The 144,179-nt window shown below is 38.4% G+C and overlaps 3 protein-coding genes across 5 annotated transcripts in view; 1 reads left to right on the top strand and 2 right to left on the bottom strand.

The window, feature by feature from the left end:
- The first annotated feature begins 28,263 nt into the window (after positions 1 to 28,263).
- Positions 28,264 to 70,631, top strand: GALNT5 (polypeptide N-acetylgalactosaminyltransferase 5). The gene is made up of 10 exons (XM_006091257.3): positions 28,264 to 30,199; positions 46,636 to 46,802; positions 48,955 to 49,074; positions 55,357 to 55,492; positions 56,099 to 56,218; positions 57,998 to 58,115; positions 59,078 to 59,401; positions 63,506 to 63,586; positions 66,990 to 67,151; positions 70,433 to 70,631. The coding sequence occupies exons 1-10, from the start codon at positions 28,746 to 28,748 to the stop codon at positions 70,571 to 70,573; spliced, it is 2,823 nt and encodes a 940-aa protein (XP_006091319.1). The 5' UTR covers positions 28,264 to 28,745; the 3' UTR covers positions 70,574 to 70,631.
- Positions 70,632 to 80,525: 9,894 nt separating this feature from the next.
- ERMN (ermin) lies at positions 80,526 to 84,826 on the bottom strand. 2 transcript variants are annotated; one of them, XM_006091256.3, is made up of 3 exons: positions 84,586 to 84,826; positions 83,873 to 83,965; positions 80,526 to 81,022 (listed from the first exon to the last, which is right to left on the bottom strand). In XM_006091256.3, the coding sequence occupies exons 1-3, from the start codon at positions 84,824 to 84,826 to the stop codon at positions 80,526 to 80,528; spliced, it is 831 nt and encodes a 276-aa protein (XP_006091318.1). The 2 variants fall into 2 exon arrangements, with proteins under 2 accessions (XP_006091318.1, XP_023611892.1); XM_023756124.1 differs by having other exon boundaries at positions 83,873 to 83,905.
- Positions 84,827 to 130,237: 45,411 nt separating this feature from the next.
- Positions 130,238 to 144,179, bottom strand: part of CYTIP (cytohesin 1 interacting protein) — a 69,020-nt gene continuing 55,078 nt past the window's right edge. For both annotated transcript variants that reach the window (XM_023756107.1, XM_006091249.3), the window contains exons 6-8: positions 141,703 to 141,772; positions 134,731 to 134,797; positions 130,238 to 131,851 (exon numbers count right to left, since the gene is read on the bottom strand). In XM_023756107.1, the coding sequence (XP_023611875.1) occupies positions 131,388 to 131,851; positions 134,731 to 134,797; positions 141,703 to 141,772 (601 nt within the window). In that variant the 3' untranslated portion in view covers positions 130,238 to 131,387. The remainder of the gene's footprint in view (positions 131,852 to 134,730; positions 134,798 to 141,702; positions 141,773 to 144,179) is intronic.

The following is a 144,179-nucleotide window of genomic DNA, read 5'->3' as shown; positions in this document are numbered from 1 at the left end:
GAAGGCCTTTGTCTATTGTCCCCTCTTGTATCAAGAATGACAAGCTTGGTGTGAATAAAAACTTGTTTTGATTAAACTTTCATCAAGCTGTTCACCATAATTTCTAAAAAATAAGCCCTTCTGTTCACTTGCTAGAGTCATAATCAATAAAGAGCTAAAATAAAAATGCTGTTAGTCCACAGCATTGGGTCTTTAAGTGAAGAAAAGGAAGGTTGGGTCACTGATTTGGCATAGTAGTCACCAATGTCTTAACATAGGGCATATTTCAAAAAAAAAAAATTCATCTCTAAAAGTCAATTTCTAACATTGGGCTATGTGGTTTTTAATTTCCTGTCAATAATGTTCACATATATACTGCTGCTTATAACATCTAGAACAGGGGTGGGCAAACTTTTTGACTCGAGGGCCACAATGGGTTCTTAAACTGGACCGGAGGGCTGGAACAAAAGCATAGATGGAGTGTTTGTGTGAACTAATATAAATTCAAAGTAAACATCATTACATAAAAGGGTACAGTCTTTTTTTTTATTTTAGTTTTATTCATTTCAAATGGGCCGTAGTTTGCCCACGGCTGATCTAGAAGGAAAATATATATGTTTAAATTAATATTGTTCAGAATTCTGTTTGTGATACTTATTAACTATTAGTATTTACTTAATATGAATCAGTCCTCATTGACCAATTACAGTAGGTATTAAAGAAATCTAAATCCATTATTTAAAAAAAAAAAAGCCAAAACCGGTTTGGCTCAGTGGATAGAGCGTCGGCCTGCGGACTGAAAGGTCCCAGGTTCGATTCCGGTCAAGGGCATGTACCTGGGTTGCGGGCACATCCCCAGTGGGAGATGTGCAGGAGGCAACTGATCGATGTTTCTCTCTCATCGATGTTTCTAACTCTCTATCTCTCTCCCTTCCTCTCTGTAAAAAATCAATAAAATATATTTTTAAAAAAAAAGAAATCTAAATCCATAAATTAGATTGGAGAAAGCCATGAAGAGTGAAGAAAAGAGATGGGAAGAAGTGGATTGAAAATTCACTTTGACACATTTTCTAGTGGCCATGCTCCATCCCCACCCCACTAATGACTATAAGTAAAAAAGAACAAGTTTAATAATATTCCAGTATAAATTTTTTTCTGATCTTCGTAGGAACTGTTTAAATACTTCTAAGTATTTCCTATGGAAAGATAAGACTTTATAAGCAAGAAAATTCTTGAAGAGAAACATTTTGCTTCAGATATCACTGGTCATATTACTACTAATCTATAATAATAAAAGCATAATATGCTAATTAGACTGGACAGCCGAATGACCTTCTAGATGTCCTTCCAGACGAAGCCTGGGCTTTGAGGGCTGAGCCACTTGCATGAATTTCATGCATCAGGCCTCTAGTATCTATATATATAAAAGGCTGGTACCTATGATGCCCACTGACCATCAGGGGGCAGACGCTCAACGCAGGAGCTGCTGAGCGACAGCAACTTTGCAGAGTGCCCTCTTGCACGCTGGGGCCCTCGCGGGATGTCGGACTGCTGGTTTCAGCCCTATCCCTGCAGGCTAGGCTGAGGGACCCCACCAGTGCATGAATCTGTGCACAGGGCCTCTAGTAAATAATAATTACAAATAGGTACTACTAATTTGAGCAGCTACTATACTTTACACATATACTCTTCACTACCAATGTATTATGGTCGAATTATTATCTCAGTTTACAGATAAAAGAAATGAGGGTCATAATAACCAAGTAACTTCTTAAAAGTTACATAGGCAGTATTATCAATTTGTTTTCCTTTCATAATTCATGTTTTGTGTGTGTCCTAAGTTATCTCTGCCAAACTTGAGGTAGAATATATTTTCTCTTATGTTTTAATATGGAAATTATTCTAGGTTTAGTTATTACATTTAGGTCTGTAATCCATTCTGAGCCCCCCCCCCTTTTTTTTGCTATCATCTCAAATAGGTGTTGAATTTCATTATTTTGCATATAGATCCCAATTTTTTCAATCTCATATGTTAAAAAAGTATTCATTCTCCAGTAACTTACCTTGATATCTTTATCGAAAGCAAATTGACCATATATGTTTCTAGTCTCAACTCTGTTCCATTGTTCAATGTGTCTATCCTTAAATCAATACTACACTATTTTTTGTTTATTTGTTTTTTTTAACCCTCACCAGAGGGTATTTTTTCCATTGAGTGGGAGGGAGGGAGGATAGGGAAAGACAGAAAGAGAAAAACATCGATTTGAGAGGGATTCATTGATTGGTTGCCTTTTATGGGGCTAGGGAATCTGCAACGAGGTATGAGATATGTGCCCTGGACCAGGAATGAAACCCTCAACCCTTAGGTCTGAGGGCCAATGCTGTAACCTCTGAGAAAACTGGCCAGAGTAGTGCTACGTTGTTTGTTTAGGGTAACTTCAAAGTAAGTTTTCAAATCAGGTCATGTGAGTCCTCCAAATTTTTGTGGCCCCAAAATGTTTAATCTTCTTTAGTGTCCTATGTGCATTTAAAAGGATGTGCATTTTGCTATTATTTGTTGGAATATTCTATAAAAATCAGTGTGGTAAAGATGATTAATACTATTGCCCAAATCTTTGTCCTGATTTTTTTTGTCTACATGCATCATTTATAAAGAAAAATTTTTTCAACTTTCCAACTATAATTGTGGATTTGTTTCTGTCATGTTTACTTCTATCATGTTTTTTCTTCATATATTTTGACCATCTATCATTTGAAGAATACATATTTAGGATTATTATAGTTTATGGATTAAATGATTTATTAATCATTATGCAATATCTCTTTATGTCTCTTATAATATTTCTTGCTCTGAAGTCTATTTTGTCTAATGTTAATATACCAGCTTCAGCTTCATTTGATTAGTTTTTACATGGTATATCTTTTTCCATCATTTTGCTTTAAATATACTTATATATTTAAAGTGAGTTTATGTGAACAAAATATAGTTGTATCTTGCTCCAATTTGACAATTCCTAGCTTTTAACTGAAATGTTCACATCATTTACATTTAGTAAAATTACCAATATGGTTAGGTTTCAATTTACCTTTTTACTATTTGTTCTCTAGATGTGTCAGAGATTCTGTATTTTCTCTTTTCTGCCCTGCTTCTGGGTTAAATTACTATTTTCTGATTCAATGTTATCTCCACTATTGGCCTACTAGTTATATAGTTTCTGGTTTACTTTTTAATATTTTCTATAGGGTTTACAATATACCTCTTCTCACAACCTACCTTCTAAAAATATGTCATTTCCATATGTTGTAATAACTATACATTATTTCCTTTCACTACTTCTTTGTGTTACTGTTATGTTTTACTACTAATTATGTTATATAGCTATGCTGACTCATATTTTGCTGAGAGAGCCAATTCTATGTTAAAAATAATAGTACCATTGGCCTAATTACTTAGTATACTTTTATCTCTAGATTCTTCACATGCAGAGTATTTGTAATAGCATTCTTTGTCTTATAGCCATTATCATTTGGAAGAATAATATTAAGCTTATTTATGTTTTGAATGATCATCCTAGGATCCCTAAATTTTGTTCCTAAATTGTAACAAGTTAGCATCATACTTAGTATCTTCTCATCTTTTAAAAAGAGTATTAAAATTGAGGGCTTAATATGATGGCCTTAAACAAGTGGTAAAAATGCATCTAATTTCATTTTGCTGAGTATAAACACGGAAATAGAAACATAGTTTGATAGGGACTGACTGTATTTTAAATTAATTTTTTCTCAGAGAAAATACATAAAAAATAAACCCACTTTCCACAATAATAATTATTACTTATATATTACTATCTAAGAGTTCAGTAAACAGCAATTGATTACTTTTTAAATTACAGGTTTTAGATATATAAAAATTTAATAATTTCAATTTTTTTCATTATTTGGTTTCATAATATAAAAATAAATTTTAAAGTTCAGGATGCAAACAGTCTCTGGGACCTTGGAAAGTTCAAAGGTTCTTGGCTCAGCAGCAGTAAATGTACAATGAAAAAAAAGATCTCACTCCTATCTTTTTTTCCAAGTCCAAGGTTGATGAAAAAGGCAGGGAAGATGACAAAGGCCAAACCATTGGTAGCAGCAGCTCTGTAGTTTATAAATCAAACAATTTATAAACTAATATTAGCAGAAAAAATACCACAGTATATCCTAGTAGGGGAAAGAGTAGCTATGTAATTAATGGGTCATACTTGTTTATAGTTGTCATTTAGGTTCATATCAGTAAACACATGATCACCCAAAGCTCACTTTTAATGTGTTTGAAAAATAAAGACTGTATAATTGGAAACTTTACTATACTAATAGCCTAGCTATCCACTTCTGCTACAAAGTTTAAAAATATGTATGTCTTAAAAAACACCGAAAAAGCATTACAGAAGGCATAATAAATTGTTCCCAAAACTATATAAACCTCATTGGGTATAGTGGTTCTCAACCTTCCTAATGCCGCGACCCTTTAATACAGTTCCTCATGTTGTGGTGACCCCCAACCATAAAATTATTTTCATTGCTACTTCATAACTGTAATTTTGCTACTGTTATGAATCGTAATGTAAATATCTGATATGCAGGATGTATTTTCTTTGTTCGCGACCCACAGGTTGAGAACCGCTGGTCACCCAAAATTTGGAGACTTACATTAAACAATTCAAAATACCATCATATATTTTTCCAATATATGTACCATATTCCCATCATGATCTCTACCATCTTTGACTACTTAATTGTATTAGTGCCAAACTCAAATCTATAAGAATTAGCCAAAGGTAAGTACCTTTGATTCCCTCTCACCGCTTCCTGGCAATATAGCCAGGAATGGCCTAAGCATAAAACGGATTACAACTTTGATGCCTTAGAACTTTCTGGCCTCTCACTGAAGATGAAACTGTTTTATGAAATTATTATTTAAAAATCTATTTCAGCTGCTCTGAGAATCATTCACAAAAAGTTAAAGCACCAAGAAAATTTTGTGGTCAGTAGCCAACTTCCACTTGTTCTTTTCTCTCTGTTGTCTCTGTTACGAGTAGTGAAAAGGTGTCAGTTCAGTTGGTATTCCCTAATGGGGAAATTTCCACTCATTCTAAGCAGATTCAATACAGAACCAACTAATGGTCATGGGTCAGCGCCCACAGTTCTTTGATTCTTAAAAATATGATTGTTTCCTGAATTTTAATTTTCAGAAGACAATACAGTTCATATAAACTATTCTGATGTAGAAAGCTAATTAAGTAAACTAGTTCAGCAACTGCTCACATTTCACTAACTTCAACCATCTGCCTCTACATTTGTTCCTACATGTACTAGCTTTCATAACTTTTCCTCTAATAGCAATTAATGAAACTGTTAATAAGCTACATATATCATACAATGTTGTAACAATTTGCCAAAAGATAATATTGAGACAAATTATATTTAACAATGGTAGAAAAATGACTGCCATTATCAAATGTTGTATAACATCAACTGGTTTTCTTCATAACTTCTGTTCTCAATTAATTCTTTAATTTAGCACATATTTTATGTGTTATTCATTATTTTAAACTCTTGGTCAGATTTACCATCTATTTTTACATGCTGACTGCTTATATAAGACACATAATAATGAAACACAACCTTTGTGCAAATTACTGAGCCTTAATTTCATTTTCATTTACATTCTGAAGTTCACTGGGCTTTTTCCTACCATGGGGTGCATAGAGACAAACTGTGTTATAACCCAGTTTTTGTGCTATATTCAGAGAATGATACATGTACAAACACACACACACAATTATTTTAATTTTTAAAGAATGATATTAATTTTTAAACACCTTGAATAAAACAGTGTTCAAAAAAACAGAAGTTTAATGGCTTTGGAGAGTGGGGGTGGCAGGGGAGGGGTTAGGCATATTGAACAAATTTAATCTTCTACAATAGCTTCATGGAACTGGTAACAGCTGTTATCATTTGACTTTGCCAAAGATTTGGGGTTTACTTTCATGGCAATTCAAATAAAAACAATAAAGAAAAATACATTAACACTACTTTAATATGTTTTCGTAAAATACACACTAAATGTTAAAAGTTTGCCTTAGCAATATTAAGTATCCCACTATTTAGCCACTACTCTCATTCAAATTCACACCTGCACACATGCACTTATCCATATGCAAAATTGCACTCTTCTCTATGGTGACCACTGCCTTCTGCTTCTATATCTGCAATTAAAATACAGTTTTAGAGGTGGAGGGAGGACCTGGCATCATGACATATCTAGGACACCTTTAGAAAAGTGTAAAATATAGATGCTCCTACACATTGCTTCTCCAATAACTCATTTGGATAACATAGATCTAAGCCAGGAATTTCAAAATGTTTTTCCTGGTTTATAGTGAATTATGTAAATAAGAAAACATACCTGAAATGGTGATAGTAAACATATATACCAAGTTTCCAAATGAACTGAGTAAAAAGTCAATGGGGAATTTAAATGAATCATAAAATGGATACATTTAGAGTATTATTCCCATCCTACACTAAGCTATGCTCATTCTCTGACTCAGATACATCAAGACTGGACATGATTAAAGGACTGGTTAAGTAACTTGCCAAAGGTCTGTTTATGAAACAGGAATTTTAGGGGAATATAGGCAGGCTTAGGGAATTTTTAAAATTGGAGTCCATGGAAAAACACAGGGCTACAGATTGCGAGAAGGTACACAAGGAAGCCAGATGCAGTTCCATTTCCATTAGACAATGAAGCAGCAACAGGTACATCTCCATAACACAAGGAAGCCAGATGCAGGGAGCAGCAACAGTTGCATTTACATAAGACAAGGGAGCTGGAAGTAGCCAAAAAGGTCTATAGTTACAAAATACAGAAGGAAGAAGAAAGCCAGAAAGAAAAGAACAATGAAGGAGGAGGGCATCACATGTTCCATGTGGTGTTTGACCTTTGAGTTCAGGAGTTACTATAGTAACCAGTCTAAGGGAATAGTGACCAATCAGAGGGGATATCAAGGAACCAGGATCTGCAGCCTTTATAAGCCATAGGGAAAAAGAATTCAGTGGGACCCTTTTCCCTCTCTCCACGTGGGAGTCTGTACTTGTTCTTCAATAAATCTCCACCTTTGATATACTACTCTCTGTCCATGGATTCATTCTTCAACTCTGGCGGACAAAGAACCTGGGTTCCAGTCCAAAAATTCCATTTCATTTATAAGAAGGGTATGAGAGAAATTTCAGAAACAATGCATTTTAAAGGAAGAGAAAGAAAGAGCACCAATTTGGTTCAAGTATAGAAGCTCAGCATTAGTGAGACCAATTAATGGGGAACCTTCCATTTATCTCTAGTTCAGTTCCATGAATGTGTGTTTTAACTCATTTAACCCATGAGAAGTTTAAAGTTTAAAGATTTTGAGTTAGCATCATAAAAATCAAAGTATAATCATCATTAAGTTATATAGCAATTTGACTAGAGACATAGCTAGTATTGTATGTACCCAGCTCACCAATTGTTCATCAACATTGCCCTGCTCCTTACCAAACTTACAGATTATTTTTATCCTTTCCTGTCTAAAAAATTTAAAACCAAACTATTGAGAACACCTACACATACATCTGATGAAAGAATTACTTCTTTTGGTTGATATTACCAATACAATAATTAACAAATAATAATATGAGAATAAACTCTGTGTTTCATGTACTCACAACTGTAAACCTACTTTTGCTCCACTCTGTATACAAGAATAATGATGAAAAGGAATTGGAAGCCATACTAGAAAGGTTAAACTCAAAATGATGCTATTGAGTAGTCTGGCTTCCTTTAAACACTCCCATTTTTGTTGTGAAAATATCTTCCTTTCTAAATATATATTTTATTGATTTTTTACAGAGAGAAAGAGAGAGGGATAGAGAGTTAGAAACATCAATGAGAGAGATGCATCGATCAGCTGCTTCTTGCACACCTCCTACTGGGGATGTGCCCACAACCAAGGTATACGCACTTGACCAGAATCGAACCTGGGACCTTTCAGTCTGCAGGCCGACGCTCTATCCATTGAGCCAAACCGGTTAGGGCTATCTTCCTTTTTATAATAGGAACTCCATGACAATGAAAGTAATCAGATTGAAAATCCCCTAAACCGAAAAGGAGATAGAACTGAGAAATACTGCCTTCTTCAAGTCAAAGTAGAATAACTCCACCTAGCCTAGGAGTCACAGAAATTACTTCATCAGTGAATTACTTCATCATTGTGTTTATATTAATTTCACTTCTTAAAGTAAAAAACAAAGCTATCATCTTTATCTTTATTTCATCCTAAGCAACATTCACTGTTAAATCGAGTGCCTACATACCAAAACAAAGACACAATCCTTTGTTTTATTAACCACAATCCTGCAATTTCTCAATAACTCAATGACAGAACTAAAATTAATTGGATACCATCCTCAAATAAAAGTGTCTCATGGAGACCAGGAACATAGATGAACAAAATGATGGACATCTGCTTCCTGCTCTGTAGCTTTTGAAAGCAAAGACCTGGGTGAGTCGTCAGAGAAGACAGTTCAGCTGTGAGATCAACCTGTCCTCTCAGCAGCTGGTGGCTTAGGCAAGTAGTCATCGCTTGCAGTAGCTGGGCTCAATGCAAGTCAATGGGGTTATGACCTGGAAGGCTGCCCTCTAGGGTGAGGAGCGCCAATAGAAGTAGCTAAGTGAGGTGTTGGCCTGGGGTCAGGAAGTAAAGAAGGTTAGAGCTCATTGCTGTGTCAGGGAGTGGGGGCAAGCTCTGAACAAATGAGAGTTTGCCACACTGTGATCTTCATCACCTGGCAAAATCATCACGTGTTCTGGACAAGGAGCAGATGATCATTTGCTAAAGGAGTTTAAATATCCCAAATATTTAGTATGAATATCAGATGATGAATCATGACCAATTCGAAAATATAAATCTTGAAAAAAAATCCATGATGGACTCTGCTGTAAAAACAGGCTTATGCCTAAAATAGCACCCAAAATCATGTGTTGGAGAATTCTGGCATAGTTAGTATTATCAATATTCTATCTCTGATAGGGCGTAGAAGGCAGTGCAGTGAAAAGAAAGAGGGAAGCCTGAATATGAAAGCCTAAGTAATTTTTAACTTCATAAAATGGGACCTTGAAATAATGTTTAACAAGTGGAGATATTTTAATTTGGCCACTTTAAAACATATTGAGGAGGACTCCTAGAAAATAGTATGATATTCTTGGTATCAATCCCGAATTGGTAGACTATTACAATTAAAGGGTAAAGACCTAGCGGAAGTTTGAGACTTATGCCAGGGTCAATCAAAATACTTTATGTGGCCCTAACTGGTTTGGCTCAGTGGATAGAGCATCAGCCTGCGGACTGAAGGGTCCCAGGTTCGATTCTGGTCAAGGGCATGTACCTTGGTTGCGGGCACATCCCCAGTAGGGAGTGTGCAGGAGGCAGCTGATGGATGTTTCTCCCTTATCGATGTTTCTAACTCTCTATTCCTCTCCCTTCCTCTCTAAAAAATCAGTAAAATATATGTTTCTTTATTAAAAAAGAAAGAAAACACCTTCAAAAAAATACTTTATGTGAATCTTTTTCTACTTTCTAGAAATAGCCCTTCTGATTTAATACAGTAAACCTGTTTATTGTTGTAATTAGCTGTTAATTAACATTACTAATAGGAAGAAAGCAAATAGGGAGGCCAGACATTATAAGCATGGTCATCTGGGCAGCTTCACCAGGAAACTACAGCTTCACACCCCCCACACGGAACCACGGGTCCATTCCTTGCAGATCACTGGGGGAAGGGTTCGAACAAAGGGGGAGATGGGTGTATGTGCAGTGAACTTGGGATGATGTAGAGAAGATGCTTGCCTGTCAGTCTAACCTGGAAAAAAGATAATTGGTTAAGGGGTTGAAGCCACTGAAAATGCAGGAAATCTTGAAGGGTTAATTGGTTAAGCTCCTGGTTATAATCCCCAGATAGAGTCCTCTTTCTCTTATTTCACTCTTGCCCACTTGCTCCTCCCTTGTTCTGTGACCCACACTTGACAGTCCTCTCATCGTAGCCATGTGGCCTTAAGCAGCTGCATGGCTCAAGGCCATGTGAACTCCTCATGCAGGATGCTGGACTGGTCTGTGCTTTAACATGGAGGGGAGTCTCTGGGAAGTGGCATTCATTCTAGCTCCGCTGAAGACAAGATTGGACTTTTTCCATGGTGGGACGGAGAGAAATGGGACATTGGAAGCCCAGGGCCTTAATTCCACAGAAATAAAGATCGCTCATCCTCTCTTGTAAGTCTCAGGAAATTCCTTTCCTTGAGACATCCCAAGAACCCCACTTCCACCGGTAACAGGTGGGGACACAGATGGCACCCCGCCGATAACAAACCCGCTGAATAATTGAAAAGACAATCCAAATCTGATATTTTTTAACAAAAATTAAAAGCAGGACTTCTAACGCTAAATTGGTATTCTGTTCCAGATCTGAAAACAGGAAGAGATCAGAATAAACATTGTTTAGAAGAGAGGAAAGATTTTTAATTTAAACAAGTGATTTGATCATGTGGTGAAATCTCCCATTATGAACCACATGCCTTCAATACTCTCAAAATCTACTGTTCCTTTTCTAGATGCAGTGCTGCCAAGTTTAAATTCTCCTCAGATGTCACAATTTGATTTCTAAAATGCTCTTGTTTAGATGTAACAAGGCATATCTCCCTGTTTTCAAAGTGTTTTAAGTTTATTTAAACTAGTAGGAATGACCTTTTGAAAACAAAACCTGAAATATCCTCCTGAAAATTGTCTCCAAATAATCTTGAAATTCACCTTAGATTAAACAGTTTGGAAAAGTTAAGAGGAAATAACATAGGTCACATACTTATGTGGTGGTCTGTTTGTGTGTGTGTGTGTGTGTGTGTGTGTGTGTGTGTGTGTGTTTAACTTAGGGTTTAACTAAACCTAGGATCTTTCCAAAACCCAAGTGTAGGAGTTTCCTGCTTTGTTTCTGGGTAAAAGAGGATTTTTTAAAAAAAGAATTTTTTTATTAATATATATAGAAAGATTGAATAGGGGAAATTTAAATGCTTCACATCATGTGGTTTTTCAAGAGCTATTTGTTTTTTAATAGAGACTAAATATGGTACTGAATTCAAAACATACAGAAAGGGATGCAGTAAAAATATATCTTCTGATCCTCTACTTTATGTCACCCAGTTTTTCAGTTTTCCACTATTACCAGTTTCTTATTATATTTCCAAAGATATTACATACTCATGAATATTGATAGGTGCTTTTAAAATTCTTTTTAAATTACAAAATGAGTACATAGAAAAGAAATTCTTTACCATAAAATTCTCATTTTCTTTTCTCATAGTTTTATATATCTACTAAACCTATAAAGGGTTGTTAAGTAATTAAAACATGTTTATATTTTCTGAGCCCTAGGAGTCAGTTTTAATATATTTTATGGATTTTTTACAGAGAGGAAGGGAGAGGGATAGAGAGTTAGAAACATCAATAAGAGAGAAACATTGATCAGCTGCCTCCTGCACACTCCCTACTGGGGATGTGGCTGCAACCAAGGTACATGCCCTTGACCGGAATCGAACCTGGGACCCTTGAGTCCACAGGCTGACGCTCTATCCACTGAGCCAAACCGGTTAGGGCCTAAAGTAAGTTTTAAAATGTTTCAGTGTTAGAGGCAAATAAATACATTTTAATTAATATAAAAGTGAAAGTAAATAATGTATTTGTAGGTCCAGATTTTGTTCAGGCATCTCTTGCCTTCCTGCTCTTATCAAGTTAGGTACACATGGTCCAGGTGTAGAAACACAACAAGGAATGAGTGGACTAAAATAAGCTGCAGAATGTAAGACTTACAGAGTTTATTTTCCCTTCCAAGGTCTGACAAAGTACATGGGCAGGACAGGGTCAGGATAGCCCCAATAGCCGACTGTCTAAATCCTTTGTAACTAGGGAATGATTGTTTTACTACCATCATGTCCAAATGACAAAGGGAAAACTCAAAAGAATAAAAAGCTTGCATCTGTTTGGTACCACCTACATCTGCCTACAGATCTTCGTGATGCAGATTTTGAGAACAACATGAGTATGCCACTAGGTAGAGGGGGCTGGAGTTCATAGCATGAATCCCATTGGCAAGGATGTATTTTAGTGAGTTGAATCACTCCCATCTGATAAACAACATTTGGGTTCACCACAGGAAGGGCTTGGAAAGAGAGAGGCTGATCATGAGGAAATGCTGACACTTGGGAAGAAAGCAGCATGGAAATGTAGCAGAACAAAATCCCATTTAACTATTGACGATGGCTTCTCCAGCATGAGACTTTGCTGGTCATTGCTATCTTGGAAGAAGTTAACAGATATCGAATTTATATACCAAGATTAAAAAAACATTGGCTTTCTTCAAATAACTTCTTTTATATGAAGTCATTCTTTAATCTATCACTATTTCCATAGGATTCTGCTTCAAAAAGACTATGAAGGAAAACTTTTAGAGAATTTTAGAGACATCTATATAATAAAAGCCTAATATGCTAAGTGTCCGACCGTTCGTATGACCAGTCGCTATGATGCACACTGACCACCAGGGGGCAAGCGATCCGACCAGTAGGTTAGCTTGCTGCTGGGGTCCAGATGATCGGGACTGGGCGAGACAGGCCAAACACACCGTGGAGCCCTCCCATGGTTCCTCCCTGGCCCCAATCGTGCACCACTGGGGTCCCTCGGCCTGGCCTGTGCCTTCTTGCAATCTGGGACCCCTTGGGGGATGTCGGAGAGCCAGTTTTGGCCAGATCCCCACAGGCCAGGCCAAGGGACCCCACAGGTGCACGAATCCATGCACTGGGCCTCTAGTTTGATATAAAATCCTTCCACAGATTCAGATGGATTCAAACTAATTACACTTCTGAGTCTGTCTAAAATTTTGCATTTGACTAGGTGGGCTAGCTAATGCTTATCTTTTTTTAAACCTACAGGGTGTAGTATATAAGAATACAATTGAAACTTTTTCAGTTGATTTCTTACACAGCAATCTTGCTAAACTAACTTACAAATTCTAATAATTTGCCTATCAATGCCTCAGACTTTTTTATGTATGTAATGATATCATCTGAAATGTAATCTCTATTGTGTTTCTTCCTTCCCAATTCTAATAGCTCCTTTTTCTTCACCCATAGCATCATTTAGGTTCGTAAAGACAATTTGGAAATAAGTGAATATTCCGACACTTTTTTCCATTCTTCAAATCAAACGGAAAACTCTCAGCATTCCCCATTAAGAATTGTATTTCTGGATTTCTTTACAGATATCCTTTATAAAATTAAGAGTTCCCTTATATTCATAGTTTGCTGAGACATTTGATCATGGAAAAGAATTGAATTCTATCATAAGCTTTTTCTTTATCTATTGAGATGGTTACATGATTGTTCTCATTTATTGGTGAAGTTCACTGATTATTTTTTAATGATAAACCAATTATACATTCATAGAATAAACCAAATATAATCATAATATATCTTTTTGTGGATATTGCTGTATTGGGTTTGCTAATATTTTTTAAGGTTTTTACATCTATGTTCATGAGTAAGTTTGGCTTATAAATTTTCTTACTCATAATATCCTTATGAGGTTTTAGTATCAAGGTTATAGTTGCCACATAAAACAAGTTACAGAGTGTTCCTTCTTTGTTTTCGGATAGAATTGATCTAAATGGTTGTATTTCTTTTTAAACTGTTTGATAGAATTCATTAAAGATGACAAGTGAGTTGGGAGTGTCCTTTGTGACAGACTGGATTTTGTTTGTTGGTTTGAGTTTATTTATCTATTAAATTTAGAATTCGATATCTTAAAAAGTCAAAAGACCATGCATATTTTTCCTGCATCAGTTTTGGTAAGTTTTGTATGTTTAGAAATTTATCAAAATTCAAATTTATTACTAAATAATTTGTTCATAATATACTCTCTTGATATTTTTAATTTCTGAAGGATATATTATGTCATTTTTTCCATTGGTTATCTGTGCCTTCATATCTCTTTTTGTGCTATTTTTACCAAACATTTAACTATTTATTAGAGTTTTCAAAAAATTGACTTTTGGCTTTGTCGATCTCTATTTTATGATTGTTTTTATTACATTATTTCCTGCTTTTGTTTTATTATTTAGTGCCTTTTGTTTTCATTGGGTTTAACTTGCTGTCACTAACTTTTTGATATTGATACTTGCCTTACTGATTTTCAGCCATTCTTCATTTCTGATATATGTATATGTATCATGAGTTTTGATGTGTAGCATTTTTACCATTACTTATTTATACATTTTCTATTGTTCATTGTGGTTTTTTTCTTTGACCCTGAAGTTACTTGGAAGTATGCTTCTTAATTTCCAAATATAGGAGGATTTCCTGGTTATCATTATGACTGATTTCTAGCTCAACTACATTATAGTTTGATAACATAGTATGTTTTGATTCTTTTGAAATATTTGCTAATTCCCTGAAATTAACAAATCTCCCCCCCCAAAATCATCTCAAAACCCCACCCCACTGTCCTCCTCACTCCAAGCCCCAGCCCACTGTCATTGTTTATTCATCCTGCCTAGATTTCTTTCTATCTTGTTAGTTCTAAAGAATTCAAGTGAATGTTTTGATTTTACATTTTGTCCAAATTTTCTAGTTTTTCTCAACAGGAGGATCGGTTCGATATATCTCATTCACTGTCATACAGTGCCTATAGTTTGTAAAAGACTAATTGATGCATTCTTAGGCATTACATTCACACAGGATAATTCGTTCTCCTCAGAATTTGAGATGTACATATTAGGTAACTGAAAAGCCATCTAAATAGTATTTCTTGGTTTATACCCTTGTTTGTTTGTTTTTTTGGATTCGATCTAATATCTACAATGTGAAGAAGCAGAGGTAAACAAAAATTCTATATTTCCATAAAATTAAATAGGTGACATTTGTCTTTAGTGCCTTTTTGGATTATCTTCCTCAAGGCTCCAGTGGTCTTTGTCAATTACAATGTGTCAATGTAGGTTATGGATTATAACTAATGTATTACTCTGGTGGGGGATGTTGATAATGGGGGAGGCTAGGCTTCTGGGGGATGCAAGGGATATATAGGAAGTAATTAAAATAAGTTTTATAAAAAATACCTGATTTTCAAATTACATGAAATATTGCCAAAGAGGGTAATTGGGTGTAAGCAAGAAAGGTGAGGCAATGGGAATATCATGTTGAAGACATTAAGCATACTCTTCTTGGGGAAGGTGAAGCTATTGAACCATGATAAGCCGTTAGATCTAACTAGTCACTAGGTATACAGGAGAATTTTGGTTGGAAGATGTCTTCAAAGGTTGAGAGAGATGGAGGAAATCCAGCATGTGAGATCCAATCCCACAAGAAGAGTCTCAAATGAGAAATCATAGGCAGAGAGTCTTACAACAGCAGTCAGTCTCTTAATTCCTACGTGAATGTAACAATTAGAAGAATCAAGCTAGCTAACAATATGGTTTGGTGGGTGATAATGCACCAGGATTCTTTTATAGAACAGGCTCTGGTTCTTGTAAGCTCACCAACAGACTTTTTACCATATTACCATGGACTTTGTTCTTCTACCAAAAAGTTCACTTCTAAGTACTCTTATGTCCTCCACAGAGGGCACGAAAATGCTCTGTAGTATTGGCCATCAGCGTGACCAGGATGTATGTAATTCCCTGGGGGAGCAGAGTCAAGACAGGGAAAAAGACACTGCAAAAAAACAACAACCCTGTAATAAAAACCCAAGTGGCCTGGCTGGCATGGCTCAGTGGTTGAGAGTCGTTCAATTCCCAGTCAAGGCACATGCCCGGATTGTGGGCTCAATCCCCAGTGGAGGGGAGCGCAGGAGGCAGCTGATCCATGATTCTCTCTCATCATGGATGTTTCTAACACTCTCTCTCCCTCTCTCTTCCTCTCTGGAATCAATAAAAATGTATTTTTTTTTAAAAAAACGTCTTTAACTCGGTTCATATAGATTTGCGGTGGAGTGCGGGAAACGTGTAAACTCGGGCCGATTGTAACTGCGTATTACTAAATATTTGTTTGTAATCCACCCTTTTGGTGGATGGAACAAAACCAAAAGACAGAGCCATCTTATATTTTGGCGGGAAATTCACCCGCACTCCAAGTGCTAACACTCTCTCTCCCTCTCTCTTCCTTTCTGGAATCAATAAAAATGTATTTTTTAAAAAAAAAAACAAGTGATGTAGGACCCAGAAGAGTGTTAGCTCACTGACAACAGGGACAACTGAGAAACTCCTTCCTGCTACAGTTGATTTCAGGATCTCTTCTTTTGCATCATGGTAAGTATACCACATAAACAATGTCGTGATCTGGTCCCTGCATCCCCCTCCAAGCTATTTCCTGCATTTTCCCTGATCTACCACATGTCCCACATGCTCCTTAAGTCGCTGTGCCTTCGCACACACTGTTCTTTCTGACTGGAATTACCCAATCCCTTTGTCTTTCCTGTAGCTGTCATTCAATCTTTATTATTCATCCCTACAGCTATTTTCCCTGACCTTTCCAAGCTAACCAGATGTCTTTCTGTGTAGTCTACTAAATGTGGCACAAACTTCTTCATAACATTTTCATTTATCTTTGTTATAAATGCTAGTTTATTAGCCTAAGAAACTTGACTTTAAGGAATATGTCTTATAAATTCCCAGCACATAACACAGAACCTATCACATAATATTGTGAAATAAGTAGCTGATAAATAAATTCATAATTTCCTGGTTAATCATGTATTCTTATTACACTTTAGTCTGGCTTCTATTATTATAAATTAGCTCTTTGGTTACCTACATCCAAATCATAATCTAATATGGGTTGCTTCTTGGAAACTTTCAAGCACATGCTAATCTCATGCATGCTAAGGCGATGTGTGTACATTTCAGTCACATGGAGTAGTATTGTTGTATCTTGTCCCTAAAGTCTGTGGCTAATATTGTCTAGGGAATGTAGGCTTCTGCCTGCTTATGTAACAAATTGTTGAGCTTAGTCTCCAGTCTTTGTTGTTGTTGTTGTTGTTGTTGTTTGTTGTTGTTGCAGGCACGGCTTTATGGTGTCATAATTAAAAACAATTACAATTCTTTAACAAAACATATTCATCAAAAATTCCACTATAAAGATAACAATAGCAACCACCATTAACTGCTACCTTAGCATCTAATAAGCATCTACTATGTGCCAGACACAGCTAGGTGTTTTTACCCTCTTCTTAATTCTGTTTACCTTTTACCTTCCTCCTCCAATTCTCACAACTCCAACAAATAAGCATCAAAATGCACAGCTTTCACATGAGGAAACTGAAGCTCAATGAGAATACTGGGGTGCCTAAGTCCCCCCAAAATGGCAGAGCTGAGATATGAGTTTGAGATTTGGTGATCTCAAACTCTGTCTGCTCTTTACTATGCCAACTGGTCTCCCCATAGATAACTTTTTTTTGTGCATGGAGTGTTCTATTCAAAGTTTCTGCTTCCTTGCTAAAAAAAATAAATAATAGAGGCGTAATCACATTTTGAATGTAATTAAACCTTTAATGCACAAAAACACAAACAACGGAATCGTAAAGATAAAAGAAAACAATGCAAATGACACCCAGATCATGGTTCTGTAAAGCAGTGAACCACGAGCACTTCAGACAAACCAGCTGTGCCCTGACCAGGCCAATCAGAGAGTCGTGAAGGTGACTGCTTGTTGGAATTCTTTTCTAGGCTGGACTTCCTCAGGGGCAGACAAGCACAAATCAGTAAATGAAATTCCTCATAAAGTTGAATTTTGGTAAAACCCAATGGAGTTGGGGGTGAGAATATACATGAGAGGAAAGAAGTAATCTAAAGTTTTGGTCTTAAAAATGCCTAACTACTCAAACATTATTCTTGTTGTTATTTTACAACCCAAACCATAATCCCAATAGTATTTTGAGTGCTTAATAGACTTCATTTTTAGGAAAGTTTTATTTTCACAGCAAAATTGAGCAGAAAGTACAGAGAGTTCCCACATATTGTACTCTTTGCCCCCACATATCCACAGCCTCCCCAGCTATCAAGATCTTGCACCAGAGTGGTACGTACAGTCCTCTTATTTAAATGAATTATAAAATACCCTCATCCTCCCCATATAATTTTTAGTACTGGTTCACTATGTTCCAATTAATTAAAAACTGGGTAAGGAATACAGAAATTTTCATATATACTCCACAGGTAAGATGATTCAAAATAGCCCATGCCCAGCCACTTCAGAAATATCAAAATTGTAGCTGACACTTACTGAATATGTTTTATTTGTCTGTGTTTTTCTAATCACTTGACCTGTAAGAAGTCACTTCATCCTTATAATAAATATGGTAGTAAAAAATGGGAGAATGTGCATACTTTAATAAATTATAAAATGCCTCCATTCTCTGCATGGAATTTGGGGCATCCAGTACATGCTGGTTGCCTGTGCCAGAAGGACATCAACAAGTGCATTCAGAAAGGCAGAAAAAGGTTCCTTACCTCTCCTTGTATACTCATAGAAAAATACAATGGTCATATCATGGAGGAATCATGTGGCTCAACCCACATATTGTCATACTTACTTGTGTTTTCCTCCAAATGAGTCTGACAAAATAGGAAAGGGAAATTCTTTAAACAGATAGGACAAAATCAATTGCAAATATTGTTCACCATACCAAAGTACACACCATTATGAAGAATCTTGACTCTGTTTTCATAAAATTTATTTTAAAAGGAAAGGTAAGCAAGCTAATATCAGGGATTTCTTATCTAAGCAATTTCTATGTCATAACAATGTTTTAACAGGTTCCACTTATTCAAACATGCCTTCTAGAACTACCTATGACAGAATTATTGTTAGAGTCTAGGAACTGACCTTGGAATGTGACAAATCTTGAAATACCTTCTGAGTCTTTCTTTAAAACGATAAAATAATCTTCATTATTAGTGTAGGATTAGGGATGTCTGTTGTATGAATTACCTTTTCAAGCATAATGAATTACAGAAAAAACTCTTTCAAAATTCCATAGTCCCCACATATTGTAAATGTATTTTTATATCCCCTTATTGAGCAAATACATACTGGCAAAACTCCTAAGGCTTTAAATGAATATATTTTATTAATTACAACTGTGTGTATGTGTGTGTGTGTGTGTGTGTGTGTTAGGGAAATAGTTGGGTACATGTATGTGAGGGGAGAAGAAGAAAAGGCAGACTAATTTTATCTTTTGTCAATGATTACTATACATGTATGTCCATGGTAATATCCCAGCAACTTCACAACTCCATAGATCACACTTTTTTACATATTGGTTCATTGGGTTCTGGTCCCCTGAAACTGGTTAAAGCATATAGAAGCTCTCATGTAGTCAATGTGTAAAATGAATCCAAATACCCACTTTAGAAAAATAAAAATTGTTGCTGAAACTTGTTGAGTGTGTTTTATTGTCTGTGTTCCTCTAAGTACTTACCTTGTTAATCTTCCCAACAATACTGTGAGGTAGATGTTCTTATTACACAACATGTTACAGATGAGAAAACTAAAGCTCAGAGTGATTAAAGTACTTGTCCAAGATCACAGAGCAGAATCAGATTCAAACCCAGATAGTCTATCTCCAAAGCCTTTATCTAGTATTCCTCGATGGGGCTCTATTGTCTTTTGGAGTTGCATAATACTTGGTTGGATGGGACTGTCCCAAACACTGCAAGGCACTGAACATTCCTTCCTTTCTCCACTTAAACACCAGCAGTAGCCCCAGGCATTGTGAAAATCAAAAGTGGTTCCCAACCCCTAACTCTTGCATATGTCCACTTGGGAAATGAACTGTTTTGGTGAAAAATACTATGAGCTTTATTCTCCAGGCAACACCACAACTCACTGAGGGTCTACACACACACACACACACACACACACACACACTCACTCACTCACTCACTCAAGTATACATGTACATACTTATACACAGCCAGGATTTGAAGTGAAAATAAAAGTTAACTGATTTTTCTTCCTCATTTTACTTTTTCAACAAACATTGTTTTCACTTCATCCCTTATGTCTACTGGACACAGGCAGAATGAAGAAAAGACGAGGGGGAAAAAAACAGAAAACACAAAAATTAAAGGTGAGGGAAAGAAGTGAGAACAGAAATCAAATAGAAGACAGAAAAAAATGCTATTTCTAAAACCTATTAAGATGTGAGTTAGCTGCTCATAAGTCACTGAATAAAATAAAAACAGTCAGAAAGCCAACACTGTTATCTGACTTGACTTCCCTTAAAATGTGTTTCTGTGTGTCAGAGAACCCTTGAATTTCAGAATGGAGATGGTGCAACAAACGCCTGTAGTGTAAACCCCCACCAAATGGAAAGATGCCCCCTGCAATTTTCATGACAGATGGCGCTGCAGCCTCTGCCACATGTCATTTCCAAGAGCAGGCAGATCATTATCTACTTTTAGAAGGAATACATGTCTCTTTCGTATAATACTAATTGTTAGAAAGTTGTTCTCATTTAGAGCAGAAATCTGCTATGCCTCAGCCTCATTTCTACCCTCTGGAACAATATGGAATGAGTTAAATCCTTTTTTCACATGATATCCAAAAATTTGAAACAGTTATTATGTTCCCCTGAGTCTCCTCTTACCTAAAATAAACATGCACAAAACATATGATATGCCCTCCAAAACGCAATTTACCTGGTAATATGGCCAATGTCCTCAAAAGCCGTTTCATTCCTCTCACTTTTTCTTACTGAGCTAAAAATCAGCACATCTGGTGTGTATTTGTTTGTGTGTGCTCTGTGAACTCTATACATACATATGAGGATACATATCAAAGTGTACACACAAACATAAACCACACATGGAGCTTGCGTGTCCACATATAAATATATAGACACATATGTGTGCACATGCGAAATATATATATTGTTCATCTTTTCTTCTCTCTCAAGTGCTCCTTCTTTGCATGTGTGGCTAAAACCCAGCCCCAATTCATGGAGTAGCACTATTCCCAGGATTATTTCATTCCTCTGGAAGGAAGTTGGGGGATTGGAAAGCTATATTTACATTTCTTAGCTCATCCAAGAGTGGACACTTGCATACTCCTGTCTGCTGTGTGCCCAGCCTTGTAAAGTTACCTAATCCTTGGCTCCCGAGGGTAAGGGAAACACTTAGACACTTCACATCTTTCAGTAACTCGAAAATATGTGATAATGTAAACAAATTCAGATCCTATGGTAACTGCAAGGCTGACATTAATCCGGACCCATTTTCATTTCCCTCTTTTAGTCTCATTTCCAATTAGGTATTGCTTCCACCATTTCTCAGTTAGCTTAGCATTTGTCTGTTTCCTTATTTTCAGAGATCAGAAATAAAAAAATCATTCTTTGATATTGAGGAAAATGTCCAAAGGGCCCTGAGTTCAAATCTCTTTCATTTCTCACATTGTAATTTGAGTTTCACAGTTCAGTACGTTAGCAAGCCTCAAATGGAAGGGTTATTTCCAGGTTACGATAACATAATTGGATCCAAAGTCATTGTCATCGTTTCATCCCACAGAAAGTTATTTTGATCTTTCTCCTGGGGGCAGAAATGGAGTTGGAGGTGGTGGGAGAGATTTGAAGCAGCATGGAGCTCTTTTTGAAAGGCTTTCATTTCATCCCACTTCTTCGCAGCTCATGAAAGTGCCCTCAAATGCCCCCCAGAGCTCCTGCTGGCTGCCCCTCCCACAACACTTCTTTTCCTACTCCTCTCCTCTTCCTTCTGTTCTCTTTGCTGAAACGGAGATCAGAACGAGAACAGGCAGGTTTCAGGGTAGGACAGATAAGAAGAGAAAGGAATCAAGGCATGTTCTGAGGGCATGATTGCTGCAGCACTTGGAGTAGCACAGAGGTGGCTCAAGTTAGGCAGGTGGAGCTCCTTGGGGAGGGGGGCAGGGGGAGGCCCAGGGTTGGGCACCAAGCACTCATTTCAGTTCACCTGATCATTTTGTTCTGGCCAAGCCCTAAATATACTCAATCAGGCCTTTGTTTTTTCAAACCCAGGCCTTGCAAATGAATCATTGAAACTTTTAAGTGGGTGATGTCAGGGAACAGCTGAAGATTAATCCAGTTTCTGCCAAAAGAAACAGATGAAGGATGTTTATATGATTAGTAATAGATTTTCAAAGGATAAAGCCCCCGACATGCCTGTGGTCATTTTAGAATATTCCTTTACACACACACACACACACACACACACACACACACACCAAAAAAACCCTACTATCTACTTCCTACTCTAATCTGTAGAAGTTCTTTTAATGTTTCAAGATTCAACCATTTCACTTGCTTTGAGAAGTTTTTCATGCCATCCTACTTCCCGCCAAGCTGATCAGAAATCATCACTCCATATCTGCTTCCCCATCACCCTTTGACATTCTGCCTCATGAATGCTGGGGGGCTGTCCAGATCCCCACTCTGTTCTGTTGTGACTCAGCGTGCTTTCCCCAAGATTGGAAGCACTGGTTTAAAGGTCCGCAGGACTCTCAAAGCTCTCTGACAATCTTACCCTTCTTCAGAGTTAGAGCATTTCTTTCTCTTCATAACAACTGATTCCAACTTTTACCAAGTACATTGTGTGAATCTATATTTTAATAATCCCTCCCCATGAGATTGCTGATGCACAAAACAAAAGGAAACCAATTAAACTAAACTATGAGCTTTAGCTTCTTTGTTCTCCCAGAACCTAGTACATGATTGGTACTCAATACATATTTGTTCACTAGATAGGGTGTCCCAAAAAATGGATACACACACTTTGAATAATTGTAAAGGTAGTGTTCATTAAGATGCATTTCATTTTTTTAGCATTCACCAATAAACACTTATTTCTCGTATATCTGGGGGTTGGTTGGGTATGGCTGGCAGCTTTTGTTCAAACCGCAGGACTGGCTGGGTTTGCTTGTTATGGGCAAGGCTCTGATCTGCTCCATGTGTATTCATTCTGAAGTCCTAGATGAAGGGCCAGCAGTCACCTGCGGGGAGCTTTTCTTACGGTACTGACAGAGATGCAGAAGAATGAGCACAAGCTTGCAAGAACGTGGCTAAACCCAAAGTCAAAGGTCAAGGAAACACATGGCCTACCATGAGTCTAAAGGAAGTCTTAAGGCTCAGCCTAACAACATTGGAACAGAGAAATAGACTCCCATGGAAGTGAGGAGTGAGAGAGTGAGCCTTTTTGAATAATCTAACCCACCACAATAAGCTGTTTTTGTTTTGGGATATAGCCATACAGACCTTTTTTGATGGTGGTGGGTGGATTCATTGAGGTATAATTTACATTTAATAATAATCGACTTTTTAACAGCATAGAGCTGTATACCTCACCCAAATCAGGACACGGAATACTTCCATCACCCCAAATGGGTTTCTTCATGCCGCTTTGCACTGAATTCTATCCCCCACCCTCCGCCCCTGGAAATCATTGATCCAGTGATGAAACCATTTTTCTGATCATATATACTCACATTTTATAAAATAAAATTGGATCAACTACTATTTTATTAAATGTTGTTGTTTTTTTTCATTTACCAATATGTCATGAGCTCTTGCCATGTCAGTATGTTGAACTCAAACCTGATCTCTTTTTTAAAAGTATATATATTGGTGGGGGTGCAATTTGTATATAATTTTTCTTACTTTTCTAAATAGCCGATACATGTAAATAGGAAAAGGCACAAAGGGGATTCAGAAAAAGTCTCTTCAGTGTCCACTAGCCACTTTGTGTCTCCAGTGTGAGACTTACCAGTTTCTTTATACTGTAGTTTAAATGTGTATAAATCATAAAAAGACATAAAAAGCTTTACACAATACTGTATTGGTAGACATTATAGAATTGCAAAACACAGTTAAACAAAATTAAAAATAATTTAAAAATCACTAGAAACTCAGTGATCCAGAGTAGGCACTTTTAACATTTGGGTGTATGTTTGTCTATTCTTGAAAATTATTTTTGCAAATAATAAATGTATATATGCTTATTTGACATTCAATAGGATGGATATGAAGATGAGCTTTCAAATTTTACTCCAAATTTTGCTGTGTAGCTTGAATTTAAATAAGCATATATGCCTTTATTATTTGCAAAGATACATTTCATTTTCAAAATTGAGGTATCAGCTGTTAAAGTGTGTCTACATTTTGGGGGGATACACTGTATATATGACTATATAATCCACATATATTTCAAATCCAACACATTTAAACCTAAACTTCTCTTTTCTCTCAAACTATTTTTCTATCTCAGTTAGTGATACCCATATCAGAGTTTCCATGAGCTATTTTCTCTTCTTTAGCCCCAAATTTATAATTAATCAAACCTATGTTAACTTAGTATTTGAGTTACAAGTTTTGGGCTCACTGACAACTTGTCCTTCAGGGACCTTCTCATTTTCTTCTCTGAAACCTAGCACAGTTCTTTATCCAAAGAAGATACTCAATTAATTTTTTATTCTTAACTTTATTAAATTTCTTCCTAATCAAAATAAAATATTAAAAAATGAATACTGGCCAGGGACCTATAAAGCACAAATGTTGGATTACTCCCCGCTTATCAAGAATCAAATGAAAACTGAAGTCTAAGCACAGTATATTATCTTTCTTTTAAGTCAGGCTTAACTGATTATGATTTACCACCACTAATATAAGGAACCGTTTTCAAGAACAAATGTCTAATGGAAGATCATAGCCGCCTCATTCTCTGGGCCTTAGGGACTGAGGCTCTTTCTTAAGCAGCTTCCAAAACTTATAAAAAAGGAGACATACATCAATCCTTAAATGGCTGTCACCATTATATTCATGCCTCTTCATGGGAAGAACTGGTTAAAAATGGAATAAGAGTCTCACTTGTTATGTGTATGCTACCCATGGATTTTGCAATAACTCCAGCTTTTAAATTATGATTTTAACATTCTCTTTGTGTGTGGGTGGGTTTTGCTCACAGGATAGTGTTATTCTGTTGGATACAATGTGTCTTTTTCTCAAAAAAATTTTTGAAGGAAAAAATGACTATATTAAAATAAGAAAGGAAAATGATATGTAATATTTACTAAGTTTTCTCATTCAAATTTCCTCATCCCATATTGTCTTCAAACTGGAATCCCAAAATTTAAATCTAAATTCATTGATGTATGTATAGATTGTCATTATTCTCTTTAATGCAAACCACTTATCCCTGATATTGACAAACAAAAACATTTCTCATTTTATTTTTGAACATAGATCCTTAATAGTTGTGCCATGTTTGGGTTGAGGGTGTTCTAGTCAGTGGAGTTTTAAGGTCATTAGGGGCAGAAACAATGTCACCTATTTCATTAGGGGGCATGTAATTATCTCTCAGTAAATAATTATTCATTAATTCAATCCATAATAAAAGGAAATAAGAGCAGCAAAAAAAATTACACAGATATACTTGGTGCCCCATTGCCTAAATCATGTTAGTTATTGGTCTTCTATTTGATTTTTGAAACAAGCTGGTATATTGTATCCCACTTGTACCCCATGCTCCTATCAGCAATAGTATTAATGGCAGTGACTATCATTAGTGGAGTACATTCTACGTAACAAGATTTTTAAATTATATTCTGAAATTTTCACATTAACCTGAAAAGCAGAAATTCTTTTCTTTTTCATTGCTGAGTAAACACATAAAATTAACTAACTTGCAAAGTCATACAGCTAGAGAAGCAGTACTGTGTGGTATTTAAGCACATGGACTGTAGCATCATGCAGTCATTTATTTGAAATCCAGCTCCTCCACTCTCTACTACAAATTGTGTCACCTCTCTAAGCTTTTTTTCCTTGATTACAAAGTATAGTTATAATTGTATCTTCCTCATTGTGTGTGTGTGTGTGTGTGTGCCCAAGATCTCCCAAACCCTTTGTTCAGTTTTCAATAAAAAGAGCTGGACAAAGTGTTTGGGACATCTTGGGCACACACACACACATACACACACATACACACACATACACACACACATTCATGCACACATGCACAGAAGCTAACACCAAAGCCTGTATTTCCAATCATGCTAGTTCTCAGAAACGTGTGCTTCCCCTAAGGGACAGTACCCTCTCTTCACTTCTATGCTTTGGCTAATGTATATACCTTTCACCACCCAACTAATATTAATTTTCTTAGACCACAGTCTGAGCAGAGATCATTATGTTCTTACTCATCCCTAAGGCCTATCGATAGTTTCTTCAAAAGTCATCAGTGCGTTTTAAAACTAAACTGCATCCCCATAGAATCTGGGATATTATTCTCTCACTAGAGGCCTGGTGCACAAAATTCATGCAAGGGGGGGGGGTCCCCTCAGCCCAGCCTGCACCCTCTCCAATCCAGGACCCTTCGGGGGATATCCGACTGCCGGTTTAGGGCCGATCCCAGGCATCAGGCCTAAACCGGCAGTCGGACATCCCTCTCACAATCCTGGACTGGTGGTTCCTAATTGCTCACCTGCCTGCCTGCCTGGTTGCCCCTAACTGCTCCCCCTGCCAGCCAGGTTGCCCCCAACTGCCTCCTCCCTGCCAGCCTGGTTGCTCCTAACTGCCCCCCCTGCCGGCCTGGTCACCCCCAACTGCCCCCCCCTGCCAGCCTGGTCGCCCTTCACTGCCCCCTGCCAGCCTAATCTCCCCCAACTGCCCCCCTGCCAGCCTGGTCACCCCACACAGCCTGTTGTTCAGTCGCTTGGTTGTTCCTCACTAACCCCCCTGATGGCTTGGTCATAGGCAGCAATCTTGTGAGGGCGAGATGGTCAATTTGCATATTACCTCTTTATTATATAGGATTATTGCTTGTTGAGGATTATATATGTGCCTACCTGCTTGTGTTCACCTACCTGATTGTGAGATCTCAAAGGCATGAACTATGTCCTTTTATTCAATATCCTTGACAGCAAACACAGCACCTGAGCCATGGAAAACACTCAACAGACATTGGAAGAATGGACAAGGCGAGGCAAGGCGCATGGAGGAAATGGTGGAGCTACCAATGTTGCAGTCCATGTGGATATTCCAATTCAGTGAGCAGTCACCAAATAAAAAAAGACAGTTAGGGATTCAAGAAGCCTACCATAGCTGCGTTTATTGGGGATCCCTCCCTTGAGCCAAAGTATAAACTTAAAGGCCAAGTGCTGCAAAGGCAATGTGTAAGTATAAAGAATTCAGAATCTTTCCTTCTTCTTTTCCCACGTTTTTGGGAGCCTGAGATGATCTCAAAGCAGGGAGGCTATACTCCTCCGACACGGGAGTGATAAGTGGCATGGCCATCTGCAGATCACGCTGATGTCCTCAGAGAGCAGTGCTCCTGGGCAGTGCTTCTCAAATTGTATGGACAATGTTGATCACAGGCCATGTTAAAATGCAGGTTATGATTCAGTTGTTAAGTTTTACTCTGTATGAGAAAGAATTTCACAAAAATTATGTGTTCAACCCTCCCCCCCCCCAAGAAAAATAAAACAACACACACAAAACAAACAAAAAAAAAACAGAAAACAGTGAGGCATTTTATTGTAAACCAATGATTCTCATCTTTGGCTTTACATTAGAAAGACTTGCAAAGCTTCTTGGCTGTCATCTCCCCCTTTCCCCCCATCAATTAATCAGAAATTATAGAGGGGCTTCCTCAGAGTGATTTTAAGGCAAAGCCTGTGTGGGAACCACTCAGCTACCAGCGCCACTCAAAGTCTGGTCCAAGTTCAGTGCAATCAGCACACTGATGGTCTGTGATAAGATAAGCATCAAAACTGAGAGTACGATTTTAGAAACTTTTATAGCAATATGACGTTATTAAATAAAATAACAAAATAGATGGACTCATTTAAAATAAACAGTTCACTTACAAACATTTTGATAACCCCCCAAGGAAGGCTTAATTACACATCCACCTCTGGAAGTGAGATTATGCTAGGCCCCTCTTTAAGCTGCTACCTCTTAAAGCTGAAACATTAAGGTCAGTGATTAATCGCTCAGGCAGCTCATTGGGAGACCTGGGTACAACAGGGTTAACGAGCAGGCATGGGGGAGGTGGGGTTGCAAACCAGGAACACATGCCCTCCAAGTGAGATAGCTTTCTTTCCCTTTATTGCCCCGAAAACATACACACTCTCACATAACACGGAAGGTGAGAGCTGAATGAAGTTCTCTGGGTAATGGCTTGAAATGTTTTCCTTATGAGAAGTGGTGTTGAGTTACAGCGTGCAGGCTGAAAACTGGGAGGAGAGAAGCAGCAGCCCCAGCCCGGCCCCCACCTTTCCTTGGGCTTGTAGGAAGGTGGACATGGGCTCCCGGAGACGAGACGAGTGATATGTTGAACTGTCTGGCAGCTGGCATCCACTGCTCCCAGAGTGACCCGGGGACAGTGTTCCGCAGGGTTTAGCCAGGGGCCAGCCCAGCAGGCACAGATGCGCTGCTGTGAAATGCCACGCAGGCAGAGACTGACAAGCGGTAGGAGCTGAGCTTTCCCCTTGGACTGCTGTTTCCTGCTGTGTTCAGGGGAGGGGGGCGCCTTCTGGCAGTTCTGCTGCTGCTGCTGCTGCTGCTTCATCTCCCTCTGCACTCAAGGTAAGCAGGCTCAAAGGGAGGGCAGGCTGCAAGGGAAGCCTTTGTACCATGAACAAGATCCGAAAGTTTTTCCGCGGAAGTGGGCGAGTCCTGGCATTTATATTTGTAGCTTCTATCATCTGGCTGCTCTTTGACATGGCAGCTCTCCGCCTCTCATTCAGTGAGATCAACACTAGGGTTCTGAAGGAAGACATAGTCAGAAGGGAGAGGATAGGGTTCAGAGTCCAGCCAGACCAAATGAAGATTCTTTACAGCAGCATGAAAGAGATAAAGCCCCCACTCAGGGGCCACGGGAAGGGAATATGGGGCAAAGAGAACTTTAGAAAGACGGAGGAGGGTGTGCTCAAGGTTGAAGATAATTTGGATCAAATCCAGAAGGAAAGACACATACAGAAAGCTCCAGGAAGTGTCAAGATTGCACCTTTGTGGCAGCCTGTACATCTGCAGACCTTTCCTGTGACTTTTATGAAGCCGATGACAGAGGAACATGCCATCAAACCTGAAGCCTATTCTCGCCCTGTGACCCCAAAGCAAACGACAGCTCAAGGGGCTCAGAAAACCACATTCATAGCAGCCAGAGGAACTCCATTGCCCCAACTATCTCTACACACAAGACCTTTTGGTATAAACCAGGAGGCCCAGAAGAGACATAGTCACAGCAGTGACACATCAAAACAAGCCGCTGAAAGGAACCTGGATGTGACCATCAGGTTTCATAGCGACAGATCAAAGCAGAAATCACAGGCCGTAGCAAATGAGAGGACACTCCCTGCCAGTCCACCAGTGCCAAAATCTAGGGAAGCCTTAACTTTAAATAAAACTGAGGCTCAGAGCAAATATCTAACGGCATATAAACACAAAGCCAATAAGAACCTTCCCTTTCCCAAGTTCTCTGCCAATTTAAATCACTTAAAGAAGCAATCTATTAATGAGACACAGTTGGGAGACTTGCCAAAGGATGATGGAGCCAAAGTGGCTGGTGGGAAGAAATTCAATTTTTCTGAAAGCCATGTTGTGATTATAACCAAGGAAGAGGAGCTAAAGACAGACACCAAACGGGTCCCTAATCCTAAAATCAAAACTGTATTTCCTTTCGTGTTGGGTGAAAGACAAAGAAAACACATCTCCAAGAACAGAAGTGACGCATCTTCCTCTTCACTTGCTCTACAGAGAGCAACAGTGTCTCCAACTAATCACATCTTAGCTGGGGGACTAAAGCCAGCAAGAATCAGCTTAAATGCCAAGGTCCAGCATGAAGAACTCAACCAAAGGCATACAAAAGCCCTTTCACCTAAAGACAGCGAAATGCACCAAGTATTAAGCATCGATATGACACTTTCTCCAAGGGACCCCAAAGCCCCAGGGCAGTTTGGACGTCCCGTGGTTGTGCCCCAGGGAAAGGAGAAGGAGGCAGAAAGAAGATGGAAGGAAGGAAACTTCAACGTCTACCTCAGCGATTTGATCCCAGTGGACAGAGCCATCGAAGACACAAGACCTGTTGGGTAAGATCCATTTCTCTTCTCTTTCCTCCACACCAAGTATGTTGGCTCTGATGTAGAAAAGAGTTATTTCTAGATAATTTTGTATGATTCTTGGTCACCTAGAAAACTAAAGAAATATAAATCATTAGACATAGTCCAAATAGTCTACCACCCACAAAAGGAAAAGTTCCAATATTAGTACTAGTATACCCACTGTGTTCTCTTCTTACTCTTATTTCTCTGAGACTTTGGCCCTCACCCCTATTAGCTTATGTTTCATTTCCTTTCCTCTATTGAAAACATAGAAATGATTAGATGAACTCAATTCTTAATAAGATATGTATGAATGATAGAGCTTAAAATGTCATTCCATTAGAAGAGTGACAATGAAGTGAATTCCCAATTTCAAAACTTTACATTGTTAGCAGGTTTGGCGAGAACATATTTGGGAATGGAGCACAGATAAGGCCTCCCTAAAATCATATCTTAACCAGCAAAATTCTGCCTAATCATGACAAATGATTACAAAAATAGCCAGTGAAAAGTGACTTTTCTCCCTAAAGTGTAATATCTGTTGTAGGTAGGGATTGTAGACAGCTCAGGAGTTCAGTTATACCGGAACAAGATTGTTGAAAAAAGTCAATCAGGCAATAACTAACAAAAACCTGTACAAGAGTATAATAATAACTGCTTGTATTTCTAGAGTTGCACCATTTACAAAGAGCCTGCCTACACATCACATGAACTTCATAAGAGCCCTAGAAAAGAAACTGCAGATTTTATGGGTTCAAATGAACAGATGAGGTGCTCAGAAGTTCTATCACTTTCCCAAAGTAGCATAGCTCTAAAGCTGCCCAAAGAGCCTTCGTGAACCCGCGTTTCAAGGAATTAAACTCCATCACCAGAAGGCAGATCGAGTCACAACCATATGCTCTGATTCAAATACAGTTGGGTCCCCACCTCTTTTTAACTCTCTCATAAGTTAGGGTTCTTTGTACCCATTAACATCAAAGCTCCACGTATGCCTTGATATGCAGGTCCCTGAGCCAAAGAATCTTTGCCTGGAATTTGGAGTGAGGGAATGTCAGGATTCCAGTGTAGCACACTTGGTATGTAAACAAGGGCTTTGTGTGGCCTCAGTAGAAAACGCTCTTTTTGTGACCTAGGTAGTCAGTGCTACCAGGAGGAAGGCAGAGATCACTGGGCCTGTGTTCAGAATGGCAAGTGGGGCCTCAGTACTGTGATGCCAGCCACACGGAGGCCGTTTCCACGCTCTTAGCCTTTGGCAGATGACTATCAGACATGCACTAGTTGCCTGCATAGGCCAACTACTGTGCCATTCATGTTCGTCACTCTAGTGAGACTCACAGACCCTAAGGAGAACACAAATGAGCCCAAAATAAAGACAAAGAAACTGAGGACCCAGGAAGCTCAATTGTCAGTGGTGACAGAGCCAGTAATTATAGAGAAATGATTAAAATCCACGTTCAAAATTATGCTGTATGTTATCTGCCATCTCTTGCTGATTACACCTCCCCCCGCACCCATAAAGGATCTTAAAAATTATGGTTGCGCAGCTCTGATCTGAAGTTTTGTAAATTACACATCACATGTATTTTATATGATTTATATACACATATGCCAGCTTCGAACAGAAGTGCGAGGGAGTGAAGGAATAGTGAAAGTAGCTCCATTTCAGCATCCCTTCAATAGCCGGCAGAGTGCTACGGATCCTGGGGAAGAATCAGACATGCACAGAAGCAGAGGCTGCAGTTCCAAAGGGCAATTGTACAGGGGCCAAAAGCAAGTAATAATGATGCTATTATGCATGTGATTTATGGAAGGCTTGCTGACTCCAGCACTTATTAGTTTCTGAAATTTGGTCCATGGAGGTGAAAACCCAGGAAAGTTACTTTTACAGTCGTGTTCTGTCTTTGGAAGGAGGCTGTCCAGATTGTAGGAGAAACTGACACGTGTGCTTGAGAGGATGAGTCAGACAGCATGTGGCCAGGCCCTTCCCTCTTATCACACAACCCACCTTGGCTAAACACAGCTGCTCTCTGCAAGTTGCCTACCTGATGCCACTCCACCAACAGGATGGAGGTGACAGTTTAGTCACCAGGGATCCTATGCCTGGGACCCCCTAAGTATTTGCAGCCCTTTCGTGTCATGCTCCCTTGAAAGGGAACAAATCTTCTTTTTTTCTTTTACTCAAACACGCCAACTACAAATATGTGCAAAAATATGTATTCATATGGATAAAGGTTGGAAGAAAACACAAATGAAAAATATTGGCAGGCATTGGAGTGACTTTTTCTTACTTTGATTTTATTTATTTTCAGCCTTGTTCATAAAGTATATGAGATGGCTTTAAAAATATACATTAAGATCTTTTTAAGATAAAATGTTAAAGTAAGCATAAGAGAAAAATTGTTACAGAATATAAGATAAAGTGTGTGTGTGTGTGTGTGTGTGTGTGTGTGTGTGTGACGAGAGAGAGAGAGAGAGACAGAGAGAGAGAGAGAGAGAGAGAGAGAGAGAGAGAGAGAGAGAAGCTAGCCTTATAATTCTTTACATCTTAAGAATTCTGTGGAATCTCTCCCTTGCTGCCTTTTACATTTCCCCCAAATCTACCATTACAGATTGATTAATGTTACTGGCACATCATAACTACCAATTGAATATAGATTGAATAAAAAAGGGGGGGGATAAAAACCATAGATTTGCTAGTAGGTTTATTTAAATTATATTCCCTTCAATAAAGATAATAATAACCAGTTACTAGTTAATATCTCCTTAAGAATGATTTAGTGGATAAACTAGGAGGAGGTAGCATTGAGGAGATGAGACAAGCAGGACAAGCTCATCTGCTCTAGTTCTAAAATCAGACTCCCGTTTCCAAATCTGATCTTCCCTCCTTTTTTCCTGAGTCCCCAGAAACCATCTTTCTAAGATGTTAAGATGCGATCATGGCCTTTTCCCAAAGCACAGGAACTCCTTGCTGTTTTCAGCATTTTCCTCACTGTCCTTCTCAGTGACACCCGTTTCTGCCCCTTGCAGTGTAGCTACAGCTTTCTGGATGTGGCATTCTCTCCAGTATAGGGCCTCAGCATGAGAAAAGTTAGTCTCATTACCCTTGTCTCATTACCCTTTCCTACATATTATTATACTCATCACCATCCACTAATGTTTTTATCAGCTAGTCCCTTCCCACAGCCTTCCACCAGCCTCCCCTTTCATGGTCCTCACCATTTCCTCCCACACATTTTGATTGGACACGGCTCAAAATCTGACTGCAGCTTACCTCACCTGGACCACGGAGTGGTTGTAACCTCTGCATTCCAAGGTCCCTTCCTTAATGCTCTTGTGGTCACTGAAACACTCCTTGTTGCATGCTCTGCACTAACTAGAGCCTTGAGAATCTAGTTTGCCTTCTCTGTGAAATTATAAACGTCTGAGAAAAACTCTATCTTGTACTTTATTTTGCACTCCTTAGCAGTGAGCACAGTGTTGTGCACTCAAAAGATACAAGTTTACACAATATGGCTTTAAAAGATGTGTTGCTCTAAAATGGTTTTTTAAGATATGTTTTTATTGATTTTAGAGATAGAGGAATGGAGAGGAAGAGAGAAATAGAAACAACAATGAGAGAGAAATATCAACATTGAGTGGCTGCCTCCTGCACGCCCCTTACTGGCAATTGGTCCTGCAACCTGAGCATGTGCCCTAATGGGGACTGGAAGCCAGTGACCTCTTGGTGCATGGGTCGACTTTCAACCACTGAGCCACACTGACCAGGCTAAAATGATTTTTTAAAGTAAATATTTTTTTAAAAAGTAATGAGAGGTAACTATTCCAATAAAGCTCACAATGAGTCTATCTATAATAATAAAAGCATAATATGCTAATTAGACTAGATGCCCTTCTGGACGACCTTCCGGATGATGTTCGGGGCTGTGAGAGAAGCCTGGGTCCCAGGTGCCAGAGGGAAGCCAGTACCAGCATCCGAGGGAAGGAAGGCCTACTCTTTCATGAATTTTGTGCATCAGGCCTCTAGTAAATTAATAATTACTTTATAATTTTTCATTTTGAATATTGGGAATATGTTAGTATCAGGTTTAAGGTAAATACATCCTGTTCTAACATTACAATATATTCATTAGTTCATGTTTATTCTTTAGTACATATTTTTGTTACTAGGGGCCCAGTGCACAAATTTGTGCACCTTGAAAGAAACTGTGGGCTTCGAGACTGCAGTGGGCACAGGGGAGGGTCTGGGCCCATCCTCCGTGCCCCCGCCCAGCCCCTCCTGCCACGGCCCCCAGTCCCCTGTCTGCCAGCAGCCCCACTCCTGCTGCTACTGCTCCCACGCACTGACGGTGCTGACCCTGCTTGCACCCGCTGATGCTGATGGAGCAGAGCTATTGGGACCAGCGTCAGCAGCGGTGTGAGCGGAGTCGTCGCCAACAGTGGGTGTGAGCGGGGACTGCTGGTCCTGAACGCCCCTCAGGAGCAGGGGGAGGGGGAGAAGTCCTGAGAGGTGATCTGGGCCAGCAGCTGTCGTCAGCACCCACTGATGGTGCAGAGCGATCGGGACTAGTGCAGGGCGCTGGCAGTGGGTGCGAGCGCCGGGCAGGATCGCAGCGTGCGAGAGCAAAGAATTTTCAGTAACTACCAGAGGCTCGCCCTGATGACAGCGACAGGTGTCCCGCCTTGGTCTGGTGTACCCACTCACCTGCTCCACCATCCCAACCCAGCCAATGCCTGCCATGTTCTGCACGCTCCCCCACCCCAGTGGTCAACAAACGTCGTAGCAAACAATTGTTTGGTTGTTCTGCCATTTGGTCTATTTGCATATATAGGGTTTTATATATATAGATTGTTTTTTTTTATTTTAATGTTTTGACTGTCGTGGGAGGAAAATCTCCTTATCTTACAGGAATGTTTTATGTCAGTAAGTAAAATGCAATTTCACTTTTGCCTATAAAGTATGTTTAAAATAAAATGCTTGGTTGACAGTCATTTTGAAGTTTCAGAATGAATCATTTTTTTAAACAAAGTTAATCCTTATAGTTTTTGCTGTTAATTATTAGAGTTTGTTTCAATCCCTTGTAACCCATACGCCATACAAGTGTTGTTACACATGGTCCTGTCCACTGAAAAAGCAGGGCACTTCTCAAAGAAGTCTGTCTTCGGGCCTGCAGCTAGAGTCAAGGTGGCACTCCAAAAATGAACTCTTTTAAAAAGTGCACTTCCTGAGTCTGTATTTAGAGAAAAATGACTCCACAAGGTTCTTGCTGCCAGCGTTTCGTTTTTAAAGTACACTCAGAATGACAGCACGCTCCCCCACGCCTGCTGTCGTCATGCCCGGACTCGGTGCAGCTTTTCCTGCAGAGCTCTGGCAAGCCCCTCCACAACATGATGCAGAGCGGTCTTCATGCTCTTAGCCCACAGCTGAGGCTGTCAACCAACAATTTGATTCCTTCCTACACAGCTAAAGGGAGTTTTCTTTTGGCACATATGAAAAGCAAAAGATAGCACCATGCATTTGCCACAAACCAGTCTAAATTACTGGGGGGAAGGAAAAACCTTTCTGGAACCTTACTTTCCATCCCCTCCCCTCCCTTTCCAACCCTTGTAGGGTCAAAAACCATAACTAATGAATTACTGAAGGTGGAGGAGGAGGAGAAGGAGGAGCTAGGAGAGAGAAAATAAACTGACCACATATCCTTCCAAACTTCAGGCTCCTAAATTTATGAGGCTTGAGAAAAAGAAACTTTAAAGTTAAATGAAGTTCAAATTCTCTTATTTTTATATGGGATGAATATTTTAATCGATCAGCCTGAGACTGCTTTTGTGACTAGTAGTGATTGGAGAATATTATCTGAAAGTGACTGGAAAAGCTGTGAGAGACTCCCTGAAAAACCAAACGGGGGGTGGGCAGGGGGAGGACTCTTGCAAGATGGATGTGAAGGGCTTTTCTGGCTTTCACCCTTATAGGTCAACACTATGCAATGGTGTGTGTGTGTGTGTGTGTGTGTGGCACATACCTGTACACATTTGTGTGCTTGTGTGTGATACAGCAGCATGCACTATTTCACTGAAAAGTCGTGTAGGAAAATTGGAAATAAAAAGCAAATTAGTTTAAAATCTGCAGGCTAGACCATATAACCAAGGTTAAATGTGGCTAAAAGATAATTACAGAGTATTTTGATACTTTTATCTACCACACTTTCCCCGTAACTAGGGGAATGTAAAATATGTTTCAACTGCTAATTCAAAGAGAAGAAAACAGTTAAACCGTGTCTAATATATGTAAAACTGAGCAATGTTAAATCAAATCAGTGACTTTTTCTCCTAAACCTAGACCTAGAAGTATTTCTGGGAATGAGGAATCAGTAAACGTAGGAATTCAAACCTATTTGTACTTCGCTTTTACACATCCAATTAAGGGCCCAGTTTAATCCCAATTTAACCATTGGCCTCATTTTATCAACTTCTTGCCATAATATTGCCGTGGCTACTCCGGTGCCAGAAAATAACTTCCCATCGGCTGTTCTGGCTGAGCCATTCAGAGCAAGAGCCTCTTGAAAAGGAAACATTGTTTGCTCAAGGGCCAGAAACTTCAGGACATAGCAATGTTTACAAGTTCTGTTTTGTTGTTTGCTTTCAAAATGAAAGGATCTTTGTAGAGTCCCCTCTATAAAAACAACACAAAACAAAAAGGCATAGACACAGACAACAGTATGGTGATTGCCAGAGGGAAAGGGGAGGGGAGGTAGAAGAGGATAAAGGGGGGACTAATGGTGACGAAAGAGACTTGACTTTGGGTGGTGGACACACGATACAATATACAGATGATGTATTAGAGAATTGTACACCTGAAACCTATATAATTTTATTAACCAATTCACTTTAATAAATTCAGTGAAAAAATAAATAAATAAATAAATGTCTATATTATTCCAAACTACATCATCTTCTAAACTGGTCCAGCTTCTAAAATGTTGGTTTACGGACATGTGTGAGAAGGGGCAATATGGAGAAACTTAGTATTTATAAGGGCCTTTACGACTTGCCTCTCATTTGCTCCTTAAAACCACTCCTCAAGGCAGGTGGTATCATTCATTATCCCAGCTTTACCGATAGAGAAACTGAGACATCAAGAGGAGACTGAGGGGTCAGGGTGCAGCTGATAACTCAGATGGTGGCGGTTCATTTCATTCCATGTGCTATTTGCTCACTGACTCTCATGAGCTGACACACCATGCTAGGCAGCTGGCACCTTTCACCCTTCCCATCATCTCCTTTGATCCTGACAATGGTCTGCAAGATGGATAAAGTGCTGCCTCTCCTCATTGACAGATGAGGGAAAACACCCAGGAAAGGTAACTTGCCCACCGGCCCACAGCTCACAAATGGCAGGGCTGGGACACAACTGCTGGTCTTCTGATGCTTCCTCACTCAGTAATAATTCTCCTACACCAGCTGGCTCTCTCCCAGACCCCAGCCACTGCTCCCTCATGGTGACCAGCATCACCTCCACCCTGCCTGGTTTGCCAAGACTCTCTGAATAAGGGGAATCTCTCCCTTGCTGAGCCTCACCAAAAAAAGAGCTTATTTATGTTCCAGGCAGCAGTGTGTATGAGTGTGTGTGTGTGTGTGTGTGTGTGTGTGTGTGTGTGTGATTCTAGTCAATCCTCCCCGCAGACATACTACCTCTCATATGACTTGCAGAGGAGAAAAGTGAGGCTCTAAACACCAACCAATATACCTGCAAGCCAATGGCAGATTTGGGATTCAAAAGAACATTTTGTGACTTCTAATCTAGTGATTTCCCCCCATTGCGTACAGATCCCTTTTCTTTATAGTCATACTAGAGGCCCGATGCACGAAATTCGTGCCAGAGTAGGCCTTCCTTCCCCCGCTGCTGGCACTGGCTTCCCTCTGGCACCCGGGACCCAGGCTTTCCTCGCAGCCCCAGCTTCATCTGGAAGGTCATCTGGAAGGATGTCCAGTCTAATTAGCATATTACGCTTTTAGTATAGATGACTTTGGCAGAAATGAACATTTCTGTTTTCCTTATACACAAGTCAGAGGTGTGTGAGAGAAAATATTTTTTTGCCTGTTAGGTACCTCATCAGAGAGAAATTTAATAGGAAGCTGTTTTCTATACAGCACTAAGCAAAGGTGATTCTTGAAAACTGCCCGACATCCACAGCTCAGTAGTGAACAAATATTCTGGGCTCCTGCTGTGCACTCTAACCTCGTGGTCCTGCTTCAAAGGCCTGGAGCACAGTGTTAGGCAGAAGCAGAGGGTACATACTAAAGGAGTAAGCAAAGGAACAGCCAAATGTGGCCTGAGAGAGGGCAGAAGTATTTGAGCTCTGACCTGAGGGTAGGGAGTTAGAGAAGAGGGGAAAGAGGTAAAAAGAGGGGTCTATTGAGAAAGTGAGGGAAATCTGACATAGGGCAAAACTATACAAGTAAGTAACGTTCACATACTCAGAGCCATGTTAAGGTTCTTCTAAGAGCCAGCAGGAAACATTGAAAAATTTAAAGCCATAGAAAGAACAATTTACCTTTCTCAGAAATCTCATGACCCAGAGGGAAGCAACACCCTTATGGGTGAATGAGGCTAATGATGAATATAGAATCACCAAATATTAATACTAGATGATGTTTCAAAAGCAGTCTAATCCCTTCTGTGCCAAAGAAGTCTGAGGAAGGAAGAGACTCATCCAAGATCCTACACTGTGGGAGAGAGAACGGCCCCTAAAATGCCCTCACCTCCACCCAGAACTATTTCCACCACATCACACCACCTCCTGCTCTCCTCCCTCCCTCCCAGCTTCACTCGGACAGCTGCCTGCTCAAAATAGCCTATTGTTAAAGTGATTAATGTGGATGCTGGTGGTTTATGTGTCTAAGCCCCAGTCCAGTAGCTTTGATATTCAGTTACCCCAGGAACCACGGCTTCAGCAGCCAAGGCCTTTGGAGCGAATGTGACTGAAATCTTCTAAATTAGTAGTCAGGCAATTCTGACTAAATGTCAGGAGTAGTCTACCCTAGATATAACAAACCGTAAAAGTAAAATTGTTATATAATAATACTCTCTTATCAGCGAGTGCAAAAGAAGTCCCAATAATCCTAAGGTCTTGGAGAAAATAATAAAATTCGAGGCAGAGCTCCTCAGCCAGAGGCTCCATTCTCCTTCTGATCATCCTGAAGATACCAGAGCTTGGGCAGCGAGCCCCCAAGGCTCACAGCGAGGCCGTGGTTGAATTGCAAATGGAAGCTGAGAAAATATTCTCCTCGACCTTCTGTTCAAACCTGAGAGGACTGAGATTTGACCTACACTTTGACTGTCTTGGAATAAAATGAAAAATTCATAGACGAGAGAGAATGTTATCATTCCCTCGATCTTCTCATCTGAAACCTTCTTTATTTGATGGGCTACATTCAAATCAAGCGAGTGGCTGAGGATCAGCACACACAAGCCAAGAAAGTGAAACATATCACTCTCTGAGTCTCTTGATAAATGATGAGCCCTTGATAGACTTGGATTAAAGAACTGCCTGGGCAAAGGGCAGTGCCCCCAGTCAAAATGGGTGTATTTACATTGTTCGTAATCATAGGTCCTCACATGGATTTTTTTTTACCATGGAGCTTGCAAAGTATTCATATCCATTATCTCATCAGATCTTCACAGACATTCTGTGATGAAGGCATTGGAATCTTCCTCCTAACAATGAGGAAACGAAGGTTCTGGAAAGTCATAGGGTATGCCCATGGTCATGCAGACAGTGAATGTCTGGGAGGACTCAAAACTCCTTCCTTCATCATCTTTCTCAAGTCCAGAGTCTTTTTGTCCCACCACGGGAGCGTATCAACTTCGTGCAGGACACGAATCCCCCACATTAGAGGCCCCATTTATTTTTAGTTGTTGGATTGGCTACAGTAATCAGTCTAGACTTCCCCCAAACAAAATAGGTTGGACTAATTTTTAAGGATAACAAGGGAACTGCAGACTCCAAATACCTAATTTTTGTAATGAATGCACATATAGAATAAAAATATGATTTCTTACTCTCCAAAAAATGATTACCAACCCAGAAACGGCTTGCATATAAATTAGACTTGACTTTAGCTGTGATTCCTCACCCAGGATAGCAGAGCACAAGGTTTCCAACAGGCAAATTGGAAGAAAGAAAATTTACTTCAGTTGGGTCAGTGTAAGATAACTTGAAATAGATTTTACCACCTGTGAAAACTAGGCGGCTGATGGCATGTAAAAATGGTGTGAGAGCTAATAACTCTGAAAATGTTCTGGTCTGACCCACAGTGCCTTTGAACAAAACAGCATGCCTCTTTTCCTAGACACCTGAAAACATGTTTAAGCTGTTTAGTAATGCAGGAAACCAGGTACCTATCAATATTAGAGTGGCCTGACATCGTAGCCGCCTGAACCAAGGCACACTCTGAAACTCTGTGTTTGAAGCCTCTCCCTCTCCTTCTGGGCCCACTTCCCCACTCTTTAATGCTTCCCCTTTTCCAGACACCAGTATGATCTGTACAATACAGTCCTCCACAGGGTTTTCTTCAGTGTGGTCCCTTAAATACATCTAAAATGTGCTTGTCAGTAATTAGCAGAGGCACTCCTTATCTCCTGGGATATTAGCATCTAGTGCAGTGGTTCTCAACCTTCTGGCCCTTTAAATACAGCTCCTCATGTTGTGACCCAACCATAAAATTATTTTTGTTGTTTCTCATAACTGTAATGTTGCTACTGTTATGAATCGTAATGTAAATATCTGATACGCAGGATGGTCTTAGGCGACCCCTGTGAAAGGGTCGTTTGACTACCAAAGGGGTCTTGACCCACAGGTTGAGAACCACTGATAGTGGAATTTTTCCTAATCTATCCACCTGGTTCCCCTGGTGAAATCAAGGCCCCATGACAGGCTGTGTTCAGTGGAGGATCAGATGGGTGGTGAGTGGAGGTGCCATACCCAAATCTCTGAGAGCGTTTTCTGCCTCCAATTTCAGACTGGCTAGCATTATAATACTTCTTAGAACTTCCTTCTAAAAGAGACCAAAAATCTACTGATTTCTAATATAAGAAGTTTCATTTGCATTAGCGTCCTTGGTTAACTCTTCCCAATGTAACCAGATGTTTCTACAGTTAACCAAATTTCAACCACAGAGCAACTCTCCAGACTTCACAGCCAGCCTGGCTTGTTCAGATGGCACATGCAGATTTTGTGCAGCTGACCCTTCCTTTTTAGAACTGATTTATCTTTTCAGCACCAAATGTCGTAAAGAATATTTAAGTGTGAAATATGTAATTCCCATTGATTTACATTATAATGTTAAAAAGTCATAGGAAGTCACTGTCTTTTCTACCCTCCCTTTCAATTTTCTATTCCTCTTAGCTTTACTTCCTCTTTCCCAAACTAAAGCCCGAGATGAAGCATTTTACCATCCACATCAGCACCCTCAAACTATTCTGTCACTTTTCTTTCCACCTCATTTGCTCTGGTGACCCCCAAACTTGGATTAATCTAACAGTCTGCTTTATCTCCTCCTACAGCTAGGCTGCCAGACACTGGTAAAGCAATCCACACTTGTATTTTAACTAAAATTTTGGGATATCCAAATTCAGGAAAGAGCTCAAGGCCCCTCAGATTGCGTGTGTGTGTGTGTTGTGTGTGTAGGTGTAGTTGGCCAGTACTGTCTCCTATTGTTCGTTGTCTTTCCCAAATATTCTCTATTTTCCTCAAGTTTCTACCCTATTACATGAGCAACTAACCTTTCCTCCTGTATGAACTCCAAACTCTTTTAACTTCTTATCCCAGATACATAAAATTATTATTATGCATTATCATCATTTTTCTTATCTCAAAGGAAATATCTTTTCCATCATTTAAACTTGTGATTTAAGCTCCATTTCAACTCCATTCCTTCAACCATCCATTCAATCCATAATTATTAAATAATTATATGTAACAATGCTAGAAGCTTGTGGCACTGTATAAGCAAGGGATATTTGCCCTGCCCTCAGGAAATTCTAGATGCAGAAGATAAGGGAGTAAAGTAAGTAAATTAATGCTCCTTCAGGAATACTGATGACTGTAAGAGAGAATAAGAGGAGGGTAGCTAGTTTTGATTGAGTAGTTAGAGAAGGCTTCTCTGTGGAGGTAGTACTTCAGCTAAGACCTAAATGAACAGAAGCCAGCCATGAAAGCATAGGGAGGGTCAACTTGAATTTTCACATCATTTAAGGAACTAAAAGGTCAATGTGGCCATGGGAAGTGTGTGATGTGCTAGTGGAATAATTCCAAGCAGTTGGAGAGATGCCAGAGGTCATACTATATTGGGTCCTGTAGGCTACGGTAAAAATTTTGGATTTTTTCTACTTTATCTCACAGAAATCATTGAAGGATTTTAAACAGGAGAGTAGTGTGGATGTGGTGAAGAGTGGAATTAGAGAGTCCAGTTAGGAGACTTCAGCAATGATGCTGAAGAAAAATGATGGAAACTCATGAAGAAAGGGTAACAGAGGAGGTTAAAGGTGGAGCTGAGATATATTTTGGCAATACAACAGGCAGAAGTTAATGAGAGATTGGTTTTACTGACAGAAAGAGAGTGAATCTAGAATTAACATCCATATTTGTAGATAAAGGTGGGTGATGATGTCATTAATTAAGAGGGAAAATGCAGAGGAACTGGTGGGTGAGGTAGAGTGAAATGAAGATTTCTATTTAAAAAAACTTCTGTGTAGGATGCCTGTGAGACATTCAGAGGTGAAGTGAAGTAGTTGTTTGGATAAATGAGTCTGGAATTCAGAGACCAATCTGGCCAGAATATAAACTTGGAAGATAATATTTAAAGCTGTGGAAATGGATGAGATCATACAGTAGCATTGTACACAGAAGACACAAAAACCTCTGAGAATCTTCTGTTTAGGGAGTAAAAAGAGGGAAAAACTTAGAAGGAAATTGAAGGGAGAAAGCCAGTGAGTGATGGGTGAAAACCAGGAGAGTATAGTGTTTCATGAGAAAGAAAAGGAGAGTGACTCAAGGAGGCAAGACTTGTCATTGAGTCAACTGCCACTGTAAGTGATTAATACAACGAGAGAGACCTCGCTCCACCAATAATCACAAAATCACTGATTCTTTCAACTATCAACTCAATGTATACCTTCCCTGAAGCCCATAAATATGATCTGTTTCTTCCTACTCAGGAAAGGGAAGGGAACAGGGATGACAAATTTGCCCTACACCCACCTAGTTACCCTATCTCTTTTCTTTCTAGGTTTCCTCCCAAAATAGTCTACAAAGTAATCTCAACCCCTTCATCAACCTTTTACTCTAAATTCATTGTACTCTAGCCCCACCCATTTCCTCCTTGGGGAACTTTAGTCCTATTATCTCTCATCTTTGATGGTCTCCACCAGAGATTCTGATCATTGGACTGTCACATTGCTTTGTGAAAAAAATTTCAAAGTTTAAAGTTTGTCTAGTATCAAAGTTATACTTCAATTGCTGGAATTATTAGTAATTATGCAATCAAATGCTATAATCTTTTACTTAATGCTTAGAAATCCATCATATTTTTTCTCCCTTTTTCTAATATTTTTCTTTTCTATAATTGAATTATAAATAATACTAGAGGCCCATTGCATGAAGAGATTTGTGAAATAGGCCTTCCTTCCCCTGGCTGCTGGCACCGGTTTTCCTCCAGCACCCAGGACCCAGGCCTTCACTCCTGCCGCAGTGAAGAAGCCAAGCCTCTTCAATCTTCAGTTGTCTTCAGTCTTCAGTCATCTTCAGTCTTCAGTCTTCACTCCGCGCCTGCATATGTAAATTAACCGCCATCTTTGTTGGGTTAATTTGCATACTCATCCTGATTGGCTGGTGGGCATAGTGGAGTGACACCAATTTGCATGTTTCTCTTTTATTAGTGTAGATTAGTGTTCTAACTTTTTTAAAATATATATTTATTGATTACAGAGAGGAAGGGAGAGGAAGGAAGAGAGAGAAACATCAATGATGAAAGAGAATCATTGATGGGCTGCCTCCTACATGCCCCACACTGGGCATCGAGCCTGCAACCCCAGCATATGCTCTGACTGGGAATTGAATGTGACCTCCTGATTCAAAGGTCGACTCTCAACCACTGAGCCATGCCAGCTGGGCTAGAACTCTAAATTTTAATAGTAGGATTTATAATTTGATGTCACCAATTTAACACTTTCATGATCTTCAATGTGCAACTTCAAAGATTCAAATGTAGTTTATTATTTTTTTGTAGTTTAAAAAATAATGAAGATATTCCCTTACTTTAATGGTTCTATTAATTCAAAGTAAACCAGCCTTTTGTTGACAGGTAAAGAGGGCACTCACCCATCTAAGGAAATAACAGATGTGTCATCTCTCTCTTCAAAAAAAGTATACAGTTGACCCTTGAACAAGATAGGTTTGAATTGTATGGGCCCACTTACACATTAGTTTTTGTTTGTTTCCTTGTTTTTCTTTTTTGGTAAATACAATCAGCCCTTATATCCTTGGGTTTCACATCTTCAGATTCAGCCAACCCAGGATGGAAAACAGTACTTTTGCATTCCCAACTGCCAATTCCCCTCCACAGATTCCTCACCACAGAGAGAAATACTGTTTTTGGACCATGGTTGGTTGAATCCATGGATGTGAAGGGAAGATTATAGAGTCAAAGTTATATGTGGATTTTCCACTGCACTGGGACTGGTGCCCCCAAACCCTGTGTTGTTCAAGGGTCAACTGTACATGTTTTCTAGGTGAATAATGTTGGGTAAATTATTTCTCTTCTTGAGCTTCAGTTTGCTCTATTTGAAGAAGAGTATAATAATATGTACCTCAAGTAGTTGTTATAAAAATTGAATTTAACTATGGACAGACTGTACAGTGCTGTGCAAATGTGAGGTGTACCTATTTCTTATTTATGACCTAAACAAAGTGTAACTACCCCACAAAATGCCCATCTACTGCCAGCTACTTTTGTTCTAGTATTGTTAAGACTTCCTGAATGTTTATTTCTGGAGCCATACCTGGACCAAAACTTGAGTCCCAACTCTGCCCTTTACTAACAGTATATTCATGGACTAGTCTCCCCATGATTTTAATTATTCACCTATAAAAAGAGAAAGATATGCTGTTGGTTTAAAGTTTAAATTGAAATAATATAGACTGCCTATAGTACTTAGTTATGATCATCATAATTTAAATATTGCATTGCTAACGGTTGTTGTGTTAAAGGATAGCAAATACTCTTTGTGAGGTTCCACTGGGCACAATCCCAGAATAGTAACCCAGGCAGGAGAGGGAAAATGCCAGCAGTGAGGCGGTGTGCAGTGCAAGGCATGGAAGAAAACCAAAACCAATTACGACCCACCTGAATACCAACTCCCACTGTAGCCTTCCTCTCATTTTTATGCCAGCAAAATGATTTCAACTGTGGCTAATCTTTAGTAGAGAGAGTCTCAGCAAGAAACCCCCAAATGGATAGAGAAGCTGAAGAGTTTAATGATTATATATAAGATATATATATATATATATATATATATATATATATATATATATATGGTGTCCCAAAAAATGTATATATATACATATATATATACACTTTGAATAATTATAAAGCAGTGTTTATTAAAATACATTTCATTTTCAAAATTGAGTTATCAGCTGTTAAAGTGTGTATATACTTTTGGGGACACTATATATATATATATATATATATATATATATATATATAAATTTGGTATTAATTCAATTACTCATAGAGTGGAAAACATATAATTTATTTGGCACTTGAAACCCAGTTGGAAGGACAATCATAAACTGAATGTTCTCTCATGGTAAATAATCTAATTAGGATAACAAACTACTCCCATTTGGTGAATTTCTTTGCCAAGAACTGTGCTAGGCATTTTATGAACATTGTCACTAGGCTGTAAAACTCAGTTCAATAAGAACCATTACTTCATCTCACAGATGAGGAAACTGAGGCACAGAGAGATTAAGTAAGGTATTAATGAATAAAGATCTTAGAAATATTGGTGGTTGGATTCAAAATAGTGTCTAACCATCTGCAGAGCCCACGTCCTTTCCACTACAGCCTGATGCCTCCACAGGAAGTTCTCATGTCTCACATTGTTAGTCCTTTTACACCAACTCCTATTAGTGGCTATTCTTCCTTTGCTCTTTTATTTTGTTTATACCCCTCCCCAAGAAAAAGCACACAACAGAATCCTCTTTGATATATATAGATAGATGAATAGATAGATAGATAGATAGATAGATAGATAGATAAGATAGATAACAAATATACACACACAATCGTACTTTATAACTCTTAAATCCATCCTGTGGATCCTGTTAGCACATCGCTTATGCTCAGCTTGTATTCTGGCGCAGGTGTGCAAAGCAGCTCGTTCACAACAACCTCCCAACCACCAGTGTCATCATGTGCTTTGTGGATGAGGTATGGTCCACTCTCCTGAGGTCTGTTCATAGTGTCCTCAATCGCTCTCCTCCGCATCTCATCAAGGAGATTCTGCTGGTGGATGACTTTAGCACCAAAGGTAAGAAAACCAATCCTGAAAAATCAAAGTTTGATATAAAACAAATGCAGTTTGGATGAATGGCAAAATTACAGGGTAATCTGATAAAGCATATACATTTTACAAATGCCAAATCATTGTTCCTAACAACCATCCGGGGCCCTGTCCAGTTAGCCTTCCCAAACTTCCTTTCAGCTGTGACTTCTCTGCCATGCAGGAGTGATTTTCTAACTCTAGCCCTTTGGAGATGGGCACTATGAAATCTAGAAACTAGAAAATGTTCTCTCAACTGCACAAACATATTTTTATGGGATCTAATACGCAAATACCCCACAATTAATGGGGTGCCTTTCCTATAAATAGAGTTTGAGTTAGACTGTATGGAAAACAAGGAAATGGAATGCCTATGGCTTCTTCCTCAAGAGCAAAACATATTATATTTTCAGCTAAGTGTTAAGAAGATGAATTGCCAATGGGACCAGAGAGATGAGGTTCTAACAGAGTTCAGAGACAGAATCCTCCATTGTAGGGCTTTACATTTGTTTTGTTAATTACAGAGAAGACTCTCTCTCTCTCTTTGGATTGTCAAGTGATTTGTGTGTGTAAGTGGTCCCAAGACTACCAGAGGTCCCATGACTGCCACGTTATAAATTCCCCAAATGCAGCCAACTTCCAAAAAGTTTAGAAAATAGCAAAAAGATGACAAACCTTAATAGAGCAGGTTAGCCTTGTTCATGACCACAATGACAGCCAATGATCTCAGCCTCAGAGTTTCCCACCGGAATCACAGGGAGCTCCTGAAGCAATGAGATGCCTAAGGAAAACTAGTTGAAAACTTTAAGAAAGCAGACACAGAAACAGTATGTAGTTACTAAACAGGTAACAGTCTCTTTAGGAATGGCATATCCAAGTTTTGTGGGATCTGAAGCTTCTATGGAGTCTTTTTAAGAAAAACAACACAAAGTGAGTAGGAAAGAGCAGCAGAAGTATTCCTAAAGCCAGTCCTCCCTGGGAATGTTAATTGCACATAGAAGTGACCACAAGGCACATCAAAATACCTCATAACACCCCCCCACCACCACCCACACACACACACACACACACACACACACACACACACACCTTCCTTTAGCTGGACATCGAACAAGACCGGGTAGGTGTGGTGGAGGGGGATGTCACAGCAGGAAGTGACAGTGTTCTCAAGCAATTACAGTCGCAATATCTTTCTTTTGCAAATTTTTCAGTTTGCATACAATACTTAGCCTCTTCCCTGGGCCTTAGAAGGGGATTTTGTTAAGGGGGGTGGGGGGTGGTGGTGGTGGTACAGCTTTAATTTATGTCTAGGTAAATTTGCCCCTGGACTCAGAAAAGGTGATCCCTCCTGTGTGTAATTTGGCAACACAGAGAAGAAGGATTTGAGATTTAAAAAAACAGTTGGAAAAAGAAAAGAAACGAAACAAAAAGAAAAGAAAAGAAAAGAAAAGAAAAGAAGAAAAGAAAAGAAAAGAAAAGAAAAGAAAAGAAAAGAAAAGAAAAGAAAAGAAAAGAGTATTGAACCCAGATAAAAATTCATCCAAAAAAAATGACATCAGAAAATAAAATAATACCCAAAGGAATAAAATTTCATTTGCAACAGCATGGATGGACCTACAGGGTATTATGCTAAGTGGAATAAGTCAGACAGAGAAAGATAAACACCATATGATTTCACTTATATGTGAAATCTAAAAAATAAACATAAAATAAATGAGTAAACAATATAGAAATAAACTCATAGATACAGCGAGCAAATTGATGATTACCAGGTGGGAGGGGGATTGTGGGGATTGGTGAAAAATATGAAGGGATTAAGAAGTACAAATTACCACTTATAAAATTAATCATAGGGATGTAAAGTACAATACAGGGAATATAGTCAATAATATTATAATAACTATGTATGGTGTCAGGTGGGTACTAGACTTATTGGGGTGATCATTTCAAAGCTATATAAATGTCTAATCATTATGTTTCACACCTGAAACTAATATAATATTGTATGTCCACTGTAATTGAAAAAAAATTAATTTATAAGTATCATAGTTTTTGGAGTTTAACATTGAGGAGGCACTACTTCTGCTATTATCCAGATCTAGTTAAGTGATGTCTTTTCTATTCTCACACTCTGATATAGATTACCTAAAAGATAATTTGGATAAATACATGTCTCAGTTTCCAAAAGTTCGGATTCTTCACCTCAAAGAGAGACACGGCTTAATAAGAGCCAGACTGGCAGGGGCACAGATTGCAACAGGTAAGAAGCTACGGATTTTCTGTTTTGTTCACATTTTTGCTTAATTTTAATTTTTTTAATATACATCAAATGTGAAATAATAGTACAGTGCATCCATATATCTGCCATTTTTGAAATATGTGCTTCATCACACATATACACAGATACATCTATACATACACATCTTTTTTTAAGAACTTTTGAAAAGAAATTTACAGACATCATGACACCCTATCTAATACCTCAGCAAGCATCTCTGAAGAACAGAGACGTTCCCATACATAGGCACAACTTTTAGACCTAAGTATCACCTAATATATCACCTTTTCAAATTTTCTCATTGCTCCCAAAATATTTTATATGGCTGCTTTTTTCTTTTCAAATTTGAGAACTAATTAAGTTTCATGTACTGCATTTGGTTGCTTGCTCTCCTTTGTCCCTTAGTGTAGAATAGACAACGTCACAACCATTGACTTGTGGTGTGTGTTCTTTTGGAGAGTATAGGCCATTTGTATTGCATAATTGACCACAGTCTGAAATTTTCTCTTTCTTCCTGTTACCTACAGGATAAATGTTTTTGGCATGAATACTATAGAGAACTCAACTGCATAAGTGAAGGAATTGTGTACTTATTGCTTCAAATCAAGAGGTACATGGTGTCAGGTTGCCCCGCTGTTGGTGATACTCATTTTTGAGCCCTTGGTTAAGATATTAGCAGCTAGTTGTTAATGAAAAGTTAGTTGTGGGGTGATTCTTTGATCCAATCAGATATCCTGTTTTCCTCACAGACTTTATCTAATGGTTTAGCATTCAATGATGATCATTGCTTGATTCAGTTATTACACTGAGGGCTGCAAATTTATTTTTCTAATTCTATCATTTCTTCTTTTATTAGCTGATATTGACTTGTAAAATAGTAATGTCTCCCTCATCCCCTCTCTCCTTTTTTCCTCCCCTCTCATGCCCCTATCACTATGGATTTATAGTTTTAAAAAATTAAATGTGTATGTTATCAGTATTATTTGGGGAGGGGGGATGTGCTCAGTTGTCCCAAATTTGAACACCAGGAGCCCCTTCAAGCCTGACCCCATCAATATTTCAGATCTTCAGAATTTTAAAATTGTCTCTCCTCTGACATATGTTTTCTCTTTTGATAGCCCTTTCTGTCTTCCTAAAGAGAAATATGACTTCTTTCATCACCCTTTTTTAGTGTGTGGGTGTTGGTGATAAATAGGAGAAGTGAACCTTTTCTGTCCATGGGTATTCTAAAATGAACATTAAGCATTTTGGTTCATTTTCACATCTTCTATGGAAGGACCTCATAAAAATATCTGACATTTTGTACCAGGTATCATTCTAAAAACTTTCTATAGTAACTAAATTAATCCGAGGTAGGTACAATCATTTTCATTTTACACATTAGGATACATAGACACAGTGGCATTATGATATGTCCATGTTCACCTAGCTAATAAGTGGTAGAGTCAGGATTGGAACACAGAAACCTTCGCTCCAGAATCGTCACTCTTATCTACTCCACTTTGCTGTCTGTAAATAGGTGGCCACCATTCTGCCCCTGTAAATCATGGCATTGCAAATCTCCACCTGATTGCATTCAAGTCTATCCGGATGGTGAATTATGTGCTCACCTGAGTTTCAATTCCTGTAACTATAGCTCAAATTTGGAACTCTTCTTATCCCACTGGTTTGCTAAAAAAATGTCTTCTCTCTTGGTAATATGAATTTTCAATTGACAACAAAAACATCACACCAAAATTGGCATTGCAGTGACAACTAAGATTCTCAATAATGAAGTGCATTTGGAAAAATTAAATGAACTTCCATGTTTGATTTTCTATGGAAAATAATTGTCCACAAATGATATCAGAATAAACTGGTCAAGAAATAGTCCAAGTAGGTAACCTTTGAGCTGAGATCTAGTTGAAGAACATTTCCAGGAAAATGGAACAAAAAGTATAAATATACTGATGCAGAAACAAACTCTGTATATTCAGGTTAAGGAAAGAAGTTTATTATGACTGATGAATGCTAACGATGGAAAGAGAGGTAGGAGATTCATTTAGGAAGAAAGGCAACGGTAGGCATTTAAAAGTTTATGCATCATTTAAGGAGTGTAGGTAATATTCTTGGCATAATGTAATGCCAATAAAGACATTAATGAGGAGAGTAAAACTGTCTGATTTATATTTTAAAAGCTTAGTGTGGTCACTTTGTAGAGAATTAATATTAGGGAGTTAAGAGGAAAAAGTAGGGAGACCAATTAGGTGGCTATTGTAGTTGTCTAGGCACCAGGAAGGTACCAAGACAGATGGAGGAAGTGGTCAGACTTAGAATATATTGTGGACATGGAGCTTATAAGACTTGACATCAGATAAGACGTGAAGAAAGTATTAATGAGAGGAGTCAAAAAAGAAACCTAGGATTGGAAAGAATTTGAACAACTCAATGGGCAGTAGGATCATAGCCAGAGGAATAGATCTGCGATTGCAAATGAGTTCTGATTTTGTTCATGCAATTTCGAGATGAAAATTAGACATCCATGTAGATGCCTAAGAAAGCTGATGAATACAGAACCACAAATGTTCTGCTTGTAAAAAAAAAATTTCCTCCACTTCAAAGGAAAGAGTACAAAGCATGCTGGTAAGGATCTTCAGAACAGTCTAAATTGTTAGACAACATGGGAAGCTGTCTTCAAATGGAGTGTTATGAACTTGATCAAAGCAGTTGCCTAATTGGCCCATTCAGGCACTTGTAATTACAACTGTAAACTAATTTCTTTGAATTTAGTAAATCCAAATATAAAAATATAAATCTCTCAATCATTCATTAGCACCCTTGAGTACATTAGCTCAGTTTTATTTTAATAACCTTTAAGCTATTATATTATAAGATAAATTTTTACATCACAACTCAGTATCGTCTCTGAAATTCTGAGTCTTCTACAAAAGAATAAGGGCAAAGCAGTGACTCTGATCTCTAGCCATGTCCACTACACATTCAGACTCCAGGGCTCGATCAGTTCTTCATCTAAATCTGATTCAGGCAAAAAGATAATCTCCAATCAGTTGTTCACTAGGAATGAGGAGTTAGAGAGGCCAGTAGGATTTCAAAATGTGAAGGGAAGGCCATGGCCAATGAATCTCTAGGGAAAGGCTCCCATATGAAAGCAACAGAAGTAAGAAGAGATGTGGTAGTTGAGGTACAAGGGCATAAACCAACCAGCTGGCCTAGTGACATCTTGCCCTGCCAAGAGGAGCCTATAATCAGGCAGATTCAGTAGAGAGTCGGAGTAGAGATCAGACTTTCATTTCCTTCATGGCCTTTAACAAAATACTTGACATTGCTCTTTGCATTCCAAAGAATGAGTTGGCTAACTTTAAGAAGTGGCATCTAACTCCTGGCCAACTCTGAGGTCTCCTAAAGAGCAACAGTCCTGTAAATTTCTACAACTAGTTTCTGCTGAAGTTAAAACAGGTGGTTTTCTTAGCATCACTTATAAATCATTATGCAAAATTAAGTGGTGAGCCAGGTCCACATTCCTCAAGGAACCCTAAACACAACACTCCAGCACTACTGTGTGCTGGCAGCCATCTCCCAAGCTGGTTGGCTAAATATAAGTGGGAGTCGTGCTCCAAAAGGAGCCAAAAATGTTTGGCACATTGAGTGGCTCTGGGGTGGCCAAAAAAAGAAATAATAAGTTGCAATGAAACCCATATACAAACACTCCAGCATTACTGGAACTTACTCTTAGAAAACAAACAAATAAACAAAAAACCTTGCCAGGTGGCTATCCAGATTGAGTTAATTATTCTGAGCTGTAACTTAAACACTCGTTGTTTATGGGAAAAAATATAAACAATACTCACCACTTATTAAGCATTTAGGTATTAAGTAGATATTAGAAATAGCCTCATAAGGGAAAGCTCAAAGAGCTTAAAGTTAACTCTCCAATGTGGCGAAGAGCAGCCGTCCTGGAATGAAGACAGTTCTGTGTAACTTCAATCCTATGTCCGTTTCACCATGCCTCTCAAGAACAGTGTGTAAAATGTCCGTAAACAATATCCAGAACAATTAGAAATCCCACCCAAAGTTAGAGACACAGCTCCCTGTTCTGATTCCCGTGATCCTGTTTAAAAATAAAATGTCTGAGTGTGGAGCAATGACATTCTTGCATGGGAGGTCTCGTCCCTCCCAAAATACAGTATAGAATGTCATCCAATGTTTTACCAGTGGTTCTCAACCTTCTGGCCCTTTAAATACAGTTCCTCATGTTGTGACCCAACCATAAAATTATTTTCGTTGCTACTTCATAACTGTAATGTTGCTACTGTTATGAATCATCATGTAAATATCTGATATGCAGGATGGTCATCGCTTATCGGCCTTTTAGCTAAGATCAAGTGATGTGCAGGATGGTCTTAGGCGACTCCTGTGAAAGGGTCGTTCGACCGCCAAAGGAGTCGGGACCCACAGGTTGAGAACCACTGTATTTAGACAGATGCGATTTCCCTCCGGTCCTGGCAACAAGTGAATGAGAAACTTTGTGGGGATCTGGGACAGGCGGGAATTGAAGGCAAGTGTGGGGACCCATTCTGCTGCCACTGGGGCCTGAGGAAGATGATCCAACCCCTTTGACCCTTTAAGCCTGTTGTGGGGATAGGGCTAGGGTCTAGCAGAAACTGCTATTTGAACTCTGGGTCTGAATGGACAGAAGTGGAGTGGGAGCAGCTAGGGTTCTTTGTTCCTCAGTTTTCTTATCTCTTAAATGGGAATAAATTTAGACCTATACTTCAGGTTTATTGTAAGGATTAAATACAACCATGTATAATGCTTACGACAGTGTCTGGCATAGAGCAAGCACTTAATAGATGATAAATGATGTTATTAAAGGTTTGTCAAGAGCAGGGGAGAGCAGCCAGGTGTCAGAGTGATCAATTAACGCAATGAGCCCAAATGAAAGTACAGTCACGGCTTTCATCACTTGCTGCCATAGTGTAAGTAAAGAAGCTAAAGAAGAAGAAAGTCCTGGTCAAGGCACATGCCCAGTAGGGGGCATGCAGGAGGCAGCCTATCAATGATTCTCTCTCATCATTGATGTTTCTATCTCTCCCTCTTCCGTCCTCTCTGAAATCACTAAAAATATATTTTTTATAAAAGAAAAGTACTGAGTCAGAGTGTACAAAAACGTTTTCAAGATCCACCCACCTCCCATAGATGAGGCAGAGATATCAGCCTGAGAAAGAGGCCTCCAAATGGAAAAACCTGGGCTAGGAACACAGATATCCATAAAAGCGTGTCCAGCTGAGAGGGAGGGAAGGCCTGAGTCCTCAACTGCACCTCCCTCCAGTGCACCAGCTGTGCACCAAATTTTCCAGGGGAGGGTGGCTTCCTTCATGAAGCCTTCGGGGTAAAGCCTTTGTAATTGCCTATGGTAGAGCCTAAAAGATTCCACGTAGGATTTTGGCCAAGCCAGATTCCTCTGAGTATTATTAATATCACACACACACACACACACACACACACACTGTTTGGAACAATGTAGATACTGCTGAGATTTCATTGAGAAGAGAAAGACTGTTACTTCACACAACTAATTTTTTAAAAAGAATTCTTAATAAATAATTCTGGTCTCCAAGTTTTTTTTCCCCCTCTTATTTTTTATCACAATTTTAAAATTGTGATAAAATATGAATAACATAAAATTTTAGCATCTTAACTATTTTAAGTATATAGCTCTGTATTGTGAAGTATATTTACATTGTTTGCAACCAATCTCAGAACTCTTTTCATCTTGCAAAACTCAAACTCTAGACCCATTAAACAACCATTTTAACATTGCCTCCTACTCTTCCTGCTTCCTCTACCTTAACTGCTTTTCACCCCTATTATGCAGAGCAGTTTTTCCTCTTCATCATTCCTAAGGCCAAATGTGGAATCTCAAACTTCTCCTGCTCTTCTGCAGAACAAAATCCCAATTCTCCACCCCCAGAGTTATTGGGACACATCTCTTTAGAAGGACATAAGCAACTACTTCTAATGCTAAATATTCCCTTCAGAGTCTTGGCTACCCATTCTATGTGGAGTATCAATTTTTTTTCGCAAACATAAATGGTACTTGCCCCATGCAACTACTACAAACAAAATTTCTTTTATTTTCATTGTAAAACAAAATTACAGGGACAAGGAATTCAGTGAGGAAAAAAAAAGACTTCTGCCTTTACAACCACACTTCTAGAACAATATCTAAGATCTTATATCACATTTTTTTTTCTGGCTCTTTAGGTGATGTGTTGACATTCTTAGATTCTCACGTGGAATGTAACATTGGTTGGTTGGAACCTCTTCTGGAAAGAGTTTATTTAAGTAGAAAAAAAGTAGCCTGTCCAGTAATTGAAGTCATCAATGATAAGGATATGAGGTAATATTGTCATCTTCCACAAGATGCTTCTAAGTGAGTCTTTAACCAGCAGCAACAGAAAGTACTGATTACACTCGTCATGGGTGCATTTTTGCAAATCTAAGAAATACAGTTTATCCATTTAAATAAATGGAAATACTAGTACATAATACCTATCTTGGGATCAGAGCAGGCGAATCTGTTTATTTGATCATCACAAATTCTTAACCCTTGATACCATTGTCCAGTTCTTTCTTCTTTGTATTCAACTGAACCAAAAATACCTATTTTCCTTAAAATTAGTTCTTATTTTTGTGGTAAATATATATATATATATATATATATATATATATATATATATATATAATTTCTCCACCCCCCTCAAAAATGGCCAGAATATTATTTTTTATTAAATATAAGTTAAAAATAAAAATAAACAATTCAGCCAACTGGTCACTAATGCAAATTGTACTTATAAATTTTCTAGAAATGTTATTTCAAAGTTTATAATAATCTAAAGTCATCTGCATAAGCACTTGTTTTATTCATTAAACAAGACATGGCATTGGGTCAGTTAAGTATACATGTATGATCTCAGGTAGCACTTTTGGTTTTTCCCTGAACTAGTTACATGACAGTGGACAACTTTCAAAGAGGAATCTTTGTGTGGCCCATGAACTTTGGTTGGAGAACAATTCCTCCAGACGTCATTGCAAAAAACAGAATTAAAGAAACTGATATAATAAGGTAAGTGTGTGAAATTTAACTTTATAAAGTAGTCATGTGTCTTTTTAAAAATATGGTTTTTTATTTTCAGTTTGTTTTTAGAGAGAGGGAGGAGTGGAGAGGGAGAGAGAGACACACACATTGATGAGAAAGAACCATTGTCAGCTGCCTCCTGCACATCCCCTACTGGGGATCAAGTCCACAATCAGGGCATGTGCCCTGACTGGGAATTGAACCATGACCTCCTAGTTCATGGGATGATGCTCAACCAACTGAGACACACCAGCCAGGGCTCATGTGTCTTTTTATAAGGCAATAGGAAGCAATTTCACAAAACAAGTATATCCCGTCATTCAATAGGACATCAAGAATTACAATTATAACCAATAGTCTAAGAGTAAACAAAATTTTCCTGAGAAAATAGTTTCCCACTACCAAAGCTCATTTTTCAAATGGTCCACTGAACCCTTAGTCAGCCCTGAATGCAGAGGAATTCACTCATAGGATTTCTGTTCTCTGGGATTTACAACTCGAGAATCATCAAGCTATTTGAATATATTGCATATATGCTATATAAACACACATAATATTGAAATCAAGATGAGTGAAAATTAAGAGAGTAAATAATAGTAGTAGAAGTATCATTATAATAATAATAGCTACTGTTAGGATTTTCTTTTTTGAATCTAGTCTTACCCTTCATGGGAAAGCTGCCAATTTCTGTGAATGAATTAATAAATAGATGCAGAAGATGGATATGAATTAAAATTGGAGCTTTATTGCTGGAGAAGCTGGATTGAAGAACACAACTTATACCGGGAGCCAAAGTGGAGGCTTCCTAACACTTGCCCCAGAGTCCAGCCCTGCAGGACAAGTAGGCAGCCAGCCCCAGGCTGTGGAGTGGGAGCCCCGAGCTTTCCCTGTCGGAGAGAGTTCTTATGTAGACTCAAGCCAGCAAGTTCCAAGAGTAAGCCCAAGCCCAGACTATGCACTCAGCCCTTGCCTGGTTTGCTGCTTCAGGATTGATGCCCCTAGCCAGTGAAGTAGGAGTACTGTTATTTATCAAGCGCTCTGCTTTTAACCCACTCTATAACCCTAGGAGAGAGAGGGCAGCATTCCCACTATAGAGATGAGAAAATTGAGACTTAAAAGAGTGAAGTAGCCCTAGCTGGTTTGGCTCAGTGGACAGAGCATTGGCCTGCAGTCTGAAGGGTCCTGGGTTCAATTCTGGTCAAGGGCACATGCCCAGGTTACCAGCTCAATCCCCAGTAGGGACCATGCAGGAGGCAGCTGATTAGTGATTTCCTCTTCCTTTCTCTCTGAAATCAATAAAAATAGATTTTAAAAAATAGTGAAGTAATTTTCCCAGGGATACATAGATAGTAAAAGCAGAAATTGGGGTTGAAACCCAGATCTGCCTGAACTTAACACTCTTGCTCTGATCCTGCACCTGAAAAACCTTTTTGCCTTTATTAGACTCTCATGTTGAAGATCAATGGAGTAGTAGAGTTCAGCTTAAACTCAGCATAATATTAGGAAGAGGATGTATCTGAATAGTCTGGAAAGAACATTTGGGATACAGTTCATCCTAGTTCCAGGCCCCACCTCCACCAACTCTAATTAAGCTCTGTCACCAGGAACCAGGGAAGTTGCCACTTAAGTGCTGTTTGTGACTCTATTCCAAGACCTCCCTACACTTGGCAGCTATTCTGAAAAGCCTCCTAAGTCCATCACAACCTATGCTAACAACTGAGCTCCCATGAAATGCAAGTGTAAAAAAACAAACTTTTCTCGTTGTAGGTGCCCTGTCATGGCAGGTGGATTGTTCTCTATTGATAAAAACTACTTTTATGAACTTGGAACATATGACCCTGGGCTTGATGTTTGGGGTGGAGAAAATATGGAGCTGTCATTCAAGGTATTACTAGTGTTTCTCAAATTCTATTTACAATTACGAGTTTTAAATGGTCTCATTGTACTAATACAATCAGATATGTGACTGCCTCAGGGTGGATGGGTGGGGGGGAGGATTTCACAGAAATTTTAGGGCCTCTGGATTAATGTTTTCATATCCAAGATTGAATTTGGAAGAATCAATAGCACTCATAAAATTTATTAGAGTTCCCTAATATTTCACAGCACTGCTTCTGCATCAGAATATGGGGAAAATAATTGTCTGTCATCCCGTGTAAACACTGTAGGATTCATACTTAATATAAAATAACTCTCTTGGAACATTTTTCTAATATATTGGAAGTAATGAAATAATTTAGCTATGGGTTATCTTGGAGAACACACATGACAGGAAGTGACCATAGGGCTGGCTGGGGACAGGCCATAGTGCAGCAACTGGGGACATATCAGAGGACTCTGGGTATTTATAAAGTCATTGATTAATATCTGAAGCTGTGGCAGCAGCCATAGAGGACAGCATCCAAAAAGCAATGGCTCTCCTATGCAGTGGGGTGACATGTAGTAAAAGTGGTATTATTTGAGCTCCTGATCAAGGAGAATGGTTTTCATGTTGTGTTTTTTTTAAAAAAAGAAAATACATACTCCTTTCCCTGATTCAACTAAAGCAGGAACTAATTTTACATACTGAGATTCTGCGAGGATTTCTTAGGGAAATAGGAATTTACATTGCAAGGGAAGGAAGGGGAAATATATATTTTACTAATTCTAACATGGTTCACAGCAATATACAAAACTAAATAAACCTCTTGAGTTTAATTTTCTATTGAAGAAGATATTAGAAGTTGAGAGTACTACTTCAAACAGGGCGGGGGAGGGGAATAGTCAGGTGGTTTCTTGTCATCATTAATTGCTCATAATTTGTGGACAAGGATTTGATAATTGATGCTTATCATTAAACTGTTCCAGGTGTGGATGTGTGGTGGCGAAATTGAGATCATTCCCTGTTCCAGAGTGGGCCACATATTCAGAAATGACAACCCATACTCCTTCCCCAAAGACCGGATGAAGACAGTAGAGCGGAACTTGGTGCGGGTGGCGGAGGTCTGGCTTGATGAGTACAAGGAGCTGTTCTACGGCCACGGGAATCACCTCATAGACCAAGGGCTGGACGTCGGAAACCTCACCCAACAACGGGAACTTCGAAAGAAACTAAAATGCAAGAGTTTCAAATGGTACTTGGAGAATGTATTTCCTGACTTGAAAGCTCCCATTGTGAGAGCTGGTGGTGTGGTAAGTTCAAGCAGCAGTTTGAAATCTGACTCCATAAAAATAAAATGCCAACATACTTTGGAAAATGTGTGGGAAAGGATGAATTAATTATTACATTATAGATAAATACCAAGTATGAGTGCAGATGAGACAAAGCAGGGTTGAGGATGAAATAAAAGGTAAACTTGAGGAAGGCTTCCAGGCAGTTGTGTTCACTGATTAATTCAACAAATATCTATTGAGTATCAATAAACCAGGCAGTATTTTAAAACTGAATTATCAGGTGATAAATTAAGTAGACTGACCTCTTCTTTGTGGAGCTTGGAGTTGAGAAGAGAAAAAAATTTATAAAAATAAGCAAGTAAAGAGTGAATAAATATGATGGCTTTCACGTGGGGGACAGGCCAACAGTGAAGAATCCTTCTAAGTCAGAGTGGTCAACTGAGGAGATGTTGAGGGCTAGGTCTGAAAGGCCAAGGGTCAGCCAAGCACAAAGGATGCCCTTGTGTGAAAGCTCTGAGACTGATGACCATCTGAGGGTTCAAGAACTGGAGAGGAGATGAATGTTGTTGTCAGGGTGTGGAGGAGGGAAGAATGGCACGAGATGAAGTTAAAGAGGGAGGCAGGAGTCAGATCATGTAGGACCTTGTAGGCAGAGTAAAGATCCTTCCTTCCTTCTTTCCTCTCTTACCTTGTAATGGTAAGTTACTGAGTAGGGTTAAACAATGGGATGGCATGATTCAATTAGAATTTTATAGATTTCAAAGACATGTTGAAAATAACAAATTGTCAGACAATAGCAGAGAAAATTCCAAGGCACAAGGTAATGTACCAAAAGGGAAAAAACCAAGGTAGATAGGTGGGATAGAGTACAAAGCGAAGGAAAAAAATCAAGGAAGAGGAGAAACTAGACAAAAGCCGTTTCAACCTATTCTAGGAGTGAGGCTGGACTTGAAGAGGATGGCCAGCCGTGAGAACATTCACCATAGGATGGGTTATGAGATGGTTAGTCAAGCGTTGACCTGGAACTCATCCCTAGTTATGCATATTTTTTATTTCTTTTATTGTTTTATTTCTCATTTAAGTTTTACTGCCAGTGTTGTTTTATTTTCTGTGAGTTTCCTTTTTCTTCGTGCCAGAGGTTCTCAGACTTGAACATCAGTAAGCCTGCTTTTTTAAGCCAACTTTTTTCAGCTTACCTTTGAAAGGAGATTGTGCAAACCAGCCATTCTTGGCGTAGCAAATCTCCTCATGACAAGGACTTAGTAAAACTATTCTCCCTGGTGGTATAAGGATATCCTGGAAGATCGTGAAAGAGAGGAAAGTAGTCTGAAGTTTTGTTCTGTTGTTATGAAATTCAACTGACAAGTGGGTACACATGATCTGTTTGTATGTACCATAATGTATTATGAAATTGCCATCCTTATAGGTCAAAATAGAATCGTGCTGCTTCAGGTAGTTCAATCTGGTGTTTCATCTTAGGCAACTCAGTAGGAAGAATACCCTGGACTTATACGCTATTCAAATGATATGTCTGTAAAATAAATTTATATTTTTAAATTTTATCTCTTGAACAGGAAAAGAAAAGAAATCCTCACCATAGTATTTTTTCCTGTCCTAACCACACAAAATCTCAGCAAGAGCATTACTGAGCTTTAACCACCAGAGGGAACTAAAAAACTGTCTTTTGCCTCCTCTGTGCGGCTACGTTGTTTGCATTCCCATGAAATTTTTGAAGAGTTCTCTTAATGAAACAGCCTTTGGCTGATGCCTGAGTTATTATATATCAAAATGCAAAAAAATATATTTTTAAATGATTTAAACAAATTATTTCTCTCACTATGTGTTGCCTTCCTTAGACAAATTTTAATAAAGGTGTCATTTGCTTCCTTCTGAAGCAACCAGTAGGGAGCATTATTACCATTAAAAACCAAAAAAAACAAAAACAAAAAATAGGACCTTTCTTCAGGCAATGCAGAGTGAGATGAACTAAAACGTTATTTTGTTATGAAGAAAAGCGGTTTCTCCAGTAAATTTCTCTAGGGATCGCTGATAAAGAGAGAAAGGAAATAGATCTTCAGATGAAGTGTGTGGAAGTAGGTGGGGGCAGGGGGGAGAGGGCGAGGCAAGGATAGAAAAGATTGCTCTTTTTCCTTCTAATGCCTTTCAGTTCTTGGAAGAAGGAATTGTACAAAATAAATACAAAGAAATCTATTGAACCTGGGGTTCCCAAACACTGTTCTGAGCAATGTTATTAGCTGTGCTGCCAAAACTAGGGATCCATGGTCAAATACATTTGGCAAACAACACACTACATTCCCTCTTAGAGCAGCAAGCTAAACATTACCCTACTGGAAGTTCTGAAAGGTTCCGGGGTAAGACCACCTGTTCAACTGTATTGAAGCCAGAGATTCCCACACCCCTTTGATGATAAAATATTGTCTAAATAATCCACAAGCAGAGGAGTTTATATTTATCTCTGTTAAAAATCCAGAGAAGAGTTGAGGCGCCATTTCCTTTCTTTAATCTCCAGGATTATTCTACCTTCATTCGTCTCTATGAACTCTCTTCTCTGAAGTTCATGATGGTTGATTCCTTCTGTGAGTTCCGACTGCTCCCACTTACTAATGATGGGTGGTCTTCTCCCATAGTTGCCATTTTAAATTGTGAACAGAGCTTTCTTTGAGGATTTCTGACAGAGTTCCCGTCCTTCTAGAATTTGTTTTGCACTCCAGCCATCCCCAAAGTAACCAACGGGCTACTACTTTTATGTTGTTTTGGTGCCCCAAGGGTCTGTCAGGGTTTATATTCAATACAAGGGTAAATTTGCATCTCAAATCCAAATGAAGGTCACTGTCAGGTTTTAGATCTGGCAGAATCTCGCCTCCCTGTGGCGTCCCTCTGCTAAAGGGTAGATTGTTTTTCCCAAGACACCATTCCACTGAGGGCCTTACTCCAGTTTTGCATCATTGTGTGGAGGACTGCAACCCCACCTCTCTGGCTAATCCATGCCCAAGTTTTTCTCCTGTCCGTAAAATTTTGGTCCCTTTCTTATAGTATTTGCAGTTTTCCCACTTGCTATTAGTTTAGTTTAGTTGTTGTTGCTCTGCATTTTCTGGTCCCTGAAGGCACCCCTTACTTTCTTGCCAGCTAAGTTGTGTGTGGAAAAGTAAGGACCAACTCACGGAGCATCGTGTTCTGAACGCTGGCAGTTCTGTGAGCTACGCAGCCTGCATCATCGCCCCGGAGTTAGAGCTCTGTGTTAGGCACAGGGAACAGGAAAGGGCCTGGCAAATAAGACCTCACCGCCTCCCAGCTCAGCAGGCTCTCCAGAGTAGAAACTTGGTTCTACACAGCTCTTCTCGAAACCTGAGAAGTCTAAATTGCACTATTAACCCACTGCCTCGTTAGCCCTGCCCAGGATGTCAAGGGGGCAAGGGAATCAACGTTTTTCTGTGTTAAATGGTGACTTATAGAAAGCTGCCTCTATATTTGACCCTGCAAATCCATTAAAAAGCTGGGGGCCTGCCAGAAAGTGCCTTTAAGCTTGGCTCTGTATTAATTTTCATGACTTTCCTGTAATGAATTGTAGCTTGCCGGAGTCATTAGGAAGATTCTGACAGGGAATCAGCTGGAAATCTGCTGTTCTTGAAGGACTCAATTTATCTATCTATGATTCAGTGCCTGAGCAGTCAAGTAGCTTGGAGGGGTCAGCCAGGCAACAGAGCCCGTAGCTGTCGGTTTGATTAAATTGCAAGTGTGTGCATTGACTTTTAATATATGCATCAGACAAACTTGAGCCAAGAAAATAACTACTTTTTCTTGCCACCTTTTGCTCATTCCCTTTTCAGCATTCCAGGCAAGGGTTAATTGAAAGCTTCTGTTTGTTGGCTCTGTGGCTAAATCACAGGCCTCAATTGACAGATTGAAGCTGTACTTTAGCAAGATTACATTATGTCTCTTAGAGACAGCAACCACTGAAATCTTATAGTGCTAAGTATTGCTGAGCTATTAACTTAACTGTCTTTTAACCTTCCTGTAGTTTTATATTCTGTGTTTTCTGAATGTCTTGATCTACTTTAAAATATTTGTTTCTTCATACATATTTTATATTTTGCTTCCTAGCTTATTAACGTGGCCTTGGGTAAATGCATTTCCATTGAAAATACCACAACCATCCTGGAAGACTGTGACGGGAGCAGCAAGGTATGCTGGGCTGGGGGTTTCTCTCTCATAGTAGGTGCAGTTCATGGTACTGGTGTAGTTGATAAGTGCGGGGTATAACACATTCATCACTCACTTGAGAAATTGGTTTTTGCTTAAAGAAACAATAGTTAATCCCTACATAATCATAGGGTTGGTGATAAGAGGGTCCACCACTAAATGTAAAGATGTGGGTACTGAAGTCAACCCATGAGAAATGCAGATCTGGCTCCATCACTTGCAAAGTGTGTCAATTTTGTACATTTCTTAACCCTTAGGTAGATGGCAGTAATGATAGTGCCTACCCTAAAGCTAGTGTGAGAATCAAATTAGATAAAACTATGAAGGATGTAGAACAACACCTAGTACTTAATGCTCCACAAATGTCCCCTGCTATAATAACAGACCAAAAAAAGTGAAAAATAGCACGTGACATATAAAGGTAGAGTAATAAAGAAAAAGACAGGACATATTTTTAAATAATTAATCTCAGGGAGCAATTTGATTCTCTGATTCTATCCCCTGCCCCCATTCTTCTATATCTGAAGGAAATAATGTAACTCACATAATCCATGATCCATAATGGAAGACCCTGCAGCAACACTCCCACAGACTCAGAGCACAGTGGTTAGGGGAGAGAGTGGCCTGGGGAGAACCGAGCAGGGACTCCGCAGTGCTGGAGGGGAGCTGGAGGGGAGCTGGAGGTGATGGCACCTCCCTCTCCAACACATGCTCCCCATCCATTCTTACTTTGTGGGGAGAGTTTCTGGTTTGGGTGCCAAATAGGACTCACAGGGACATCAATTCATGAGTACAACTCAGTCCCCTAAAATTGTAGGTCACTCTTAGGTAGAGAAATTATTTTTTGTGATAACAGGTTTGTTATCCCTTTAGAGACAGTACCAAAACATACTACTTTGATTCAACTAAGAGATATTGCTTTTATTTTGAAGCACATTCCATCTCTACCTCTTCATTCAAAGCTGCTACTAAAAGAAAAGGCATTTTGTCATCTCTGCGGCTATAATTCAGCTGTGGGTTGTAACCTGAGACTAAGGGGACTGTTAATTAGGAAAAAGAGGAGACAGTTGAAAGAGAAAAGTGTCAAAAATCAATGGAAAGAAATAACTTGTATGTATTAACAATTCTCAGAGGAAACAATTCACAAATAGTAAAACAAAACAATATTAGTCCAAATTATATGAAAATAAAATATTAAATAGTGCAGTCCTTCAAGTCTCATCAGTATTTTATCTGAAAACCCAAGTTCTGGTCTCGTAACCATTGAGTCTCTTGAGGGGAGACTGGGAGGGAAAGGTATGAATCCTGCAACCCCTGCCTTCCACAAATGTCATCTCCCTTTTTGTCTTGTTATTCCTTTTCAGCTTCTGCTTCCTGCGGCTTGTTTGAGTAATAAAAAGTAAAGAAACTTGGTGGAAATTAACTTATTTGTGCCAGAAATAATGAGACAATATCAAGACAGTGACCACAGCAATTATAATTTAAAAAAAAAAGCTTAAAAGAAATAAAACCCTAGGATTGTAGGTTTGACCTATCAAGCCCTATCTTTCACCTTATCTAAAAAGTCTCTTTAGTTAACTTCTCAATCAGTTGAGATGTCCCTTTGCGAGGTACTATCTAGCTTTTCCTCATAGCTACATAGCTTCTTTGTATTATGTCTATGCTTCTTGTGAACATAAGAAACATCCAAACCTATAAAAAATTGTAACGAGTCTATTTGAGCCAAACTGATGGCGTATACCAGGGAGTAAGATCCCAAATGCTCTAGAGAATAACAGTTTTGCAGTTTCTTTTGTGCATTTGAGATTAAGGAAGGTATGTAAGGAAGTACAGGAAGGAGGGGGAAAGCAAGGCCGGGATTGGATTACAGGTTAGTAGTTCAGATTATGTGCTCTCGTCCATTTTTGAAACAGGTCGGAAAGGGTGGTCACCCTTTAGAAGGAGGGGTCTTTAAAAGGGAACATTTCAAAGATGTGTTAACCTACGTGCACAGAAACAATGGACAGGGCTTGCTTAAGGCAAAATAAAACTTTTACCTAAGAATGTACATGCCTGGGGCATGACCACCCACCATGACCTGCCCTGTTGGGAATTTGTGATCAATCACTCAGTGAGGTTACTTTCCATAGAACCACCTTTTATTCCCCATTCTCAAATTTTAATATACACACAAATCACCTGGGGAGTTTGTTAAATGTGAATTCTGATTCAATAGGTTCGTGGCAGAACTGATTCTCAGCATTTCCAACTAGATGCTAGGTGACCCTAATGATGGTCCAGAGTGGCATATGCCAGGGAGTAAGACCTTTCAGCAGAGAGGTCTACCCCAATGGCATACTTGATAATCTAAATGAAATCTCAATCACATTACCAATGATTCACTAGATAAAAGCATTTAGATCAGCGGTTCTCAACCTGTGGGTCGAGACCCCTTTGGGGGTCGAACGGCCTTTTCACAGGGGTCGCCTAAGACCATCGGACAACACATATATAATTACATATTTTTTTGTGATTAATCACTATGCTTTAATTATGTTCAATTTGTAACAATGAAATTGGGGGTCACCACAACATGAGGAACTGTATTGAAGGGTCACGGCTTTAGGAAGGTTGAAAACCACTGATTTAGATAGACTTTACCAGCAGCCGTTTTTTCCTAATACGTTTAAAAATTTTCCACAGACCCAGAGCCGTACAGTTTATTAACCAGGCAGATCGTACTAGGTTGTAAATAACTGAAGAAAATAAATAAAAATTGAAAACATGGTTCCATTACCTGAATTGGTATTTATTTTAGACCTTGGTGACTCCCCAAAACTGGACTTCTCCCAGAGCAGTTCTTCACATTATCAGCAAAGAAAGATTTTTAACATTTCCTCTAGGGGTCCAATTGTCTAGCATAATCATTTCCACAAGGTAATTTAGGACCCTAACTTGGATCTCCTGGAGCCCCACTGGCTCAAGGCTGTAATCCTGCGGTGATTTGGATGTTCCAATACTTCAAGCACCAGGTTGTCTGGCATTCCGAGCTCCTGGAATGACATTTATTTGCAGATATGTACTAACTGGACTACGGTGTATTGTTGCAACTAACGCTTTTTGAGGGCTTCCGTAAGTGTGCGAAACACTTGACAGTCATTACCCAAGCCTCTGAGACAGACATGTTGAAGTTGCTACCCAACTAAAAATGGAGAAAAATTAGATTAGACAGGATTAATATTATGCTCCTACGATCAGTGTTGAAAGTGGTAGTACCCGGATTCAAATACGAAACATCTGACCAGAGTGCCTATATTCTTAACCTTTGCTGGCAAAGATGTTGGACAAAGCCCTGACTTGTGTTTTCCACCTGAGGTGACCTTTCTCTTACTCATTCCTTCCACAGCTTCAACAGTTCAATTACACCTGGTTAAGACTTATTAAACATGAAGAATGGTGCTTGGCTCCCGTCCCTGATCAGGGAGCCTTGAGGCTGCACCCTTGTGATAACAGAAACAAAGGGCTGAAATGGCTACATAAATCCACATCGGCCTTTCACTCGGAACTGGTAAGCGAAATATTTGTATCTCTTCTCTTCCACAAATCCAACTTCCCACTAAATGTGACAGGAAACCCTCACTGGCAGCTAACCCAATCGGAAGACTTCAATGTGTTTGTGACAACAGAGGCAGTGAAAAAGTTCTTACAGAGAGATCGGCATATTTTTGTAAATGATCAAATCTTTTTTTAAGAATTTATTGGCAATCAATTATTTTAAATAGAAATCACCAGGTTTTGTTGGTTGTATTGCTATCATCATCTGTTTCTAAAGTTGTTGTTTAGTCAGTTAACAATGCTAAAAGTTGGGCTGATAGGCTAGAATTGGTTTGCATCGGTTACCAGAAAAGCTTACAAGGAGAGTGTATGGGGAAAGTAAGAAGCGGTGTGCTCTCCCCAGGGCCTGCATTTTTCTATGCATCTGGTTCCCCATTCTGCCTTTCTCCAAGGGGCATTTGCTCACACCCTCTGGTTTCCAGAGACCTGGGCTCTCCTGGGGTGCTGGAGCCAGCTGCCACCAGCTTGCAGGAGCTGGTTGTGATCAACTCTTGCCAACTGCACCTTCAGGGAACCTGCTTTGGTAAATTCAAACCAGCCACGGTGGGAGTATTTACATCCATGCCACAAATCAGGGGTGTTTTTCCAGCGGTCCGATGGTTCATATTTACCAGAACATCCCTGCGATACCCTCGTCCCTCAAAGTCCTCTGAGCTTTTCCCAATTCTGTTTCAACAGGGGTACAAAGTCATAAGCATTGATGTAGGATGTTGGAGTGGCAGAAATAATGTCAGGACTGCCTTCTCAGATTTCCCACTATCTCACTAGGAGGTAGCCGCCAAATCCCCTAAATGCACTGAGTATACGGAGACCATCATTTTGCTCAGGAACAGCCCCAAAGTAAGCCCACTTTTTTTTACTTGGAGTGCCTCCATTCCTTTTGATGTCACAGCCAGTGAGTATTCTTTTCAGGATAATTTTCTTCCTGCCCAAGGTCAAAATCAGGGCCTGAGCCACACATTCCCCAGCCTTCCCCCCTTTAGATTTTCTCTGTTACATTTCAGTTCCTTCGGGGCATATTTTTTCTCTTTAGTAATAATGATTATTACTGAGTTTTTCTGAAAAATTAGGAATTACTAGTGCATAAATTGCTAATTTTATGTTTTATGGTGTTGGGAAAATCCATAAATATGTATCAAATAAATTACATCTTACCTTCTGCTTCTCTAACCCTGTGCCAAAGGAGGAAGAAAGAGGGAGAAAGAGGAAGAAAGAGGGAGAGAAAAGTAGAGATAGGGCGAGAGAGAGAAGAGAAAAAGAAAAAGAAAATACAGTATATGAGGAGAACAAAACCCTTACCCCCACCTTGTTTGTGACTTTAACACAATATATAGCTGCTTTCTGCCTTGAGTTCCCCTTTTCATGCTGTTAGATGCCATAGAAATGAATATCTTGAAAACGGTCTTTTTTCTTCTTTCAGTATTTTGGTAGTTTTCATACTACCCCTTTTAAGTCCCCCAAGACATGAAAGTCTTGAAAAGAAAAGGGAGAAATGCAAAATAAGACTATGAATGGCAGGGGCATGTCTCCCTTTTCAGGAAGCATTAGGAGTTGGGAGCTTCATGGAAGGAGGAGAGGTAATGGTAAGCTTGACCCTGAATACCAATGAATTATTAAAGTTATGCATTGATAAGCCAGCATTTAAAAGATGTTCTCTAGGTCAGCCCTCCCCAAAGGCTCCGGAATGAGGTCACCTAAAAGTAAATAGTTTCATAGGTGGCTTCTAGGACATGGGGAATGGAATACCCCTCTACATCATGTGTCTTTAGGTTGGGGACACGTTTTTGGTGTGTGTGGGGGTTTTTGTTGTTGTTGTTAATCCTTACCTGAGGATATTTTTTCCACTGCTTTTTCAGAGAGAGTGGAAGGGAAAGCAGGGGAGGGGGAAGTGAGGGGGGTGGGGGAGGAGAGAGAGAGAGAGAGAGAAACATTGACTGGTTGCCTCCCACACAAGCCCCGACTAGGTTTGGGAAGCAAACCTGAAACCCAGGTAGGTGCCCTTGATTGTAATTGAACCTGAGATCCTTCAATGTACAGGCTGATGCTCTAACCACTGAGACACCGGCCAGTGCTGGGAACAAGTTTTTTAGTTACCTCTTAACAATCCAGCAGCAGAACATTGTAGGTAGTCAATGATAATGTTGCTCAAGTTTAACTCCTTTACAAAACCTTGAGCATACTCAAGCATCATATTGCCAAAGTTCCACAAGGGAGTTTGTTACAGCGCAGCTTCTGATTCCATAGGTCTATGGCGAGGCTGAGTCAGCATGTCTAGCTGTCTCCTGGGTGATGCTGACGATAGTTTCAGTGGAGAGGTCTAACCCAATGACATGCTTGATCATCTAAGTTAAATCTCAATTACATTACAAATGATTCAGTAGATAAAAGCATTTAGAATGATTTTTCCAGAGGTCTATTTTTTTTAACATAGTTTTGCAGGAACTTCTTTAAAATAAATTATTGTCAGCCCTGTTTAATAATTTTTAAAAAGTATTATAAAACTCTCTCTCTCTCTCTCTCTCCATATATATATATATATATATATATATATATATATATATATATATATATAAAATCATCTCTGTCATAGTCCTGGATAGTTGAGAAGTGTAATAGGTAAAAAACAAATTACAAAGCCATGGGCAAGTTCTAAGTAGGCCATCAACCATTTCTAGGATATTAATACATATTAAGCAATAATAGAACCCTGAACTGCCTTTGACTTTTTTCCTAATTACATCCAAATTTTCTGGACCTCAGGCATTATGTACTCAGAGATTATGGTAGGGAGCTCATAAATAGAATACATTATTTATCTAGCACTTTGTATTCTAAATTTGCATTCTAAGGCATAGAGTTAATTAAGAAATTAACTGACTCACTATCTGTGATGGTATGTGGGTTTGTGTGTGTGTGTGTGTGTGTGTGTGTGTGTTTTCTTTTCTACCATTAGTGAGGGAGCCATCATCCATCAAATATAGAAATGCCATCTGGTACTATTTTCTTTAAATAATATAGTAATCAGCCATATGATCAGAAAATTCATCTTTGAAGTATGAGAACTTAGCTTGAGAAAGAGACACAAATTTAATACTGTCCAAAGCCTGTGATTATGTTATTAATTTACTTCAGGATAATCCCTAAAGAATAAAAAATGTAAGTACCTATCTTTTTTTTTTTAATTGGTTTCCATTTCTTTACCGTGGCTCATTCTCAGATCCCCTTTCTCTCCAGGTGAATCACATTGTTTTTGGAAACTATCATCAGTTGTTATGCTTGGAAGGAAATTTTTCTCAGAAAACTCTGAAAGTTGCTGCTTGTGACCCAAAGAAGCCATATCAAAAGTGGAAATTTGAAAACTATTTTGAAGACTGAAGAGGAACTGATGTTTTTATCTAGTGAGCCCATTATACACTGTGAAAATGACAGTGAACTTGGTGATTATATTTCTCCATGGTCGTTTAAATTTTTTAAATGAATAGCACTTGAATAGAAGATTTTCTAAAATCACAATATTTGAGATACCAAAAGTTAACTCAGGGAAACAGTCCAACATAGGATTGGAGTCCTTCCTCAGCACTAGAAGTCCTTTTGAATGGCCTGCTTCCTGCCCTGTGCTAAAACTCAGCCTGTAAGTTTCCCCATACAGTCTATCGGGTACGCAGAAATAAAGACAGAAGTGCTTGGGGAAGTACGATGATATTCATTATGACTGTGTTGGATAATAACCAGCTCTTTGGCCTACAAATAGAGAGAACCTGGTCCTTTATTTACTATTTTTTTCATCAAAAATTTTATTTGAGTTTTGATGGCTAGAAGTACTCATAAACACACAGCTATCACTTTGGCAAAATCCCTTCAGACTAGATTCATGTTTACCTTACAGTTTGGAATAATATTGATATAACTAGAGGCCTGAATTTCATAGGTAGGGTCCCTAGGCTTGACTGGTGATCAGGGCCGATCTGTGGGGTGACCGGTGGGGCAATCGGGGGCCCCCACTGGCACCTGCCTTGGCTGGCCTGGGGCCTGCGGGCTGGGGGCAGCTCCTGCATTGAGCTTCTGCCCCCTGGTGGTCAGTGTGCATTATAGCGACCGGTTGTTCCACCAGTCCTTCCTCCATTAGGTTGATTTGCATATTAGGCTTTTATTATATAGGATATTTCTTGGTGGCAGGATTTTGATCTAGATTACTATATGATGCTTTTTTTACCAGTCTGAGTCAGTGGAACATTTTTAATTGAGGATGTCAAATGCTTATTCAATTATAGATGTGGACATTGTTTCAGTTCATTTTGTGCTTTTAAAACTACACAAAATAAAGGGTTATGCTAGTAACTTCCTAGACTAGTGAATAGTAAAAAACCAAAAAGGCAAAGTAAAAGAGGCTTGATCACAATACACTAGAGCAGCGGTTCTCAACCTGTGGGTAGTGACCCCTTTGGCAGTCGAACGACCCTTCCACAGGGGTCACCTAAGACCATCCTGCATATCAGATATTTACATTATGATTCATAACAGTAGCAACATTACAGTTATGAAGTAGCAAAGAAAATAATTTTATGGTTGGGTCACAACATGAGGAACTGTATTTAAAGGGCCAGAAGGTTGAGAACCACTGCACTAGAGTAACCCAAAATTCATTTAATCACTGAACACATATGAGGAGTTGAAACTAATAAAGCAGAAATAGAGCCTTGAAAAATCTTAAGGTTCTTTTATATTAAATACTGCCTTAGATTTAGCAGCATTCATGGGGATAAAGTATGCTAAAATGGGCTCTAAAGATTTTTTAAAGTAGAAATAAAATGAAGGAAACAATGAAAGGGGAAGAGAATGAGGTAAGCAATCTTTAGGAAGAGAGGTAAGAAAAAATTACCCTAGATTTGGCCAAAAAAGAAAGGGGATCTGACACCTATAGGGGAGAGAGGGGAATAATAAAGCCTTAGATGTAGACCTAAGGATAACACTGGGGAAAAGTAATATTTCTTTGATTTATATTGAGCCCTAATCTTAGGTATGTCAATACTTAGGCATATCAGAGAGGATCTTAGAAATCCACATTCATTTTGGTAAGAAAACTGACACCCATCTGAAAATCTCAGACCAGAGAATCAGGATTAGAACTTGCATCTCCAGAGACAGAGCTCATTCTATTGCCCCAGGCCACCAGCCTACACAACCTATCCCACAGCATTTCTATAAAAGAGATGAGAAACCATTTTGCTGGGGGTGGATCTCTGGAAAATAACCATAACCATGCTATATGCTTGTTAATACTTAAAAAAACAACAACAAACAAACAAAAAACTTTGTTCAGGTGAAGAGATAATAAACCTGGGGATTTTTTTTAAGAGAGAGAGAGAGAGAGAGAGAGAGAGAGAGAGAGACATCGATCGGTTGCCTCCTGCATGCACCTGACCAGGAATTGAACCTCCTTTTGATGCATGGGACAATGGTCCAACCAACTGAGACACACAGGCCAGGGCTAAACCTGCGTGTCTTTAGTTCTGATTTCCTAATTAAAATTTATTTTTAGCCTGGCCGTTGTGGTTGACTGGTTGAGCATGAACCAAGAGGACCCTGGTTCAATTCCTGGTCAGGTTTTGGGCTTGATCCCCAACAACAGGCTTGCAGGAGGCAGCCAATCGAGATGTTTCTCTCTCATCAATGTTTCTATCTTTCTATCCCTCTCCCTTTCTCTCTCTCTAAAAAATTAATAAAAACATATTTAAAATTTATTTTTAATTCCCAATTAAATCCACAAGAGCAGAGCAATAACCAAGAATCAGAAGAGGAAACAGTTTTGCATATTTGCATCATATTTGGGATGCTTTTTTCAAATAATTGACATTGCAGATGAGATAAGAGAATGATTAGAAAATGAGCTAATTCTTTCAATACAGAGCCAAGTAGGGGAATAAAACACAAGGTGGTTGCCAAATGTCTAATTAAATTGCTGACCAAACTGAATATACTAGGTGCTTCATGTGATTCTTCATGTAACTGAAAAATGTTGAACAGTTATTTTCCCCCAGTCTAAAGACTGTATTTTTATTCAAAAACAGATTCCATCAAAAATGTCAACTCTGCTCAGAAAAAGAGTAATTATGGTTTGCATACACTCCACTTCGGGTATAACAGCAGAAGAAATTTGAATGTTTTTCTCAAAAAAAACCTTTGAGTCTGTTCAGTGTATGTTCTTCCCGACTTTACTTTGACATACTTATCTTATGAAGCTATATTTAAATCTATATTGTCAAGACAACAAAGGATTGTTTTCATACATCACATATTTGTTCTTGGGTAGAATTTTAAAACCAGCGTTCAGCATGTATACTTTCAATTCCTCTAAAATTCAAATAACTAATCACTAGTTAAGAATCTTCTAGGCCTGACCTTGCCAGTGCTAGCTGTAAAATCTACTACCAAATTTTTTTTTAAGCATTGCCCTATAAATTTTGTTTTCAGAAGGCTGCAATAGAGGTAAAAGTGCTATAAGGTCTTCTGATACTTCTAATGAAAAACCCTTGGAAGGGACACAATAGGACCCTTATTAGCCCAGAATTTTTCTATCGGGGCTGTATTATTGGGGACTTCACAGTTTTTCCTTGATTGACTTGAGTTGACCAAAAACTAACTTACCAAACCATCTGAGTGCTTCTGAGCTTTTCAGTTTGTACAATTTCTTTCTCTTTTTCAGCAGCTACCCAAAGCTTCTACCCCAATCTCCCCAAAGGATGGCACAGCTGTTGTTGGTACAACGATGTTTTATCACCAGCACCAAATTTCCTCAATTCTGCTTGCTGACATTCAATTAGCTGTCACTCACTGGGCCAAAAACCATCATGTATCATGATCACAATGCATTGTTGGCTTCTCCACACTAATTTGGAAATATTCTCTTAGCTTTTAAAACATCTTGTTTCTAGTATGGCCTTAGGAATTGTAAAGGGGCAAAAATATTGTTAGAGTATAGGAATTCCATTTCCCTGGGCAACCTTGATTTCATGAATAGCTTACAGTGATCTTCAGAAGGCTCTCATGCAAGATAATGGGGTTGAGATGTACCAGATAGTACCATCTTTATTTGTTTTAACACCTTTAATTTAACTTCCACGTGCAAACACAGGAAATAAATTATGCCTCAGATGAAGGCCCAATACCTTGGATAAAAGCAAGAAAATGACAAGGAGTAAATGGGAAAAAAATGAAAACAAATTACCTTGAGTACCTACTATGTGCTAGGCACAGCTCAATGTTGTGCACAACTCAGAGAGGTAGGTCTCATTCTCCTCATTATGCAGACAAAAGGATGGCTCTTGAGAGGGATTGTCTAATGTCATCCCACTGTAATAGCTAAAAACCTAATTTTTATTCTATGTGGCTCAAAAAAAAGAGGAAAGAAAGTCTCTTCATTATGCCATATTACTATGATTTTTCTTTTTTTTTTTAAGTAGGCAGTCAGCTCAGTGGAGCTCAGTTAAAAGGTTGTGGAATCAAACCTCTTTGTTTTCACTCTTGGATGCTCTACAGTCAGGAAATAGAAGTTGCACCCCTTCTGTTAAACAACTGAAGTGTAGCTTACGGATAGCCATCCCCACATGCTTTGCTGTGGTCCATCTCCTTGACTTCATGTTGGTCACATTCTTTTCCATTTTCTGGAATAAATATGAGAGGGAGAAGTGGCTATAGAGAGATTGCTTCTCTTTGAATATTACCAATTCTTTCTTCCCCTAAGCATTAATCAAAGCTGACAGATTTGAACAAAGGTGGGAAGTGAACAATTGAGGAGTCCTTTAATTTAAAGCATAAATCGAGACTTGTAATTTTTACTTCTATGTGTTGCCACCGTAGTGTTTTTGCAACAAACAACTTTTGCATAGGTTACTCAACAATTCCTACAAGCCAAAATGTCTTGCAACAAGAAAAGGAACACTAACCAAAGCTAATGTAGAAAATATTTATTTTTGGCAAATAGCCAGCTCATGGACAGGTTTGAATAAACCAAGTAAAGTATTATATACTCCTGATGAGGTTTATTGGATGGTATTTCAGGTGTTGGTGGTGCCTGTATCTAAAAAAAAAAAAAGAAAAAAATACCACTTCACTAAGGAGACTTACTGCCTCTGTTTTCAACCTAATGAGTGAACTAATAATTACCACTCCAATTAAGGTCTCTTTGCAAGATTAAGTGAATCTTTGCTTTGCAAAAAGACACATGAAATTCTCATTTTCCAGCAAATAGAGCAACTCTGCTAATATGCTGAGTCCCTAATGATGACAGTTGCCATCAAATAAGTAACAAATAATTTCTTTAAAAACAGAGGCTTTCTATTTTATTATTGATTGATAGATATTTGCCAGTTTTAGAATATTAGTCGTAATATATGTATATATATATATACATATATATATATATATACATATATATATATATATATATATATATAGCCTTTATATTAGATATTGAAACTAAAATTTTTGATAGCAGATCTTCACTTGACTATTGAAAAAATATTTCTTTTTAAAGATATGTGCATGTTTGTATATATGAATATATACAAATATATGAATATATACAAATACACACATATATTTATTTTTATGCATATATATGTATATATGAGTCTCTATATTTTATGCTTTGAATTGGGAGAAAGTAAAACCAAGAGTTTCTACTTAAAAAAAAAGAAAATAAAAAAATAGGTTTTGATATTTTTAACTCTCTTTTTAAGTGCATAGCTCTGTCTGCATCTGGCTTTCTGGACAAAAGTACAGGTGGACTTTCACTCTGGGTATTGTTTTTCATACTTGAAAGGAGTAATCAAACCCTAAATCTTCAAAATGTTTGTTATTCAGGTTAGGGTTATACACATGCCTTAACTCCTCTCCTTCAAAACAACTGCCCAAATGTTGCTGGTTTTATACACATTAAGCTATAAGAGGTGGTGATAAAAATGAGAGGAGGCAAAGGTCAAATTAGTGAATTTTTTGATTATCTGAAAACATTTGTCAATGGGGAGAACTAGATTAAAACTATGGAGTATACAGGAATTTGGAGTTAACTTGAATATTTTTTAAGTACCCAGTGTTTCTGCCTCTGACCAACTGAAGTTATTATAAAGGAAGCAAACATATGATGTTTGATTTTGAAGTTTCTAAGTAAAAATCTAAATCACTTTCCAAATTCATTTTCAAAAATTTCCTTAGCTGGCAATTAATTACTAGACATTAACATTTGATTATGTAGTTTGCCATGTATCTGACTGATTCTTTCTGCTGATTTCTACCCATGTCACTGAGTTTCTGTTGATTGTATGGTCTAGTCACCTCGTGTTCTTTATGAGCTGTATACACATTTTGGAATTCATATTTATTATGTTACTAGTGACCTGGTGCATGGATTTGTGCATGTTTAAATTAATTAAAAGGTGGCTGATGGGCGGGACTGGGCAAGATGGGCTGGGCCTGGAGCAACCTCCCACTGCCCCTCCCTATGAAGTGAGCAGGGTCCCTCTGGCAGGTGGGGGTCCCTCAGTCTGGCCTGCTGGGATTGGGCCGAAACCAGCTTTCCGACATCCCCTGAGGGGTCCCGGAGTGCAAGAGGGCACTCTGCAAAGTTGCTGTTGTACAGGGTGTGGAACGCAAACACAAGTATGCAGTAAGCCAGATTCGGGGCCAGCAGTGCCCCAGCAACAACATAATCCATGGCAGAAGATGGAATGGCGTGGCCCCTTCGGACTCCCTCCTCTCTGGTTTCGGGGTGCTTCACCTGAGAACCGCCACTGCCAAGTCACTGCAGCTTGGCAGCTCCTGCATTGAGCGTCTTCCCACTGGTGGTCAGTGGGCAACATAGCAACAGGTCAGACACTTAGCATATTAGCCTTTTATATATACAGTCTGATATTGTAATATTAGCAAATGTTTGCTATACCTTTTTATCTTACTTTTTATAGCCCTTTTTGTTTTTATAGAACAATGAAAGTTCAAGCTTTAAAAAATGCAGTTGCCTTTCTCATATGGCCAAACATATTTCTTCTTTATTACACTCAAGTGCTTCATCTTTTCCTATAATTCTCTATTATTACTTATTTTAAATATTTTTCATATCACTTTGAAAAACTTAAATATCCATTTGCCATTTGTAAGTGTACCAAGAGTACTACCCCATGTAAATATGCAGAAACAATTACTATAAAAGCATTAGCATAGTTTACATATATTACCTTCATGACTACAAAGATTTTTTTTTTCAAGTTTTGGAGTTAAGATGCATCTAAAACAATAGCTCAGTTCCTGTAAAAATAATAGAAAATTTTCATGAACATTACATACTAGCCATTAGAAATGTTTGCAATCACATATACAATCATTTGAAGACCTATAGAAATAAACAATGCAAATGAATTGAAATAGCATGTTCTCTTGATTTCTGAAGCAGCATTTATTGATCTTCTTAATAGCTGCTGATATGCAAGGTTTTTTTCTCAATTTTAAAGGGCAGCTAAAGAAAATAAAATCTAGACACCAAAAACAAGGATCCAAATTTTTATTGAGAACAAGTCAGACACAGAAGTTCTTTAATTAATTTGTTACTGGATGGATAGACTGTGACATATTCTGTGTCTTCAAAATTAGCCTTATATTAAAGGTACATTTTAAATTGACAGAGAAATAGAGCTGTTATTAATTCCTGTTCATCCAGCCACTGAAGAAAATTAAAAGTCATGTAAGAAATATCAGCATTCTCACAATAAATCAACTCTCCCTCCTCCAGAATACCAGAGTCCTTCTTCCAACCCAGAACCTTGAATCACAAAAGTGGTAAACTTTCCTGTAGAGTTACCAATTTGTATTCTAATGTGATAATATCCCTCATGCAATCTAAACCAGTCCCTTGTCTTTCCTTGGTTACAAAGAATCAAATAGCCACCCAACACTGTCATGTTATTTATGGCCACCTAACTCTGTGGCCTTAATGTAAAATGGCAGCAGCAAGGGCAATGTCAAAGAATAGTTTCAGCCCTGGCCAGTGTGACTCAATTGGTTGAGCATCATCCCATGCATGAACAGGTTGCTGGTTTGATTCAAGACAGGGCACATGCCCAGGTTGTGCTCAATTCCCAGTGGGGGGTGTGCAGCAGGCAGCCAATAGATGTCTTGCTCTCACATTGATGTTTTTCTCTCTCTCTCCCTCTCTCTTCCCCCCTCTCTAAAATCAATAAAAATACATTTTAAAAGAAGAATATTTTCATTGTTCTTTTGCAACTACATTGCCTCATCCATGAGCATTAAGTATGTACTCATCAAATATGCCCTGAAGAATCTTTGTTGACAAAATCTTTCATGCTGCATTGTCTGGTAAAAGCACAAAGCTAAAAAGGCCAGGGTTACTATATATATATATGCGTTGGAGCTGCAAAAGAGCTAGTTGCTTGGCCATATCAAAAGGCCATAGACCACATCATCATCTCCCTTGGAATAATTTAAAATATAGGCCCTGTTCATGGTAGATTAACAATACAATCCTGTTCTGTGATGGCTAACGCAACACTGAGCTTTGAAGTTAAATAGAAAATTGTAGGGGTCATCAGTAATCCAGAAAAGAAACTAGGCTGTCCTGATGGACAGGTTTAGAGGATCTAAATAAACAGGAAATTGATCTAGTGCATTCATTTTCTATCCACGTTTATTAATAAAGACCTGATTTCCTTAGCTTTATCTGAAAACTTGCCTTGTCAAGAATGAAAGCTACTGGTTCTACTGATAAAGGATGGCAGAACATTTATACATTCAGGTTGCAAAGTATCTGTTTGAAAGAATAAGAGGAACACTGCAATCTTATTTCAAAATTGAGCCTTGTAAACACTAACTAAAAGTACATGATACTATGGAAATATATTACATGACCAGGAAGAATGAAAGAAATTGCCATTAAAATGGGTAGGATTTGTTACACATAAATAAGCAATAATCTAAGAAGGGAGAAACCGGGTTTTTTTTTACAAAATAAAAAAGAAAGAAACAAAGAGTTGACTAGTACAATGAAGACTGTATTACATTCAGACAATAAGGAATTGTCTTTTTATTTGCGGGGCCAAAAAATATCTTTATCTGTGGAGACAGAAAATACCAGATAATATATATGGAAGCGTGAAATAAAAAATTATGAAACTACCTAAGAAATCTATATAAATATAGACTCTCCTTTTTCATAAATATTCAATACATTATTTGACACATTGGTTTGATGAAACTCCATTTAAGCATCTCGATTTGGGCTGAAGTCCAGTGAATCATATTTTCCCAACAACTATCAGAGCTTTCTCACTAAAAATGCATGCTCACACTCTACTTTGAGAATATTCTAAGATAATTATTTCCATTTTCATAGTAACTAGTACAGTTATGACTAGAGTTGTCTCAGGTTTCTAAGGAAAGAAAATTATTCTGAGATATAATTAATAAGGAAAAGTGTGATAATAAAGAGGGGGTATTTTTTTAAGACGTACTAAGGCGCTCATTTTCATTTTTAATGACTTTCACTTTGCTAGACAAGATTTTATTTTGTCACAGAAATAAAACTATCCAATATAATTCTTTAGTCTGTTGCCCACCAATTGTGTAGCCCCTCCCTGTACCAACCTCACAATGGATTTAATTCATCTTGAGAGCATAAAGGCAACATTCAGTAAACAGAATTCTCCGGACTCACAATTGCTCAGCTCCTCTAGTGAGAAAATTCAGTGAATGGTAACAGTGAGGAAGAAGCCTGTACCAAATTTTCACTCTGCAGATGCCACGGAAACCACTTAAAATCGCTTTTGAAGGTAATAGGAAAGGCAAAGTCTTTTGAAAAGTTTACTGGCCGAGTCTATAAAATAGTGCTTAAAAGTTAAGAAAGGGTTAACAACAGACTTTCTAGCAGCCTCAGGGTACAGGAAGAAAGACCCCAAAAGAAATACAGGAATCATATCAAATAGGTCTCTGCACAGAATGACTGTATTTCCCAGCGCTGCTCCTTTTAAAGCCAAATCATGCCAGATTCCCCAGGGGTTCCAGCTGTTCAGGGCTTATCACATGTGCTATGTTAGTGAAGTTTTAAAAAGCAAATGTCCGTAAATAAACGTAAAGGTTTTTGATCTGAAGTTACCAGACTGAATTTTGCCTAGGGTTATTTCCACATTATTCTACAGTGAAACAGAAAGGAAGCTTCCACATCTTTAAAGAGGATAGCTGACTTAAGGGATACAAAGATGCATCTTGGGAAAACAGAATTAGCTTTTGCTTTAGTGGGGCTGAGAACTTCTCAGATCCAGTTAGTTTATAAATTCATCATAGACTCGAATTCATCAATTCTTTGCTTGGTATTCCCCTTCCTGATTTTCCGGTAGGATATTGTGTTGTATCTTGAATAAGCATTTCTGGAAATATCGCTCTTCTTCCCAAAAGGTGGCTGCTCATCAGGGGTCACAGGTTGGGAACTGGGGCTGCTCAGCGGGGAGTCCTCACTTGGATCACCTTCCTCTTTGAAGTGAGAACCCTCTACGTGTTTTTCCTTAAATTCTATCACTCGAACTTCATCTTCATCATCATCTTCATTGTTAGTTTCTTCATCCCAAACCTCTTGCTCCTCGTCATGCAACACATCGACTTGGCCAGCTTTTCGAAATCCCAGCCATTCGATTTCAGTTGCCTGGTAAGCTTTGCTCTTCCTATCCCCAACTTCTCGTTCTTCTAGAGGTTGTTCAGCAATCCTCTCCTTTTGTCTACTTATTTCCTGGTTACTGCTGCTCAGAGGAATCTTCTTCCACGGATGCCCTGTAGCAAAATCAATTGATAGCTGAGATGTGCAGAGATTCCAAAAACTCAGATGTTGTTCTCCAAATTATTTTTCTGGACAATCATTTCCCCACATTTGTTTTATGAAATACTATTGTGTGGGTTACTATTTTATACCATACAATGGGCTAGTCCATCAAATTCATTTGGAAAACATTGCATTTAACACTGTTAAGTGAGCTTCCTCAGAATTCATCCAAGCCTTTCAAATGCTAAAGAATATTGTAAATCTCCAAGAAAGTTAGCAACTCAACCTCACTTGACTATGGATTTGTTGTTGTTGTTGTGAGACCGGTATTCACTAAGACACACTTCTAAAAACATGTCTAGCTTGTCATGACTAAATGTGAATATGTAAAATAAATATTTGGACCTATATCTTACACACACACACCCCTCAGGGAAAATTAGAAAAATATCTCACAGGGAAATGAAGATGGCTTCCTTCCAATAGTAAAAACAAGGACGGCCCCTGTCTGTCATGCTCAGAGTAGCACATTCAGTATTTGCCCCCACGCTTCTCAGAGTTGCCCTAAGGTACCAGGTATAGAAGGAGGAACAGAGGACCACAGATGGTCAGAAGTCACAAACTGAGGCTAAACCAAACCCACAAAGCACACACACTTTAGTCTGATACCTGCTATGAATTTCTAGAGAGCCAAGATTTAAAAATAATGTTGAGTCATATTTACATAGTGCTAGATTAGCCTATTGCTTTAGACATGTCCCTAATGACAACTAATTAATTCAAGTTGTTTGGTACCATGTCCTGATTTTTAAAAGGCTTAATTCATTGCAAACTTCACTTTGCAAACGGATCATATTAGGATACTCCCAACAATATTTATAGAGAATGCAAAAAGAATTAATTATCAGAGAGTAGAGGTAGCTCTGTGAGCTTTCACCCCAGAGGACTTGTGTAGGAAGCGTCTGTCTGCAGTGCGCATGACTCAGAAAGACAGCCTGTGTTGAGTCCTTGTCAGGCCTGGGTCCACTATTCCCTTTCAACACTCTAAGAGCCTTGACCTAAAATGAGAGATGAGGTTTCTCTTTGCCCTTCCCCGCCACAATTTTCTATTTTCACTGAAAGATGTTCACAAGTTCATTTCCATCAAATATTTTTCATTCTCTTTTTATTCTTTTGTTTTCCCAACTAGAGGAGTCAAGTGGTAAACTTACAAAAAGAGATAGAGTTGAAGATGGATTTTTCACTTCTAACTCATTGTGCACAGATACCCAGCCCATGTTGTTTACTCTATAAATAAATGTGCATGAGAATATTGAACTTTGTTTTGTTTTATTTTTTCCATAAGAACCAAATAAAATGATCTTTTTGCTCATATTCATGACTCGGGCATGGAGTTGTCATGCATGAAATTACTTCTTGAATTTAAATTATAGTTTTTCTTCAATATTTTTAGCATCTTTCTATTTTTCTTTAACCCAGGAATGTTCTCTTTGGAGACTTTATAGCTGCTTGTCATTGTGAACATAAAAGGCAACAAAACAACAAAACATATACCTCTAGCTTTCAGGAAAAACATATGTTCCACCAAAAACAAAAGGATTCATTCAGGGAAAAATTCACCCTTAGACCCACAACTCTGAAAATCCAGACTGCTTTTGTTCTCTATATGATAAAAATGAAACATCCTAGAAAAATGTTGTCTCCACTAGAATTCCTGATTAGAAATTTGAAAGGGGCTCTAGATGAAAATTGAGATCCCTGCTTTCAAAACCTACATTGGAAGCACAAAGATCAGGGCAAAGTGTGTTAGTTCATTTCACAGGGGCTTAAGTGACTGATTATCGGTGATAAGGTAAGAGCTGGACAAGGCCTGTTGTTTACTACATTCTTCCTTATGTGTCTACACAGCGGACCACTGCTTGTGGTCAGTGGCAGTCTGAGAGGTGTCCAGACAAAGTGGACAAACCCAGGAAACTGCCAATCACATCCATGTCTTCCCTGGCATCTATTATTTTACTAGTATGTGATGTTTAAATTCAACCAATAATCTCATCAATATTTTTCCTGTTAAGGTCCTAACTAAACTAAATTGCTTAGGTCTAACAAGCTGACTTCAGTTTTGAGATAAGAGGATTATGGCTGCAAGAGAGGACACACATTATTAATTAATAGGTTTTTATCCTTCTCTGTATTTGGAAATTTCTTGAATATAGATGTCTCCTTAGAAGAGAAGTCTAAATGATCTTGTGTCTCTTAGTCTCTTGAGTTTATTTGAAATACAATATAGTCACTTAAAAATCAATGTTTGTTTGTTTTTTATTCTCACAATGCTTTTATTCTGAAAAATACAATTAAAATTACCACCTGGGAGATTTCTTTGACAAGAATTAGGTAACCATTTTGTGTTTGCCTCAGAGGCTTGGAATTTTCCTTTATACCAAATAAATTTATAAAATTATTTTAAACTGTATGTCAATGGTAAACTTTTAGGATAAACCCTTTTGAAAACATTTATATTTCACAAGTTGACTCACACAGATTTTGAGATACTAAATAAATTTAAAAAACATTGATTTAGTGGACTAACTTACTAAGAGACAGATGACAGACATATTGTCAGGTCAAAATGTGACAATCAGTTACACCAATCCACGTAGTCTGTCTTGAAGCTTCTAGAATACTTTCTAAGGTGGAACCCACAGATAATCAAGACTCCCTTATCTGCCAACAGCAGCATTGAGCTTTGGAAGGCATTGCCTGGGTTGCTTTCTCAGCACTACACTCACACAACATCCCATGCCAAAACTGTCACTCACACCCAGTCAGACAAATTGTGTACAAAATGGAGCAGTTCCTCTTACCTTCTCTGAATGTCATTTCATCAACACTGGTTTCTTGGAGAGAAAGATCTGTGATGGCCTTATGAACAATGAAGAGATGCTCTTCTGGTTTTTCTGGTGTGGGGGGGAAGCACACTAGGTTAATATTTTAATGCTTAAGTAGTTCAGGGTTAAATAAATGATCAATTCAGACTCTAACAATTGATTTTTAACTGTGATTACTAAAAATAACTATTTCACTCTTCCCCCTCATTTTTTCATTGGTTCCTTTTATTTATAAACATAATGCTAATCTTCCTTTCATATCTAAGGTATATAACCATGATTCAAACACTTTATGGTATATTTAGAAGAAAAATTGGAAATTCTGAATTCCTTTTGCTCAAATAATAATGGAGCTGTCCATAAGAATAATAAATAACAGTAGCTAACATTTAACCAATACTGAGTAATCCTCACAACAACCTGACAAATGTCATTATTCTGCCTTTTGATAACTAAGTCTTCAGGAGGCTAGGAAAGTTGTCCAGGATCACAGAGCTATCAAGTAGATAAGCCTGGATTTAACCCGAGGCACAAGTTTATGCAGCCCCAGTAGCAAAAGGGGCCACATCTGGACAGCGATGGGGGTGGGAGGATGTACATCACATTCCTGTCATGACAATTTATCAAAAGAATCCTGGATGAGTTTACAAATCAAATCAAGCAAATTGAAAAGAAGGAAAATGTTTTACCTTTTAGAGTCTTCTCATCCTTGGGCCAGTTGAGCAGCATCTTCCCTTGTAATTTTTCACTTTTCTCCTGATTTCCTTCTGTGGGCAAATCTTCAAGACTCGGTTCCACCCTGTGGTATGGTGCGGTGCCATCCACATCTCTGACCTCATCACTGGTTTTGGGGATTGGTGGGTTACCGTTTTCAGGTGGTGTATCCCCATTACACTCAACCTGCCTAAATGTCACTGGAACATCCGTCATGATGTACAGTTGAGTCCAATTTAGAGAGAGCTTTGGGGAAACTGAGTAAACCGATCCTCGATAAGTCTTCTTGCCTTCAAGTCCTATGGTTCCAACTCTGACTCTAAGAATACAATTTTTTTTTTACTTTAGCACATAACAAGCTTCTTTTTCTAAAGGTGCCCAGAGAGCATTTAGAATAAAAGCAATAGGATTTGTCAGATTTGCCACCAGCCCATGAGCAAGATTTGGGCCAATCGCCACCTTCTTTGCTGCTTAGCAGTCCCACTAGCAGAATTAATGGTTGCCTTTGATTTACATAAACAAACAATTGGAGGCAATCAGGCTTTTGTGTTGGCTTGTAGAGGGGGACTTTCAGCTTGTCAGTCCCCTCTGGGAACAGAGATTGTTGTCCCTTTTCATAATGGCCTTTTGTTATTTTCCTTGTAACAGGAGCCACAATTGTTCCACAGCTTTAATCCAGAGAGAATGACCACCTTGAGGCATATTAGTTCTGTGAAACCAGCTTAACATTTCCAAACAGATTTTGTTCAAGTAAAGCCTGAGCTATTTTGTAGGGGACAATGGCATCGTTTCTTATTTATTCAAGAATAAAAACAGCTTATCAAAAACCTGTAAACAGGACAACTTTATTAGAAGCAGTTCTGGCAGCAGATTCCATGCTTTGCTTTCAGGAGCCCAGAGAAGGGACCTAAGAGAAAAACGAACAAAAAAATTCTGCCATCTTGCTAATAGCAAAAATATTACAATTTTAGAGTCATGCGTTTGGTCTATAGCTTCTTATTCTCTAGTTTATTTACATCTATTGAAGCCCAACCCATCCTTTAAACCCCTCACATAACTTCCTCCATGAAGTTTTGCCTCCTCCAATCAGAAATTGTCTCTATATTCTCTATGGATACTGCATGATGCTGGTGTTAACGTAAAAACATTCAAACCTGTAAAGAATTTTGTGAGTTTATTTGAGCCAAACTGTTGACAATTGCCAGGAAGCAGAATCTCAATGAATTGGCTCCAGAGAATGGCAGTTTTTCATCTATTTTTATACCTTACAATCAAAGGAGAAGACATAAGTGGGTTATATGAAATCCATTGGTGATAGATTAGGGAGGAGGGAGGAAGCAAAGGGGGGGGGGACCTCTGGGATTGGATGAAAAGTAAAATAATAGACACATACTTTTTTTACTTAGATGGGTACAGGATAGTTAACAGTCAACAATTAACATGATAACAATAACAATGAAGGAACTTGTGGTAATCTGTCCTGGCACCCAGGGCATTTGGTTGTGCCCTGAGTAGTCCTGAAAAAAGGGAAGTTACAAGTTACTCTGGCATTGCAAGGATATGTTATCATAGATGCAAAAAGACAATCAACTCAGTCAAGGTAAAGATTGACCTTGTCAGGGAAGATACCAGCCTAGGAGGTGACTGCCCACCATAACTGCTTCAGTTAAAGTTTAATTTCAGACCATCCTTTGTGGTTACTTCAGGTCTCTGAGTTTGCAAGACTGCCATGCAGGCCTTCCCTGAGCTAGTCAGGTCAGCATGTGGCCCCTTTCATTCACATTGGTAAAATTATATAGCACCAACATAGCCTGCCCTTAGGGCACTGGTCCTCAACCTTGGCTGCACATTAGAATTACCTGGAAATCTTTTTAAAATCCTGATTTCTGGGCCTCATCCTCCAGAAATTCTGTTTCTTTGTTACTAATGTTGTGGCCCCACTCCTTAGGGCAGTGGTTGGCAAACTGCGGCCCCTTGAGTGTGGCTCTTCCACAAAATACCACGTGCGGGCGCGCACATACAGTGCGATTGAAACTGCGTGGCCACACTCAAGGGGCCAAATTGCCACATGTGGCTCTCGAGCTGCAGTTTGCCAACCACTGTCTTAGGGGAAACAGGTGATTATGTAAAACATCTGCTACACCACACCTTCCTTTTCAAAAAAAGACATCAATTATTTTTCTTTTTTGGATCTCATCTAGTGCAAAATGATCCCAGAGCCTTTGTCCATGTTGCCCCGCCCCCAGCCTTGGAATGCTTTCTCTTCCACAAGGCCAAACCCCTGTCCTCACCAGGTCCTGAAATATCTTTTCTTTCATGACACTTTCCCTGACCCACAGGATTAAAACAGGATTCCTGCTACACATTATCTTTGTCCTTCAGAGTACCCTGCATATTGTGATTAAACTAGTAATTGCACAATTATCTGTAACGTCTCTTTCACCAACTAGAATCTAAGCTTTACTAGTATCTGGGCAGGAACCATTTTAATTTCCTTACCTGTGTCCTCACCATGTAACATCTGCCTTGAACTAACTAGGTAGGTACTCAATAAAATAATATATTATTGAATATTATAAATGAATAAGTTTTACTCCTAAGAGAATACATCTCAGATCTTTTCTAAAGAGAAGAGCCCTGGCCGGTTTGTCTCAGTCAATAGAGCTTCAGCCTGCAGACTGAATGGTCCTGGATTTGATTTCAGTCAGGGACAGGTTCCCAGGTTGGGGGCTCAATCCCCAGTAGGGGTCATTGGGGAGGTAGCAGATTAATGATTCTCTGTCATCATTAATGTTTCTATCTCTCTCTCCCTCTCCTTTCCTCTCTGAAATCAATAAAAACATATTTTTAAAAAAAGAGAGAGAAGAAGAGAGGTTGGATAGTAATTATAAGTGTATCACCTTTAAAATTATATCTGAGGCTAGGCTCACTAAAATGTATGTCAGGAATGACAAATAACATGGCACTGGGCTCATCCTCTCCCGATGAAAGAAGTTTTAGGGGTGAAATAGGCAGGTTTAGGAAATTTTAGTAATTAAGGGGTCCATGGAAAAAGCACAGGGCTACAGAGCTGCAAAGGGTACATTTCCATAAGACAAGGGATCTGGGAGTGGCAGAAGTTACATTTCCATAAGACAAGGGAACTGAGAGTAGCAAAAGGTACACATTTACAGAATGAAGGGAAGGAAGCCCCTCATTCGAAGAGGGAGGAAGAAAAACCCAGAGGGAATAGGAGAACAGTAAGGGAGAAGAAGGAGGGAACCTCACTTACCTGAGGCTTGAGCTCAGAAGTTGCTATAGTGACCAAATCAAAGGGGAAATAGTGACCAATCAGAGGGGTTATCGAGGCAGGAAAACTGCAGCCTTAAGAAGGGGGGGACTCAGTGGGACTCTTTCCCCCCCTCCCCACGTGGGAATCTGTGCTTGTTTCTCAATAATTTCCACCTTTTGCTATACCACCTTTCATCCGTGGTTTCATTCTTCGACTCCACTGGACAAAGAACCCAGGAATCATCCTGTCCAGAGGAACACTACGTTCCAGTCCCATTTTCCCGTATCACCACGTACATGAAGACATCTCTACAGATCCTGGAATTATCTCCCTGTCTGCACTCGCTCTTCTCTACCCAATACACAATTAATTGTTGGTGTAGGAGAGGAAAATATTTTTCACTCTCTGAGTTACTGGCTGAGGCCTTGTAGCAAAAACAGATAAGAGAACAGGGAACAGATATTTATTAACAAGTGTATCTCAGATATACCTAGGAGATACCCAGAGAAACTGAGTAATTCCCTGAGATGGCCCAAGTTACTTAAATATCACTTTCAACTAAAGACAAAGGGAAGAAAGGGGGTGGTGGGTGCATTATGAGGGATTACCAGAGAAGCAAAGTAAAGGAGGGCAAGGTTTGTCCTGCAGTAGTTATGCCTTCTCCATCTTCTCCATTGATGAGATTCTGTTGTGGTTTAGAGTCATTTTTCTTTCCCCAGTACAAAGAGGGAGACACACTTACAGAGATTTTCTTTATGAATATCCATTCCCCACCCCAAAGGGGAATGTTCCTACATCCTCTGCTTTGCTTTCAGAGATTCTCCAGTGTCTGCTGTTTCTGAAAAATAATTGGCTCACAGTAATTCTTAGGCCAAAGAGACATATTTTGGGGTGGCATAGTCGGTTATCCTTCATTTGTTTGATCTTATTTTGTTTGACAAACATTTATATAGCACTTACTATATGCCAGGCACTATTTGAATTGCTTCACAAATAGTACACATTTGATCTGCATAAAAGCCCTGTAAAGTTGGTACTATTATTATCCCCTTTCAACAGACTAGAAAAGTGAAGCCCAGAGAGATTGAGGAACTTGTTCAAGGTCACACAGCCAGCAAGCCTACCAATGAGAGTTTGCAGCATAGATGAAGCCGAGTGCCTTCCCTGGCCTGGGTGCTACTGTCCTTCAGCCATAAGTCCCACTGGGCTCCAGTTTGATGAATGACCCACCTTGTAGCAAGATGTACAAGAAGTAGTTGTAGCCGGGAAAGGGCAGCAGAGAGCCTGAAGTGGACAAGCCCTCCCTAAGGTGGACACCCCAGCTGCTGAGGACAGTGTTGAGAGGGCCAGGGTGTTTCTCTCACCAGGAATAGCAGGGTTAATCACTCGATTCAAAGATCAGAATCTGGAGTTTGAGGGCTAGGTCAGTCCATCCCACTAACTTGGAGTTAAACAGCCCAGGATCTAAGGCAAGAAGGAAATAATGCATGAAATTTGATGAAAAAATACAAAAACCAACACCAAAGCTAGGGACACATGGGGACATACTAGATTGTGAGATCCTTAAGAGCAGGAAGTGACACCATTCTATGGAATGTCCCGCAATAAACATACAAACAGAGAAATGCTCACATTATCCTTGAAGACCTGTCTTCAATCACTCTCCATTCCCTTGAGACTGTCAAACTCCTTAATCCAGGAACACAGCAGAGTGCAGAAAGTTGAGTTTATCTTTTCCACCCCTAGATTTCTATGACCATATAGCAACCTGTAGTTCATACCCCTGGCTTAGTTTTTATGGAAGTTTAATTTTTTTAATATCTTCTTTTTCATGCCATGCTTTGACATTTTTTCCTAGCATTAGATTTCAGATTTTGAAAGATAGAGAAATGATCCAGAGTTCAGCCAACCAGTGTGTTCGCCTCTAGAAAGAGCAGTGTTCGTATGCTGTGCTACAGAATAATGGAGGTCAGGTCATTGGTTTGCAGCATGTGTTATGTTCCTACAAGTAGTTGGCAACATGAGATACATTTACGCCAAGATGAGTATACCCAACTAAAAAATGAAACATAGGGTCTTTTATCCTTAAAGAGGCAAGTTGCCACCCATTGTATGTAACAAACTATTACTTGTAAAGTATATTCAAATTTGCACTAATGATCCTTACTTCAAATGCTATTGCATAATCTTCACAGCATGAAATATGATTTTTTTAGATGATTTACTGAACTAGTTGTCTTTTCCCCTAGTTATTATGCTTTCTAGGAAAGGATATTATATAAATTCATATAAATGTATCAACTATTAAATCTATAACAAAATATGATGAGAGGTTCTTCACCTGGGTTTATAAAGTATCGAAATAAAATTATGTAAATATCCACATTCCATTTGTCAATGCCAAATGATTAACATTAAGGCTATATTAGGTCCAAAAACAAGATTTAAGGAAAAATCATAGCTCCTGACCTTTAATAACATTTGAAAAGCCAAGCCACAAGTTCATGTTATAACTCCAACAACCAATAAGCACTGAATAAAAACAAGAAATAAATTTAAAAGATCAGTGTTTTATCCTGTCAGTTTGGAGGCAATATTTATGCAAATCTCAGGTTGACATAACAACATCACTACTTTGGACTTTCAGCACCTTTCTGAACCAGAGTGGTACCATGTGCAAACTTTCAGCTCAAAATCCCACTAATAACCCATGGCATTTTCTGTAGAGAATAAAGTAATACCTCAAGGAAGTGTGCAACCCTGAAGGTCCCTGAGGAGATAGGATAATCTGACATGGTTCACCTAAGGAATTAACATTCCAAATTTATAAGACAGAAATATAAAATATCATAATACAATAAAATCAATAAGTTTCCAAATATTTTAGTTTAAAAAACAATAACCACCTTCCACTGGGTATAAATTAAGTTGGCACCTTGTGTTTATGTTTATGCCTAGTGTGAAGCAACAGCTATCATTTTGGCAATACCAGATCTCAAGTAAAGGATGGCTTCTCCCAGGAAGCCAGTAATGTAGTCTGTGGATAGCACTTAAGTTTTAAGGATTTAATGTAACAGAATTTGAAAATTCAGTTGCATCTCATAAGAAGCATGCTTTCCAAACTTAGAGGTGAGTCACTTTGTGTGTGTGTGTGTGTGTGTGTGTGCGTGTGTGTGTGTGTGTTTTGTGGGGGTGGGGGGTGTTAATCATTTCTCTAAAAATTAAGCCTTTCTTATATCCCAGGGAAGGTGTACCTGTTTGTGGTCCTAGAATCTGGGGCCTAGCTTACCAGTGAGTCATTGCATGTCAACAAAAGCACTGGAAGAAATAGGCTGGTAATTTGGTGAGGATTAGTGGAGAGTATAGCTCTGAAAGAAGCCACCATGTAAGTCCCTGTGGCCCAGACAGGGGTTTGAGATGGGGAAAGATAGCACTAAACAAGAATTAAGAGGCCCCCTCAAATAGAGGACAAATGAGCATTATGATCAGTGACCCCTATAGCAGTCAAGACTTGGATGGATTCAGGTATCAGATGACCTGGAATGAAATCATGGCTCTGCTGTTTTGTGACCATCGGCAAGGCCTGTTTGCATTGCAGAAAGTCCAGATTTGGCTTCATACTTATTTGGATCCAAGGATTTCAACAATGGCACATAACATTTCCCAATTACAAGGAAGGTGAATATTAGGAGGTACTTGGGTGGACCTGAGGTTCAGTCTTATTTTGAGTTCCCTAATATCTCCAGCTGAGTGTGTTCATCTGAATGATGACCAGCCCAAGGGTGGCCATGTCTTAATTCCCGCAACCTGAGAGTGTTACCTTAATATGGTGAAAGGGATTTTGCAGACATGATTAAAGTAAGGATGTTAAATGAGGAAATTATTAGATGGAATATAATGTAATACTTTCAAAGGAGGCAAAGTTAAAGAGAGTAGTATGGGTTGTAGGCAAGAGGTTGGAGTGATACAAGGAAGGGATCATGGGCTAAGAAACGTGGGCAGCCTATAAGAGCTGAAAAAGGCAAGAAATTGAATTCTCCTCTGAAGCCTCTTAATGGAATACAGCCCTATCAACACCTTGATTTTAGACTTCAAACCTCCTGAACCGAAAATATTAATTTGTACTGTTCAAGTCATTAAATGTGTGGTAATTTGTCAGTGCAGTAATTGGAGACTAATACACTAATTATCCTGTCTCTGACTTCATTTTCATTGACTGGCTAGGGGCAGAAAATTCAGCTCTTTCAACCGATGCGGGGCATATAATTTTGATACTCAACTATCTTGAATTGCTTCTTACTGGCCAAAAATGCTTCTCACAATCAAGTTGTATTCGCTTCTCTCTCATCTTTCTGACACAAGTTTGAATGAAGATTGTAGCAGTTTACAAAAAACTGTAAGAAAATTACAAACACTAAAGCATCTGACATTTTTCTACCAAATCTCCTAAAATTCAGTCTTAAGTAGGAAATGGTCTAAATCAAGACTTAAGGGGACTGTTTAGAGCAACGATGGTCAGTTTCACAATCAGGCATGAGTGAATTCTTGCCGTTTCTCATTGTTCCTCCATGAAGTGTATGTATTATTTTTATTATTATTTGAGAAAAAAAGTCTCCTGAAAGAACAGGGCATATCTCATCTACAGATGCATGGATTTTTTTTTAACAAGCCAGACTCTGAAATTTTATTTCTGAGGCCAGACTGGTGGAGTTTGGTAACTGAAAGGTTCTATTTACTCAGTAGAAGGCAATGTGGAGGCTGTGACATGCCTACTCTTGAGATTGGTGCACATACATGGAGTTTAGATCTAATGTGTCCTCGGTCCTATCCTTCCTGTAGTCCCCAGAAAACCTTCAGTCTTTGATTGACATCCTTTAGAATGGCTTGTTGTAGGATGTCACTACAAACAATGGTGGCATCTGTTCTATCTAATAACACACACTTTGGGTGAGTACCATGGTTTCATCTTCCTTACCTTGGATAGGGATTAGTGTGTGATTAGCCTATGGCCACAACAAACACCCCAGTGCATTGACTTGGTGGAAACTGATCCTAAGAGAGTGTGAAATAGCAGGGTGACCGTATTCCTTGATCCATAGATTCCTCTTCACATGAATCCATGCAGTAGAGAATTAATCATGTATGAGACCATTGCAGAGCAATCGCACAGATAAGGAAGGGGGAATCCCCACAAAATAAAATCATTTCCCTCTTTGGTCATAATTTAGAGTCTGCTCTCCCAGATGCACAAGGGAGTGCCCCCAATGAGCTGGGCTCTCTGGAGCTTTAAGCTAAGCAATTATAATTCTGTCTACTTACAGTGGGATTTTTCTTAGTACGTTTTAATGGAAAGAATGGTTTCTCTGTTCACGGAGACTCTGTGTCAACTACATAGAAATGGAATTTGTGCAGGTGTTTATAAAACCGCAGAGAGGGAATTTTGAATCATATATGCACACATGCTCTTTGGTAGTTTGAAAACATTTTATGATCCTCCTGGGGGAGCAGGACTACATGAAATTAATGTCACTGTCAACAGCCTCTCATTTTGAATGTCACCAGGAATTTAAGGCAATGTGTTGTTTTTCAGTGGAGAAATGCAACAAAATAATTAAACACATTTTTCCTTAAGGAACAAAGAAAAAAAACAAGTTGTCTCTGATTTTGCAAGAAGGTGAGAGTGATGTGATCATGAAAAAATACCGTTCCTCCTAGGATGCCTCTGATAACTTTGCTCAGTACACTGTCTGAAGGAAAGCAGGAAAATTCGCATGCTCTCAGGGCGTGAGATAAATCCGCAGGTATATTAGAAGCTCTTGTAAAGCCTTTGTGTTGAATACAAGAAAGGAATATTGGACAGCCGTACCACTGACCTTTAGATGAAGAGAGCTATGACTTTAAAGCTCTATTTATTGATTAGCTTACTCACCTCCAAGAACTTGAAGCCAGACAGGAAATGTACTTCTGGAGCTGTGCAACTCAGAGACACATGGGAGCAAAGCAGCACATGGACTCAATGGAGTCCCCACAGTAAAGTAAATTTAGCCTCTCAGAATTACTCATGTGGGCTATTGTAATAGTCTTCAACCCAGTCTCCCAACTCATCTCCAAACCTGTTGTCACCCACCTCCAAATTGGGATAATATTGATAAATCACATAGTACATTATCTAGTCATAGTAAACATTCAATCAAAATTAATTTTAAAATATTCTATATTTGCCATAATATCCTACACACACACACACACACACACACACACACACACACACACACACACACCAGAAAACAAATAAATGAAAAAAAAAACTCAGCTTTTGCCCATTGACCCATTGTTGTCGTATTAAGTACAAACTCCTTATAACATGATCCAGCTACTTTTCAGGTTTATCAGCCCACAGTGCCCAGTTCTTTTTTCACCCTTCTGTAGAGAACTATTCCATAATACCAAACATAATTTCCTGTGTCCATTTCTTGGCTTATTCTTTCTCCCATATCTCGAAAACCTGCCTCCTCAGAGCACAGCACCTAGCATCCTCCTCACTCTTCCAAAGCCAGAGCCTTGTGTCAAGCCCTATTAAATCCACTAGGAAGTATTTTATGATACTTTTACCCAAAGGCTCTACTTGTACTTTTCTTTGAGCCTCTTAGCGATTTATGTTGTTTCAGGTTGCCTTGCATATTTAGGCAATTGTCTTACCTCACTACCAGAAAAGCTTATGTTGTAATGAAAAGACCCTGATTTAAATCTCAGTCCTGCCACTGAAAAGCTGTATGAACTTGGGCAAATTATTTATTTTTCAGTGTCTTTGAGCGTTGGGAGAATGAATGTCTTTCTCATGGAGGTTTTTATTAAATTTCAGGACAATATACATGAGAATCAACCATTACAGTGTCTGACACATAGTGAGATCTGAGCAATAGCAATAATGCTATTAATGTATTGTCAGGTCCTTGCAAACTTTGTGTGGTTCATTTTTGTACTTCTGTAGAGACAAGCGTACCTCATTCAAAGTCTATGTTGTATAAATATGATTTGAGTTGGCAACAGAGGTTTCTGGCATTAGAACGTGACAGGAAAATTCATTTGAACACATCTCCAACCCCATTTTTCATCCTTTCTTTATAAATCCATTTCTATCTATTTAAATTAAAAATGAGGGATTCAGGATCTAAGTGTTTTTTCTAGTGTAGGATTGCGGTATGATTTAGAAGACGCCACCTACTGGCAGATAGGCGGCGTTTAAGTTAGGAAGTAAATGAACACAGCTCTATGGCCCCTCAGATGTTTATTCTCAATGTTGTGTTTTTCACCATCCTCCCGGCTGTAGAAAATGCTCTTGCTAATATACTCCGCATATGGAGGGGTTGCTGCATCAGCCCTGACAAATCTGGAGGTGAATATTCTGGGTCAGATTTGCCAGAACTGAAAGCCTCAGCAGAGAATTATGTGCTCAGACAGAATGTGACTTGTTCGACCTGTTTAGGAACACCTCAACAGCTAGACCTCATCCAATCCCTCCGTGTGCCCCTCTCCACCAGATTTTGGGCAAATCATTGAACCCATGAAAGCCATAATTCCCGACCTGAAAATTTTAAATCATGATAGAACCTGCCCTCCAAGGACCCTTGTGAGGGTTAAATAGGATCCAATTTAGAGAGCTTAGTGGCGGGTGTCTACTATATGCTCAAGAAATGGACCTATTGCTGTGATAAGCAAAAGTAGGGTTTTGCTTGCTTTACTCAGTTGTCTTCAAACTTCAGTTGGCCTCGAATCTTCTGGATACCCATTTACAGTGAACAGGTTTCTAGACCACACTCACAGATAGTTTGTTTTTGGTTGAGACACAGAATGTGCATTATCAATAAGAACCTGGGTGAGTCTGGTACACTGTCTCATAAGCAATACTGTGCTTCCTAACTTCCAGCTCATGCCTACACAAGGGGAAGGAGAGGGTAGCAGCTCTCTTGGAGGACAAAACTTTTTTATTATTATTCATATTACTTAAGAAGTTAAAGCCTTGGGACAAATAAACTTCTGGGAGTAACGGGAATAATAATAATAACCAACGTACACTAACACTTATTATGCACCAAGATTGGTCAAAGACTTTTTAATACACTATCCCTTTAATCTTCCCAACAGCCATTTGAGATAGGTAACTCCTGTTGTCATCATTTCACAGGTAAGAAAAGTGAGGAACAGAAAAAGTTTACATAACTTGCCAAAGTCGCTCATCTAGGAAGGGACAGAGCCAGGAGCCACAATCTGAACTAAGAAAGACTAGCTCAGAGCCTCTGTGTTTAAAGCATAGTAATATTCACTACCAAATCAGTCACGTGAACTAAACAGTTGTTCTTCAAAATAAGGGCCAAGTTTCCTGTATGGCATTTCCATTTAATGGAGGCCACAGGGGATCAGGTAACTAATATATCAGTCACATGACACCTTTTAATGCTTTCAATCTTTTTTTTCTTTATCCTAAATAGGATGGTCTCAACTTCTTTTACTTTTCAGAATCTCAGTGTTCAATTTCACACACTGTTAACATTCTTTAGTCTGGTGTTCATGGATAGACTTGCAACGATCTTTACACTTATCTGCATTTCTAATTTAGAATTCAAACTCTTCCTTACTAAAAGTCAAGGTTCACAGAGACTGGAGGGATGGAGAGGTCCTAGTAACCTCAAAGGCTTAGCATATTCTCTTTCTCTGCTCTTTTGCATCCCTTTTATAAGGATCCCTGTGATTATATCAGGTATACCTGGATAACTCAGATAATTCACCTCAGCATCCTTAATTTAATCACTTCTGCAAAGTCCCTTTTGCCTTGTAAGGTAATATATTCACAGGTTTGGAGGATATGAACATGGACATCTTTGGGAGCCATTATTCAGTTCATCACAAGTAGAAAGTAGAGTGGAGTTTCTCAATGATACATTTTTTTCCAGTTTCATTGAAAAATAATTGACATATATCACTGTATAAATTTAAAGTGGACAGTATGGTGGTTTGATTTACATATATTGTGAAATGATTACCACAATAGGTTCAACTAAAATCTATTTTCTCATATAAATATAATAAACAGAAAAGAAAGAAAACAGGAAAAATGTTTTCCCTTGCAATGAGAACTCATAGGATTTATGTCTTTACAATGTTCCTATGTATCATACAGACACATTAGTTGTTCTGGAATGAACTCTGTGGAGCCACACAGAACAAGTCTAGTCTGTGTTCTAACAATCCTTTAAATAGTTGAAGACAGCTTTCAGGCCCCTCTCCTTTCCACAAATCCTCACTTTTCATGCTTATGTGAATTCCCTCTGTATACAAATTAAAATCTGATTTTTTCCTCTTAATCTGTTACATGTCATTTGAATTATTAGCCGGCTAAAAGAACTTAGAAGGTAGGGAAACTTTTAGGGTTTTTTTCAGCCCCCACAGAAGAGATGAGAGAAATATCAAGATGATTGAAAGAAAAAACTTCACCAACCTATAATTCTATATCCTATGAAATTATCCTTCAAAAGTGAAGACGAAATAAAGACTTTAATCAAACAAACAAAAACCGAGGGAATTTGTCACCAATAGACCTGTCATGCAAGAAATGTTAAATATGGAAATATCTTGTGAGGCAACATAAGAACCTCCTTTTTGTATGATATCATTCTATCAAGCATCCCTGTTCATGCACATATGAAACTTCTTGCAATAGGGTATTGATCATTGCATTGAATCCTTTCCCCAGAAACTTTATTAAAGCAATTATTTTTTAAAAAATATATTTCATTGATTTTTTACGGAGAGGAATGGAGTTAGAAACAGTGATGAGAGAAAAACATCAATCAGCTGCCTCCTGCACACTCCCTACTGGGTATGTGCCCGCAACCAAGGTACATGCCTTTGACAGGAGTCAAACCTGGGACCCTTGAGTCCACAGGTTGATGCTCTATCCACTGAGCCAAACCGGTTAGGGCATGAAAGCAATTTCAACATGCCTATTGAATATCAGACATACTCATAGAACAGACAATGTTTCTAGCTAAAGAAGAAAATGATGTTATTTTGTCATGAATAGTGAACTTTTGCTTAATCCCCTTCTAAGATTTTATGAATCATCTCTTTAATAATTCATTCTGGAACATTGCCTAACATTCATTTAGAGTTCACTACTCTAAAATGGCAGAATATAATCTTTTTTTTGTTCCTCTTTTTTAAAATGTGAATCTACTTTTGCATTTTCCTATCTTCCATTTTTCCCTTTGTCCTTCAAATTTCTTAACATATCACTGTCCTTATTTGTACCCTAGGATATGTCCACTCACCCGGACTATGAGGGGGTGGAATAACCTAATTGTGAAATAACCCCCTACTCTTAAGCCTGTTCGTTTGATCATATTCTTCTCCTAAATGTTACTAAGATCTTTTGATCACCCTTGGTTTTATCATAAGTTCAACCCATTTCCAACCTCAGCCTTTCTAAATCTGATCTACAGATCTTTGATTCTTTCTCTGCTGCCACTTTACGTTTTTCAACATTAGGAGCTCTTATTTCCATCGCTCTAAATCTGAGCTCATTGGAGAGTTCAGTTGACTTTGTCTACTGCCACCCATGTCAAATTCTTAGCATAGGTAGTTAGATATTAATAAAATAGAAGGGGAAAACTGGCTAAGCTTAATTATATCAGAAGCTACAGCTCCACACAGTCCAGAGGATAGCCACACTGCCCTGCCAAGGGGATTACCACCCCTCCGTGTCCCCATGTAGGGAGGAAGGACCAGCTTTTCAATCTCCCTTGGGTACAACCAGCCCACTCACCCGGACTATGAGGGGGTGGAATAAACAATAAAGAGGAAATTCCTCTGCTGGGCACATGCCAAGTAGAAGCCAAGATGGTGACCAGAAAGGGGAGGTGTCTAATCGAGCTAAAAAAACAGATTGGTTAGGGTGAGGGCCCATGAAAAACCCATGAAGGATTGGAAAAGAGATTGGTCACTTTGAAAGCCCAATATAATATAATCAAAGCTTAACAAAGGCCTCTTGCTCAATAACACACGTTAGTTGTGTTGGTCTCTCTGTAGCAGTCATGCATGCCTAGCAGCTGAGCAGGCCCAAGCGCGGGTTCCAAACCCAGGTCCAAGCCCAGGCCTAGGTACAGAAAGGCAGTGCTGGCCAGAGTGCAGCCGTGGACAGAAACTAAACTAGCCGAACTGAGAAAGACACTGAACTAGACTAAGCCTTGCATAGACTGAACTGATGGCACAGAATTTCTGGACCCTGGCCCTTCTTCTAGACTTGATGAAAACAAGGCTGGACTTTTTCCACAGCAGAACGGAGCTGAACCACCTGGCCATGGATGAGACACAGATTTCGGGCACCTGTGGACAGTCCTTTATGTTGCTCCAGCTTCAATAAGTCTTACCACTACATCTCATTTTCCCATGCATGGTCCCCAAAATGCTTTTCTTGTGACTCTGTGGAAGAACTCCATTTCTACCGGCAACAAAATCTCTTTTTTCTCCATATATCTATTACACTATATACAAATGCAGATGAATAAAATTTACTTACTAATCAAGTTCCCTGTTGAAATAAACCATGAGGAGATGCCAAATACCTCTCTAGTTAATAAAATGCTTATCATCAGGGTACTGAAATGAGGAAAATAAATGCCCTGTTTCTTGAAGAAAAACATATTTGATAATTTCCATTGTTACTTATTTGAGACTAGAGGCCCAGTGCATGAATTCATGCATGGGTGGGGTCCCTTGTCCTGGCTGGTAATTGGGGCCCATGGGGGCCATCTCGCCCAGTCCCAGGGCCGATCAAGGCTGGCCAGCCTGGGGAAGGGACCGTGGGCTGTTGGCGGGCCAGGGGGGTTGGCTATGGTAGTGCACTGACCACCAGGGGGCAGCTCCTGCTTTGAGCATCTGCACCTTGGTGGTCAGTGCGTTCATAGTCACCAGTCAAATGGTCATTCAGTCATAACGCTTGCTTAGCCTTTTATATATATAGATATTTAATAATAAAGAGCTTTAAAAAAGTCAGACAGAGAAAGACAAATACTGCATAATATCACTTACATGTGGAATCTTAAAAAGCCAAACTCATAGAAACAGAGAGTAACATGGTAGGTGTCAAGGGCTGGGGAACTGGGGGTTATGGGGAGATGTTGGTCAAAGAGGTCAAATCCCCAGTTATAAGATGAATAAGTTCTGGGGGGTCTAATGTACAGCATGGTAATTATAGTTAATAATACTGTGTTATGTACTTGAAAGTTGATAAGAGAGTGAATCTTAAATGTCCTCACTACAAAAAAGAAATGGTAATTATGTGATGTGATGTAGGTGTTAACTAACACCATGGTTGTAATCGTTTTGCAATGCATAAGTGTATCAAATCAACAAGATGTGCACCTTAACCCTTGCACAATGTTATAGTCAATTATGTCTAAATGAAGCTGGGGGAGGAGAAAGAAGTTTGAGATGATAGTTGGGTAATGTATAATATAACAATAGTGTATAATATAATATTATATGTTGATTGTATAATGGAAAAGGGGTTTGGTTTTCAAAAATCTGGGCTTGTGTCTGTACCTAACACAGATTAAACAAAAGGTGGGACGGAGGTTGTGTGTCTTTTAATCTGTTTGTGCCTTTGCTTCCACATCTGTAAAATTGCGTAAATAATTGCATATGCTGTTAACACCAACCGCATAAGGTTCTTGTTAGGGTAAATGAAATACAATACATCAACTTGATCTTGGAACCTCAGAACAGTGAATTCCAGAGTGTGAAACATGATGATTTTAGATGGCTATTGTACATGTATTAAATAACACTAAATCACATAGTAAAAATATTGCACTTCTCTTTTAATCCTTCTAAGTATGTAAAGGAGAAAATGTTTGGTGCTAGTATGGTTCCCCACCCTTCTTGTTAATCTCCCTTTGAAACAAAGGGACAATAGGTCACAGGCCTCCTTTTTGGAGGTAACAGCATTTGTCTAGAATTTAATTACATTATTTTGTTTTAACTGTACATATTTTTTCTTACCTTCTTTTTATAACAAGCAACATTTTCTCAATGACTCATTGTTTTTCAAGTGATTTAAACAAAGAGAAAATTGATTTCTATTAAATAAGCAAAAACTAGCAGAGCCATGGCCAGGTTACAGTGTTGCCCCAATACGCCAAGGTTGTGGGTTCGTTCCCCCTTGGTCAGGGCGTGTACAAGAATCAACCAATGAATTCATAAATAAGTGGAACAAGAAATCTCTCTCTCTCTCTCTCTCTCTCTCTCCCCCTTCCTCTTTCTCTAAAACCAATAAATAAAATTAATTTAAAAAAACTAGTGTAAGTGAGTTAAAGTTTGGCAAAAATCATGAATTTAGTATATAAAAGACTGGAAAAAATATTCTGTATACCTTTTTAATGTATTATACTGGTATTATCAATGAAGTTTTATTTGTATAAATTATTACTATAAAAATAATTCCTGGAAAAATTGGTGCATAGTTACAGATTCCTAAGCCTGTTTCCCAAAGCTTATTATGTAGAATTTTTAAAAGATTCATACATAAATGATAAAGATGCAACTGGCCTTTGATATCTGATTTTATCTCCTTAAGTTAGGATCATACCCTACCTCCTTTGCATGTCCTACAGTAACAATTGGAGTACTGAGTGCACAATTGTTGCTAACTAAATATTCAGATGTGTTAAATTGACATTTAGGTGTATCAGGAAGTTTGTGTTTAAGATATCAGCGCGCTCCCAACTCTTCTCAAAGTACCTCAGATATTAACTACAACAAAATTTTTATACCTAACTCCCACTCTCAAATTTGAAGTTATAGCTCAGATGATGTAGAGTACAACAGTCTAACTCTCAGAACCTGTAGCTATTTGTTGATTCTATAATGTCTGCCAGTACCCTGTACGTAGGCTGTGTGATGTCCAAGACTAGATCCAGGAAGTATATTTTCCTCCAAAGTTTGTATTTACCAGCTCTTTTACTACACTTTAATGTCTTCTCTAATCCTTTCCCAATCCAGTCCCTGCTCCCCATCACCATGACAATACATGTCGTATAAAGAGAGCCTTTATCAACAGTCAGAAGGTAAGACCTTTTGATGTTTCTCTTCAGAGATCTCACCCACATTCATAGTCTACTTTTGGACTCCTGACATTTTAATGTCTGAAATACCTAAATCCTATATAACCAATAAGAAAAGGAAACTGGCACCTCTATATTCTCATCACAAAGGTTTCTCAAAGTCCTGAGCCAAATGGAATGCAAATATTTCCAGGAACCTCATCATGGACCATGTCTCAATATTCATGAGAAGCATTATTTACAATTAAAATATCTAAAAGGAAAAACCAAAGGCTGCAGAGGAAGGCTGTCTAAAGTTAGATTTAAAATCCTCAGGGGTGGGAGCAAGGAGGAGGAGGTCAAAGGGGGGTTGGAGGGAGGAAATGTCTGTAATACTTTCAACAGTAACGATAAATTTAAAAAATAAATAAAGAGAAGAACCTATGTCAAATGGGGAAAATAAAATAAAATCCTCTGCCTTGGGAGCTGGGTCAGTAGAGCTGACACCAGTTCCATTTGATTAGCTCCTTCTTTCAGCAGATGTAACCCTCTCAACTAGCACTCTGCTTTTCCTTTACTTCTGACTCTTGGTCTCTAGGTGCTTTAAAAAAAGCGACAGGGATGACTGCTCACAAAACACAATTGGCTAGAATCTGAAATTCTGGCATCTGTCTGGCATGCAAGGTTGCTCATGGGCGCCTCGATTTCTGAACCTTCTGAAGGCTGGGCTGGCTGGCTGTTCTCTGATGATAGCATTCCACCATTATTCTTCTCATTTAGTGGGGCAGCTTACTACCACCACTCTTCAGTTTCATAGAGAACAGGCTTCCTCATCTCTCTGAAGAGACATCAGTGGCCCTAAGTCCTAGGGAGCCACTATGTTCCCCACAGTGGTTTCTATTATCCTGACTGAGCCTTGACAGATATAACGACATCATTTAATAAGAAGTGAGGTTGAGAACCTAGGCTACCTCGCTTTGAGCCTCATGCTCTAAGAAATAAATGGCACACTTGTGAGGGTAAGGAAATGTCTGTCTCCTTAGATACATAGACTACCCAGGCTGCCTAAAGTTTAGCATAGCTTTGCATGGCACCTTTGAAGTCATTCTAGTGCAATGCCCTCATTTTACAGATGAGAAAACTGAGGCCTAGAATTATGGAGAGACTTGCCAGAATCACCGTGACAGACAGTAGTGCAGTGATAATATGAGTGCAGATATGTTGGGCCACAGGAAGAAATTTATTTGATTAACCCATTAATTTCTATGTCACCACACAGCGGGAAAGAATCCTAAGACTAAACATAGAGGGGAAGAATCCTACGACTAAAGGGAGAGGGGAGCAGGTTGGGATCTTGCTAAGAAAGGGAGGACAAATCTGGATGGGCCTGCACTTTACGGAGAAAATTAGGAGTAGAAGAGGACGCTAAAGATTAATTCTGTCTCCTCAAAATTTTGCCAACATAATTCAAACACACACACACACATCAGTTATTTCTCAAAACCATGTCTGTTCATGGGTATAAAATTATGAGTCTAGCACAGCTTCTTTAGGATTGAAGAAACAAGGCTGCTTTAAAGTGGTAAAGGAAACTGTGAGGCATGAAAAGGAGGGGGTACTAATTCGCTGCCTATGCTTGAGGAAGACCCGGATGACCTGCACCCACCACCTGGCAGGTGAAGGGCTGACGGGTGTCGTGCGCATATAAAATTCTCCAGAGCCGTGACTCCCAGACTGAGGACTATGGATTCCCAAAGGAGAGGAAAGGGTGGGCTTTGCCCATACACACAGGTTCCTAACATAGCACCTTCCATGGATTAATTATTATCGGGATAAGGTTGGGGGGTGCAAGAACAAAATAAGGTAAAATGGATTGTAATATCCCAAATAATTAGGAGTTATTTTGAAGCAATTGTGCTGGCTTGGCCACACTTCCCCTCACACTGGCTTCCTGCCCTTAGCCACCTCGCTCTTTTCTGGGTCACCGCATGCCACAGCTGAAAGAGGCAGCTGGGACTGCCCTAGATACCTGGTGGGGAGACTCGGGGCAGCACTTCTACTTGTATGTGAAGACAGGATCCAGCAAAACAGAGAAGTTGCAGGCATGTTCCTAGTCCCTCTGTCTTATTTCCATGTGTTTATTTAATGCTTTTTTCCCAATTTCTACCAGAGGCAAAATAGGAAGAAATATACAAAAAAACCCTGAAAAAGTTGTGCAAATGTCATCCAAAGACACTTTGAGATTTTCTCAATTGAAAGAATTATTTTATTGCAAATAGCAACTCATCTCGGTAGGCAAGAGCCATGTGTCTGATTTAGAGGTTGGGTTGAGAGGGTGAAAGAAAGTCGGAACCCAAAGCAATGGCACTCAGGGAAGTGAGAAAGGGGACGGAGAGGGCCATGATGCCTCACGATCATGGCAACCAAGGCCAGCATCAACATGTTTGGCAACAATTCCCAAGACACAGCTGTTGAATTGAACTGAAACTAGATAACAAAGTGGAATTTTAATTTGATATTTGAATAGAAATGAAAATAATTCTAGATAAAAGTGCATACTGTGAAGAATAGAGAATCAGATAAGATGTCTGGTAATTCCAGTGAAATATTAAAGACAAACACATACTTTTAAAATATATATATTTTATTGATTTTTTACAGAGAGGAAGGGAGAGGGATAGAGAGTCAGAAACATCGATGAGAGAGAAACATCGATCAGCTGCCTCCTGCACACCTCCTACTGGGGATGTGCCCGCAACCAAGGTACATGCCCTTGACCGGAATCGAACCTGGAACCCTTCAGTCCGCATGCCGACACTCTATCCACTGAGCCAAACCATTAGGACCACATACTTCTTTTTTTTATTCAGATGACTAAATAAGACAATATATCAACAAAAGTCATAAACAGTAAACTACAAATCTTAAAGGAGAATACAAAAGAGGAAATGCTGTGCCCGTTCTATGGGTAAAATACATCTCCTCCTTTAATTGTCATAATGACTGACCTTACAAGATAAATATTATTATCTCTGTGAGTTAAGAGGCCATGATTCTAAAAGATTCATAATATCCCTGAGGTCACAAAGACAGTTGTGTTCCTGCAAATGTTAATAGATATTCTACAAAAATAGTTACGTGGTCAAAAAAATTTTGAAGAATAGTTTATCCTATTTCTCTCTTTAGAGATTAGGTGCTGAGAGCTCATGCAGATATAAATCTTTTAGCCTCTTTTTTTTTGGAGGGAGGAGAGGAGTAATCCTCACCTGAGCATATTTTTTCCATTTCTTTTCAGAGAGAGTGGAAGGGAGGGGGAGAGAGAGAAACATTGATGTGAGAGAGACACAATGACTAGTTGCCCCATGCAGGCACCCCAATTGGGTGTAGGAAGCAAACCTGAAACCCAGGTACTTGCCTTTGACCGGAAATCAAACCTGAGACCCTTCAGTGCTCGGGCCGGTGCTCTAACCACAAAGAAACAACACCAGGGTAGCCTCTTTTTAACACTAAACTTCTCAAACTTATAACATTATGAGGAGTGTGTGTGTTCTTACTATCTTCGTGATCACGTGAATGTTCCATGGGAAGCATTTTGGGAAAGACAGCAAAAAGTTATAATATGTAGAGCTAAACCAATAAGACTAAATTTAATAGAGATAAATTTAAATCTGGCATTTGATATTTTAAAAGCCTGATTATGCAAGAACAAAATTCAGTCCCACAGTGTCTTTTAAAATGCTCAAGAGAAGCACTAACCATGAGTCAAAAGATGATGACAAAGTTAAAAGTTTATGAAATTCTAGGCTACATTAATAGAGGTATAGTGTCTATATCAAGGGAGGTGAAAGTGAATGTTTGGCTCTAGATCAGTGGTTCTCAACCTTGGCTGCACATTAGGATCACCTGGGAATCTTTTTAAAATCCTGATTTCTGGGCCTCATCCTCCAGAAATTCTGTTTCTTTGTTACTAATGTTGTGGCCTGACCCCATAACAAAGAAACAGAATTTCTGGAGGATGGGGCCCAGAAATCAGGATTTTAAAAAGATTCCCAGGTGATCCTAATGTGCAGCCAAGGTTGAGAACTACTGCTCTAGATGAAACCTTGAAATAGAATGTTTACAACTTAAAGGAGAGCCAGACATAGACAATGAAGTTGAAAGTGTGTGAACTATGTCATATGACATTACTGGGGAGTTTGGGGATATTTTAATTGATGTAATTTTGTGGCTGAAGTTCTGGGGTTGCTAAGATGTGGTAGTTAAAAGATTGTCATAACGATAATGGTGTAGACTTAATTGGTGTTTTTCTAGAGTCCCGAACTAGGACTAACAAATGATAGTTATAAGCAATTAAGTTTAGGTGTAACATAATGAAATGATTCAATAAGCTGTCTCAGAAGAAGATGGGCTCATGAAAGAGGCGGCTGATTAGATAGTGTCTTAGAACTTGCCAAGAAACAGGGGCGTTTTTCCAGTTACCTCACTTAAAAGAGTTCACTCCAAAAATTCATTAGTGAAAGCAGCAGTCTCAGAAATCTCACAGCTGTGTTTAAAAAAGAAATAGAAGTTTATTTACTGATGTCCACAATTTAATATTATCTTTGGTTATCAAATAACTGTTCTATTGACCAAACACAGCGACGTGAGTCATTGTGCTCATGACTGTGCTTCTCCTCTTTGCTGCTCTACCTGCTTTGACCTGTCCCACAACCGTCTAATTTCTTTCCTTCTCATGGCTTCACCTACTCATGGCCTCTTATGTTTCAGGGCAAGCAAACCTGTCCCATGGCTTCTCCTCACTAGTTCCTTTCTCTGTTGTTTGACTTCTGACGTCTCTGCTGTCTGATGATTTTCCTCTATGACTTACCTTAAAACCTCCTTGGAGAGCATCTTCTTGGATTGGCCTGTTAGCCTCTGGAACAGTGCATTGCTGTCATAGTTCTCTCATGAGGCTGTCTTACAGATTGCATTCTCCAGGTAACTGCCTTTTGGACAGCTACCCAGCCACATGGGCTCAGCTGGGACCAGAGTGATGTCTACATGATAGTCAACACTGCAACCTGTGTGAAACAAGCTCTTAAGAGGATATAAATGGCAGACACTTTGATGGCCTATCCAATACCGCCACTCATAGGAATGCTTTAGAAGGTGCTTCCATTTTCTATGAGCAGTTAAATAAGATCTCCTCAATAATCCCTTGCAATAGTAGTCTTCTATTACATTAGAGCATAACTCGAAGCCAGTGTTTTTCTTCCTATGGATAAACTAACTCTTAGGTCTCAGGATATAATAGGATGACTGGCATCATATTTAGGACAGAGCAAAATTGAACATAATATTACTTCTTTCAATACAAGCCTGTAATCCAGATCCTTTATTAACATGTGAGACAAAAAAAGGAGAAATGAGAATAAGATATAAATATACACAGACACAAGAATTGATTTTACATATTCCACCCTGGCTCTTGCTGAATTTAAGCATTATTTGAATCTCGGAGATTCTATTTCCTCATTTGAAAAATAGAGAGTCTATCACCTGACTTTCAGGGTGTGGAAATCAAATTTTATAATAAGTATTACAATCTTTATACATTGGAAAAATTTCTGTAATATCCTTAGGCCATAATCCAGAAATGAAATCACAGAGCCTCAGTATCTTATGTGAACAAGGCAATTTCTCCCAAGGAACTACAGAGGATTTATTTGGTGCTCAGAAGAAAATCAGGAATTTTCAAAGGGGCAAAAACTCAGGCATCCTTCTAGGTGATGAACTTAGTACCGACCAACGGTGCTGCCTTGATTCTCATCTCTCCCTTCCCCACATTTCTATCATTTGATTCCCCTTAATGATTCATAAGTATAGAATCACCAATTGTTCTATATTTTATATTAAGCTCTACATGCAAATTGAGTTACAACTTATTCAATAAATCTTAGGGGGAAAACCCAAGAGACTGTCATTTTTTGTTCTTTAGCATAAGCAGAGATAATAATTAAGATCACGTGACATATCACTAAAAATAGATTTCCTGTGTGGTTTTTGTCATACACCCATCTATGCCTTTTTTTTGTTAATGTTTATCTTAATGTACTACATTTTAGCCTCTGGGAATCATTTCACTGAGTAGCTGGGAAGCTGCAATAAAGTCTTGGTTACTAAAATAACAAGTGGGCGAGTTATTTAAATACCTTTATGTTCATAACAATACATGTGTTTGAGACCAACCTTTCTATTGTGACTAAGTTATAGGTAAGAGATGCCTTGCATCTTTTTTCCCCTCAATGCATGACTCTTTAGGCATTGACTCATTTATTCAACATTTATTGAACATCTACAGTGGACCAGGCATTGTTCCCAGGGCTGAAGACACTGCAGTCAGCAAGACAGATGAGTATCCTGCTCTCATAAACTTGCCCTTCTGTGTTAGGAAGGCAGACAGTAAACATGCCAATAAATTAACAGATAATTCTAGATGGAAATGTGTTATAAAGAAAAGAAACTGGGTAATAAAATAAAGAAAAGCAACACAGGTGGGATGAGGAAGAACTTAGTTAGATCAGGTGACTGTGGCAGGCTCTAAGAAGTGAAAAACGGAGTGGCGAGAGCCTGCCACTAGAACACTGGAAGGAAGGATGGTTAAAGCCAAGGGAACCGCAATGATGAGCACGACGTGTTTAAGGAAGAGGCTTCAGCGTGGCAATCAGATGTGGCTGGAAATGTGGTCAGTGTGATAGACAACAGCCAGATTCTGCAAGGACACCTGAACCGTGAATCGAGATGAGGAATTTGATTTTCGTTGAAATTCAATGGGAAGAAGCAATTGGAGAGTTTTTAGAAATGGATGATAGGGTCTAATTTACATTTTAGGAGCTCACTTAGGTTATTCGGCAGATGGGAATGGAAGTGGGGAAATTATCTAGGCCTTTGAAACATTCAGTAATATAGACAAAAACAGCTGATGACTCGGAGTACTGTTGCGGGCAGGAGGGGAGAAGAAATGGTGATTGTGGGAGGTGGTCAGATTCAGGTTATATTTTGGAGGCAAAGCCAAGGGTTATCTTTTTTTTATGTGACATGAAATGAAAAGGAAGAATCAAGGCAGCAATTTCTGTACTTTATTCCTCAATTCATTTTATACTGGTTTCTGCATTGCATGGTAAGAGTTAAAGTTGATATTAAAAAGAGTGTCCATTCTGTTACATGGCCATTCTATTACATGGACATTCTATGAGAATGAGGAATAATCTACTAGATATCAGAGAATTACAGAACAATGGGCTGGGAGACCTCCACAGAAACTAAAGTAAATACTGTCTGGCTCTGTGATCAATGTAGGAAGACTGGGGGTTCTGGGTTTGTGAAATTTTCCGCCTCCTTCCTCTATTTCAACAGGTTATCCTACTTCTGTCTTTGCAGTATATATAAGACTAAATTTTGCACAATATTTCATTAAGCACCACGACCCTATTATGTAATTTCAATAAAATTTGGTCAGCATAAATGTGGACAAAAAGAAAAGAAAACATAATAAAAGTGAAAAAATGTAGAATCAAAGAGGATGAAAGGAATAAAGGGGAAAAGCCTTAAACACGCCTGGAAAATCAAAGAAAGTTCATTTCTAATCATCAGCTACTGTGTACTTTTGAACTGAGGAAGTTTTGAACTGAGTGAGTTCAAAAGGTGGCCAAGACTGATAACGTGTCTTTGTTAATAGAAAAATTTAAACTGAGTACTTGAGGGAACCATATTTAGAAGTCTTCCAATGAGCTGCTCAGTGGGGGAAAAAATCTGAGTCTAATCTCTTGGTTTAATAAGTTAGTTCTCTTAAGTGAAAGAGGACTTGAGGGAAGCAACTATTATGAAATGCTGAAATAAATACTCTAAAAAAAATCTGGGCTCCCAACACTGCATTTCAAGCCTTTCCTCTCTATTTGCTTCATCCTCTTTGTTGGCTAATCTAGGAACTGTGTATCTGGCTGCCAGGCAATGCAAAGGCCTGAGTTCTTTGTAATTTGAATTTGAAATAAATGTTATGTTGTCAAAGCTTTGCATTTATGAAGGTGAACAGTAACAATGACGAGAAAAGGTCCATGACCTGTATTTGTATTATAGAGATAATGTCCAGAACACTTTATTCTTAGTAGAAAAATAGTATGGGATCTCAGTCTAAGTCCTTGAAGTACAAATATGATTACACAAGGCCTTCTGTGGAAAGCTTCTGCCTTGAACTTCATGGTCCTTGGTATTTTGGTAAATCTAGATTCATAGCCTGATAAATGATGCAAGGGCATTTCAATAGAAACATCATAAAAGTAGACTTGGGTTGCAGAAAATTTTATTTTATAGAGCTTTACTTCTATAAGTCTCAAGGTAATTGTACACATTCAACTTTACCAGCTCATTACAAGAAATAGTTCCTTTTAGCTACGGAATACAGAGCATAAGAAATTTAAAGTTTTAGAGCTCTAAACTTTTTAAAATTCATTTTCAAACACTTACAGAAGATATTTTGTCAACATGAATAAATAAAACAAAGTGGTACTTGAGTTAAAATTGGAGGTCTTGCTTCACTAAGTATTTATATAGAACTTTTCATGGTAAAATGGCCAAGGTAAATTGGATAATGGGTCTGGAGGGAGGGACACATTATTTTTGGTGATATGAAAGCAGAGAATAAGTTTTCCTTTTTTATTGGTAATCAGCAAGTACCAGTGAGCCCCTGTAGAAACAATATTTTCCATTAATGGAAGAAAAAGAACTGGTATATATGGATGATTGTACAAATCTGGAAAAAAATAATATCAAAAGCAAAATCATGCATTATAGCTTAATTCATGTATCTAGGCTGCTTTATTGGAAAGCCACATGATATTAGAAAAAAAAAGTGCAGGATCTTAGTAAAAAAGGATCTTAGTAAAAAATGACATGTTTGTAGCCATACTCTGTCACTTACTAACCAGGTGATCTTGGGCCAGTTATGTCTCCTTTCTGAGCCTCAATGTCCTTAACTGTAAAGTTATGATTCAAAAATTAATCTCATGAAGCTGTTGTAAAACATAAATAAAACAGTACCTTTGAAGTACTTGACCTGTGGTAGATAATATCTAGAGGACTTTCACATCTAGTTCACAATGCCATTACTAGTATTGGTAGCAAAACTTTAACACTTTGTATTTAATGGCAATCAGACTCTATAATAATAAAAGCCTAATATGCTAATTAGACAAGATGTCCTTCCGGATGTCCTTCCTTCCAGACAAAGCCGCGGCGGGTGGGGGCCAAGGCCCTTGCATGAATTTCATGCATTGAGCCTCTAGTTCAATAAATAAGAGAATGAAAATAATTCCATATTTCTTTTCTTTTTAAATACTGCAGCCTCCTGTGTAATTACATTGAGCCATTTTACTAGGTGGCAATGAAATAACTGCCTCTTTACACAAGTGCACGTCTTCTTGTTGCCTTAGAAGCTCAGGGCAGAAGATAATGAGAAACTTGCCCTTTTTTACAGGCTTAGGGATAGAATAAAGTAAGAGGCTGGCAAGACAGGCAATTTCTTCTCTCTCAAAAACACTTTTAGAGAAAGGATCAGAGTTTCTACAGAAGAGCAATAAATATGGATTTATTTAAGGTAAATTTTATTATTTGGAAAGTAATGGTCTGACATACAATATTAGTAACATAATATATTAGTAATATAATATTGCATGTCAACTTTAATTGAAAAATTTTTTAAATAGAAAAGAGTCTGAGTTATAGAAACTCAAGTAGGCTTATTGATAAATAAAGAGAAATTTGAGAATTAATAAAATAACTTCTCAACTTTCAAGAGTTGGGGGATTAGGTGATGAAGTGTGGCAGTTTCAAGCATAATTAACACTTATTGAATCTTTATTATGGACCAGGCACTATACTGAGAGTTTACATTAAGGATCTTATTTCATCATCCAACAATTCTGTGAGGATGCAACATTTTGATCTACAATTTAAAGATAAGGAAATAGGCCAAGATTGTACAATTATGAGACAGACAACACCATCATCTGGTTGCAAAGTCCAAGCTCTCAACTACTTCACTCCACTCATGAACAACACTGGGAGATCTCATGAGCTTCTGCCCGAACATTTCCACTCACCAATTGCAGCCTCCTGCTGTTTAGCCATACTTTATGACAGCGGTTCTCAACCTGTGGGTCACGACCCCTTTGGCGGTCGAACGACCCTTTCACAGGGGTCGCCTAAGACCATCCTGCATATCAGATATTTACATTACGATTCATAATAGTAGCAACATTACAGTTATAAAGTAGCAAAGAAAATAATTTTATGGTTGGGTCACAACATGAGGAACTGTATTTAAAGGGCCAGAAGGTTGAGAACCACTGCTTTATGAGACTGAACTATTCAAAAGGAGCAGTATGATATGGGATATAGTCTCACAATTTATTGTCAGTTTCTTAACGAGCCCATGAAAGTCTCCATTTGGGCTTCCTATTTTTTTCAAGTGAGTTTATAAACAAAACTATTCCATTTTCTTTTCCATTTTCTAATATCACTAGGCATGAATTTCAGTAAACTGTTGGATTGATTTGCAGGCATTCCCTCCTCTGATGTAACCTCTGGCTTTCAATGAAGATATGAATTATGTATTGTCTTTATAGCTAGCATTTATTGGAGTGCTTACTATGTGTTAGGCATTGTGCTAAATTCTATACATAACTTATCCATTTAATCCTCACAGATCTCCACAGGTAGATGTTACTATCGCCTGCATGTATGGCTGAAGAAACTGAAATTTAGTCATATAAATGTACAAGTCATATCTTGTACAACATCACAAAGTTAGAAAAAAGGTGCAGGATTTGATTCCAGAGTTATGTGACGACAAACCCAAACTTTTAATCAGAAAATTGAATTGGATTAATGTCACACTTTACTAGCTATGTGTACCTTGTGCAAGACATATAACCTCAGTGAGCCATAGTCTCCTCATATGAAAAATAGGAGTAATGATATAACTGACTCTAAGAGTTCGATGAGCAGATATGAAATATCATGTGTAAGAGTTTGAAGAGTGCTAGAGCATACATAGTAAACATTACATAAATGCTAAATAAAAATGTGATTCTACCCAACAGTGTCCTCAGGAAGCACCATGTTGCAATAATGACAGGACAAAGAAGCTTCCTGGAAAGACCTCAAACTAAGTGCATACTGTTAAAGCGCTCTGGTTGGTGGTGGTGAATATTGCTTGGATTTGTCCATTGGCTCAAACTCCACCCTCCATATAAATTAGTATCTAAATTCTATGAGAGAGGAGTATATTCGTGCAAACTTATATAGTGTTTTGTACCCAAAAATTTCTATAAGATTTTCTTGGATCAAAACAAAAATGCAAGGTGTCACTTTTTTATTCTAGAAGTAATGAGGGTGGGGGCTGGGGGGAGATTCTGCTAAAAATATTTTTCTGGGAAGAAGTTAATGGTGTATGCACTCTATATCTTGCTTGGCTGTTCAGATTGGCCACCTTAGATGGCATCTCCTATCACACCATATCAAAGGACTATCCCATAGGCTTACATTGAAAAAGAAGCAGGCCTTGCATTCAGCCTTATTCTTTTTAAATTGTTTGGTTTGGAATTTCAGGAAACTATGTAAAATTAAAGGCGTATTTATATTATGCTTTTCCATGCAATCTATGAAAAGTACTGAAATTTTTTTAAATGGGGAAGAAGATTACAAGTTCAGAAAAGAACTACAAAACAAGCATACAAACAAAAAATCATGGGACACACACACAAAATCTGGCAATTCAGTAAAATGTGGCCCAAATTGAGAAAGAAAGTTATAAACTTTTATGTCTAAAAGTAAGGCAGAGTATCACTAAAAACTCTTCCAATGGCATTTTATACAGAATAAGGAGGAATAGGGACATGGCAGGCCACAAAAGCCTTGGTGTATAGCTCTGAAAGTGTCAAAGCCAACACTTTGTAAATAGCATAGTAGGAACTACCACAGAAGCTGAATATTTGACCTCAAAACACCACCTGGAGGTAACATGAGGAGAAAAATAAAAGGGAAACAAAGCCCAGACTTGCATATAAAGACAAATGCAACTGAGCAGAAATAAATCCAGAATGATCACTTTTAAAACTACGGTAAACCAAGAGGCTCTACTGTAACCCAAGATAACCTCTGATGAGTTCACCTGCTCCCCTGAAATGACATGGGCTGTGAGGTCAGGAAACAATGCTGAGTTGATGAGGACTTGTGAGGCAACATTCTGATCTGAAGCTGTCCATGGCCCCAGCTCCAGTCAGTGGTGCTTGTCCAACTGCTCTTAATCAAAGCACAGGTGCACATTAATCTCCTCATTCAAGAAGGCTAATTAATAAACTAAGATTCCAACGTGAGACTCTCAACCAGAAGCTACAAAAAATTGTTAATAAATGAAAGTCAAGAAAAATTAAGTTAAACAGTGTGCTAACAAATAAAAGGAAATTAAGCTATACCACTCTATGCTTTTATGAAATTAATGGGATTATGAACTCTGAGAAGGGACTCCATGAAGAGGAACAATTAGATACAGAATATAACATAGCTATATACTGGGTACTTTTAAAAATAAAAGATTGATTTTTTTAAATGAGCAAGGAATGAAATAGTACTAAGAAATAATGAAAATTTTTAAAAGAACCAAGTAGAACATTTAGAGAACATAAGGATTGAAATTAAACATTTGATGAGTGTATTAAATAGGAGATTAGACACAGCTGAAAGAAAATATGAAAAATTGTCAAGAATTAGTTAAATGTGAAGAAAATAAAAAAAGAGCAAACACTACTTAGGTTGATCTTAAGGCTAGTTTTACCTTGATAGTCCACAGGGTCACAGTGAGGGAAAGTAGGATGATACAGTTAAGAGTAAGGATCTTCACCAGTACTGGAAAGTTTGGATAACCTTAAACTTCAAATGGGGTAGACAGGATGGAGTGGGGTGGGGTGATTGGGTATCTGCAACTAACACAGACAAGGAATGAGAAAATCAGGAAATCATTAGCATGAGCAAGGGCAATCACAATGAAGAGGGGACTCTTATTAAGATCACGTTGTTATGCTAATTAGCAGAAAAAATTAAAAATATAATTACTAATTTCAAGGTGATAGCATTAAAATTTTTAAGGTTTTAGATATTAAGAACCTGATTCCAAATTTTACAAAAATAAGTGGATTGCTGAAAGGAAAAAAAGTTCTTGATTTGTAAAGGAACACCTTATAAACAAGGCAAAAAATGAAAAAAAGAGAAATCAGGAGGGAAAAGGTAAAAAGAGTTGGAAAAGAGAATAATCAGATTTTTAAACTTATAGAAGAGGGAATGTAAGGAAAAGAGAAAAAGAAGATGGAGGAGAGGCAATAAGCCCAGAAAAAAACAGAAGCAAACCATTATTGTGATAAAAAAGAAGATGAAATGTTTAAGATCAAAATATCAATTTAGACAAATTTAATTAAAACTTTTGCCACTCATGCTCCTGGTCTGATTTATAGGCAAAATTTTTAATTTTAAGGACAGGTATTTCAAAAACCCTTCTCAAGGGGAACCAACTGCCTATGGATTGTTCACCTGCAGAAGTATAAACCAAAAAGCAAATAATATTTATTACCATCTTGAGAAAGGACTGTGATCCCACAATGCACCTTGCTACCAGTACAGCATTCACCTAAGAAAGCAAACACTTTCATATATCAAAGCCTCAGAAAATACACTTCTATTGAAATTTAAAACTTCAAATAGCTGAGTATCACATCTGGTATAATTCAGTTTATATAAATATATTAAAGACTTCAGTATTAAAAGTACAATCCTATATAATAAAGAGCTAACGTGCTAATTAATCCGGATGGCGGAACGACCTTCCAGAACAACTTGCCAGAGCAACCAGTGGGCGGGGGGCGGGCCAGCAGCTTGCGTTGCCAGGCCAGCCATGGTGGTCCCAGCGCCCCCTTTTCCACAGAGGCAGTGGGAGAGAGGGCTGCGTGGTCCCGGTCCCAGCACCATGCCTTCTGCAGAGGTGGCCACAGGGGAGTGGCTTCAACAGCAGTCAGACATCCCCTGAGGGCTCCTGGGCTGGCAGGTGGACATTCCCTGAGGGATCCCTGACTGTGAGAGGGCGCAGGCCGGGATGAGGGACCCCCTGAGTGCACTAATTTTCGTGCACCAGGCCTCTAGTTAAAATATAAATGACCAGACAAAGGCCTATAAGAAAACTCACTAAAGTGTTAACAATACCTCTGAGGAAATAAGAATAAACCAGGAACGTTTTAAATTTGATTTAATAAAAACATAAAAATTATTTTGTCAATACTGGGCTCATAACCTTTCTTCTTTGAGGGCATTCAAAGGAGACTGCTGTTAAGCATGTTCCCTGTCCTGGCACCTCACAAGGGGATTCTGCTCCCATAAACATGACACTTTCAAATTCTTTTTTGTTTCCAAAATAAGCCCAAAGGGCACACATATTTCTATTACTGTCTAACATGATAACCAAGTTTTTGTCTCTTCTATGCTTAGTGATGCATACATAACATTTAAAAAATATTTTAAGGCAAAAATGTTTATCTTTTTAAAAAAATATATTTTATTGATTTTTTACAGAGAGGAAGGGAGAGGGATAGAGAGTTAGAAACATCAATGAGAGAGAAACATGGATCAGTTGCCTCCTGCACTCTCCCTACTGGGGATGTGCCTGCAACCAAGGTACATGCCCTTGACTGGAAACGAACCTGAGACCCTTGAGTCTGCAGGCCAACGCTCTATCCACTGAGCCAAACCAGTCAGGGCCAAAATGTTTTTCTTTTGGACCATTTTGAATGTGAAATTTTTCCCCCTCAAATAGCAATAATAAAAAAATCTCCAATTACACAGAAGTAAAGTACATGTATTTATTTTTTTTATAATCCGTCCAATTGTGAAATCAGCATAGATACTATTGCAAACATTAAACACCTAAAAATGCAAAGATTTTTCTAAAAGCAATGAACATCAACTCAGCACTGGCCTGCCGATATACCATTTCTAAATTCAGTGTATCTTTTTTCCAAGGGTTGGTCCATGTGCTATCTCTGATGACAGAGAGGGAAGAACTCATTTGTTAAACTGGCCTGGAAATTCTGAACCAGTCTAAGTCTCTTGAATAGAGTACAGTGAGTCCTCACTTAATGTCGTCAATAGGTCCTTAGAAACTGTGACTTTAAATGAAACAAAAAGTAAGGAAACCAGTTTCCCAGAGGCTAATTGATATAAACAAGAGCCAAGTTCCCACAGTATATTTCTGGTCACAAAGACATCACCAAACTTCTAAATTAAGACCCAACACACTCCCGATATTAATACTTCTAACATTGAATATTGAAATAGATGTGAGCTATACATACATTTAAGAAAAATTAATAAAACAAGTAAGATACTAATGCTTTTTCAACCTGCTTATTCCAGTTCAGGGTTGCAGGTGGCTATCCTGGCAGCTCACAGTGACAGGGAGGAACCCATCTAGACAGCTGGGCACACACACACAAATACTCAAATTGGGCCTATATAGGCAAACCAAAAAATCTCTACAGACATGGGGCATACTACAAACTCCATAGAGACAGTGGCCCCTGCTGTAAATCAATTTTTTTCCTCATCAACATTATAACAAGATGACATTGAATAAAACAATGTCATTCAAGGACCTGCTGTGTTTAAATACAATCCATTCGAAACCTCTGATTACCACCTGACCGGAGTGACTCAGTGGTTGAGTGTCAAATGAACCTGGAGGACACGGTTTGAGTCCTGGTCAGGACACATGCCAGGGTTGTGGGCTCAATCCCCATTAGGGGGCATGAAGGAAACAGCCAATCAATGATTCCCTCTCATCATTGATGCTTCTATCTCTCTCTCTCCTTCTACCTTCCTTTCTGAAATCAATAAAATATATTTGAAAAAATTTCTGATTACCAACTGGTTTGAGCACCCAGGGGAGCTGGCCAGTCAGCATTATTTGATCCCAAGTAAGAGAACAGAGTATTTGGGGACACAACAAAGCAAGTGAGTCTCAATACTTCCCATGTGCACATACAACACTAGGTACTATAGGAAACATAGATGATTAAATAAAAAAATCTGTCTTCAGAAAATGTAGTATGTTTAGAGGCATAAGAACACAAATGACTATACAGCATCACAATGAGGCATATAACCAGTGCTATTAAGAAACAGAAGCCTAAAGACCAAGAATAGGTAAAGGATGGAGAACCCATAATAAGGTGGACAAGTCAAGAGAAAAACTGTGGGTGTGGGAATGGCCACGCATGCATATGTATGTTTGCACATACCAGTATAAGGGGTGCTAGAGAGTGTGGCATTTGAGTCAATTTACAATATTTAATTCAATTTCAAAAAATTAGAATGAGAAGGGGATATATAGACCTGGAGAACAGCATAAACAAAACAATAATGTCGAGAAAGCTTGAGGATGGAATGAGGCTGCAAAATATTAAATATAATATGAGATAATTTTGACACATAGTCAATAAATCTACGAAGTCTATTAAAGCAGATAAACTTAAAGATGTTACTTACCTGAATACATTTTATTTTAACCTAAAATATACAGGTGCAGATTCATTCACCAACATTGTGACCTAAGTTTAAGCACTCTTCTTTGACTATGGGTCCACTAATTGGAATTCCAAAGTCATCGTTTTTGTATAGAGACTTATCCAAAATATCCAGTCCCAGTTTCTTAAAAGTGAAAGAAATGACAGACCCTTAAGAAGTAATCTAAGTGCAGAATGTTGGATTTTTATTAATTTCTTCCAATCTTTTATATCATCTTGCCCAACTTCAGCAACAATTTTTAAGTCACAAGTACAATTGCAAACAAAAACAACCAAACCTCACCTGGCTGGCGTGACTCAGTGGTTGAGCACTGACCTATAAACCAGGAGGTCACAGTTGGATTCAGGTCAGGGCACATGCCTGGGTTTTCGGCTCAATTCCCAGTGGGGGACGGTGGGGTGTGTGTGCAGGAAGCAGCCAATCAATGATTCTCTCCCATCATTGATGTTTCTATCTTTTTCTCCCTCTCCCTTCCTCTCTGAAATCAATAAAATATAAATAAATAAATAGATAGATAGATAAATCCTATATAATAAAGAGGTAATATGCAAATTGACCCTCACGCCCTCGCATTACAAGATGTCCGCCCCCACGTCCCACATGGTCACAAGATGGCCACCCCCATGTCATCACAAGATGGCTGCCCCCACTTTGTCACAAGATGGCCGCCCCCACATCATCACAAGATGGCCGCCCCCACTTTGTCACAAGATGGCTGGCAGGGGAGGGCAGTTGGGGGTTACTAGGCCTGCAGGGGAGGGCAGTTGGGGGTAATCAGGCCAACAGGGGAGCAGATAGGTGTCAATCAGGCCATCAGGGGAGCAGTTAGGGGGTGATCAGGCAGGCAGGCAGGCAAGCAGTTAGGAGTCAGCGGCAGGGATTGAGCCTAAACCGGCAGGCAGACATCCCCCGAGGGGTCCCAGATTGGAGAGGGTACAGGCTGGGCTGAGGGACACTCCTCATCCCTAGTGCATGAATTTCATGCACCAGGCCTCTAGTAAATAAATAAAGAAATACAACCAAACCTTGAATAGCATACACCCCAACTTGAGGAAGTAGAGGTGCATGGCCACACCAAATGTGAATTAACTTGGTGCCACCACTCACTCTTGTCCTTACACTGAGGCTGAGTGTCTGTTATAAAATGATTTGTCTTTCCCTGGCCCCCATACACATTTATGTGTTCTCCTTAATCTTTGTAATCATAGAGAGAGAAAAGTTTGTTTATTCAAAAATTTGATATACATGTAGGGAAGCGGGAAAAAGTAAAGCTGGAAAAGATTATGACTATATTGAAGCGAGCATTTAGAGCTCTGCTAAGGTTTTAATGCTCACTTTGATCAATAACGGAATATATTATGTGGGAAATAACATGATCTGCAGTTCACTTTAGCCTTTGAAAGATTAATTTGGCCATCGAGTAGGGTGAGTGGGAATAGACAGAACCTGGAATTAGAGAATGGATTGTGGAGGGGGTTTCTTCAATAACTGAGGTTTAGGTCAGAAGTTGAAAGCTGGTTGGCATTGGGTTAAATATGGCTGGAATGTATATTTTCGTAGGCTTGCACTGTATTTTCTAAACTTTAAAATTTAGTTATCTACATTTAGAAACCAGGGGACTATGTACAACTCAATTAAAAATAAAGACCAAAAACCTGGGGGAAAAATCACTGGAGCTGAGTAGCAGCTGGCCTTCTGGCCATGTGCTCTCCTTTGCTGCCACCTCTCATTCTTGTCCTTACACTGAGCCTGAGTGTCTATTACAAAATGAGTTGTCTTTCCCTGGCCCACACCACTCATTTATTTATTCTCTTTAATCTTTGTAATCATAGAGACAGAAAAGTTTGTTTATTCAAACAATTGATATCCAGAGTATGTAGGAGAGACAGTGGGAGATAGGATCAGAAAATTGGATTAGGAGCAAGGAATTCTGATCTGGAAAAATGGCTGAGGTACACAGACATGATATTTGAAGTTGAGAGTCCTGAAGAAAAGAGTGTAGGGAGGGTCAAGGAGAGAGTAGGGGACAGAAATGGAGACTACAACTTATTTTGTGTTAAGGAAAGAACTTAAGAAATGTCTCTATTTAGGTGGCCGAGAGACGAATTAGAAAAGGAATAATCAAGAAGGCAGGAATAGAGTATTTCATAAAGAAAATAGTCTTATCGCAGATACCAAATATTACAAAGAGGTTGAAGAAGACAAGGTTTAATAAAAAGCCATGGCGTTGTTCTTTAGAAGATGGACAATGACAAGAATGTTTTATGCTTGAGTGATGGGGCATGATCCAACTAGTGATTGAATTAGAAGAAAGTGGAGATGGTAAATGGGTGGAGCACTTTTCCAAGAAGATTGATTGCTAAAACAGGGAGAAAGATACAATAGCAGCAGCAGATTCAAGGAAAAATCAGTGAAGAGAAGCTGCATAGATGCATAGATGCATAGATGTGTAGATATACAGATTTGTGTGTATGCATTTATGTATATACAAGAGGCCCAATGCACAAAATTTGTGCAAGGGGCTCAGCCCTGGCAGCCCCAACTGTCTCATGGCCCTGGCTGCCCCATGGCCATGCGGTCCCACCCACTGGTCATTCTGGAAGGTCATTCCACTATCCAGTCTAATTAGCATATTAGCTCTTTATTATATAGGATGTACATATACTAGTATATCTGTAGATATACACGCATATTAAAGGCATGTAAAATTATGACAAATTTCTCCAAGTCTAGAAATGGAGACTACAACTTATTTTGTTGTTAAGGAAAGAATCACTAATGTGACTCTTCAATTAGCTAAATGTAACACACATGGCAACCTACTATCTTAGTTGTAAAGATACAACAGGACCTTTCATCAGTGAACAACTGATGTCCTTGGTATGCAGAGCTGGACACCTTTGCACAAGACTTTAGAAGCCAGAAATGAACACCCATCACTCTCTTTAATCTCTAAAACTGGATTTTTAAGACCTCTGATGAATTGAGATTGTCCTTAATAAGGTCCACTAACAGGAAAACCTCATGAAGGAGACTTCACCACAAGGCAAGTACCCTTAACTGATGGTCTTTGCTCAATACCCGGGACCTGCATGTTAATGTCTCTTAGGTGATTCTTATGCAGCCAGCCAGCACTGTCTGAAGTCTGTTGTTTCAGAACCACTTTCTTAGCTCATGTCTAGGCCAGTGAGCTTTATACATGACTATTCACCCACATCCTGTTTTGAATCAGTGGCTCTGTCTGTAGTTTTAAAACTAAACTAAAAGTGTTGCACACTGTGGTGAGGAAATGACAACTGTATCTTCAAGTACAGCTAGTAAGGATCAGACCCATACACATTATCATCTTTCATCCTTCAAGAATGTTCTATATATATATATATATATATATATATATATATATATATATATATATATATATCTCCTTTTCATTCTCCTCTCCCTGTTCTTCACTTGTTTTAATATTTTCTCTCTCTCTCTCTCTCTCTCTCTCTCTCTCCCTCTTCCTCCCCCCCCCCACATTGAGGTAATTTTCTATATCTTTAAGTTCACAAATTTTCTCAGTATCTATGTGTTATATGCTGTTCCACGCATCATTCAAATTTAATTTCAAAGACAATGTTTATAGAATGAAAATGTATTATATGTATTTAAATCCTTCTAATTTATGTTAATAATTTTTACTCCACTATGGTTTCTATTCCTTAGTTTTATTCTATCTTTAATCAACTTCAATGTTCTTAATTTTAATAATCTTTATTTTTTAGAAAAGTTATAGATTTACAGAAAATTGTACAGATAGTATAGAGGTTTTCATATACCTTGCACATATTATATTAATATGGCACATTTGTTATAATTAATGAAAAATATTGATACATTACTGTTAGCTAAAGTCCATGCTTTATTAAGAATTTATTAAGTCATGCATGGGTATTTTTTTACCTAATGTTCTTTTGTGTTCCAGTATGCCTTTCAGGACACTATATTATATTTAGTCATCATGTCTAGCTAGGCTTTTCTTGGCTATAACAGTTCTCAGATTTTACTTATTTTGATTACTTTGACAGTTTTAAGAAGCATTGGTTGGTATTTTGTAGAATATCTCTTAACTGTGATTTGTCTGATATTTTCTTATTATTAGACTCAAGTTATGAGTTTTGGGAGGAAGACTACAGAGATAAAATGCCATTCTCACTACGTCATATCAAGCATACATGTTATCAACATGACCTGTCACTATTGATGTTGACCTTGATCACCTGGCTGAAGCAGTGTTTGCTGGTTGTCTCCACTGTGGAGTTACCTCTTTTCTTCACTTTCTATGTTGCACTCCATGGAAGGTAGTCACCATGCTTAATGGAATGGGGAATTATGCTCCATCTCCTTAAGGGTGCAATATCTATATACCTGGTAACTTCCGTGGAATTGTTCTGCAAAGGAAATTTGTCTTTTCACCCCATTTATTATTTATTGTCATCTATTTATATTAGTATGGATGGGGTCATGCATGGATATTTATGTTATCTTTTGGGTTACAATCTAATACTCCTTTATTTATTTATTTATTGCTCAAACTGTTGCATACTTGGCCACTGGAAGCTCATTCAACTGGCTTCTGTGTCCCTTCACTATAACATCATTGTGAGATTTTGCTTTGTTTTTGTTTTTAAAAATTTCCTTATATTATGGCACTACAAAATACTCCAAGCTCTTCTGGTACATTTTCTGTACCAGTCATAGAATCAGTTATTTGTCCAAGGAAGCCTGGTTTCTTTCATTGAAGAATGGAATTAGAAACCAAAATCTTGGTGTTAGATGTGCTCATTACTACTAAGGTATCATTACTCCCAGGATCTCTCAGGTGAGAGAGCAAGTTCATATATGTGTGTATACTATCCCATCAGTGTAACATATCTATAAATATTTTCTATATAATCTGTATTAAGCTAATATTGAGTGTACACTGATGTTTCTAACTCTAATACTTTTACACATGGATTACTCTAGCCTCCTCCCTTGCTTGCTTATCTGTAAACTCCCACTCCAACAGTAAAAACCAGGCTCCCATAACCAGCCATTCATTTATCAACAGTTCAGTTCCAATATACTAGTACATGTATAGCAGGACCAGAATGGTTAACTGAAACCCCATGGAAAACAACTTTTCCAACTACAGAACAATGTTTGTGTTTAATTTGACAGATTACATTTTCAAAGTTATGTAGATCAGCCCCTTTTCCTCCCACTTTCTTAAGTAGGTTGTTGCGTAATTAGTAATACAGTTAGATTGTTTTGTCACATCTGCTTTCTATCCTGGGATTCCCCCAACTTCCTAAATTTGTTTTCCTAATTTGCATACAGTAAGAGTCATTTTTTGTGCTATAAAGTTCTATAGGTTTTGACAAATGCATAGGTTCATGTATCCACAATTACAATATTATACAGAATAGTTTTACCACTCTTGTCTTAGTCTGCTCATGCTGCCATAACAAAATTCCATAGACTGGTTGGCTTAAACAACAAAAACTTATTTTCTTCCAGTTCTGGATACTGGTTCCAGTCCCAGTCCAAGATTCAGGTTTAAGCTGGGTTTGGTTCCTGGTGATAGCTCTCTTCCTGGCTTGCAAATGGCTGCTTTGTCCTCAAATGGCTATTCCTACGCCCAAGACTCTGCTAGGTAGTTAGTTTCCAAAATTGTGAGAAAATAAATTTCTGTTGGTTAAGCCACCCAGTCTGTGATATTTTGTTTCTGTAGCACAAGCAAACTAAAATAACTCTGTAAAACTCACCAGTGTTCCATTTATTTAAACTTTTACACACACACACACACACACACACACACACACACACACACACTACACCACCCTACCCTCAAATCCATAGGACCACTTTTTGCCATTCTATAATATTGCCTCTCCAGAATGTCATGAAAATGGAATCATACAATATGTGGCCCTTCCAGACTAGCTTTTTAAAGTTAGCAATAGTAATGTACGATTTGTCATGTCTTTGCCTGGCTTGATTGATTGCTCATTTTTTAATGGTTAAATAATCATCTATTGTATGGATATACCACAGTTTGTTTATCCACTAACCTATTATAGGACATTTTTGTTGCTTCCAATATTTAGTGATTATGAATAAAGTTGTTACATATATTTGTGTGTGGGTTTTGTGTGGACATTGTTTTCAAATCAGCCAGATAAATACATAAGAGTGTGATTATTGTATCATATGGACCACATGGCTTTGTAAAAAACTGCCAAACTGTCTTTCAAAGTGGCTGTACTATTTTTACGTTCCTACCAGCAATGAAAATCATTGCTGTTGCCTGACATTTTTGCCAGCAATTGGTATTCACAACTGTTTGTCTGTTTAGATTTTAGTTACCCAATAGCCATGTAGTAATATCTCATCCTTGTCTTAATTTTAAAATCCCAAATGACAAATGATACTGAACTCTTTTAATGCAAGTATTTGCCATGTATATACCATCTTTTGAGCTGTTTTTCAGATCTTTTGAACATGTTTTAATTGGGTTGTTTGTGCTCTTATATTTTTTATTTTAAAAGCTCTTTTTATAGTTTAAATACAAGTCCTTTTACAAATACGTGTTTCGTAAATATTTCCTCTTAGTCTGTGACTTGTCTGTTGATTCTCTTAACAGTATCTTTCTCAAAACAGAAGTTTTAATTTTAATAAAGTCCAATGTATCAACTTTTTCTTTCATAAATCATACTTTTGGTGTATGTAAAAATTCATCACCAAATTCATCTAGACTTTTTTCTATATTATCTTCTAGAAGTTTTATAATTTTATGTTTTACATATATAAGTCTATGATGCGATTTTGAGTTAATTTTGCAAAATGTGTAAAGTTTTGCATATGGATGTCCAATTGTTCCAGAAACATTTGTTGCAAACACTGTCCTTTCTTCATTTAACTGTCTTTGCTCCTTTGTCAAAGGTCAGTGACTGACTATATTTATGTGGGTCTGTTTCTGAGCATGCTATTCTGTTTCATTGACCTATATATCTACTCTTTTGCCAATACCATGTTGTCCTAATTATTGTAGATTAAAAGTCTAGAAATTTGGGTATATGATTTCTCCAACATCCCCTTACTTTTTCTTCTCCCCCTCTGCTTCCTCCAATTTTACATCAGCTATTCTAGGTCTTTTGCCTTTCCATATAAAATTTAGAAGCAGTTTGTCAATGTCTACAGAACAGTTTGCTGGAAATTTCATTTAATCTATACTAAATCTATTATATAAGTTAAGAAGAACTTACATCTTAACACTACTGAGTCTTCTTATCCATGAACACAGAGAATCTCTGTTTATTTAGATTTTCTTGTATTTTTTCATCAGAGTTTTAGAGTTTTCCCTATATAGATTCTGCATATATTGTGTTAGGTTTATATCTATTTCATTTTAGGGATAAATGTCATTATTTGTTTAATTTCAAATATTAGTTGTTCATTGCTAGTGTATAAGAAATCAATTGACTTTTATATAATAACTAGAGGCCCAGTGCATTAAATTCATGCACAGGTGTGTGTGTGTGTGTGTGTGTGTGTATCCCTCAGCCAAGCCTGCACCCTCTCTAATCTGGGACCCCTCGAGGGATGTCTGACTGCCCCTTTAGGCCTGGTACCCCCAACTGCCCTCCCATGCAGGCCTGGTCCCCCCAACTGCCCTCCCCTTCAGGCCTGGTCCCCCCACAACTGCCCTCCCCTGCAGGCCTGGTCCCCCCCAACTGCCCTCCCCTGCAGGCCTGTTGTGGTGGCCATCTTTGACCACATGGGGGTGGCCATCTTGTGTGTTGGAGTGATGGTCAATTTGCATACTGGTCATGACTAATTAACATATCTGGGCTAATTAGCATATGCCTCTCTTATTATATAGGATTTGTATCCTGTGACCTTGCTATATTTACTTATTAGTTCCAGGATTTCTGTTGTTGATTCTTTGGGATATTCCACATAGATAACCGTGTCATTTGCAAACACACACAGTTTCATTTCTTCCTTCCCAATTTGTATACCTTTCCCTTTCTTTCCTTGTCTTGGTGTACTGGCTAGGACTTTTAGTACAATGGTGAATAGAAATAGTGAGAGAATATCCTTAGCAGGGAAAGCATCCAATTTCTTACTGCTATGATATTAGTTATATTTTTTGTTTGTTTTTAAATGTTTTATTGGTTTTTTTTAGAGAGCGAGAAAGGGAGAGGGAGAGAGATAAATATCAATTGGCTGCCTCCTGCATGCATCCTACTGGGGACCAAACCTGCAACACTGGCATGGGAATGGAACTGACTGGGGACAGAACCAGCAACCTCTTGGTGCATGGGATGACATTCAACCAACTGAACCATGTCAGGAGGGCTTAGCTGTAGGCTTCTTGGAGATATTCTTTATTAAGTTGAGGAACTTGTCCTCTTCCTGAGAGATACATGCTTTATATTTGTTCAAACTGTTTTATTTTTTCATATGACAATTCTGCTGTTTGTGATATCTCCTGACCTCTGCTCATCATTGTTCCTTTCTTTTGTGCTTTGTAACTTTAATTATGAATTGTTTTGTTTTTCTGTAGAATCTTTATCCTCTGCTCATAAAGATGCACCAATATAGAAATGATAAAGTCAGCATGCCAATCACTGAATTCATTTAAATACATTCAGACTCCCCCAGCAAATTGGAAAGCAAGTAACTATTTAAGTTCACTTTTTAATATTCTTTTAAAATTTTCTGTCAGCCCAGCCAGCTTGGCTCAATGGTTGAGCATTGACCTATGAACCAGGAGGTCAGGGTTTGATTCTTGATCAGGGCACATGCCCCAAGTACGGGGCATGCAGGAGGCAGCAATGGATGATTCTCTCTCATCATTGATGTTTCTATCTCTTGCTCTCTCTCTTCCTCTCTGAAATCAATAAAAATAAAATAATAATAACAATAATAATAAATATTCTATCAATTCATGCACCTCTGGACAAAGTTGAGAAGTTAGTAATAGATCTGGTTTCAGTTTCCTAGTCATCTTTTTGGCTAGTTATACAATCTTGACCAGGTTCTTTAACTTCAAGGATCTTTAATCTTACCATTTATTTATAGAAAAATTAACAATGGTAACATTCACCACTTATTTTTACTCAAAATATTTTGGAGAAACTCATTATCTTTGTATTGTCAAATCTGTGTCCTCCTGAACGATGCTGTGAAGACTCTAAGGTAGCACACTGATCTCCACCTCCGGATGTTCCTGCCTTTGCATATCCCTGCTTCTAGGGGGTGGGTGGGTCCTGTGACTCTGTCTAAGGAAGGGAATATAGCAGTTGATGGGATGTCCCTCCACAATTCTGTTCAGCTGCATGGAAAAAGTGAGGGGATGCCACCCTTGTGCTTGCACTCCATTATTTAAGACTCTGTCTTGCTTCAGTCTTTGTTTCCATTGTTGGTTTTTAATAAGCAAGCTGCTATGAATCTTATGCCCTCAAGGAACTGAATCTGACAACAACCTGAGGGAACTTGGTAGTAAATCCTTTCCCGGTGCAGCCTGCGGGCAAGAACTCCATCTCGGGTGACACTTTGATTGCAACCTTGTGAGACACTGAGCAGACCCAGCTACGCTTTGCCCAGACTTCTGACCTTCAGAAACTTTGAGGTGATAAATATGTTTTAAGCCTCCAAGTTTGTAGTAATTTGTTAAAGAACAGAAAGCTAGTACAAGTGCAAAGCCTCAGTTAGTAGGTAATGCCTTTTAGGAACCTTAAGAGGTGTCAAGTGTTCACCCCAGATTTTTAAAAGTTTACACTCACAACAGCAATTTATTTCATTAAAAGTAGGTAAGGAAAGAAATTAGATAGGGATAGAGAAAAAGTTCTGACACTGAATAATGGCTCCTTTATTTCAAAAAATTATCAATTTTTTATTTTATTGCCCATAGTTCTGTAGAAAATGGATATAAAGTACCAATAATTTTGTGATCTGAAGGATTTGATAGTTATGTATTATTTACTAGTACTTAGATTACATACATCCATAAATACTTATACTTTATAATTAGAACACATAAACTGTGTCCATGTTTGATTTCTTTAGTACAAACTAGAATTTTTAATACTGTTCGCATCATGCAACTAAGATATAAAGGTGTTACAAAGTAGAAAGTGAAAATAAAGTTTTATTTCAAAAATATAATTTCCAACTTTTTGACATGGTGATGTTACTTTAATCACATAACAATTCATTGTTATGCTTGATTCAAATTATGGTTTATCAATGCGTACTAGAAAATGCATTTTCATAACAAATTGTCAACTAATGCTAATCACCAATATTACATATTTGACAAATTTGGGGTTTAAAAAAAACACTTTTCAACCATTTTCTTAGTAAATTACATCAAAGTGAGTCATCTTGCATCTAAGCAGGGAAATGAAATCTAAAGCCCTCCTAAGGTCACACTCAGTCTGAAAAGCTATTACCCACATTTCCACTGAACAACAGCTAGTTTTCTTACAACTTGTGAACACACATGTCATACCCTCCCTTCCTGTATTCTGGTTATAAAGTGCTTTTCTTTTTTTCCAGAACATAACTGACTCTTGACTCTAGTTCATCTTATCACAGACAACGTGTGACTCGCTCTGTTCCTTCCCTGGGCCTTTTGTGAGGGGTTGGTGACTGTAAGAAGGAAGAATTGCACTATACTGAACACTTAAAGCCACAAGAAAAGTAAATGACCTGTGGTCTGCTTTCCCAAGTGACCCATGGTGGTTCTCAAAACATTGCTCACATCGCAGAAGACCAAAGTCATCTTTCCTCAAATAAATGTGATATTTCCTTCTGCTGAACTCTGTGAAATAGGATTCACAGGAAATGCATTTGTGTAAGCAGATCTCTGACAGGATAATTCTAGTCCATGATAAGCAGTAAGCTCTATCAGTTGAATCACAGCCCATTTGCTAGCCCTGGTTGAACATAAATGTATTGCTAACCATGCAGTTAGAAATGTGCCTATATCTGAAAACTTGCTAATGCAGACCAGGACAATCACCCAAAACCAGTCTCTCTGTCCATGCAGTAGCTACGATTGCACGTTTTATGTATTCTTGGAGGGAGAGTGTATCCTCCCGTGGCCTGTGGTGATAAAATAACTATACAGAACCAGAAAAAGGGTAAACTACATCTAGGGAGACTGTAATGATAGGCGAGAGACAGGAAGAACTGGCTTCCAACTTCAGCCCTGCCACTGCCTATGGGGACGTCTGCAAATTCCTGCTTCTGAGGGCGTGCCTAACACCTATCTCCAGGGTTATGTCAGGGATCGCACAGAAACCATTTTTAACCTACTAGGCAGTCTGTAACTGTAGGCAGGATTGGTATTGTCTCTGTGAAACATGCTGCACTCTGCTTTTCGTATGAGTGATTCTCAAGTAGAGCCCACTGGATGCTTCTGAGTTCAAAGAATTAATAGAGAGCAGGTCTCAATTAGAGATCACTTTTATTTTATTATTTTGTTCTTAACCTACAGGCTTTCTTACCCTCTTCTCTATTTTTTTCTCAAATGATTCATTCTTCATTTTCCACTTAAAGTCAACTATCAAATGACTCTATTTCTCCCAAACACACATACACACACACACACACACACACACACACACACACACACACACTAAAATCAGTAAGGGCTATTTATTATATTGTCAGGGTTATTTACTCTAGAATAGAGGCAGTGAGCAGCTGTATCACCAGAACAGAAAAATTATGGACTTCAATAGGCATTGAAAAAAAATGCGATTGAGTGGCTAGACATAAGATGATACTAACATGACTAATAGGCTCACGAGTGCCGAGGCAATAACTATTTAAAATATATAACATAATGTAAGGAGTGATATGGAAAAAATCTACAGGAGGAAAATCCTTTTCCTGAATCTAGTTTTTCACATTTTATATTTGTTCAAAAAAATTACAAAGCTATAAAATCTTGCCAGTTCAATATTTAGATAGAATAAAAAATGAATCAAGTAAGAATAACATTGCCACCCATTTTGTTTAGGCTGCCTATAAAAAAACAAAAAACAACCAAACTTACTATAATCTTCCTCAGTACCCACCTTAGACAATATCTTTCCATGGATCTCATGAAGCTTAAACCCTCATATTAAATCTTACATTTCCCGCTTTACTGTCACTGTAGATGTGAAAAATGGCTGATGGTCATCTTTGTTTATAATCCTTCAGAGATTTCAATAGAAACATTCAAAATTGCCTATTTTTAAGCCTCCCCAGGGGTTACTGAGCTTAAGTTAACATAAAGTTTTGATACCTACTTATTTACCTACAGAAGGTATTCCAAATAATTATATTGTCACTTTCTTATTTACACTGGACTCCAAAGTTCTCAATTTTTCACACGAATAATCTACAAAATAAATATTACTCTTGCCTTCACAGGCAGCATTAGCACGAGCAAGCATTTGTGTTAATTTGTTATATTATCTAACTTACAACTTTATTTCCTTGCTGTCTGCTTAGAACTTCAGCTGTTCTAGTTAAAACATTAAGATGCAGAAAAAAAACACGATAGAAAAACTTTAAATAAAGGTCACTATTGCCTAAAATGGGATGTCAGTTTTGCAATTCATTTGCACTTTCCCACTAAGCTGGGTGGAGTTTATCTAAACAAGTCCAGAAGGTATTTATGAAATAAGCTCATAGGAAGGGGCATCGCAACCCATCAGAAGCGACTCTCTTCCTCTTCCACAGGGCGGTGAAGGCCAGGGATGAATTTCAAGAGTTGTTTCCGGACGCTCCCCCTTCTGCTTTTTCGGGGCAGAGTCCCAAACATGCTTGAGAAGTTGCTCTCCCACATGGGAGACATGGACCCACTGCTGGCAGTACTGATGCTCCGGTTCCTGGAAGATGACTTCTTCAGAAAATCGTCCCCATCCTTGAGGACAAAGCACTCATCATCGGTGCTTGTCTGCCTGCTGAAGGCTCCCTTGCTCGAGTCCTCAGACACACATGTCTGGTAGCCGTCCTCGCTGTCCATTGTCATGGAGCTCAGCCAGCTTTTACAGCTGCTCTCACTGGATAATCGATTCCGGTCCGGGAGGGCTGAGCCTGCCCCCGGCAGGGTTCCAAACAAAATTGATTCATCTATGTCCATGTTTTCCAAACTTGGGCAGTTAGCTGCATCACCTAGAATGCAGAAAACAAAGTCTACTGTGGAATGGATCTAAGCATCATCACTCCCTACAAGTAAATACACCAAAATTTCTCTTCTAAGGGCAAATAATATTTTTCACAGAGTCTTGACTTGCATGAATAAATGACGGGTTATAAGGTAATTTGATAAACCTTATAGTAGGATTTCCCAAACTAGTTGCCCATGGCCTACCTGCCATGTAAAAGGGTTCATGGTCATGAAAAAGGTAAGGCTAGATTAAATACATTTAAACCAGATTCTTCATATGAGAACAAGTACTATTCATTTGACAGCATGCCTGCATGACTTGAGAATTTTTGAAAGGATTATTTTTAAACTGAAGTGACCCTGCAATCTTTTATTAAAATTCTTGATAAAGAAATGGGGCTTTAAGGAATATACTTGGAGAAATGCTGTCTTATAGATTATCTCCATTTAGTTCCTCTTATGTTTAACTACTGTCCTTTTTAGTGATTATAAACTTATAATAACATTATTTGACATGTAGGGGAAACACAGTTATAAAACCTGCACCTGTAGGCATATTATAGAGAAGTCAAAGGTATTTAAGGCAAAAAGGATATTGTCGAGTCTCAATATTCCAAGTTTCATATTAGAATGCTATAATACTTAAATGCTCTGAAATGGTACTGTACCCAGAAAATAGCCCTGTCCTCAAATAAGTAACAATTCATTTGAAGGAATTGAGTTTTATCTGCTTAGCTGAATTTTTTCATCAATCTTTTATAAGCTACATCTGGGGTCCCCAAACTCAAATTTTAATCACATACCAATATCCTGTCCCACCCCCCTTGCTTCTATACTGGCTGGTATAATGCAAAAAAAGCATATTATCTGTAATACCAGCCTGAGAAAGACATACACCAGCCCCCTAGTTTCAACCAATCACTGATCTAAAATATTTGAGAAAAATAATAATAATTCCAGAAACTTTCAAAGAGCAAAACTTGAATTTGCCATGGCACCAAGCACTACACTGAATCCACATGAATGAAGTGAAATATAGCATACCATTTGGTAGCCTTACATGTAAATACAAGTTGTATGAAAATACTATGGCATTTTATGGAATACACTTGGGCATCTTGAATTTTGGTATCCACAGGGTTTGTCCTAGAAACGATCTCCCATGCATGCCAAGGGATAACTGTAATTAGATGGTAAGTACTTCAAGAAAAACAAGAGAGCCTAGCTGGCATGGCTCAGTAGTTGAGCATCAACCTATGAACCAGAAGGTCAGGGTTCAATTCCTGGTCAAGGGTACATGCCTGGGTTGCATGCCCAATCCTCAGTGGGGGTGGAGGGGCATGCAGGAGGCAGCCAATCAATGATTCTCTCTCATCATTGATGTTTCTATCTCTCTCTCCCTCTCCCTTTCTCTCTGAAATGAATGAAAATACATATTTTAAAAGATTTTTAGAAAAAGAAAAGCAATAGAACATTGACATTCAGAAATGGTTTCAGTTTGCGTTATCTCTACTGCTGCTCTCCTTTGTCCTTTGTTGACAATATAAAAGGAGACTGTTTATTTTTCCTTTTGATCTGTAAGGTTAAGTATGGCCAGCCCTCAGTGAGTGATTAATCATAATTCTTTTCTTTTTGCTAATACAACCTACTTTATTTCATTTTGCAATGCTTTGATTAGAGAGCAATTGCTTTATAGAATTTCATGCCCTGAATATTTATTCTAGGTCTAGAAAAAGTAAAAAAGAACTCGTTCAACTCTCAAAAAATTTGTACAACAATGACCTTATGAGGATTCAGTCTCCTTCATTCTTACCTAAGGACCTTGTCTCCACAAGGCCATTGCTATAGAATCCCAGAACAAAGCCCATCTCTACTCCAGAATGCTCCAAAAGTGAAGGCAAAGGTTTCCCAAATCTTCAGGTCTACAGAAACCCAAAAGGTAGCTAAATTTTGTACCTTTCTTGCTAGTAATCTTCAGACCCCCCTCCAAAAAAAAATCTGTTATGAATTTTTAAAAAATATTAGGTTAAATACATAAAAATGGAAGTAACTCATACAAACTTTTTATCAAAAAACAACAACTTCAACATAATTTCTAAGCCATAAGTTAAGTGCCTAATTAAAAATTAAATGTACCTTTTTTCTGTAAAGAGGTTATCACTTTTGACAGATATCTAGGTTATAAATAGAGACTTTAGACTTAGTATTATTTGAAGGAAATATAACCTATCTTTCACACCCACTCTGCTAGTGGTTTCAATGAATTATTTATACATACAAGTTCTTCTTCAGGCCACACTAGTCACATAGCAAATCTCAAATCAACAAATTTTAAACTCATCCTTTTCCTTTAGAAGGTACACAATGACAAGAACCACGACATTACTATTATTATGATCATTCACATTTCAGTCTCGGAGGTCATGAAGGAGAATATCTCTGCATTAATGTAACCTATACAATTTGAACAAGTGTTAGGAGCTCTACACAAAAAGTGTGCTATCATTCCAGCCTCAGTAGTTTCTGGGAACCACACAGCCCCTGAGCCATGGACGTTCTCAGAAATTTCACTCATCTGCTGAAATCAGGCCATCATTCCTACTGCTCTTCTAAAATCTCCAGGTGCCTCTTGCAAGCATGTGCATGCAGGAGCATATCTGCATGCTTTGATGTGCATATGTGTTATGTGTATGAAAGAGGGATGCGACTTGACTTATCCCTCCTCCAAATACATAGGTCACTCCAAAGAAATACAAACTGGTATTCATTATCCATGCTGCACAATTTTTTTCTTATAATGATGATAATCTTAATGCAACTTAGAGGCAGAAATACTAAAAGGGTGAAATGTTAGTGTGGTTTCTGAACAGGAAATCACATTTACCATGAAGCAGGCGCTGTTCCTGTAACTGCAGAGTTCTGAACTCCACCCATTTCTTCTTCAAGGTTTGCTGAGAAAAAAGAAAAAAAGTGCCAATATTAGGAAACCCCAGTGAAATAGCAATTTACTTCTGGGTGTTGAGATTTGTCGTTAAATTTTTTTTCTTTTCTTTCTGGCTCTAACAACCTCTCTTGCTCATTTGAAAGATGTTTTTCTGTGTAAAAGGCAGATATTGGGAAAACTACTTTCTCAATAAATAATTGAGTAGCACCAAGAAGTTGAAACCATGACATCATTTCAATAGGAACAATGAAAACAATAGAAACAATAAAAACAATATACAATAGAAACAATGACATTTGTATATTTTTATTTTAAATAAATATTATAGAACCAGATTGCTTAGGTTTGTGTCCATTTAGTATCTGTTTAGACAGGGACTTTCATTCTAGTCTTCTCCCATATGCAGGATGAAGATAATAATAGAACCTAAACACTAGGATTGTCATGAAGCTTAAATGAGTTAATAGATGTAAAATGATTAGAACAGTGACTAGATCGTAGTAATTGTTCAATAAATACCATCACCATTCTTTAAGCCTGGAGCACTAAAACTTTTTAGAAAATAAAAAGCTGTCTTTTCTGCTGGACAGCTTTTTTATTTTCTACACCAAAAAGAGGAAGTCTACCTGTTCTGAGAGGCTTCCTTGGGAGGCTAAACTTAAACATTGCACAGCACCCTGACTTCTCAACTGCTTCCTTCCCCTGCTGCCCAGCACCTGAGAGCTGTGGCCCAGGGGGGAATGGAGTGGCTGATGTGATGATCAAGGTGGCAGGGGAGGCTTGGACTAGCCCACGACTGGGCTGAGGGGATGGGAATTGAAAGCCAATCAGGCCAAAAGCATCTGGCAAGGCACCATCAAAGGCTCATTCTCTCTCCTGCTCTTTGTTCTCTACCCCACCCTTTCCTTTGCCATTTCAGGGCCCCACAGCCAGCCCAGCAGGCAGACACAGCTCAGCTTTGCCTCTGGACACCTAGTGGGAAAGGGAACCTTCACTTAACGCAATCTGGGAAGGTCAGATAAAGTCTAAAAATGAAGAGAAAAAGAAGTACATTTGAAGGGGAAAGGCCTAAAGGAAAGAAAATAATAAAATACAAGAATGTCATTAAATGCTTAAGGGAAAATGGATGGTTCCTGAATTCTGGGACTAAACCAGTGATGGTGAACCTTTTGAGCTCGGCGTGTCAGCATTTTTGAAAACCCTAACTTAACTCTGGTGCCGTGTCACATATAGAAATTTTTTGATATTTGCAACCATAGTACAACAAAGATTTATATTTTGATATTTATTTTATATATTTAAATGCCATTTAACAAAGAAAAATCAACCAAAAAAATGAGTTTGTGCCCTAGCCGGTTTGGCTCACTGGATAGAGCGTCAGCCTGGGGACTGAAGAGTCCCGGGTTTGATTCCGGTCAAGGGCATGTACCTTGGTTGCGGGCACAACCCCAGTGGGGGGTGTGCAGGAGGCAGCTGATCGATGCTTCTCTCTCATCGATGTTTCTAGCTTTCTATCCCTCTCCCTTCCTCTCTATAAGTAAATCAATAAAATATATTTTAAAAAAATGAGTTCGTCACCTCTGACACGCGTGTCATAGGTTCGCCATCACTAGACTAAACAATCACTGGGCAGAATTTTCCAATCCCTGATAACATTTAGCAGCAATCCTATGGCTGCAAATATAATATTGCAAGTAATAAATTCAAGCCGTAAAACACCTGACCCCATCAAGTTCTTGCTCTCTCTGTATTATAATGTAGTCCATATGGCTATAAGACGGCTGGGCTACCTGAATCCCAGCTGTTATCTGTGTACACCTTTCATCAGTCACATGGAGGTCAGAATTAGGGAACCAAAGAGTATAGTAGAACTAAAAAGATCTGGCCTATATACCAACCCCTTTCTTCTTTCTTAAAGAGGCTTATCTCCTGTAAAGGAATAGAGTCTAGTAGGGGAGCATGAAGCTGGCTTGATAGTCAAAACTAAATAGAGAGAAGAGGAAGTTGTATTTCTGCACCTACTTATCCAGAAATACAAAGTCAGGACTTGCTACATACTGAATTTTTTTAAAAAATAAAGGTTTTAAATATCTAATCTGTTGATCTGGCCCAGTCATCTAAGTATGTCATCACTTAAACCAAGGAAATACCAGTGTAAAGAGCAGATACGTCAAAATGACTAAGAGTTTTTAGTTCATATCTAAGCTTCTCTATTTTCCTCAGAGTCTGTTTCTGGCTGCTATTAAATCACAGTTGTATATTTGCACCAATTTAATCTTTCACCATTAGAAGACAAAGCACATGGGAGATTTAACTATACTGGGCCACATCCCCTCACTATGCCCAGGTCAGTGCTTGGCATAACAACATCTCAATAAGCATTGGTTGGATGGACATGTCAACTAATGGCTCTGTGAAACAATGCTCAACTATCACAGATTAAATATTTTAGATTGGACTTATTTCTAATGTTTTCTGTCTACATGAGACACACATGTAAGTTAACTATTTCCATGGCACTTTACTACTCTATAGTACTTTTGTGGATAACCTGCTATTTAATTTTCCTAACTGTCCAAAACTGTCCCAGATTAGAAAATAAAGGTTCAATATAGCAAAATATTTCCCAAGGTCTACAAACCCAGTCAATGACGGAACTAGATTAAAAAGTAATTCCCCCCGCTAGCCCATTGGATGTACTATTTTCATGTTAAACTGTGAATCATAGGTCATGAGGAAGGGAATCCCTGAAAACACAGACTCTTTGAGGAAACAGAATGCACCCTTCCATACTAAATGTCATTCTGTGAAGGGGAATACAGCCTGACCCTGGTAATAGGTCATACCCAAGAAACTTCTGGCTCAAGAGATGAACTGGAAATTTTATCATTTCAAGATTAGAAAAGGAACAGACATGCAAGAAGTAAGCAGGAATGAACCCAAAGTCCTGCTGGACCTGAAGAAACAGAAAGAGGTCGCTAGGAACGTGGATCTTATGGTGATATATAGTTTAAATACATTTATGTGGCTCAGGACAGAGACGAGTTTCCTGCTTGAGAAAAGAACCTTGGCGGAAGCTCCAGCACCATGCAAAGGAGGCTGGGGAAAGGGTCTAATGGTGGCGATGGCTCAGGTAGAGCTTGCACCCAGAGGGGCAGGAGTACATAAACGCAGCCTCATGACCCGAGCCAAGCAGCACACTGACCCTCCAGGGAAGGCATCCTAGCTGCCAGACCTGGCTCTGGGTTGATATGTATCATGGAGGCAATCGCCCAACTATCACACTGAGCAGAAGGGAGAGGCCACCATGCGAGGGAAGTGGGCAATCTAAATTTCAAAACACCTGCTGAAGTTTAGTAACAAGGACAACAAAACTGGTCATCAGTATATGGATTCTCTCCAAGTAAAATGAAAATAGAAAGTGTCCAAAAAGACTTTAAAATGAGAATATTTATAATCTTCTGAGAGATGAATGATATCAATGTTAATAAGAAGAAGACATTTGAAACAAAAAGGAACAAGAACTGATCTACATAAAAAAAGAGCTATTTGAAAATAAAATTAACTTTTAATAGAAAGAACACATTCTGTACTGAACACAGACACCATTACTGAAGCTATTACTAAGGAATTCAAAAAGAACATAAAAAAAGATAAAGGAATACAAAATATGAAAGGACAGATAGGCAGCCTGGAAGGCAAATCAAGGGACTCAAAAATAAGGAACTCCACAAGATAATTCTGGGGATGGTATAAAAAGATAAGTTGACCCTTGAATAATGTGGGAGCCCCCCCCCCACCTTTACACAGTAAAGCATCTGCATATAACCATATAAAGTTTGACACCTCAAACTTAATTACTGATCGTCTACTATTGACTGGAAGCCTTTCCAATAATATAAACAGTCGATTAACACTTATTTTGTACGTTATATATATCATATACTGTATTCTCACAATAAAGTAAACTCGAAAAAAATGTTAAGAAAATCATAAGGAAGCTAAAATAAATTTAAAGTACTGTGCTGTATTTACTGATGCCATAAGTTTACATAGCCTGATTATAAAATGAAAAATAATCCATGTGTAAGTGAATCCATGCAGTTCAAATCCATGTTGTTCAAGGGTCAACTATTTATTCAAAGATATCAAGCTGATAGTTTTCTAAAACTAAAGACAGTCACCAGTGTTTAGATGCAAAGGGCACTGAAGTTCTAAGTTCTATGCAGTATATATTTAGAAATGAATCCATATGCAATCGCATTGAGGTGAAACTTTAGATTGGTAAAGACAAAAGAACAGCTGAAAAGCAATCAGCAAAAGATAAAAAATTGGCACAAATTGAAATACTGTTTTTTAAAAGACTCAACAATCCTCTAGAGAGAATTACCAAGAAATGAAAAGATGAGAAGGCATAGAAAGTAGTACAAATAAAAATGGGGACATAATCAGTTGTGATAGAAAAGAAAAAAAACGAGAATAGAATTTTATTAAAAACTTCATGCAATTATTTAAAGACTTTATTAACAAAAAGATAATTTGACAAAGTTGGCTCCAGAAAAACCACAACACCCCATAAAACAGATAGCCTAGGTAACTTTATAACTAATAAAGAAACTGAAACAATTTAAAAGTATTTCCACCAAAAAAAAAACTTCCAGCCCTGATGGTTCAGATAGTGTTACAAATATTCTACAGAGAACAAAAAGGGAAATATTCCCTAGCTCACACTAGGAGGCCAGTAAATGTGATACCAAAACTAAAGAAAGACAGACTAAGGGGGAAAAATATAGGCCATTCTATCTGAAAGTGAAGCTACCTTCAAATATCCTTAAGAAAATGTTAGCAAATCAAATCTATAAGTTTATAAAAAAAGATTATAAATTATGGATCAGATTGGGTTTGTTTTAGAAATTCAAGGGTGGCTTTACATTAGAAAACCTTTAAATGTCATTCACCATATTCACCAGATTTTTTTTTAAATAAAAAAATGAGATGACCATCTCAACACATGCAAAAACAGATATTTGGTAAAGTTTAATATACAAGCCCTATAAAAACTACCAGCAAACTTGGTATAGAAGGGAGCCTCTTTAACCTGAAAAGTATATTCATAGAGATAGCTCATTGCTAACATGAAAGAGGCAAAAAATTCCCTTTTTAAAGTCAAGAACAAAACAAGGATCCCTACAATTACAGTTTCTATTCACCATTATATTGCAGGCCCTAGTTACTAAGAAAAAGAACTAAATGTCATTCTTAACAGATAGTTATTATCTTTATAGCAAGCCTCCAAATATCTATAGATAATTTATTAGAAATTATACAGTTTAGCAAGGTGTTTGAATATAGCGACAGCATAGAAAATGTTATTTTACATATCTATACTTAAATCTCAATCAAAATATTAATTTTAAGTAAAGAAACTATAGAAACAAAATCATAAATTATAAAATAATAAATCTAACAAAGATTTATAGAATCTTTTATTTATTTCAAAAACATTTTATAATTTATTCATGCAATTATATATATATGCTATATTTATTCTTAAGTACCTTCTAATTTTTCTTTCTTAATAAATATAATATTTTAATATTAAAAGATTTTTAACTTATTGTTACTGGTTTTTAAATACAATAGTCTTGCTGATCTCTCTTTATTTTAATAAAATGTTTATGGATTTCCTTAGATTTTTCTGTATAGTTATAATTTTATTTGTAGATAAAGTTTTGTCCCTTTACCTCCAATTATTCAACTGTGTTTGAAATAAGAAAAGTAAAAACTATAAAGATGTCAATTGATTTTATTTATCCTATAAATGCAATTCAATTTCTATGAAAATCTAAACGAAATTTCTTCCAAAGAATTTTACAAATTGATTAAAAAAATAACAGGAATAAGCAAAATAGCAAGATGTTGGCAAAGAAGAAAACAGGTCTTATTGATTAATTAGATGTGGGGGAAGTGAATATAAGATAAAATATAAATACTGTATAGTAACTCCATCCTCAATGAAGTTAATACTAATTGATAATAATTAATGGGTTCAATAATTTAGAAGTACATACTTCATAAAGAAAACTAATTAATGGCAGCTATCCCTATACAAAACCCAAGTGAGCAGCCTGTCTACAACAAATCCTGCGATCCTTGCTCAGAGGGGCTGCAGGCCCGGGATACAGAATCCTTGGAACCGGGCAGGGGTTTGCAGGGCTCTGACCCAGGTGCACATGAGTGAGGTCTGAACTTCATGGCCTGGCAGAACCCCGCCAGTCTACTAAGACTTTAAGACCTTCAAAGAGCCATACCAGGATGTTCAATTTTCACTGAACATCCTACACTATGCTCTTCTCCTCAAAGCTTTATTTTCTCCTCTTCAAAGTTGATAGTGTGCTTGCCAGTGAAAGCAGATTCAAGAACAGCCAAAGGAGTGCAGGGAGATTATTTTTGTGGTAAGAATGAGGCAGAATGGAAAGACACAGAGGAAGACAATAGGAAGCAAAACTTCCAGGCCCTCTGCACACACACACACACACACACACACACACACAGCACTTGGGAAAATGACAGAGACCAGCTCCTCCTTCTTTGTTCCCCCTCACCTACCCCACACAAAATGTAAATCAAGAGAGAAAGGTGCATTAATGAAATGTTCTTCAATTGATATGCCTTCCTGTTGCCTTTCTGAGCCTCATAGACACACAGAGAGAGGGAGGAAATGATTTGCGCTGGTTTGTGAAATTTAATATGCCTGCAAATCCAATTGTCTGTCTCTTGATAACTCAGCAGTTTAGACTCATCATGACATTTCATCCTCAAGGGCTATCTCAATTCCTCAAATAGATCTTCATCCTACCACTCACACATTCAAGGATGAAAAATGTTCCTCACTGTATTAAATTAAATTACCTTTAAAACTTGCAGCTTTGCTTCAAGCTCGGCTTTCTTGAGAATTGCTGTTCCATTAAGAGTCTCTATCCTGTTTTAAGAAAAAAAAGGAGGGGAGGAGAAGAGCATGAGTGATTCATTCAAACAAGTACCATCCTTATGAAGTACTACAATTTAAACTCAGGCTCCTTAAAAGGCAACATAAACGTTAAGATTCTCCTGGCACTATAAGTATCTGGACCTACTTCAAATCTTCTAACAACATTCAGAGAAAGAAAATGGGGAAAACAAACAAACAAAAAACAACTCCCCTGCAGAGGGTGACTGAAAGAATTTGGTTAATTTGTAAATTGTAGCTCATTTTATAGAAGCCCCTGTATGACAATGGTGGTTGTTCTCTACTAGAATCTATTCTTGTGGGGTCTGGCTGAATCACCTCATTCATTTGGTGAATATTTATTGGACATCTACTATGTACCAGACTTTGGACACCATGCTAAGTATGAGGAATATAGCAATAAGAATAGCAAGCAATAAGAATAACAATAAGAATTTCAAACAGTGGCATCAACATGCTATTCCTCGAAGGGAAAAAACCTTTTCCTCACTAACATGTCCGGAGCTTTTACATCTGTAAATTGTCTTCACTTTGGAACTAGAACAAAGAAAACCAGAACTACTATCAGTTAATAACCTTCATATGACTCTCTCATCTCAAAACCTTTTAAGCTCACACACTTCAATCCTAGAATTATCTACTTAATAGTGTTCTTTCTCCCTATACCTTTCTAAAAATAAAAAGACTTGTTCTATCCTGAGTGATTTGATTTGTTTTGTGGGCACAAGTTAAGGCCTTTATTTTCATTGTTAAGCCATCAATCTGAATAAGATAAATTTCATGTGTGAGTCACACACCTAAACATTTTTAAAGTATTGGTTCAAATTCCTTCTATAACTCTCTAAAGATGCAAGAATTTTTCAAGGCATGGTAATGTGGTAATGTGGTAATATCAGCATTAAATGTGGAGATCAATTTTCCTCAATTTCTAATAGCATAATACCCAAGATAATGAAATGATAGCAAGCCAAGACATTATCTGCTTCCTCATTAGAGCAGTCTTGATTGTGAGCAATGGTGAGGATCCCTGCGAATCTGTTCCATTGGGATTTTTAATGTCAATCTGACCTGCCCAAGCAACAGATGTCTATGGGAAAAACCTCAGGTCTAGATTGGCTGTTCTCTTCAGTATTAGTATAGACTAACATTTTCCTGATCTCTGACTTTCCCACTGTCTCCAGCCATTACTCCTTAGATATCTCCTGACGCTTACATGAGGTTTAGTTAAGAACAATCTTCTGGTGCTGTAGAGGACTGAGTCCAACTCTATGGATCCTATGAGTTCAGGTAAAGAGAAGCTTGAATCTGCAAGGCAGAAACCATATAGAGTCCAAGAGAAAATGCCGGTAGTTGGACTCAGTCCTCTATCACCAGCAGTCATCTTCCAAAACTACTAGACACACCCAAAACATCCTTTGAAGTTTTAGACCACAATCACTGAAGAGTGGCCAGTGGATTTTCTATTGGCAGCTTACAATGAGCAGCTGTGCTGTGGCTGAAAAGAAGAGATCTTGGCATCCGGAGCAGGTGGTCAAATCCCAGCCCTGTGACTTACTAGATGGTTGATCTTAACTAAACCTCGTTTCAGTCTCAGTCACTTCACCTATAAATAGGAATAAAACTAACCTCATGAGGTGGCTCTGAAGAAGAAATGAGAAAATATAGGATCTTACATAATCAGAATAAATCCTAAACTACCTAGCCTGGTTGATAGACCCATACTCTGCTCCCAGGCCAACTCCCTGTCTTTGCTGTTGTTGTTAATCTGCACCCAAAGAAATTTTTCCCATTGATTTTTAGAGAGAGTAGAAGGGAGGGAGGAGAAGAGGGAGATGAAGAGAGAGAGAGAGAGAGAGAGAGAGATGTGAGAGTGACATATCCATTGGTTGCCTCTGGCACAAGCCCCAACAGGGGCCAGGGACCAAACTTGCAACCCTTGACCAGGAATCGAATCCATGAAAGTTCAATATATGAGCCAACTATCTAACCACTGAGCACACTGTCCAGGGCTCAACTCCCTGCCTTCATCCCTTATTATATTCCCCCTAATTCACCAACCACCAATTACACTGGCTTTCTTTCTCTTCCTTGGATGTGCCAAGCCCATTTTGACAACTTAGAGACCTCTCTCTTTACCTTAAATGCTCTCTCATGAAGAATTCATATAATCATCCTTCTCTTCATTTAGGTCTCAGCTCAAAGTCCACCTCTTCAGAGAGGGCCATTTTAAACACCTAGGCTAAAGTAACAGCCCTCTTACTCAATGTTCTAACCCATATCTTATTGTACTTGCTTCATAGCAATTATGGATAATTGCAATATCAACATTATTTATTTTTGCAGGTTTTTCTTATCCATCTCCTTCCATCTCCCCTGAGCC

This window comes from Myotis lucifugus, unplaced genomic scaffold, assembly GCF_000147115.1.
Source record: "Myotis lucifugus unplaced genomic scaffold, Myoluc2.0 scaffold_89, whole genome shotgun sequence".
NCBI lineage: Eukaryota > Metazoa > Chordata > Mammalia > Chiroptera > Vespertilionidae > Myotis > Myotis lucifugus.
Note: the sequence above shows the minus strand (reverse complement) of the source record. Positions and strands in the feature narration are given on the sequence as shown.

Excerpts from the sequence above, each read along its gene's own strand:
- GALNT5 (XM_006091257.3), top strand. The coding sequence starts at position 28,746 with ATGAACAAGATCCGAAAGTTTTTCCGCGGAAGTGGGCGAGTCCTGGCA. Across the intron at positions 46,803-48,954 it reads GGATGACTTTAGCACCAAAG|ATTACCTAAAAGATAATTTG; the intron begins GTAAGAAAACCA and ends ACTCTGATATAG. Across the intron at positions 59,402-63,505 it reads TTGTGAGAGCTGGTGGTGTG|CTTATTAACGTGGCCTTGGG; the intron begins GTAAGTTCAAGC and ends TTTGCTTCCTAG.
- ERMN (XM_006091256.3), bottom strand. The coding sequence starts at position 84,826 with ATGACGGATGTTCCAGTGACATTTAGGCAGGTTGAGTGTAATGGGGAT. Across the intron at positions 83,966-84,585 it reads GGATGAGAAGACTCTAAAAG|AAAAACCAGAAGAGCATCTC; the intron begins GTAAAACATTTT and ends CCCCCACACCAG. Across the intron at positions 81,023-83,872 it reads TGAAATGACATTCAGAGAAG|GGCATCCGTGGAAGAAGATT; the intron begins GTAAGAGGAACT and ends ATTTTGCTACAG.